We start from the raw sequence: 141,920 nt of genomic DNA on the forward strand, positions 1-141,920 counted from the left end.
CCTGCTTCATTTCTCTGTCAACTCCCCTTCTCCAGAGATCACCCGCACTTAATCAAACCATCCCTTAGAATGGGCTCATTCAACTCTAAGTTACATACTACGTGACCAGACATATTTGGCCTTTCTTCTCATGTATCTACAAGACTCGTGGTCAATGTGTAACTTAGTTTGGCTCCTTTGTTGGTTGTTATCTACTTTCCAATAAATATGAGACTAAGGAGTTGTTTGGGTGACAGTCTTCTGTACTGTCGACCTCTGCTCCCTCTGCCTTACAGCGGACTTGGTGCCTCATTCTTCTCTCCTGCACCCTCGGTAAGTGGCAGTAACTGATTGAACCACAGGGATACCCCTCTTTTAGTCGCTCTTCCCTTCAGAAGAGATCTGTTTGTTTTCTTATTTTCAATGCATCTTTCATCCTGAAGTGTTCCCCAAACCTTGCCAAAACCTCAAATTCCATTTCTGTTCTAAGATGTTTAACTTCTTATGTTTCCCGTGTTTCCTGCCTACTCTTTCTCATTAAACCCTCCCAGCCATTCCTATCATGGCCTTCCAGTCTGGCTTCCTCCTCCCTTAGGGACACACCTCTTTCAGGCCAGTCCTTATCTCCAAATCCAAGATTTCTTGAACTCATCACGTGATTTCTCGGCAGCCCCAAACACTGCTAATGATCTCCTTTCTGAAATCCTTCTCTTTTGGCTTCCATTACCCTGAACTTCATTGATTCCCCTCTTCCATGAAATGCTCTTTCTTCGTTGTTCTTATCTCTTCTTATTCTTTCTCATCCCTTCCTATAGATATGTCCCAGATTCTTCTTTTCAAAAATTTTTCTCTCCATTATCCTTAAAATTATTGTAACCACTCTCATGGCTTTAACTATTCCTTATAAGAAAACCTCTCCATAACCACCTTTTTATCTCTGATTACTCTCTGAAATGCAGACTTGATGTTTTTTTGTTGCCCATCAGACATCCTACAAGTATATTACATGCCACACATCCAAAGGGGAACTTCTCGTTTTCTGCCCAGAAGCTTCACCTTCTGACCCCTACAATAATCCAGGCTTCCAGGAATGGAATTTCAAACTCATCTTTAAACCCTTCCTCTCCCTCATCCTCCAATGTTCAATGAGTTGATAAATTGTTTTTATTTGATTTTCCCAAGTCTCTTGTGTCTGATATTTTCTCTCTTTCTCTGTTTCTGCTGCCATCATCCAATATCAGTCATCACTGTCTCCTACATGGACTACTGCAATAGCTCCTATATGGTTTCTTTCTCTCTATTCTTTCCTACTTCTACCCATACTACATGCTGTTGTGAGCAAAATCTGTATTCTGTCATTTTCACTTCTTTTCTTGATCTCCACTCACTGTTTACCAAATAAAGTTTAAATTCTCTAATATGCCCTTTAAAAGGCTCCACCAACTGGCTTTAATGTATCTGTCTACGCTTCTCTCTCGTCACTTCCCATGCTTTATCTGGGCCAAACCCGGCCATCTGCCATTCCCTAAGTGGGCTCCATCTTTCCTGCCTCTCTGCCCAACACGTTTTTTAAAACTCACTATTAAAAACTCAATTTAAAACATTAAAGGACTTGGGGAAACTGGGTGGCTCAGTTGGTTAAGCACCTGCCTTCCATTGAAGTCACGATCCCAATCGGGCTCCACATCAGGTTCCCTGATCAGCAGAGGAGTTGACTTCTCCCTCTCCTCTGCCCCTGCTCATATGCTCTTTTTCTCTCTCTCTCTCAAATAAATAAGTAAAATCTTAAAAAAAAATGTAAAGAGCTTTAAGAGCATAAACACCTGGAGTTTCACCATCGTAAGATACTTGTTTTTCTCTGTGCCTGTTACTGCCTCGTCCTCCTTTACAAGAAGAAAGGTTTTATAGAAATGCGATCATAAGTTCTTATTATTCTGTATTCTACTTGTACTTAGGATTTTTTTTTAATTTTCTGTTGGTAATTACAATAAGAGGTTGCATTACATTTGATGGGCCATAATTTACTAAAAACATTCCTAAAATTGGACATTTCAAATGTTCACAAGGTCTCCCCTTGTATGGACAATATATACAATAATAGAATGAATATCTTCAAATTAGAAATCATTTTGCTCAAGTTAGATGAAGCTAAGGAATGGATTTACTTGGTTCAAAAGCTTATGGCTCTTAATGATGCTCTTACTACATTTCTCAAATCTTTCCACTTGCAACATCTTCTCTAATCTTTGTATCTCAATCCTACTCACGTTTAAAAGCCCAAGAAGTGACTCTTCTTAATGATTTTCCTACCTCCTCCTCTTCCAGACAGAGGGTCTCCTTCTTGAAGCTGAACTCCCCCAGCTCACTGTTCTGTGAAAGTTGTTTATTTTGTTCTAACTGCCCTCAATTAATGATGTACATATAAAACCTGTCCTGTGTCTATTAATAGAATGTGGGTTACTTGAGAGTTTCTTATTCCTATTTCTATTCTCCTTCATAATTTCATCTAGGTACATTCCATTATTTCAAGCTCTCTTTTGTATTTTGTTTGTATTTCATCCAGATTTCCTATGTCTTTTGGTAGGGGCCAGAGTGAGAGACAGAAGTTTGTCATATCGTCTCAGTATGACATCATGATAGGAAAACCTATCCTACCTCAGGATTCTGGCTTCTTCTGCCCTCTAAAAAGACAAAAAGAAAATATATTCACTTATATTTCACCATCTCAAATTTACCAGGCAGGAATAGGTTTCATCCCGAGGTGGTAAGCAATATTACTGTGGAAGATTTAGAAATTTGGGTTTCATAAACAAGATAGAGGGGAAACTCAAAGAGAGTTTAAGTCCTAATTCTATTTTTGTCTCAACAGGTCATTTCAAGGATGTAACTGTTGTGAATCTATTTTCTCAAAATGAGAGGTTAATTTTTGCTTCATAGGTCTTGGTTAATCTGAGGTTATGTTTTGCCTCACCATTCATCTCTCATTAAAATATGAGGCATACCCTTAGCTGAGATCTGAGCTTCCCATTCTCCTTACAGACAGGAAATTAGACCCTCCATTCCCCATTGATGTGCTAATTCTGGTCTTAAACAGACAATGGCCACACTTGGTGTTTCCACATTCTGAGAAACACACACACACACACACACACACACACACACACGGTGGTTTATGCAACTACAGTTGATTTCTATGAAGTTGAGTTTCAGTCTAATGAGAGAAAACTCCAAAACTAGTTTTAGAACCAAGAGAAAATTTATTCCTACATGCATTTCTATTACCCAGATTACCCAGTCTGCTCAGTTACGACATGAGGACAACATTTTTGCCTCTAACTCAGCTTTCTTTTTTTCCAGAGAGTATTTCAGTTCCTCCATTGTTAAGTCATTTTCCTTCAGTCTTTGCACAAAGTTCTCTATGGCTTTGCAAAGTTCTTTATTCTCCTGAAAGGCAAACTGAAAAAAAGAAAAAAAAATTAAGTTATAACCTAAGAACTGAGATCCAGCTGTATAGTCTGAAGCTAATGAGTAGTGCTTAGGTCCCTGACTGGGGGCTGAGAACCCGGCCAGCTTAAATACAAATCTGGGTCTTCAACATGATAAATCCTTTAAATCATCTGGCTTTTATATACTTATTATTACCTCAGCAATAAGTATAAATGAAAAGAGGCATCTCAATGAAAATGACCTGATCCATGGTTTTTGGAATCTAGAAGGATTTCAGAGACTTTTCACAGCAATACATATAAGTCTAAGACACGAGCTTAGAAAGCTTGCTCTATAAAGTCCACAAGTCCTTAACTTCTACCAACAAGGTGGTAGAGGTGTTGCTGATGATGGTGGTGAATGAGAACTCAGGTATGTAAAAATGTGAGTTAACAGTTTATGAGCCCCCTTGTAACAACCCTTCAGATATAGACTGAGCATGCACCAGGAGTGATGCCAGGCCCTGGAGATACCACTGTGAACAAGACAGACGACAACCTGCTACTTACAAGTGCCTTCTCAAACGCAGTCTGTGGAATTGGCTTGGGAGCTTCCTGGATCAATTCACAGATGGGAAGTGCACTGCTCCACTCCCCGTCAACGCACTGTTGGTCCCGCGTGCCCACTAAGTGGTACCTGAACAGAAGTCAGAATGGCAACAATAGTGGTGCCTGGGTGCCTCAGTGTGTTAAGGCCTCTGCCTTCAACTCAGGTCATGATTCCAGGGTCCTGGGATCGATTCCTACATCAGGCTCTCTGCTCAGCAGGGAGTCTGCTTCCCCTCTCTCTCTGCCTGTCTCTCTGCCTACTTGTGATCTCTGTCTGTCAAATAAAAAAAAAAAAAAAGAATGGCAACAACAATTTCTAAAATGGGCAACCAATGCTGGTGCTGTATAGTTGTATTTCAGTATTTCCTACTGTGATAGAATCCACTTTCTTGAGCCTTAATGCATGCTACGTGATTTCCGTATACCAAATAGTAATCAACTAAAACCATTCTCCTTGCGGGTAGAGAGGGCACAAGTGACAATGCAACCCATAAAACATGGAGAAGTGAGAAATTCTGAGTATGTGTTTTCACACAGTTGTTGGGTGGGGAGGGAGAGGGAGGAAGCACGTCATCATTCAATAATTTAAAAAAGCATCTGCCATCCACCCTCTAAAGAGGAGTGGAAAGCTAGAGAGAACCCTCAAATAAATCTTACAAAGGAGCTACAGCTTTTAATCAGAAAAACACGAGAGCGGACTACAAAGCCCACTAGAAGTATATAACGAGACTGAAATGCTAATGTGGAGACATGACCCTGAGGTAGGAAGACGGAATGAAGCCAAGGAAAGAGTAGATCTGTAAGGTGGGTGATTAGGTAGTCCAAATTAAGGTCAGACTTCAATTAGGATGTATTAAGTCATTCTCCTTCTTTGACTTTCTTTTTTTTTTTTTAAGGAATATATATACTCAAATATATATATACAAATCTGTTGAGGGGCAGGCTGGAATAATCATTCTCTTTCTGCAGTTTCATATGGTCTATACTTCTTTGAGCTTTTATTCCAAGATTCTTTAGAAAACCCTACATTTTAAGTATCTTCTCTAGGATAAATAAGGGGATCAGTCTATCTTCTAGAGCTTGGGGAGAGCTGGTAGTGAGCTAAAGCAGCTCTGAAAATCAGAATGAGCTCAGATTGCTGAGGCAGTAGAACATAGGGGCATTAGGTGAGATGGACTGGGTCATTCCCCAAAACAGTGCTATGGGTCAATGCGCAAGTTCTTGCATTTGAACGGCTGTGGCATATACTTACTTGTCTTCACAGTGATAAGTAATGGTAGATCCTGAGTTGAAATCTCTTCCTTCAAAATAGCCATGAGCTGGATTCCCAGGAGGGCCACAGTATCCTGAGAAACAAGAGTACAAGAGTGACAGTCGTGAGTTGTACTCCATTAACAGCACCCTCTAAGTATAACCATCCATGTGGGATTTGGGGACACTCTCTCCGTTCATTTCCTTCTGGTCAAATCGTATTTATCCATGGGAAAAACCCCCTCCCCCTGCTTATCCTCTGAGTCATTAACAGTTTGAGAGAGCTTTCTGATTGGCATGAGCTTGAGGAAAGGAAGTTTACGTTGCAGAGACTGTCAGGGGACAAGAATCAAAAAATTAAACCAGAGGTAGACGTAGGAGAAGTAACTCCCTGAGACAGGAGATAAATGGTCTGAGTTCAAAAGGACACTGGCATTCTTGTGGGACAGAATTGTGCAATACGAGAGCTTCAGAAACAGGGAGAACACAGCGGAGAGCAAACAAGAGGAGTCTAGAAAGAGAGCTGGACAAAGTAGTAGATGTTGTGAATTTCAGTTCTGGCTCTTCCACTAACCATTATTTCACCCTTCTTGGCTTTCTTCTAAGCTATAAGATGAGCAACTTAAATAATATTATCTCCAAAGTCCCTCTGAGCTCTAGCATTGAGTCTAAACACAGGGATAAGGAGTAAAGGGTAAGTTAAGAATGATTATGTAGGTGAATACTTATGGAAACATAAATACCTTCAAAACAAATAGTTGAGCAAAACCAGCAAGCATAAAAGAACATGTATTAGTACAGTACGTAGTATATAATACTTTGCATTATAATAATACATACTAATGGAAATGTAATTATAATAGCAGCATATAATACTATTTTTTAAAATACACTCATGCATAATCATATATGAACAGAAAAAAAAAAAACACCTGAAGATTACATATCAAAGTATTCTGTTATTTCTGAATAGTAGGTTTGTAGGTAATTAAATGTTTTCTTTGTATTCTTCTACAACACAGGTGTTTTCTTCAACTTTTGATAGCTTTTTTTTTTAACTTTATTTATTTATTTGTCAGAGAGAGAGGAGCAAGAGGGAGCACAGGCAGACAGAGTGGCAGACAGAGGCAGAGGGAGAAGCAGGCTCCCTGCCAAGCAAGGAGCCCAATATGGGACTCGATTCCAGAACGCTGGGATCACGACCCGAGCTGAAGGCAGCTGCTTAACCAACTGAGCCACCCAGTTAAAAACTTTTAAAGAGCCTAGATGTCCACTGACAGATGAATGGATAATGAAAATGTGACTATATATATATATATATATATATATACAATGGAATATTACACAGCCATCTAAGAAAATGAAATCTTGCCATTTGCAACTACAGGGATGGAACTAGAGGGTATTACCCTAAGTGAAATAAGTCTATCAGAGAAAGACAATTTTCATATGATCTCACTGATACATAGAATTTAAGAAACAAAATAGGATCATAGGAGAAGAGAGAAAAAATAGAACAAGACAAAACCAGAGAGGGAGACAAACCATAAGAGACTCCTAATCATAGGAAACAAATTGAGGGTTCCTGGATGGAAGGGGGCTTGGGGGAGGGGGTAAATAGGGTAAATGGGTGATGGACATTGGGGAGGGTATGTGTTGTAATGAGCACTGGGTATTATATAAAACTGACGAGTCACAGACCTGTACCCCTGAAATAATCCATATATGTTAATTAATTGAATTAAACAAAAAGATCAAAAACTGAGTTTTTAATCAATCGATAAATTGATTAAGGATCTCCAGTTTATACAGGTTTTCTGGTGGCTTTTAAGCATACTGTTTTGAACTGAAGAAGATGATAATAAATCTTGCATCTAAACAGAAAAAAATCTGCTTTAATCAGGGACCTCAGGAGCATCCCCTAAAACTGGGCAATGAACTGACGCAAAAAGACAGAGACTCTGCATTTCCGTGTGAGGATAGGAAGTATTGAATTTAAAGAGTAAAACAGAAAAGTCTGGTGGAAATAAATACTTTAAACTTGTTCAAGCTAATGTTGATGGTATGTGCATGTAATTTCACTGTGTGTCCCATACATGCACGTTTGAAGTAACCACAAACTCCCTAAAAGAGGCTAACGATAGTTCATGTTTTTAAACTGCCTATCTGCTATATCCTTCACAAAAATTAACTCAAAATGGATCATAGGGTTGAATGTAAAATACAGAACTATGAAACACCTAGAAGGTAATGTAGGAGAAAACCTAGACAACCTTGGGTATAGGGAGGGACAACATTTTAGATACAGCTGTAAAGTCACCATCCATGAAACAGTTAATCAACTGGAATTCATTAAAATTTAAAACTTCTGTGCTATGAAGGACACATGAAGAGAATGAGATGATCAGCCATAGGCTGGGAGAAAATATTTGCAGAAGACAAATCTTATAAAGGACTGTTATCCAAAGTACACAAAGAACTCAAAACTCAACAAGAAGAAAACTACCTGATTAAAAAACGGGCCAAAGACCTTAACAGACACCTCACCAAAGACGATATATACAGATGGAAAATGAGTGTACATCATCAAGAAATATAAATTAAAACAACAATAGAGATACCACTACACAACTATGAGAATGGCCAAAATCTGGAACACTGATCACACCAAATGCTGATGAGGATGTGGAGCAACAAGACCTCTCCTCCATTGCTGATGGGAAAACACGATGATATAAGCACTCTGGAAGGCAGTGTGACAGTTTCTCACAAAGCTAAATATCTTAAGATCCAACAACTGCACTCTTTGGGATTTATCCAAAGGTGTTGAAAACTTATGTCCCCACAAAAACCGGCACCTGATATGTATAGCAGCTTTATCCATAATTGCCAAACTTTGGAAGCAGCCAAGATGTCCTTCAGAACTAACCAGGTGACAGATATTAAGGAGGGCACATGGGGTGATGGGCACTGGGTTTCATACACAACTAATGAACCGTTGAACACTACATCAAAAACTAATGATGTACCAAATGCTGGCTAAGTGAACATTATTATAATTAAAAAGGTCAGTGGTTGAGAGGTAGGGAAGGTAGAGAGATGAATAAATGGAACACAGAAAATTTTTAAGGCTGCAAAAACACTCTGTATGATATTATAATGGTAGCTATATGCCATTAAGCATATGTCCAGACCCACTGAATGTACAACACCAAGAGTGAATACTTAGGTAACTATGGATTTGGGGTGATCATGATATGTCAATGTTGGTTCATCCTTGGAGAAAAAAAAAGGCACTACTCTGGCGAATGGTTTGATAAATCTTTAATGTTAGATATGTACCTTTCCAAATAAACTTAATTTTTTGTTTTATATTTTTAAATTTAAAATTCTGCTCAGAGTTACATTGTAATTCCAGTCTGTCCATCCAGGGTCATGGCATATCTTTTCTTTTATTTAAGTATTATTTTAGGTCCTTCAGTAAATTTTCATATAGGTCTCATGAGTGAAATTATTTTACATTTCAGTATTCATCTCATAATTATTAGAAAGTAATACTATTGATTTTTCAATATTATTTAGTGTCCAAGAATAACATTTTTAGTAGAATTTCTTGGATCTTCTAAGTATATTTGACAAATAAATATATCCTGTGACCCACCAATCATTCTAGGAATCCAGACTAAAGAAATAATAGCCTAGGCCCAAAAATATATGTATGTGTATACATTTATATAACATTCACTGAAGCATTATAATAGCAAAAATACAGAAATAGAATAAATGTTCATCAACACAGAGATGTGGAATAAATTATGGCACATCCACATTATTATTTAAAAGCAGGAGATAGAAAAAAAATAAAAGCAGGAGATAGAGCCACATATACTGATCTGAACTAGATTTCCATGTGTAATGTTACACCAAAAATAAGCAATTAAAAATACATAAATTCCCATTTTTTGTACGTATATACATGTGTCAATATGTGTGTATGCTTTTGTTTATTTAAAATGTCTGCATAAACGTAAAAGTCATACAACAAACACATCCAACTAAGTCTTTCTGAGAGTCGTGAATTACTGTGTTAGAAGGAGGTACTTTCTTTCAATTTTTATTTTGTGTAATTTGGCAGTGGATAAGTTACTGTCCTTGCCCCCTGTTTCTGTGTATTCTTCAAATAAGAACTTTAAGTCATTATCATGAAATTTTTTAAAAAAATGTCAGATGCCCCAAACTATCCCATGTTGGACTTAGTAGGATAGGAATCCTAATTTAAAGGTGGGGGCGGCGAGGGTTTATTGTTTGGATGTTGTGTGTTTCACCGGAACACATCCTTCAAGGTGAGGCTTGGCTCTGTGAGCCCCACTTGTTTCTTGGCTGCTTCCTAGCTCCCAAAGCTTCCCAGGCACAGAAAATGAGGTTATCTGCTCAGTGTCTTTGGATTTACACTTATTTCTCTCCTACTTACTGCTTTTGCAGACAGGCAAGGGAGGCATCCACGTGTGGTTGTCCAGGCACTGACTCCAGTTGCTGCCCTTAAGAATGTAGTCCTCATTGCACTTAAAAGTGATTTTGTCATTCACGTTGACAGGACCCGGGGAACTGGGTTCGCCATTCACCAGCACAGGGTCAGGACAGTGGCCCACTGAAGAAGAAAACGGGAAGTGATCTGAAGGGACACCTGCAAAGGCAGGAATTTCTCAAGCTTTGCTGAGAAATCAGAACTAAACCAGAGTTTTTTAATAGGGACTGCAAACTGCACTAGTACATTGTACCAAATCCTACCGACACTGGATGTGAAAAGGGCTGGCTAGCCTGAGAGCGGCAGGAAAGGTCTTGGTCATGCACAAGCGTGAGAGTTGGCACTTGAACTTACGAGAAGTAATTAAGCATAGAACTGGAAATGATCAATAGTGTGTTTATCCTCCTGTCAAGCCCTGCTGAAAACTCTTCACTCTCTGTTTGAGGCAAGGGTTCCCTTCCTTCCATCCAGCCAAAGGTACACATCACTCGTCATGTTTTACTTTGTTTCATTTTGCTTTTCTCAGGTTAAAAAAACAAAAACAGAAACAAACAAACAAAAAATCCAGGAGAAAATGCAGAGAGAGATGACTTCGGTCATATAAATAAAGGACAAACATATTGGTCTGGAGAACAAACCGAGCTAGTCCTAAAAATAGTAGTAATTACGAGGATATTAACTAGTGATTCTCTGTCTCTACAGACAGCACAAATGAGTGTTGTGAACTGGAGCAAGTCACTTGGACCTCAGTTACCACATTTGTACATTGAGAACATAAATTTTTCCCAGTTCAAAAGTTATATAATAGATAAAATACAGCATGACATATTTACTTCAAAATAATAATAATACAAAGCAGAACTGTAGAAGACAGAAGATTAGTTATATGTGGGCAATTGTGGAAGATAAGTGGTAAGTATGTATGAGTTGATTTTAATCTCTCTTTTGTATATGTTTAGATTTTTTTATATAACATAAAAATTTTAAAGGAGTATAGTATTAAACAAATTGTAGCCCAAAAAAGGTAGTTTTAATATACAGAAGAAATTCTTTTCTTCCTGCAGGGTTGATTGTGTCTATTAATTCAATCAATTAATCAATTAATGGAATCAGTACTGAGCAAGAGTCGATCCTGTAGCTTCTAAGAGAAGTTCTACCCAGGTGCTTTAAAAATGAATTCATAGAAATTGAGAATTTTCTCTCTTTTTTTTTTTAAGGATTCTATTTACTTATTTGACACAGTGGGAGAGAGAGACAGAGAGAGAGAGAGCGCACAAGCACAGGCAGGGGGAGTTGCAGAGGGAGTTGCAGAGGGAGAGGGACTGAGCAAAGAGCTGATGCAGGGCTCGATACCAGAACCCTGGGATCACGACCTGAGCCAAAGGCAGAGGCTTTAACCCACTGCGCCCAGCAGGTGCCCCGAGAATTCTTTTCTTATACAGTTTGAACATGGCCAACTGGAAGTAGGATGTGAAAGAATCCAGTAGGATGACAAGATATACAAAGAAACAGGAAAATCAAACTTACGGCGACATGTGGGAACAGGAGCATTCCACTCCACAGAGGCATTGCAAAATAAGGTTTTCTCTCCTACCAGGTGGTAGCCCTTGATACAAAGGCAAGTCCCCAGAATTTGTCCTTCTACCTCCTTTATAACAATTATGCCATTTTCCACAAAGGGAAGTTCTGGACAGCTCTCTGTTGGAAGGAAAAAGATTCACTTGACATGTCACGTGCCATGAGGAAACCTTGTTAGACCACCGTCCAAGTCTTTTTGCTGGATTATGGCTACTCTTCCATGTCTATGTCTATCCACTTCCCTCCCCTCCCAATAATTCCCAAAGTTTTGTTTTCAAAAGGGTAACTGGATTCACTCAAATTCAGCCATAAGTGAGGCGCCTGGGTGGCTCAGTTAGTTAAGCAACTGCCTTCGCCTCAGGTCATAATCCCAGGATCCTGGGATGGATCCCCACATCAGGCTCTCCTCTCAGTGGTGAGTCTATTTCCCCCTCTCCCTCTGTGATCTCTCTTGCTTTCACTGTCTCTCAAATTAATAAATAAAATCTTTAAATTAAAAAAAACCTCAGCCATAAATAAGTAAAATCTTTTAAATAAAGAAAATTTCAACCATAAGTTATCTACCTCTAAAGAAACAATCCCCTTTCCAAAGAATATTCCTGGAGTGTATAACAGATAAGACCTCTCAATATTTTGAAACTGGTACTTTTTGCTCCCAGAACAGAAAAGTTAACTGTTAACCACCCATGTCATAAAGCAGAATCATCATTAAATATTTACTAAGCCCTTGTGGCACCTGGGTAGCTCAGCCGATTAAGCCCCTGCCTTCAGCTCAGATCATGATCCCGGGGTCCTGGGATCAAGCCCCACATTGGGCTCCCTGCTCAGTGAGGAGCCTGCTTTTCCCTCTCCCTCTGCTATGCCCCCCCACTCTCTCTCCTACTCCTTGTCAAATAAATAAATTCTGTTAAAAAAAATATTTTACTAAGCCCCTCTGAGTACATTGCATTAGGCCAAGCAATTTGAGATTTTCCAATAAAGGAAATACATTTCATTGATTAAACTTTCATTAAAACCTTAGACCTGATATCAAGTGCCTTATAAACCAAACTTAAGCATACGCACCATCTGAGGCAGAAATCAGCCACACAACCACAAGATAGCACACAAACCAAAAAAACATCTTGTGATCAGTTGCTTGGCCCAGGCTGGAATGAACACAAACCAGACAACACCTGGTTTGAATCAAAGCGGATCTTCTCACACAGCTTAGGATACCAACCACCTCCCTCCTAGAGAAGAGGTTGTCCTGATTTCTCTCCCTTGGAAGAATTAAAAAAAAAAAAAATATGCTACAGCAGGAAATCTGAACAGCTATGAGGAAATTAGAGCTGGGAGGGATTCTGCAAAAACATGAAGCAGGGGAGAGGCTGACAAGCTGCCAGTTTTAAAACTTGGTTTTAGAAATTACCAGGGTTCCGTTATGCAAATCTAGTTGACCAGTTCCTGTGAACTGCCCGCTTATCCTGCTACCACAGACATGGACCAGAGGGTTTAGCCATGACCTTCAGTTCTGTCAATATTTGCTAGTGTTTACAGTCCAGCTTCTGCAACGCCCTCCAGCTTTGCAGGCGGGGGCGGGTGGGTCAATCTGTAGTGCTTTCCCAACTGAAACCCAGCTCTGAGGGCCATCTCCCCTTCATTTGTCACATACCAGGTGTCCTGGCAGCATCGAACTCTGAAAACTGGCAAGCTCCAGGAAGTGAACTAACCTCACCTTATCTCTGACCTCCCAGATCTACAGCTTCCCAGCAAGGAGCTGATCCTGATTATGTCCAAACCTGAGAAAAAACTCCAAAGTCCTGTAGCAACACGTGTCCATATCTGCCAGGCCTGCGCCCAGGTTCCCATTCTGCGGGTCTTTGGGGGCCAGGGTTTAGCCTGAGTCCAGAATCAACCAAATGAACTAAGAGGGAGTTGAGGGAAAAGCTTTAGTCTCAGGAATTAAAACATGTGAAATTGCTTTGGGGCTCCCACCTTCTTCTTCCTGACTATTACAGCAATTAGCTGGTTGCCCCTGCTCCAGTGATAAAATTGGGAGTAAAGTTCCTCCAAAATTTTAGGTTTTAATAAAATAATATAAAGCATCATAATACACATAAAGCATAAGGACTCAGTAAGGTCTTAACCGTTTTTCTCTTCTCCATTCATTATCATTACTTTATGATGATTTGTTCATGTCTTTTTCCCACACAAGACTGTTAACAACTCGCGCATGAGGGTCCTGTCCCATGTGTATTTCCTTTGCAGGCACTCCATAATGCAAAGGAGAATTGTCTGCTAGGTAAATAAGAGCAATGCGGGACAAATAAAAGAGAACATAATCATACAGAAGCTCTAGTAGAGCTCCTCAAATCCATACCAATAATTTATCATTTACTATATACTGCCTTTATGGTTTTTCCATAGCTTATCCTCACTCAACAAATATGTGAGTTCCTATAGTGCAAGCGTCTTTCATTTTTTTAAGATTTTTATTTATTTATTTGTCAGAGAGAGAGAGTGCACAAGCCGGAGGATCAGCAGGCAGAGGGAGAAACAGACTCTCCGCTGAGCGAGGAGCTCAATGCAGGACTCGATCGCTGGGATCATAACCTGAGCCGAAGGCAGACGCTTAACCAACTCAGCCACCCAGGCGCCTCTGCAAGTACCTTTTAAAGTGTGGTTCTCGAAAGGGTAAATAACATGACACTCATATAAGTATACGAGGAAAATGTGTCAAAGATTTTATTCAGCTCATTAATCAGAGAAACATTTAGATGCTACAACTAATTCAAAGAAGAATTTGAGGAACAGATTTAAATATTCAAGTCAAAGGCCTTCTGAAGTGACTTCTCTAACTGATGTAAAACTGTTTAATATCACACATGACAACAAACTATAATATTTGGAATGAGCTTTTCCAACTGATAGAAATTTATTGAATCTCTACAGGACAAAATGCATTTGCCTTATCAGGAATATTTGCATTGTTTTCAGAAAAGAATCATCTGCATTCCTATCCATTTTCTGCAAATGAACCTCTAGTCTTAGAGTTGTAAAAAAAACCTAAATAGAAGGTCAATCAAAATTACACGCTCCCATGAAATCAACAACCCCAGAGAGGGTCTACAATACTCAGTTACCCATGGAAAAATTTCTTCAGCGATTTCTTTTTTGTCTCTCTTGTCAGGTTTAGAGTAATTTTATTTAACATACCACATAATCTATTTCTTGAAGCATATAAGTTCTCCAGCAGCTAATGTATATGTTTGTACAATAAATGATTTTAAAAATAGTGAAAGAAAACTTTGCTTACTCTTAAAATTAGGAATTTGTTTATTCCTAAATGATGAACTCCTAAATTCCTAATAAAATAGAGCATTACTACAGGAAATAATTGCAAAGAATCCTTCCTCTCAATGGTTTATTTTAGATTCAGATGAGGGCTTTAGAAAGCTACCATATTATGTATATATTATCTTATTTCTCTATGAAATATAAAAATATTTACACTAAGTGAGATATATGGAGACTATAAATATCCTCATGAAGTTTAGGTCATATTTTCCTGTCAAATAAATTGGAAGAAAACTTTGTTTTCAAAGCTTTTTGGAATGGGGGATTACATATAAGGGATTTTAGGATTATACATTTTATTACAAGTGTCCAGGCTTAGCAAAATTAATAAATGAGAATTCACAAATCCTTCTAGACCTTTGGACATTAAGGGCAATTTGATCAATCCAGATTTTCTGGAGAACTGAGGTAACAGGGAAAGTGCTGAAGTTGTACTGACTGGTTTGCTTGCTCAGCAAAAGAATGAGCAGACAGGAAGTGAGCCGGGAAGGCTGCTGGGCTTAGGCTGGCAGGAGGTACGGGGAGTTAAACTTTGAGTGTGTGTGTGTGTGTGTGTGTAAGGTTTTAAGAGAATTGGAAAAAGATGACTTTAAATTCTCTAGTCGGTTATGATTAGATTTCCTTTGGTCTTTGTCAAGGCAATTCAGAAAAAGTTTAAAATATTTTTCCAATGATTTTTTTTAATGTATTAGTTGTTTCCTGAATGTTTCACCAAAAAAAAACTTGGGCCAGAAAACTAGCCTTTATGCAGATTCTATGAGACTAAAACTCATAGAAAATTTTTAAAGCCCTAATTGTTCATGAAACCAAAAAAAAAAAAAAAAAAAGAAGGCTCTAAGAGGGTTTGAGTAAAATGACCCAGGAATTTAAATTTGGAAAAGAATGGTTAATAGACTTTATTAAATTGTGCCCAGATACTATTTCTTTTTCTGTCAAATTCTGAAAAGGCAAAGGACAAACGAGGAGACACTCTGGGGTGAAAATTGAATATAAAATAAGGTAAAAGGGTCAGTAAGGAAGAAAATCCAAATGACTAAAAAAGCTGTTCTCTGAAAGTAGCTGGGATGCTCAGTGAAGGTAATACCCGTTTTGAGGCAAGGCCCTATTAGCTCTGGAACACCGCTTCTCAGAGCGTCCTGTGCTTATGAAATTATTTCCTTTAATCGTGAGGAGAAGCTGATCTCTGGAATCTGACCAAGTCTTCGCAGGGAAGGTACAGCATACCAGCAAGAAGATATCTGGGTGCCCTTGGGAATTCAGAAGGGAGCTCAGAAGTGAGGTGCTCTGCCTGTGGTGACGGGAATGGTGTGATACTGGCTTAATGAGCACAAAAGATGCATCAGGTGCCTTGAGGTGCCTTGAGATTAAGAAAAAGAAATTATCACCCCCTACACTCCTGCCCCTAATGCTCCAGAGGTTAGTGAAGCTATCCTTGTTACAATCCACTCAAATTCCTAAGTATTCTACAATGTCTGGTTTTTAAAAAGTAAGCCTTTCAGAATCCCACAAATTCTTCCCCTCTGCTTAAAGAAGTTAGTATCAAATGGATAGATTTTTTTTTTTTTTAATGTTGAACAAAAGAAAGGTAGATGGGATATGTGTGTACATTATCAACTAACTCCTGCTTTGCTACCCTGAGGTCGGGATGTATGTGAAAGTGATGTGCATCTACCTTTTGTCAGGGAAAGGGGCCTCAGCTTTTGTCAAATTCTCAGATGAGTTCAAGACAATGAATGTAGGTTGGATGGCAGGAGTACTTCAAGACCGTAAAGCATGATGATGGGCCATTGCTGGACTGCCACGGGAAGTGCCAGGGGGCCTGTCACTGACCAGGGCAAGCTAGCAAGGCCAGCCTCCTCACAGAGAGACCCCAGGAAAGATCCTGGAGAGGCTGAAGGCATGGGGGGATAATTAAGGCTACAGAAATAAGCCAAATAGTGACCGTCACCCAACAATGGAGCACTTTCTAAGGAGTCATTCTAATTCTGGTATCTTTATGAAGTTTCTAGCTAGATTTTTAAAAAAGCATGTTATATGTTTGTTGGGCCCTCACTGTTACACTTCTTACCATTTACCTTGTTCTGAGGTATGGACTTTGACAAGAACTCCATCAGTGTCAAGGTAAGTCACTTAATAAGGGTGTTCATTCACGAATTTGTGAAGTAAGAATGAGCCCAGATGTGCTTATCCTTCTACAAATGATGGCTTGATGGCTGGGTAAGACTAACACCTGCAAAAGTGCTTGGAGATCTTTTCTAAGGACAGGGAACAGGGACTGGGTTTTACCGCATAACAACCAACTGATGATCATTAAAGATTTGTTAAATGAATTAACAAGTTCATTGTTAATTCATTTAATTAATAGTATATGGCAATAATGATCCCACGGATATCATTTTGAAATGCCAGTGTAACTTGATAAAGGCAGGAGTCACCAATTCAAACACTAGCTGCAAATATACATATGATCTAAGATTTTGAGAATCATTGTCAAGAAGTTAGTTTCAAAGACATTTTGCATGATGTTGTTAACATTTTGCATGTGTATAATGTACCAAATGTTATCCCATTTTGTGGTGATTTCAAAAATTAATTACATCTTTAAATTAAAAATAACTTTTATTATATTTCTTATTACAAAGAAATACAGATTACTGACATATTTTAGCATGATTTTATTTATCCAGGAGATAAACTTCTCTCCAGAGAAATGCATCTCTTGGTTGATACTTATAAATCAATGAGGAAAAAAAGTACTCAAAGGAAATCCGCCGTGCCTTAACATAGTTGTCATCCTTTTACAGAAGACAGACACATAAACCTTAGAAATTTAATTTAAGGTAATACTATGGACATCACATTTAAAATCTCAAACTACCTCAATTTCTACCAAAAAACAGACAACACCAATTATCTTACATTCTGATCAAACACATGCAAACACTCACATGGGACTTAAAAATATTACACATGAATGAATAAATAACTAAGTAAAAACATTATCTGATCATCAACAGACACCGTGTTTAGATGCAGAAAGAAACCCGCAGTACAAGAACAAAATAGTGACAGTTCTGCATGCTCAGAGAGGCCAGATGAAAATCCCCTGCTACAGAGCAGTCAGGAGCCTTTCTGAAGGCAGCTTTGTGCGTATAAAATAAGCTCCTGGTTCCGGGATGCTGAACTGCCCGCAGCCCAGCTCATCATCACATCCTAGGTAAGGGAGCCCCATATCATCCACAGTATAAAAGAACCATTTGGAGAAAAAATGCGTTTCTTTCTTTTCTTGTTACTTACCCTCTTGCCCAGCAAGAAGGTATCTGCATGAAAGGGAAAAATTATTTAAAAAGCTAAAAAACTTTCTATTCTTTAAAAAAAAAAAAAAAGAATTTTGCTTATAAGATATTTATCTTTTGGAGCTTCTATACCCTCAATTGGAGTATTGACATCAAAATCACATTGACAGAGAATCACACTGATCTAGAGAATTACCTGGCTTATCTTTACAGGAAGCCAAATGACAGATACCTCAAAGACTGGGGTCTCCCCTGCCCACCCCCCGCCCCAGTGTTCTACATAAAGACCAGGAGACCCTCTAGAGACAATTAGCTAAGAGGCAGGCATCCGAAGACCAGCTGCTCTCGAAGCCATATCCGCAGCTTTCATAGAGACCGCATCAGAGTGACAGACCCCACAGAAAGCCATGCCCCCCTGAACCTGGTTTGAAGCAAGAACTCCCTGGTACAGTTGATTCCCAAGGAACACTCTTCACTTCTTCAGGTCCTGTCAATAGCGCCCTACTTTTCTCTCCAACCGTCATTCCCAACCACTGGAGAATGACGCCTCCCTCTGCTGCTGTGAGGGGACGCAGCATCAGGTAGGAAATACAGTAGCTACTTCGGAAAAGGGTACTTTGAAGACAGGGACCCATTCCGGGGAGTCTTGCAGTCAGATCCTGCCCTCACAGGACCTGGAACAAGGAAAAACTTCTCTCTGTGAAAAGGCAGCTGACACTGCCCTTCCACCACCACAGAAGAGACATTACAGGGACTGAATTTCTCAGATACCCTCCACTCACCTGATGAATTTGTCTCATTTCCAACATGACAGAAAAGGGACAGTTAACATATATATATAAGGTCCTCTAGCCTGCTTGCTGGAACAGACGCAGAGACCAGCTCTTACAGCACAGAACAGGCTCGTGGTGGTGCAGCCCTCTCGCTCGGAAACAAGTCTGAAGAGGTGCCATCTGTGTTCCAGAAAAGAACAGGCAGCCAGGGATACAATCGCAGGTAGGAAGTTAAAGGCCGAAAAGGAACAAGACTGGCCAACTGGGGTCACACCCAGCAAAGAGATCATACAAACCGATCGGGTCGGGCTGTTCGATCTTTTGAGGCACAGGGCACTTAAGTTTTCCCGTGCAACACATATTCCCATTAGGCATGAGCGGAAGAGTTGTAATGTTTTTTCCAGGCCTCATTTTGGTGGCCTCAAATGTCCAATCCCAGCTTAACTGACAGAGCCCCCGTAGGGCTGCCATCAACAGCCTTGTAGTAGATCCTGGAGGGGTCTGGCTTCAACCTTTACATCATCAGCAAAGCGGTGTGAGGGACGCCGAAGAGTGCCTGTGCACAGCCAACCCCGCCTCTGCCTGCGAGCCAGAGAGAGAAAGTAATTATGCCACTGCCAAAATCAAATCAAAGTGAAGCAGAACCCTTCTCCCACCCACCCGCTGCTCCCCCACGGCCCACAGCCCCACCTCCGCACACATGCACGGACCCTCAGTTGTGTGGGCACACACCCCTTTACCCTTTACCAAACTCCAACAGTACAGTCACAGGCTCCTTTCCCTGAGAAACCGACCTTTGTAACCATGTTGGACCGGGCACTAAGCTATACACCCAAGATAGGAGGTAGAAGCTGCAGGAAATCCTGTGGTAAAAGGAGAGCACGTAGGCTACTATCAGCCAAAAGACCATGCTGACCAAATGGCTTTGAGTCGGGGGCTCCTTGGCTTCTGAGGAGGGTCTCTACGGTGGTAGCTATCCCAGACCTTCTAAAATTCGTCAGAGCACAAATCATAAACTGATTTCCCATAAACTGACACCGAGTGTTTTGTGAGGATTTCCTCCCCCTAGAGGAGTGCGTCTCAAGCATCAATGAAATGTGCATGGGAATCACTTGGTCATCCTATTAGCCTGGCGATTCTAATTCAGGGACCCTGTGACGAGGCCCCAGAGGCTGCATATCTAAGGAGCTCCTGCTCTTTGCCGGGCTGATGGGAATGAGGGGCGTGAGGCGGTGACACAGTTCCACCCGTATTTCCTGTCCCAGAAGTTAAATGTCATCTCATTCTGTTGACTGTAAGCTCTTTAGAAACAGGCGGGTCATGTTTTAGAAGGAACAGCCCACTAAATTCTAAGAGATCTCCATACTTTTTCCTTTATGATAATGAGTTACATGTGGTTAACGGGATTCATAGTAGGGTTCGGGCAAAGGTAATTTTTTCTTAATTCTTGTAGAGGCGCCAGAAAGTACACACAACTTCTACTGAAGTTCACGAGTCTTCCATAATGTCCTTCCCATCTTTCCCAGAAGGTGGTGGAAGAGAGCCATGCCCACACCAAGGACTCCAGACGCGCAGCCAACTGGCTTTGGCTCCTCTGAGGCCCTATCATGGAGCAGCAGGAGACAGTTTCGGAGGTAGGGGGAGTGGGTGGAGAATACAACCCAAAATACAAAACAAAAAACCCAGAAGCCTTCTGATAGGTTCAAGTTACTCAACATTTTTATTTACCCATTCTACACACACACACACACACACACACACACACAGAAAAGCACATTTCAAATACAGTTATACACACCTTATGTGGCTCTGAGTGGCATATTTTGATATCAATGTCACCAGATTAAATCAGAATGCTGGTAAGGACTCACATTCCTTTTTCACCAGAGCTGTGCCTAGGAAATCGATTTGCAGCATAACTCTAGTATGTGACTCCCCAATTCAGTCCATTCCCTTCAACCATTTCCAACCCCCTCCAAGGGGCATAGCTGGTGATCAGTCTTTCGCTCTTGCCACAGTAAAACCATTACCATATCAGAACGAGTGGATTTTGTTATTTCAACACAATAAAACATATATATATATACAAGCAATTCAAGTACAAAAACACTGAGTTGATAAATATTGGTCCTAGATCTTCAGTGAAAGGCTGACTGGAAGGAATACCTTTGCCAACTCTTAAGATCAATTTTTAAATGCAAAATTTCCTTTGCATTTTTATTTATTAGATTTTATGAATAAAAGCCAAACCCATGGCAGACTGAAAACAGCAGCATTAGCCACTGCTCTATCCTGTGACAGGGAAGCTGAGGACACAGAAGGTTCATCAGCAGACAGTGAAAGGGAAATTCTGCCTAGAGGTGGGGGAGTGGGAGGAATGAATGCAGGTAGAGGTAAGAATTTCTGGCTTTGAGGAGGTATTTACTTCACCACGTTTACAAAATATCACACAGAAGTGAAGTTCAACCTTCGTTTTCTACAAAATGATGAGAATTTGACTGCTACTCTTAAAAGAAACGTCTACTAAAAATCGGTAAGTACAGAACATCCCCCTGAAAAAAAGGTGAAGTGTTTACTTCCTTTCTTTGTAGGACACATGCAACAGACACAAAATTACAATAATATGCCTATATTACTAACTGGTACAATTAGAAAAAAGACAGTCAGATTGCAAGACCCTCCTGGAGTCTGTCAGTCAGTCAGTCAGCGTACAGACTCGCCCAGGGCCTGCCAGTCGGTAAGCATGTGGATGCGACTAGATACAATCTTCCGGACATTATGCATCCATTAAATTCCCGGACATACTTCTGATGACTGAATCACGTCTCTGGGAAGTCAGAGATCCACCCTGCCAATGTCACAACCTGGCTCAAGTCAGATATTTTTTAAACTAAAATATTTTAAAACATGGCCATGTCAAAATACGTGCTAGGAAAACTGGGTAAATTGAGCAAATTTCTTGAAAACAAAAACAACATGGCTTCTGAACACAGGAGAAACAATGGAATGTCTCTAAGGCATCTGTGTAACACAGATATAGTATAGTTTTCTGCATCATTAGACATTCTTCCCTCTCTCCAAGCACCAATGAATTTCTCCAAAACCTAGACCTCCTACTCAGAGAAAAACTGTAAGATGGATTTATTTTCAAAGTTATGTCACGTTTCTTGAGAATACAGGTGCCTCTGCAGATCCATTTGTGGGTTGCAAAGAGGAACACTAGACCTAAAGGAAACACTCATCAGTTCAGCCTGGGAACGCAGACACGTATTCCTAATTCTAACTCCTTGGGGGAGAAACAAACCAACCAACCAACCAACCCAGAGGCAGTAAGATAGGGCAGACCCCTACACAATGCATGTTTTTAAGATTTTCTAGTTCTACTTTGCAGCTGAATGTAAAACAATCCCATTATCAAAACAAAACCAAAGACAATACAGATTATTAAGAACAAAATTCTAATTTGAGGATTAAGAGACAAGCGAAGCTAGTTCTCTAAATCTGCCTCCGATTCCTCTTTCACGTGTGTCACAAAATTCATCACTCAGTTTCCAAGCAACACAATAAAATATACAGGGATTTTCCTCTCCCCATTTACTAGATTAAATAATTTAACAGATGAAATACTAAAGCCTTCACCTATTTCTCCCGCAATGAAACCAAAAGCCTTAGCAAAAGGTGCTCTGGAATCCATCCTTTCTTTGTAGAATCTGTGATGTAGACCTAACTATAGCAGTGTGCAGATGCTACCAATACACATTCAGTAAGCAAGGAAGAGGAGGATGGAAAAGATAGAAAGTAGAAATTCTCTAAAATTTGGAGGAGGAGCTCTATGCCATTCTGTATCCTCCTGGCTTCTTCCTGCAGAAACTTCTCTGGAGGGCTCCTGCTCTAGAACTGAAGAATGTCAAGTTCTAACTCAAGTTCTAATTTCTTGTGTGCCCCTGAGACTAGAAAGATTATCTTCGGCTCCTCTTTTGGGAGAAGCAAACTAGCACAGGGGGAGAGTGGGAAAGTAAGGAGCAGGCTGAGGGCCACAGTGAACATCCTGGTGACCTGTGGCTCTGGCCGCGGTTTACAACAGGATAACACAATGCTCATGAGTTAGAAAATCCTCCTCTCGCTAAGAATATGCACAGCCCAGACCCAAAGTCTTTGGATCAGAATGCCCCTGCTTGTCATTCCTTAGCTCTGAATGATTCTTACGGTGCATGGGGGTAGGGGATGAATGAATAATCACTTGGGCTAAGGGTGCTGCCAGCCAAGGAAGGTTAGATGAAGCCACCTTGTAAAAGCGCCCCACATGCCGCCTAGACCACATCTCATTCTCACTGGGAGGGGAAGGATTCTCACCTGCCACCCCCTTTAGTCTGAAGGAATCTGAACTCCACTTCAATGCCCACAGTTACAGACTCAATGTGTTGCTCGTTCACAAAAATTCATTTATTATAAATTATATACCTTGTCTCTAAAAATAACCTTTTTCAGGGCAACGACCTTTTCTTCCAATTCTATGTACCTGATCACCATCAGCGCCCCCACCCAGCCTGAAGCCCCACAAAGACACCGTGCACGACACCGTGCACCCAGAATACAGTGGCCAAACAGGAACAGCAGGTTAGACGCACTGAGGACCAGAAGCTGGCAAGCAGCCACTGGAAACACTGTGATGCCCTACTCGGGACTTAAGAATGAAGGGGGGCGCCTGAGTGACTCAGTGGGTTAAGCCTCTGCCTTTGGCTCAGGTCATGATCTCAGGGTCCTGGATTGAGCCCCACATCGGGCTCTCTGCTCAGCGGGGAGCCTGCTTCCCTCTCTCTCTCCCTCTCTCTCTCTCTGCCTGCCTCTCTGCCTACTTGTGATCTCATTCTCTCTGGGTCAAATAAATGAATAAATAAATAATCTTTTATAAAAAAAGAAAAAAAAAGAGTGAAGGACTCAAGGTCACAAGTCAGCTGCCTGTGATGATAACCTTTATATCCTACTGGCTTTATCTCTGTGCCTTTCTCCAGAGTGCTGAACACTCCTAGCTATTACCCGAGGACACTTCTTCACCCAGCGATTTGTTCCGCCTCACCCCGCAGTGTAGAAAGTTAAAGATGGAACGAGAACCCAGAGTAACCCTCTAAAGCACAGCAGCCTGCCTTCAAGGGGGTCACGGGGTGTAATACTGTCATCTGCTTAGATGTCTAACTCTAGAGAATTGTCCTTTCAAAGCCAAAAGGAATTCAGAATTCTTGGGTTGATGATCTGTCCAAGGAACTAGTCCAAGTATTTCTCCCCACAGCTAACCTTGAATATGAATCAGAATCTTCAGGGAAGTTATTCAACACATACATGTCCAGACCCCAACCCCAGAGGTTCTGAGTTCGTATTAAGCCTGGAGTGGACTGGAGCATGTATGAGCTTCGAAAATTCTAAAGAGGATTCTAATGAGTGCTCCTGGATGAGAACCATGAGAAAAGGTCTTCTATTACCAAACAAAAAGACCCTTGGCAAATAGGTCACTTGCTCTCGCTGGTTTCTTCCGAAAGACAATTGGTAACTTTAAGGTAGAGACTCATTCCATCACTTTTAAAAACCTCATGAGCAAACTGACTTCTCTCTCAGAAAACTGCAAATATATTCATGTTTTATGTACAGAACTGGGGGGCGGGCACCAAGAAGCTAAGAATCCCCTGCTCTAAATGTTTCCTGGTTAACCCTACAGAGAAAATAAAATGACAAAATTGAATAGGCAATTCCAGATCATTAAGAGCTAGACCCCTCAAGGTCCCAAAGACTCCTGGACACCAACATGAAATAAAAGAATACACCAGTGAGGGAGAGTAAATTCATAGCCAGGTCTTTCTACATTTAGGGGGGGAAAAAAAAAAAACCACGCGCACACACACACACACACACACACACACAACTTTGCTCATGCAAAACTTTTTTAAGTAGAGAGGAGAGTGTTGAACATTACAGGAAAATAAAAAGCTCTAGTGAACTCTTCTCTGCCACTTGCCCTAAGCACTTCCAGTATCAGTGGTGACTCTTTCATCTCTGTCCTTCTAAACATCCCCAGAGGTCATGGCCTCGGCAGGAAAGGTGCTGTGGCTGGCAAAGCTGAGAGCCACTGACAAAAGACATGACTGCCCTACAGGAGCCCTGCAAGAGCTCGAGAACATCCTATTCTCCTAAACGTCATTCCACAGCTGCCAGAAAGCCCCATGTCTCGCTCTTGAAGTGAGTAATACCAACCGAGATATTTCGCACATCCTTGGGCCCAAGTCCCCCAGAGCCTCGCAGACTTAGCACTGGCTCTCGTGAAAGGAGGCCCGAGCTCTCACCCTATGTCCACTTGCAGGCCCCAGAGCATCTGTGGATGGTCTGCAGCCTGGGCTGACCCTTTCAGGACCTGGCTTAAGAGGAAAGGAGAGGGCAAAGAAAAAAAGCTCCCCCAGTCTGGATCCATTGAGGCCCCCTGCAGAGAGCACCAACAGAGCCTAGACTGCTCTCTCGCCAACCCCCCCTTCCCTCCTCGACAGACAGCACGATGACAACGCCATGCATCACACCGGATGATCCAAAGGGCAGGTGAGCAAGGAGGGCACAAAGCAGGCAAGTAAGGACTGTGAGTAAAGCACACCTCAAAGAGACAAAGGTGAAGGAAAAATGGGCTCTGTCTCCCCCTCCATCCCACCCCCCACTTTACCAACACAAGGATGTGAGGAGTTTAGACATCAGGGACAAGAACCAAGTCTATGCAGCAGGCTTAACCTCAGACCCAGCTATGCTAAGCACCCAGGGGAGTGTATCCTTTTTCCTCCTCCTCCAGACCACCCCAACTGAGGACATGTCCTAAAACACCCACTGGTCAAATTGCCCCTGGGTGGGGCCATGTTTCACTCTGGAAAACCGCTAAGATTGGTCTGGAAACACATGAGCTCACGTTCTGTGTTAAGATCCATGGTGGGGTGTTGGGGGTGGGGGCTGAAAGTTAAATGACTCCTTGGTGCTTAGTGACAAGGGCAGGAGGCCAAGCCTGGAGGGGACACACGGTTACACCACCGGAATGCTGACTTGGGTCTTCGGCTGGTCGGCCCCTTCTTGCGTGTCCAGGGCACGGAGAGGGCTGAGGGGCTTGAGGGGCCGGCTCCCAACACTGTAATTTCTTGGACGCCTTATTGTATTCGAACTGGACAGAGGCGTAAAGCTGTTCCTTCTCATCCTTACAGGGGTTTGGTTCTTGGGGAAGTTGTTCTGATTGGAAATGGAGGGACACCACACAAATGAAAGCCAAGCCAAAGCTCACTCATAAAGGTTAAATAATGCTTGTAACCACAACAGTTTCCTCGACTCCTGTTCCTCTGCAGACAGAGTCTCTCCTAAGACATGGGCCACGGCCTTAGCCCTAGTCCCAGGAAGTTAAAGGGTTGTAGAAGGAGCGGCTCCTTAAGCATCATATTCCAGAGGAAGGAGGACCCACAAAAGGAAGGGGCTTACTTAAGATCACACAGGTCATCAGGACAGACCTAGAAATAAACACCTTATAGGCTCTTCTGGGTCCTACTTCTAAAGGGAGCACTCCCGGGGGGGTGGGGGGGAGGATCTGTATTTGACTTCGGCCAAACATTTCCCAAATTTAACTGGATTTCCAGGAGCCAACTTTCAAGGTTAAGACTCATGAAAGAGGGACTAATTTTAAAAAGCAATAATTACAACATCTCTTCCTTTTGGAAATAAGCAGACTACATAGGACATGAGTTCTGGATGTGTTCCCCTTTTGTATATAAACAAAACCCCAGTCTTGTGATGTCAAAGGTTCAAAGACTCAAGGTGGCAGGGAGCCTGCATGTTCATCTGGGGAAAGTACTTACGGTTGGCTTGTCACGGTGTGTGTTCACAGCCTCCACATTGAGCTTAATGGTTTCCACTTTACATCCTGAGGAAGCAGAGGAAAGAGAAAGCTTTCAGGAAAAAAAATCTCCAAGGAAAAGTCCTTAGATTCAGTATGGAAAACATACCATAAAAGAACGTATATATTCCTAAATCTATACATATATCCTTTTTTATAAGATTTTATTCATTTATTAGAGAAAGATGCAGAGCATGAGCAAGGGGAGGGGCAGAGGGAGAAGCAGGCTCCCCACTGAGCAGGGAGCCTGATGTGGGACTCAATCCCAGGACCCGGAGATCATGACCTGAGCTGAAGCAGACACTTAACTGACTGAGCCACACAGGCGCCCCCATACATTCTTTTAAAAATGGAGAGCACTGATGGAATTTCCCTGCTATACAGGGATGATAAAGTTGAACTTCCAGACAAACTTCAGAGAAAAATCAAATAGCCTGACTTTCTTCAATCCCCACCTCCTGCCCAGCAGCTAAGATCATAGTTACCGTAGGCCACAGGAGTAAGTTTGAAGATGGTATGAAGGGGACACCTCAAATATGGTAGCTCATCTGAAAAGAGAAAGACCAGGTGAGAGACGTCTCTTAGTACTATGGATTAAGGTCAAGTTAGCAGGAGAATCTAAGGAGTTCATGAGTTTTTTCCACCCTGACCTAGAATTGTACAGTTCCTCCCCTAAACCCCAGACAATTAATAGGACGGCCACCAAAGAAGCTGCCCACACTACTAAGAGTCTAAGGAAGGAAAGCAAGCCATTTTAGATCCTTCCATGCAGACAAAACAGGAGTGAGTAGCCAGCGCCCGGTGGAAGGGAAGAACGTGGCCCACCTGGGTGTACCCAAGGCCCACATGCAGGCTGCCCAGCAGCTCAGATAGATCAGGAAGGGAAGGGAAGGGTCAGAAAAGCCAGCAACTTCCTTATGGCTTTACCCAGAAACTGTCCTATGATGAATCCAAAGGATGAAGATGCTTCTAAGACACCACCCTCCTTGGAGTCAAATAACAAGCCGCGAATGTTCAACCACTTTCTGATCCTGCCAGGAGGGATGGCCGAACACTGGCCCTTTAGCCAAGCAGGAGTGAGGAGCTCCAGCAGCGGCCACTCTCCACTGGGGGCTTTTGTACCAGAGGGGTCAATTCAGCGAGTAGTTGGCCCAGTGGCTGCTAGGAGCCCCACATTGCTATCTGAAGAATGTACCCCACTCTGAGTGGAGAGGGGGAGGCTCTGTTGCCCGGGATCCTTGTGCCGCCCCTAGTCCAGCCCTCTCCCCATGAATGTGTCCCCTGGCCCTTCCCTCAAATGTCACCTGCACCCTTATCCAAGAAGTAGGCCAGCAGGCAGCGCATGACAGCCTGGTGGGAGATGACGAGGACGTTGCCCTGACGCTCCAGCTCCATGATGACAGGCTCCAGGCGCTGTACCAGGTCCTGGTACGACTGTGGGGGAAGTGAGGCCGACCGGTAGGGGGCCAGGCACAGGCTGGCAGCCAAGTCGGTGGCTGACTCCGGAGTCAGGAGGCTACTTCTCCTTCTTCCCCAGCTGGCTTTCCTCCTGGAGGGTCAGCGACTTCGTGTCGCCTGCTAACCACCCCCCAGCCCCATGATCTCTGGAGAATCCTCAGACCTTTCAAGAGCAACATTCAGATCGAGAAAGCTACAGGTCAAAAAGAGGAAATGTGAACTCAGCCTGTGTCTTTTTTCTTTCCCACAGACGAACAGGCAGCCCTTGAGGCAACGAGAGGCTCCTAGGGGTTTCCTGACCTCTGCCATTGGTTTTAGTTACCTGGGCCTCCCATGGCTCTAGACTACGAAGGCCCTCAGGCCAGCGAACAGCCTCGAACACGCAAGATGACAGGGAGGTCATTCACACCCCACAGACTGACTCGGGGGCCTACACCTGCTTGGGTCAGGGTGGGACTGAGAGAGTAGAATGAAAAAAAGAAGTAAAAAAGAAGATGCTGATTCTACAATTAATCAACATACAAGACATCCTGTCACCCTTTTCCCCGGAGATCTTAATAGACGTTCAACTAAGCCGAATTAAACACACTGTGACCCAAAGTCGGAGGACAAAATGACATGATGGTTTGACTACACTTTCTAGACCCAACATGTCCCATTTAATCCTTTCCCCAAATTAAAGCTAAACCCCCAGCCTCTGCTGGGGCAGTCGCCCCACCTGAGGGGAAATCTCACCTCCCCACCAGGGTACCGGTACAGGTATTTCTCTTGATCCCGAAGCGCGAACTCGTCTGGGTACTGCTTCTCAATCTGCGCGTAGGTCATCTCCTCACATACGCCCTGCAGGGAGCCACACCGGCTGCAGGAGGGAGGGCGACACACACGCCCCCACCCCAACACACACAACGGAGGCGACACTAAGGAATCCTGGCTTCTTACTACATGCCCAGCATTGTGCTACTTCCGGGCCTGTAGTGCCACCAACGGGCCCCGGTGACTGGGAGGGGCAGGGGGAGGGCTACTGCACAGAGGACGTGGGTTCTCGAGCTTAAGCTGCCACTTGCTCCAACTACTTCAGAGAAGTTAAAAGGTCCAAGAAAAGTCAGCACGATAAAGGGAACAGGAAGCAGAGAAGGAGGAGAAACTGAAAGGACTAGAGAATTCTTGCAGAAGGCATAAAAAGGTACAGAGGAAGAAAAGAAAAAGAAATGCCTACTTTTGTGCTCAAGGACAGAGAAAGCCAAGAAAAAATTTGGAAAGGAATTTTCCAGAAGAGCTGACAAATGATCTAAGCAGAAATTAAAGAAATGAGTTGTTAGCTATTTCTTTTTCCCAGGGGAAAAATATCCAAAGGAACACAATGGAGCTGCACTGTCCCCAGACGCCAGAAGTGCTAGGTCCCAGATTGGTCTGGGCCCGTCCCTGGCACAGGAGCTCAAACAGGCAGGAAACCCTGACTAGGATGCAATTGTTCCCACCTCCCCCACTAGAACTACTAGTTTTCTAGTTTTCTAGATAAAACTGCCCCCATTGTGATCTCTGAGAGTTCCTGCCTGAATAAGACTTACTGGCTTTGTAGCCATCAGAACTCCTACTCACAGCATCGATCTCATTTAGAATCTTCCACTGCTCATAGGTCACACCCAGGGATTCAGCGGTTTGGATAGTCCTCTTTAGCTGGCTTGTCCACACTTTGAGGTCTGCTATCTCCTGTTCCTCCAGAAACTTCCTAAGAGCCTGGGCAAACTGGGGTCAGAGATTAAAAATTTTTAAAGGAGAGAAACACGTGCACATGTGCACATATAGACACATACACACAATTGCTAACTTGGCCTACAAGGAACAACGTGTAGGACCACGGTCAAAATCCAAGAGGTGCTACATAGTTCTGATAAACCCAAGAGGAAAAGAACTTCCCCTGGAGCATCCTGTGCTGTGCTTGGCACACAAGTTGTGCCCAATAAATATCTAACGGCTGAGTGAACAGCAGGAGAGGTTCCAAGTTACCACACTACAACACAGCCAGAATTGGTGGACAAGAGGAGGTCTTCAGCATTTGCTTGAGGCTGAAACCACAGCCTCAGCCCCAGCGGGAATGAGGAAGAAGTAAGGTGATAAGAGAGATGACTTCAAAAAAAAAAAAAAAAAAAAGAGAGAGAGAGAGAGAGAGATGCCCTCTACCATGCTCCTTCTCCAACTCTAAGCCTGGGAAATCCAGCCTGCTGCCAGGCGCCTCACCTGTTTTCCCCGCACCGAAAGGCCAGAGTCTCCCCCAATCTTCCCCAAGAGGTTGAACTCGCTCTCTCCATGCCGGCAAAGGTAAATGGTGCGAGGCTGCACGTGGATATTCATGAGGTAGTAGACTATCTTGCTCTGGATGTAGTCCTGGACTCTGTTGACTAAAAAGCGCTGGCCCACATTTATCACCTTGATGAAAGAGAGATCCCTGGGACAGAGAAGGAGAAAAGAGAATCCCTGGGAATGAAAATCTGAGGATAAGAGCGGGAAGGGAAGGATTCCCATAATTACTTGTGGGCTTGAGGTAGCTCTTCCTCCTCTCCTGTCAGAGCCAACCCACATTTAAGGAACCAACTGGTTAGAGACACATCAAATCTCAGACCCAAGATGAAGTAAGATGTCCCAAACTTCCAGCCAGCCTACCATTTCTTCAGTGCCCATACTGTGCCAAGTAGTGTAGAGAAGTAGGTATGGAGAATCGAGGCTTTCCGTCAAGGGTTTGACGAGGTGACCTGACAATTTTGCTAACCCTGGAATCTGGTGAGAAGCACAACCCTCATCTGAGGCAGTCAAGAGCTGGCTGGGGAATGGCATTGCCGGTGGGGAGGGCAGTAGGCAGCAGAACCTTAGAGATCTCTACAGGTCCCCTGCACCAGCCTAATCACGCCTCTCTCAGAGGTACGTCTGCAGTGGTTGCCTCATCAATTTTTCTTACTGTAAAAATGATCAATGCTAATTGAATTTAAATTTTTAAAAAATGATGAATGCTTATTCCAAAAAATTTTCAAATAAAGGTAGAATGATGCAAATAAAAATCACCCAAACCCTACAATCAGCAATACTATCTATAAACACACACACACACACACACACACACACACACACATTGTTCTAGAATGTTTCTCTATATAGAACTTCTATGTTGAAGAATATACAATTACACCATTTCTAGAACAGTGGTTTTCAATCTCCATATTAAGGAACACCTCCAAACACTAACCTTCTGGGCAATCTACTTGAAGGAATTTAAAGACTCAAACATGGGACGCCTGGGTGGCTCAGTTGGTTAAGCAGCTGCCTTCGGCTCGGGTCATGATCCCAGCATCCTGGGATCGAGTTCCACAACGGGCTCCTCGCTCAGCAGGGAGCCTGCTTCTCCTTCTGCCTCTGCCTGCCATTCTGTCTGCCTGTGCTCTCTCTCTCTCTCTCTCTGACAAATAAATAAATAAAATTTAAAAAAAAAAAGACTCAAACATGAAGCAGACCTCTAACAATGGAACAGTGAGCTATGCACACTTATCTTGCCATCTCTTTGGCTGCGGGGCTGTATCTCACTCAAACATAGCTGTTAACTGCGTAGCCACATTCTCCAGGTTTCTGTGTGTACACACCTTTCTTCAACATAGACTTGACATTTTACTATGGCTCTTATACCTCAGGCACATCAAGTTAACCCATACTGCATACCACACTGCCAAGAGACACTACCCCAGTAATAATGGCTAGCACCGATCAGACATTTCTGATGAGCCAGGCATGTTCTTAAGGACTTTACATGCTTTATGTATATATATGTATATATACACACATACACATATATGTACATACATATACATATTTCATATATATTTTCATGTTTGTTACACATTTTTACTTTACTTTATCTATTTGTATTATGTGTATCATATATATACATCATATATATATATCATATATACATATAACGTATATGTATCTATACATGTAACTCACGGTTTATGTAAACATATTTCTATATTATGTTACTCTTTTCTCTGTAATATAAATACACTTATATACTAATAGATGTGTGTTACAGAATATATATATACATATATATGTATACACACACACACACACTAAACTTTAAAAACTGATCAAAAGCCAAAGACACATCTCTGAGGGATATCCTACAACATCCTAGATTAAATTAGAACTACTTGATTTTGCTCCCCGGGGACACCTGGCAATGTCTGAAAACATTCTGGCCCATCGCAGGTTGGGAGTATTATTGTATCTGGTGAGTGGAGACCAGGAGTGCTGTTCAAATCGTACGGTGCACAGGCAGCCCCCGACAGCTGTGATAAAGAATTAGCCAGCACAGCATGTCAGCCATGTGGAGACTGAGAAATCTTGTTGTAGAGAACAGAAAGGAAGAACTGATGCTAAAGACACTTCACGGTTCAAGTGTAAGTTGCAGCCTACATGGCCGCTACAAATCCACTCTTGTTTCTCTGGCATGACGCAAACATGACAGGTCCGGTGGGGAGAGGAAAGTTTGAGGTCAGAGGGAGAAAGACCCTTTTCTCCAATAAGACCCCTGCCTCAGGCCCTTGAAACCATGGCCTTAAACCTTACTTGTCATAGTTGTCTGGGTCAAGGGGTTGATAGGTGACTTTGTAGCACTCAATTCTCTTTAGGAAGTCCTCCATCACATTCTCCCTGTTCCTTTCAGGGTAGTCAGGGCTCGACACCTTTACCTCCTAGAATCATAGGGAGAGTAGGGCCTGGTCAGAGGTGTGCCCTTAAGAGCCCTCCTGCAAACAGCCAATGCTAAATAAAGAGAAGGAAGTGCATAGAAGGGCCCTTTCACTGGAGCTGTTGGCAATCCCCGTTCACTGAGTGCCCCCTCCCTGTCCTGTGACCCTGGCAACCAAGAAAGGAAAGACAACTCGGCAGTCATGTGCCTGCCCTTGGCTGAAGGACTGAGGCACTCACATAGCTCAAACTACTTCTAGGCCCCAATCCCTTTATGTGCCCTGCTGGGAACACAGAATGGGCTTCAATTTCTCCGTACGACCACTCAGAATAGGGTGCTTGATCTGATGCATGCCTGACTTGGACCAGATGCCCCTTCTTAGATGCTTCAGAGTCCCACACTGCTAGGAGAACACTACTATGACACCATGTCTACACAGCACAGTACAACCTATCAAATGGGCATTGGTTTATACTGTGACCATACAGGGCACAAGGTACTCAGTGCACACAGCACTGACCTGAGTGTAAAGGTAGTGGGACAGATGACCTTCCTACGTAGTGGTCCTGACAGAGAGTGAAGAGGCTGATCTACTCTGAGGACAGCCTTAGGTCTCAGGATCCAGCTGGTACCCAGAACACAGGGCCAAAGCCACAGTCTAAGTCTTGGGTTCCATTCAACAGCTCATTCTAATTTTATTCCTCAGAGCCTCAGTTTCTTCTCCCAAGGGAAGACTGTAGAAGTATGAAATGGTGCTCTGGCAGATCAAAAAGATCACCCTGCACTGCTGAATGTGTCTATTTCTTTCTTCATTGCCCAGCTGACTCTCCCCGCTCACCCACCCACCCACACAAAATACGAGGCAGAAAAGACAGAGAGGTGATGGTATGCAGGCATGTCACCCACCAGGATGTTGGCAGCAATGACATCAGGATCATCGCAGACAGATTCCACAAAGAACACCTGGCCAGGGAGAGAAGGTAGTGACAAATGAGTCCAAAGTGCCCAGGCTGCTCATTTAACAGCCTGTGCTCACACCTGCCCCACCACGGCCACCACATCCCCCAGGATTTTCTTTCATGAAAGTGGCCTTCAAGGCCTCTTCATTGAAAAATAGCTCTTACCACATCCCCAGGGCCTTGGACATACAGGCTAAGGGGCTGAGAAAGGACCTGAAAGAAAACACTCAAGGACTGGGGGTATTCCCCATGAGAGGAAAGGATAGCCAAGCCTGTCCTCACTCACCAGAGTCAAAGAGATCCTCACGTCCCTCCTGACTCCCCACCTCCACTCATCCCTTTCCTCCAGTGGGGAGCCAAACCCTACCTTGAAGGAGTTCTCCTTGGCAAAGCTCAAAATCATGTCCCTTCTCTCCCTAGTGGTATTGGTGGCATCAAACACCTGGGGAGAGAAGCCGCGAAGCAGATGAGGGGGCTGAGAGAACTGGAATCCCGCCAAGGCAGACCCAACGGGAGGCTGTGCAGTCTCCTGGACGGAGATCAGGATAGGGAAGAGGCAGGGAAGGCTCACCGCGATCTGCCCGCTCTCCTCAGTGAGATACGCCTTCACGTCTTCCAGCGCCACCAAAGCACACTGTCTGCCATGAGAACAGAGGACACCAGCGAGAATGGTGCCAGACCAAGTGCAGACACAGCCAGAGACTTGAACAGCTGGGTTGCTGGAGGAGTCACATCCCTTCCCACTGAAGTTTTCCCAGGGTCAAAATTTCCCCCTAACTAGACTTTCCAACTTCCCCACTGAGGTTTTTAGACTGTCCTATATCTTTCCCCTTCCCCACGCATATAAAGCATTGCTCTATAGGTTTACCCTAAACATACTTACTTCTCCCTGAGCCTGTTCTTCTACCTACCCAAGCCCAACATGACCTGTCCACCAAATGATCTTCATTAAATTCCCCAGAGGATATTTACTGAGAGGAAAACTGAGCCCTGCCACATCTAGTCTTGTGATGGCAGAGAAAGAGCAGGCCGGGAGGTCAGGCCTAAGAAGACTCACTTGCGGATCTTCATGGCCTCCTCATTGTCGTGCCGAAAGAAGTCGTAGGACTTATAGGACTTGACTGCTTCACGCCGATATACCCCAAGATTAAACACTGCAGATGACATCAACAGCCTTCAGTAGTGAAAAAATACAAAGTCCCCACCAAAGGAGACTTCTTGGTCTAATGTCAGGGTGGCCAAGGAAATGAAAAAAAAAAGCACCATGGTATGTTGGGAATGATAACAGATTAAGAGTCAAGTTAGACTCAAGTTCAGATGTATTAGTCCTTGAACAAGTCTTAAACTGTCTGAGTTTCAATTTACTCAGCCACACAGGCTACTTCATGCAAGTACTGCTAGTATTAGACAAGATGATCTCTATGGAGGTAAAGTCCTATACCATCAAAGGCACGCTGTTAAATCTAGGCCAGTCTACCCAGGCCAAGAGGAAACAAGTCTGTAAACAGGGAATAAATCCAGCAAATCAGGAATCTACCACTATTTCTGCCAGGAGCACATTGTAGTCGTGATGCCAAGGAGAACAGATGTTCCGGAGGCCTGGGAGGCCCAAGAACTAATCATTTCCCTTCCCAAGGAATAAATAACCTGCACCTACCTTTGGTGGGCACCCCAATCCAGTTGAGATACCGTGTGAGTTTCTTGGATACATAGGTTTTGCCTCTGGCTGGCAAGCCAATCATAACGATGAGAGTTGGGGAGTTGGTCATGTAAGATGCCCACGCTAGAGGGGAAAGAGAACAGAACTGAATGGCTAGAAGCTGTGGAAGGTTCATGCACTGGGCTAGTAACATCATTTAATAACCTCATTTAATCTTTCTACACCTCAACAAAGCTAGGGAAAGACTGGGATGGCATATAGAGGAGCTATCAGTCCAATCTCCTAAAAGAGAACTAAAAGGTCATGTAAATTTCCAAGAAGTACCCAAGCTAAGACACTACTTCCCCACATGTGCAAAGTTTCCAGAGAGGTGCGTGGAGGAAAAAGTGGAAAGGATTAGAAAGATAAGAACCACCGGCACCTTCCACGTTAAGTAAGAATGCCTAATAACACAAGAACATTATAGCTGTGGAGGCACACCTTAGGCCTGGAGCTTCTCCAGTGATGAGCCAGCTACAAAAGGTCCCACAGAGATTCTATCCAGAGGATCCCATCCATCCCTTCAGAGCCATGGGCAAGAGCTAGCTTGTCTAGCAAGAGCTAGACAGTATAAAAAGAGCCTGATCTCCAGCTGTTTTGGCTTTTGTGCTCAGGACACAAGCTTAAGTCCGAATTTCTAAACCATAGTGAGATTCAGACTGTGGCAAAGCCTATTTACTTGACACAAGTTCTGACAAGCCCCTCAGGAAGCTTCAGGGTAAAGCTAGCCTGCAAGGCATCCTGGTCAGCCGGCCTCAAAGGCCGTCTGAACACATTCAGAAGCAGGAACAGTCACTGGTCCGTCCTTCCTTATGAAACTTATTTCAGGAATGCCCATGAATGGAGATAGGGCTCAGTGGACAGATGGGGAAAACTGGACAGTCAAAGTCAGGTGACTTGCCTAAGGACACAGGACAAGTCACGGCAGAGCTGGCACTAGAAGCCACAGACCGTGCTCCCTCCCTAGCTTGCTTACAGGGGCGGGCTCCTCCCTGCCCATTCTGTTACAGAGGAGCGGTGGGACGGGGTCTCCGCTGCTGCCAGCTACTTCCCTGGGGACTGGACCCAACCGACGTTGGGTAGGAGGACCCAGGCTCTGCAAGCTCCTGTGAGGGGAGGGCCTGCCCGGGGATGAGAAATGGAAAGAGCCACCTTTGCTTTCCACTTCCCCACACTGTTTTCCGGAAGGGGCCCTGCTGGGTGCCACTGCTTCTCGGCTCTGAGACAAGGTGGCCCCATAAGGCTAAGAAACAATTCAGTAAAACTGAGGTAGTTGCATAGGAAAGTCCCTTTCAACAGATCTCACTGGAGAAGTGAGCAGAAGGGCCTGGATAGGGGACAGATCTCAGAAGGAAGACAGTTTCCTAGGGGTGTTGGGCAAGAAGTACCCAGAAACCAAAGAGTAGACCCAAGTGGTGAGGGAGGAGTGGATGCCCAGACTTGGGGCCAGAGGACTTGGCCTTTAGTCCTTCACCCGCTGAGTACATGGACAATTCCTGGGCCTGGGCAGGGACTCCTCCAAAGCAGGCAAGGAGCAAGATAAGTGATTTTCATCTGTGTCCAAATAGGAAGCACAAGGAAAGGGCTTCAGCCTCAGCTGATATGAATCCCTGAACTCTGACCCTCAACAGGTCTGCCTGGATACGGCTGCTCGCCTTTCAGTAGTAAAATCCTCCTGAGTCTTCACTTTCTCCAGCTCAGCACCATGCTCTGCTTAATCCCCCATGATCTGCCTCATTACCTGCACTTCTGGGGCGGCTTTGCCCACAACTTCCAGCCCATTAGGCGCTTCCCCCAAAGGTCTTCTGACCCTTCCTAAAGCTAAAAATGAACTGATGCTTGGAAGCTGCTCTGAAGCTAAATAGGAGACCAGCTGCTGCATGTTTACCCAACTGGACAGAGAATACTAAGAGCAAAAGAAAACAGGGGTCTCTAAGGACACCCCAAGGCACCACACCTCCCACCTCTGGGCTTCTCATGTTCCAGAGTACAAAACTAAAACACACTTCCTATCTCAAACCGCAGGGTTGACAAAATTAGGAACATTCTGTCCTGCCTGTTACAAAACAAAACCACTACCACCTTAATTTGAAGAGGAGATAGTCCAAGCTGATTAATTTCAGAGACAATGTAACACATCCCTCAGCATATAATGAAGAGCTGTTTCAATCCTGAAATTCTCTCCTACCTTCTTTAAATAAGATTTAACTCACTTTCTCAATCTTAAACTTATTCTCCCTCAGGAACATACTCAGAGGAATTGAGGGCTTGATAACTTCCCTCCTACAAAGAGAAACACGCAAACCTAGGGAAGTGAAGAGCTTGGCCCACAATTACACAGTACAAAGTCAAGGTCAGGGCTCTGACTTGACTCTCAGTTTCATGACTGCCCCATCAGTCCCAGCCACCAGCTCCTGTCAGCACCTGGCCAAGGGAGCACTGTGATAAGTATGACTAAATTCTGTAATCTAATCCTGAAAGGTGGTCTAGTAGTAGTACTAGTAGTACTAGTAGTAGTGATTCCCAGCATAGTAGTACTAGTAGTAGTAGTAGTTCCTGGCCTTTTCATGAACAAGGCCTTCTTCCACTATTTGTTCTAAACAGGCCCAATACTTTTCAAATATGCAGCGGTCATGAAGCTGCTAATTATCTCCCGCTATTTATCTGACAGGCATGAAATATCCAAGTTCTGTGGCTAAACACTGAGAAAATTCATGTTTTCATGAACCGGTGCACCTATAGCTGACGATGCCCAATTTCTATCCATGCACTTTGAAATATTAAAAGCAGCTACCAATACAGAACTTTTTAGGAGAATAAATTCGTAATGTTGATCAACACAGAGCTCCTCTGATTGCTTCTGAAGGAAAAGCTGCTGGTGCAAACATGCTAAGATATATAGGCAAGGACTCCTGCAGCATTGCTTGTGATGGTAGAAAATCTAAAACAGGGCAAGTGTCCATGGGGGGAGGTTGGAATATCCATAGAATGCAATACTGCACAGAAAGAGCTAAATGTGGATTTATAGACACCCCAAAAAAAAGCCCCCCACAATACAATGAGTTAAAAAAAAAAAAAGAGGAAAATAGTGGAACAGAATATGTACAGTGTGAACCTATTTTCATTAACAGAATACACCAGCAGATATTGCGAAGAATACACTTAACAGGGACAGGAGAAATTGTGAGAGGTTTTTTTTTCTACTTTTCACTTCTCTCTGTCTTGTTTGAGTTTTTCACGAACACGTATCGCTTTTGGAATTGGGAAAAGCACATGAGAGCTTGTCTGTTTCAGACCTACTCAAAATCTCAAAAGGATAGAAGAAACAAAGGAAAGCATGTACACACTCGCCCCTGTCCCCACCTGCCTACTTCCTGAGGTGCCTTTAAGATGCCCAGAAACAGGTCATCTGAGCACCTTACAGGCACCTAGGCCAGCAACCGCCCAACACCCCCGTCCCTGGAGCAGCTGAAGTTCCAGTAATGCTCCTTTGGGGGCTCTGGCTCCCCGAAGTCCTTTTCCAGTCCTCCAGCTTGGGCACATCCCAGAGTGGAGCCAGGCAACACAGATGTAATTGGCAGCAAGGGGATAGTGGCTGAGCTATTAATAAAGCAACCACTGTATATGAGCACGAAGCGGGCAGGGGAGCCTGCTCCAACGTAAGGGCCAGCAATGGAGAGAAGGAAATAAACTAACACGAATCTTCACCACTGTATTTCTCCTTTGACTATGGCTGCAGCAGTCTCCCAGTCCAACCCACGAGGGGAGAAGAGAAGGGGGCAGGTAAATGAATGATGATGGAGTCAGGACAAACCCCCCACCCCATGCTCCCAGTAGGGGAGAAGAGAGTGGAGCTTGGAGAGGAGAAATCAGAGTGCAGAGTCTAGAGGATAGAAAGGAGACCTGGGGTTACTGGCTCCTTGACTAGCGAGAGCCCTCAAGGCAGAAAAACTGCAGAAGAGTTTGAATGGCACGGAGTAGGTCTCTCTGGAGAATACAGCTGATGCTGCGCACTGTGCAGCCCATGTCGCCACCTGTTCTCTGTACTCTTTTGGATCAAGTGTCCCAATAACATGAATGCACCTCGCTTTAGTGCTCCCAAGTCTGGGTTAGGATACTGTCGAGCAAGAGAAGAAAACATTCTTTACTGAAAATCTAATTTTTCATAGGTCTCTTATAAATAGTGAGCTCACAGTATAGCTTTTACAGTATAATTCCATTTATATGCAATGAAAAGTCACCAGGGGGTTAAAATACACTTTAGCTCTATAAACATTCTTCTAAGTGCTTTCCTATATTTACTCATTTAATTCTCACATTGCTCTAGGGGAAGATAATATTAGTATCCCATTTTATAAATAAGCAAACTAAGGCACAGAGAGGTTAAGCATCTTATTCAAGGCACACAGCTAGGAAGGAGTAAAACCAAGATTCAAACCCGGGCAGTCTGACTCCAAGGCTGCACTCAAACATCGTGCTACACTAGTTAGCTCCCATAGGATACTCTTCCTCAGTACCTGGCTTCCTGCCCTGGCAGAGAAAGGAGACCCTAATCATACAGGTGTTCCAACCCCAGTATCACATCCAAAAAGCTGCCTCTGTTGCCACGCAAAGCCCAGCAAGCTTCATCAGGGCTAGATGAAAAGAGATTATCATTAATCATGAGACTGACAAGGATATAACATCAAGGTCAAGACTCTGGGGAAAGCTTTGAACATGACACAATTCCAGGTCTCGTGCTGGCTGGCTGTTTCCACCTGCTATATACATGACCAATGAAGTGAGAACTGACGGGGTTCCACAGGAAAAGTGCATCTGGAAGCAAGGGCAAGGATTAGCATTCCTTGAGGTTCCCCCAAAATTGTAGGGGCCAGTTGCCCAGAACTTTTTGCCCATACAAGCTACAATGAGGGTTAGGAATGCAGGTGCCAGGGGAGAAGAAATGATGCTTCATTTCTCTGCAAACCCACCTGCCATCTCTGTCTAAAGAACTGGCATGGAAAGGCTCTGGTGAAACCTGTCCCTAGAGAAATGAACCTGCAGGAAAAGCAGCTTGCAAAATGTGAAGGCTAACCCTGAGGGAAAGCAGGGAGCCCGAGTCAGAGTGAGAGGTCAGATGGCAGACCTAACTCCCCCAGAGGCCTGCCGAAATGAACTCCTACTGGCTCTTACCTGCAATTTCTGCAGTGAGCCGCACCTTCACAAAAACGTAGCCCCCCAGGTAAAGGGAAACTGTTAACAGTATCAGCCCTAAGTAATTCCTACGCCTGCCACTCTGTCTTAATCACTGAGTGGGTAACTTTCAACATCAGTCGACTGTGCAGGTCTCACCACGAGACAGTCAAAGAAAGCAGTAAGAAAATGTGGGGATATAGTCTTGCCCCAGTGACAGACATTTCATGGGGCCTACTTGTTTCACACAAGAAATTCCCCTTGTAGACTTGGTTTTAAATTCCCATGTCAAAGAATTCTCTCTCACTCCCACCAAGCATCAAAGTCTAGGATTACAACTGTATTCCTAAGATAAAATCCTGGGGGGGAGCAGCCCCTCCTCTTTCCCCAGACTCACAACATTTCTTCTCTGACATTCGAAGATTGGAGGCCTTGGATTCATAGCTGTTGTTGTTCTGTTCTGATGAAGATGCAGTATTCCCAGACATGGCAGCTCCTCGGTAGATGTCTGAAAGGGACAAAAGGAACGTAAGGAAGGAGATATCCCTCCAAACACTCAGGAAGAGGACGGGTGCAGTAGAAATGAAAGAATCCTGGGCCAAGAGTCAAGTCCAGCCCTTTCGCTCAGAGTTAATAGCTACATGCCCTTTGATAGTCCTCCCAAGCCCTGTTTCCTCATCTATAGACTGAGTTGCAGTAGAACCTTCCCTTTTGAATGCTGACTTAGGAGTTACATTCACATAAATTAGCTCCTTCAATCCTTCTAATAATCCTTCTATAGGTATTATTCTGCTACCACTGTTACTTTCACCCAGTTTACAGGTTGAAAAGCTAAGTTTGACCAAATCAGGTGGCTTATCCAAGTTCCTTCCTGACCTCAGATTCTGGCTTAAAAAGCTGGGAAGAGTATTGGCAGACGTGGGGGATGAATGAGGTGGGTTGCAAACAGATCGAGTTCATTATCATAAAGTCACCGCCGTCCAATGGCAGGAATTCAGTCCTGGCAGATATGGGAGCAGTGAGGAAATCCCAAACATGTTCCCTGAAGGAAAAACTGTAACTGGACCCCGTGACGACCCTAGCATGTCACCATTTCTCCTCGAGTGTTCTCATTCCCAAGCCCTTGCCCTGCACCCTCTTCCCATCTATCCCTCGGTTCGCAGTCTGTAAGAACACTGGGACGCAAAGAGGTGGTAAATAACTTCCCCAAGGTCACCTGCTGATCAAGAAGTCCTGGCTCGAACCGGGGTGGGATAGTCTTGTGCTCACGCCGCACACCCGGACAAGGGGCTCGTGAGGACCGAAGGTCCTGCTGCTTCAAGGACCTTGCACTGTTCCTCCACTGACCACACAAATCCTCCAACCCAACCACCAGACGCCGCTCCCGGTGCCTGAACGTCCGCACTCCCAGCAATGCCGGCACTTGCCCGAAAACTGCAAAGCATCACCAGCCCGCACCTCATCCGGGTGTACGCAGGCCCCCTCCTCCCGCCCGCCCCGGCCCTTCCAGGCGCCGTACAGCCACCGCTCACCCTACGATCCCTCCTAAGCTCCCTCCCGACAGTGGCCCCGGCACTCGTCCCGTTAGGCTGCGGACAGGAGCTGACACACTGTGGTCGGGGCCCGGCACGCCAGTAGCCGGCAAATCACGTGCCCCTGTCAGGCTCCGCCACCCTGGCGTCGGTCCTCACCTGGAGAGAATCATCGGCCAATCCGGCGCCCGCAGGCTCCCTGGGGCGGGGCTCAAGTCCGAATCGCTGACGCTGGCTCGCGAAGGTGGGAGAAACCGAAGCCTGAAGATCGCAAGCTCCCAAGTTCCCTCACGCTGTGGAGGTTGGTTGCCTCGTTGCTAGGCAACTCCTCGGGCTGGGGGCGGGGTTAATAAAATGCAGGACTTTTTTTCATACTCTCGCGAGAGTGGACGACACGGACGTCTGGAGGGGATGTGACATTTTGGTGACGGAAACCTTGTGGAGGTTAACGCTTTCCTCCCTGAATCTCAGAGAACCTTATTACAGCCATAAATTGGAACGGGATCTTTAGAAGGTGGTGCGTTGCTAACGTGAGCCACCACCGTACTTGAGCTGATGACACCTTAGCTGTTTGCATCCTACGCATCGGCCAGACACTGTAGTCTAAGAAAATCAACTACTCTTTCATCCCGGACACATCCGCATACTCCAGTGGTCTTCTACTCGTCGCCGTTATCCTCGCTCCTACCTCCTATGCTATACCATCTGTTCGGGTAGTTTCGAAAAACCAAAAAAGGAACATAGCTTCAGCAAAAAATTGGATCACAAAAGGGGTCAAAAGAGGCAAAGCTTCCATATAACTTAGAGGTAGACATAGGCTGTTATAGTAGAGGTGAGACTGCATATTTACAGCGAACTTCTCACGTGGCCCCCAGGCCCTTCTGATGATGCTTGATTCTGCTGATAAACCCACTCCATGCAGGCGTGCTTCTTCGGATCCAGGATGGAAAGAGAACAAGGAATGTGGATTTCTTGGAAAAGGGAAATTGAGGAATGTTTTTATGCCTCCTTCAGCTGGGGATTAAATCCATCCTTCAGAACAGCTCCACTGGTGTCTCCTTCTGGAGCTTTTTACAACTCCCAGCGTGTTGCGTTATGGTTGCCTTATCTGCCCCAGAACAACTGCCTTTATCCATTCGGCAGGTTTGTATTGAGCACTTCTATGGGAGGCAGAGTCCTTGGTTCTAGGGACACAGGGTTGGAAAAAGTCACATAGTCTAGCATTATCACGTGGCTGTGAAATTCAATGGTTATGGACCTTTTACTCCCGACCCTCTGTCCCGATGACAGTACTTGCAACACTAAAGTCAAGAATGGAGTCGTCTTCCTATCAGTACACCCAGGGCCTGAACTGGAATCCTGATGACACACGTTAGTCCGCTTCCCTCCTCCTCCTTATACTGCTACCACCCAAATGTAGCAATTGCCCTAGGCCCAGATGCTGACCTCATACTGCGCTTTCTGATGTGGCAAATGGGCCTTTTCAAGTTACGGCGTCAAGGTGGCAAGGCCAGTCTGGTTTCCTTAACCTCAATGAGTCAATGTTTGCTGCAGCCATGAGCCTGGTCACGAGTGTCTGGTTGTTTGGGCAGGTCTTTTGACTCACTGGCCATTCCTGGGATTCGTTTGCGTTCTGAACGATGACTCTATTTTTGCCGTGTAATTTGGAAGCCCCAAGTTAATAACTTCCGACGTAACGCAAGGTTACATTCCGATGTATCAGATTCAGGACTCCTTCCTCCGCCCTCTTTCCTTGAGCATATATGCTGCCAACGCACAAGGCACCGCACTTACTCTACAGGTAGCAAAGCCACTGGTACTTTAGGAATACGGATAAATCTTCATCCTTTGGCTCCCTAGGGTTGGCCGCAGTGAGTTAGTTGTCACTTTAAGAGAGTTCGCGCTCCTTAAAGCCCTAAAGCTTACGCTACCGGAAAGTATCGCGAGATCTGTGGCCACCAGCGATTTCTCGCGATGTTTGGCCCGGCAAAGGGTGGCCATTTTGGAGTCCATCCGGCGGCAGGTTGCCCCGGCGGCGTTGGCCGACCTGCTGCCGGGACCAAAGCTGGCCCCACGGTTGTGGGGCCTGTGGGCAGCTGGACCGACACGATGTGGCGGCTCCGCTGCAAGGCCAAGGATGGCACCCATGTTTTGCAGGGGTTGTCTAGCCGGACCCGAGTGCGGGAACTCCAGAGCCAAATTGCCGCCATCACCGGGATCGCCCCCGGCTGTCAGCGAATCCTCGTCGGATACCCGCCCGAATGCCTGGACCTCAGCAACGAGGATACCATTCTTGGGGACTTGCCCATCCAGTCAGGTAAGGCAATTGAGCCCGGGGCCAGGGAAAGCCCTGGGAGGACGAAGAGGGGCGTGGGGGAGAACAGAGAACTGGTCTGTGGGTCATTTGGGGGGTTTGAGAACAGGGCTAAAGATAGGTTAAATAACGGAGAACTCTGACGGAGGCCGGGCAAGTGGCTAGCAAGTCCTCGACTTTATATATGATTGGAAGAGAGAGCGAGGACCCAACCTATATGAGAAGCCCAAAGCCTCGGAGCCCCCCTTTCTTCAGTCTACCTTGAAAACGTCCCATTCATTTTGCTTTTCCTTCTGCATCCACAAAAGTAAAAAAAAGAAAAGAAAAGAAAAAGAAAAATGAGATCTATCTTCTGTGTCCTGGTGGCTCTTTCCCCCATAATCTGGAAGAAGATAGCAGGCTGAAGTGTTCAGGACACTTTTCTTTTTTTGCTTCCCCGGCTGTTTTTTTTTTTTGTTTTGTTTTTTTTTGCAATCACCTTCACGTATACTTCGATAAACAGGTATACTCATTTTAGAGTATGGTTTTACACATCCACTGGAGGCCCTTTCAGATTCTGAACAGTAGCAGTTATTTCTGTGCAGTATTAAAACTTGAATAGCAATATTGATCATTAAACACTTTTCTGCTGTTGTGTCAAAGATCCTGTAAACACTAAACAGGGTGGCTATGGTTAAGTTTCAGAAGAACGAGAACCCCCTAGTGGTCTAGTCTAGGGTAAACACTTTTTGGAAGATTGGGCTTTCAGAATGCAGAGAGGAAGCATTAAGGAAATTTTGTTCTTGAAATGCATCTTTTTAAGTAAGCATAAAGGTGGGCTCCTTCACTGAATTGGAATGCAGCCAAAGATGTTTTTCTTCTTCGTTCTGTTTTCATCTTTATGGAGAAGGAGTGAACAAGAAGTGTTACTGGTTGCCTGTTTGCCTGTTCATATTCTCCTGAGTAACCCAGTTTATACTTCAGCTCCTTCTGTTTGTAACTTAAAGACTTGGCTAGTGAACAACCATTTTCATCAGTAATTTCTCTGCAGTTCTGGATTTGTTTTATTTTTAACAGGCGATATGCTCATCGTTGAAGAAGACCAAACCAGGCCCAAAACGTCACCTGCATTTACAAAACATGGTGCTCCTAGTTACGTCAGGGAAACTTTGCCTGTGCTTAACAGAACTGTGGTCCCAGCAGACAACTCTTGCCTCTTTACCAGTGTATACTATGTTGTAGAAGGTGGAGTCTTGAATCCAGCTTGTGCCCCTGAGATGAGACGCCTCATAGCACAAATTGTAGCAAGTGATCCAGACTTTTATAGTGAGGCAATCCTGGGAAAAACAAATCAAGAGTACTGTGACTGGATCAAAAGAGATGATACTTGGGGAGGAGCTATTGAGATATCAATTTTGTCTAAATTTTATCAGTGTGAAATATGTGTAGTGGATACACAGACAGTAAGAATTGATCGTTTTGGGGAAGATGCAGGATATACCAAAAGGGTCCTGCTTATATATGATGGCATCCACTATGATCCACTACAGCGTAACTTCCCTGACCCAGACACCCCACCTCTGACCATTTTCTCTTCTAATGATGATATTGTTCTTGTACAAGCACTGGAATTAGCAGATGAAGCTAGAAGAAAGAGACAATTTACTGATGTAAACCGCTTCACCCTGAGATGCATGGTATGTCAGAAGGGATTAACTGGACAAGCAGAAGCAAGGGACCATGCCAAGGAAACAGGCCATACCAACTTCGGAGAAGTGTGATCTATGCATGATGAGGATTGCCGCCAACTACCTCACAGATCCAGAAGGCTCTGGGTTTTCCAATAAGCTATTCGTAACCGTAAAGAACAAAAGGACACAATGCTTGAACCGTCTTTTTAACTTAAAACCACTAAGACACTGAAATTCCTTGTTAAGATTAAAATTAGTGTGCAAGTTTACAGATGTGTCTACAGTGGTGATACATGCCCTTTCTCTACTTGGGTCACAGAATAGGTGGTCCTTGCTACCTACTGACACTAACCTGAAGATTGGAATTTTAGTACTGTAAACTAGCACCCAGCAGCATTAACCTGTAGAAGAAAATAACTTCATATTTTGAGTAACGCGGAAGGCCTCACTAGAGGCCACTGGACATTAACCATGATGTCTCCATAATTGAGTCCTTTTAAAAACTCTGATTGAGTTAATAGTTTCTAAATTATGAATTGATTCCTCGAATGAAGATACTCAGAATTGTCAAAACCGATTTTATATTACAATTTGGTAGACTTTATAAGTATGTGCTTAACCAGTTATAAGTACATTACAAGCAATTTTTACAGGGATGAGTGTGTTCCCTTGAGAATGTTACCTAAGGAACTGACAGTGCCCAATTTAGGATTTCTAGTGTATAAAATTAGAATGTATGAGGGAAAAGGTGCCTGAGCAGCTTACTAAAGCTTTAAAAGACCGTTGGCCTCATGTTTTAACGCAACTCATTTATTGATGTTTGTCTCGTTAGATAAAACATTTAAATTAAGCAGGGTATTTATTTTTTAATGCAAGTTTCTTGAAATCGAGTGCTTGATTTTTGTTTTTTTACATAAAGATTTGTCTAGGGGGGATTAACTTTCCTCAGCTTTTTTCTCAACACCTAAAAAACAGCCTTCGTCTAGAGTGATAATGCTGTGCTTTGATTTGGTTTTTGTGAGATCTTTTGCTCAACTAAACAGTATTTTTTTCCATGTTAGCCTTATCTGGCCACTAATGCTCTTTTGAATAATTTCACATTTCTGACAATTAGCACTTTGCTTATCTACAATCTTTTACTTTGGCTTTTGAACAGTTTTAAAGTAATTTGGATAATAGCATTGAATTTATTTCACTCCCAAAATACAACAGTTTTTAAATCCTTGCCTTATTCAGCTTTTTTGGAATTCTGCTTCTTCCTAATATTAGATATGTAGTCATTTGCTTGGTGGGCTAAACTGCAAGGCACACACTCTAAAATTAGCTTCACTATGAGATCTTCCAGATAAAAGTTTTCTACCTCTTTTCTTAATTCTTCCGAAGATCAGGGATGCTAAATTATAATTTGTTATGTATTATCTCACAAAATGTGAAGAGGCTTGTTGTTGTGAAGTTTCGTTATCTTGGTCTCATTTTTTGATGAAGTATCTCACTTTCAAAACCAATGGTATACTTTAAAGCACTTCTTTCTCTTTCAGCATATCTTCTTGCAAATGTTTTAAAATTGAGATTTACTTTTAGCACTTTCCCTTGGCGGAGGTGGTCGTATAAATTTAAGGAGCCCGTAAACAATTTAGTGGAAAATTCTTTTAAGGAAGAATTCATGAAGTATGCTTGAAATCATTCGATGACGTTTCTTAAGTACCTATTTTGTGAATAGCTGCTTTAGGCATTATAAGTTATGGTCAGTGTAACATAAAGGTTTAATTTTCTATTTTTACTGAGCCTTAAAAAATAGCACTTGTAAGCTTGCGATACCTAATGTTTGGCAATCATAATATGTACAAATGAATATGTTTGAAGATCTCTTTGTACCTGGCTGTCATTTTGATCTAAAGATTTTTGTATCTCTTATTTCCCCCAGAAAATAATTACCTTTAAAACTAGAAGTTAAGAATATATCACTGGGTAACATGCATCAAATTGAGCTTTACATGTCATTATTCATGAAGCTTGCCTTCCTGTCTTAGGTACTTAAAGAGCCAAACTTGACATTTGCTTACTGCAATTTTAGAAAAGTTTATTCATGCAACAAATATTTACTGAGTAATTTATAATGTACCAAGCATGTATTGATATGTTTTCCAACATAAATTTCTGTCACTTTAAAATTGAGTATATTTTATCTACATTGGATTAATTTAACAAATAGAAATAGAACCTGAGAGCACCTGGGTGGCTCAGTTGGTTGGGTGACTGCCTTCGTCTCAGGTCATGATCCTGGAGTCCTAGGATTGAGTCCCACATCAGGCTTCCTGCTAGGTGGGGAGTCTGCTGCTCCCTCTGACCTCTCCCTCTCATTCTCATTCTTTCTCTCTCTCAAATAAATAAATAAAATCTTGAAAAAAGAAAAGAAAAGAAATAGAACCTGATATTTTATCAAATTAAGCCCCTTCATTTTAAGTGTTTTTGTTTCCATATTTAAGCTTATACTTCCATAGCAAGTGTCAAGTATTTATTCCAGGGATCTTACTCTATTACCTGTTACCTGGGTTGTCCATTCACCAACTGGACACCGATAACTCAGTCAAATGGCTCTCAGTAATGAGTTATAAATTAATCCGTTGCTGAAATTCAGCACTAGACTTGAATGTTCTGATCATGGAAAATCCAAGATGATGCATTATTTGCAGACAATTTGGTTTAGTTCTTGAGGATTCAAAACCTAAACTTGGGCTCTTTCTAAACTCAAGTTTGTAAACCTCACAGAATCTAAGGATTTTTTTTTTTTTTTTTTTACTGCACTTAGTATAGTCTTGAGATTATTTTATTAATGTATATAAATTCTAATCTTCAGAATTTTGAAAACCTATGGATTTAGTACTTGCAGCAGGATCAAAAGAAACTTTTTCTTTAAATTTGCACTTGAGCAGAATGAAAACCTTCTATTCCATTTTTGAGTGCCACGCAAGAATTTTTTAATTCAAATGAGGATAGTTTGCATTAGTGGCTGAATGAATGAGAATTGCGCTTTCCTGTCCCCTACTCCTCTTTTCTTTTTTCCCTTACTCTTCTCTGGACTTAGAGATTTGGTGTAGGGTGGTAAAGACACACTTCTAGGTAGAATATTTTCAGAGATTAAAATTACTATCCCTGGGAATTTTGTGATGTGATAGCTATATAAGGACATCAGTGTGGTACATCTTTTGTTAATCATTCCTAGTTGGTTTCTTAATTATTTCCAGTGAAATATGATTAATATTATTTCCTTGAAAAATGAGCATAGTCAAGGGGTACCCTTGAAAGTTTGGCTGCTGGTCAGCTTGACCCTGTTGGCAAAAACTAATATAATCATGTCAGTTGATTAATCCATGAAGTTGAAGCCCAGCAAAGTCATCATCAGGAATGCATTTCTGTGTTATCTCTCTATAAATGCCCCTAAGTGCCCACACCTAACTTGCTTATCTAGCATATGCTTTCTATGCTGTGTAGGCTTTAAACATGGATGTTGCAAGTTGCCCTAGGTAAACATGGTTTTCTCTGTCTTTTTTGAGAAAGTTAGAATGAGGAGTAAGTAAAATTAGAGTAATTGTTTTCTTTATGGATCAGGTGGCCTTCTTAAACTTTCATATATTAAGATTTATGTTCTGTCATATGTTGAGACATGTTTGTTATTATTTGCAGCACTTTAAAAAAATACAAAGTAAAAGTTTACATGTTCGCCCTCTCCGGGGATCTTGCTCAAGGCATTAAAATATAATTCTTGAGCTGCTAACAATCAGCTCTTCTTAATCAACAATTGCCATCAATGTGTATTGTATCCAGTGGTACAACATTCTGGTTTTTGATAACAGTGGAACTTGGTTTCCGTAATTTAGGAGCATGCTCTGTGCCCTAGCATTCAAAAAGTTACCTGTTTGTATAATGTGATTATTCTTTCTCATTTTACAGTGCAGTATTCAAATTTGTCCTTGTAGCAAAAAGATGACTATACCAACTTGGAAAAGATTAGATTCTTAAAACTCTTCATTTGTTTCTAAGCAAACTTACTTTAAGGGAGCTGATTTTTTAGCCTTAAAAGTGTCATTTTTAAGTCTAAAGTGAAACACTTGATTTGAATAAGCTAGTTCATTAAAGATGTTTTCTTACTAAGAGTTATAATATTTCAGCACATTTATCTCAATTTAGACTATAAACCTTGCCTGATTGTGGGAAAGGGTTTTATTTGTTTCTTTTCCAAAAATTAGCTGGCATTTTGTTTACAATGCTTTGAATATTTGACTTTGAAGAAATTGTTGTATTGATACTGAGTTGTGGGGTGCTGATTTAGGTATTGCTCCATGTGAATTTAAAGGAGACTGCTATTTTAGATTAAAGAGAAAGGGGGATGAAGTACCACTTAAACAGAAGAGGTCCTTAAATGGATACATTCCTTAGTCATGAACATGCTTTGAAAAACTTTCAAGCAATGCATTGTGTCTTCCTAACCCTTCTCACTTATTTCTTGGCATAGAATGTAGCAGGGCCATAACTGAGAAGCTTGTCATTAATATATAAACCATGAATAGAAGCATTTTGCTATGATACCTTTTTATACTTTCAAAAATAGCCACATCTAGTTGCTTAGGGATATAATATGATATGAAGATATGATATGGTTAAGTTGTAGGTAACAAGTTAACCTAAGGAAGGTATAGAATTTCTACTAAGATTACATGAGCCTGCTCTTAGACCTGGTATAGGATATGCAGTAAGTTGTAGCCCATAAGTTACTTAAAGGACCAGGGCACCTAATTCTTGTCAGGTTTCTAGTTCATCTTGGTGCCATTCATGACTCCAGCTGTTTACAGGAAAAACAATTTCCTTAGCAAAGAGTAATGTTTTCCCTTTAAAAAAGTATTGAATTCAGCTTAAAATGCAAAATAAATACATATAAGTTTGTCAAAAGGGATAGAGAATAACAGTAGTCCTCTATTTCCTGTATTGATGGAGGGGAGGCGAGTGAGGTGGAGGGTCCTGAAGCAAAAAGGAAACCACGATTATCAAATTCAGAGCTTAGCACATGACTTGAAAAAGTAGTAGGTAAGGGCAAAACAGAAGTTCTGTTTCTTGGCATATGTTTCTTCATTAAGATAGACAGTGTTGTCTTGTTTAAAAATTGTTCTTTTGTCTATTTGCCAGCATTTTTTCAAAGTTCATGCACTGCTGCTAATTGGGAGATGTCTTACTTCATTTTGTACAACTCATGTGATTTTGCCATTGTCATTAAGATGAATTGATTTTATTTATGAGGTCTATGATTTTAAATACCTGATGCTGTATGAAGTGACTTGTTTTGAAGGAATAAATGAAGTGAAAATATTGTTGTCTGAGCATATTTTGGGGTGAGGACAAAGGACCAGTGGACGGCTGCCACACTCAAGTTACATTTTTATTACCAAAAGCCAATGGGCCACTGATTTGACTAGGGTACCAACATCTGCCAAATCTTATTCTGTAGGTGGAATCTTAATGGCTTTGACAGGACAAACTAAAATATTTCTTCTTTTTGATACTGGAGGACATTTGAAATTTTGCCTTCCTTGACCACAAATTTTCTGGTATGCATTCAGCTCCCAAAAGACATAAAGTCAGTGTCTTGCTGAGTAATTGTGGGAAGGCCAAATGGTGCCTTTCATTTATAATAGACTAAGATCTATGTGAACTTAGATCTCTTCGGATACTGCAACATCTCTATGGGAAAACTTCTCTAATCTTATTTGAAACAACACTGGAGTTACTGGAAACAACACTGAAGTTCCTGGAATTGACTTAATGGAGTTTAAGACTCTAACTTGAACTACTTACCCTTTCCTTCTAACTGAAGCTTTAAAAATCTGGAAGTGGAACCACGATGTAATCTAATCTTTGTGCACCAGGACAAAATCCATTTGGGGGTAAGGGGTGGTCAGCATAAATCCAACCTAAGAATAAGTCAACCAAACCTCATTAAAAAGGTCTGTAAGGAATCTCAGGGACTGTGGGATGGCAGCTTGTTAAACAAGTAACTATACCCATAAAGCAATGCTTCTTAAAGTGTGCTCATCGTATTACCTGGGAACTTGTTAGAAAAGCAAATTCTCAGAAATCAGAAATGAGGCCAACAATCTGTTCAGATTCTGATGCATGATAAAGTTTGAGAACCACCACTATAACCACAGTTGTTTAAATGAGTCCATATCAACTTCCAGAGACCTTTGATGACTTAGGTCAGTCCTACATCCTTGGCCTCACGCAATCCCTTTCCATCCACTACTTAAAGACAGTTATTAAATTTGCAGATAATGTAAATCCAGAAGAGGAGTGCCTGGGTGGCTCAGTCGGTTAACCATCTGCCTTTGGCTCAGGTCATGATCTCAGGGTCCTGGGATCGAGTCCCACATGGGGCTCTCGGCTCAACAGGAAGTCTGCTTCTCCCTCTGCCTGTCGCTCCCTGTGCCTGTGTGCTCACACGCGTGTGCTCCCTCTCTCATAAATAAATAAGTAAAATCTTAAAATGTGTGTGTGTGTATATATATATATATCTACCTCCAGAAGAAACTGATACTGATAGTATAATGAATGACAATTCAAAACTCTCAACAGGCTGAAAAAGCCCAGGATTGAATAATCACAAATGTGAAACCCTGCCCTGAAGTTCTAAAACAGTCTATTATATGGGTCCAGCACAGGTAAAACCACTCTGTAGTTGATGTGGTGAAGAAATAGCAATGATATTTTAACCTGAAATCTATCCCAACAGGGTGATGTGATGTGGGCTGCAGAAACAGTTGCATTTTAATAGTTAAGAGATCTGGAGGAAAGGGAAGCAGTAGTGTTCATGTATACTGCTTTAGTCACATTGCATTAGGGGTTTGGACGGGGAGGATTTCACATTAAAACATCATGAAAAGCTAAAGTTTGAGAACTCGTGATAGCTGAAGGAACTGGGGAAGAGAAAAGAGATCTCAGGTTGATTGGACAACTTCACATCCTGGGAAGCATTGGGTGAAAGTGAAGTAGATTTATGCTCTAAGGCTCTAGAAGAAAGAACTCAGACCAATAAGGGGTGAATATTGGAAAATGAAGCTTACCACGGAAACCTATACAAACAGGAGGGGACGCTTTAACACCGCAGCTCGAGTGCTGTGATAGAGCCTCCTGCCTTGTGAGAAACAGAGCTAGAGGTCATTTAGTCCCTGACATCTTGAAAATTCTGTTTCAAGGGCTAGTTGTGAAATAAATAGATACTTACACAAGGAACTTCTTCCCTAGGGGAAAAACAAATTTTCTCTGTTTTGTGTTTTCCTCTGTACTATCCCATTAGTGTTTAAAATGGAATGACTTGGGTTCTGATTTAGTAACCCAGCAGAGGCTGCAGAGCAGGCCTTAGATGTGTGACAGAAGTCTATACTATGCTTATCTTATGATATCGCTAAGTCTAAAGTGAGAGGTTCAAGAATAGAAAGGTAAGCATCCCAAATACTTTTTCTATTTAAAAAAAATTTGTTCTAACGCGAATTGCCTTTGTCTCTATTGTGTTTATAGACAATTTTGACTGTATCTGATGGAATCAAGTGCCAATCAGTAACATACTTCCCTAAGCTCACTAAAGTTACGATTTTCCTATGTGTGAGTTTAAAAAAAAGTCAAGAATTTGTGAGCAACAAGCCATGAACAAATCCTTTCTCTCCTTTTGTGACTGCCTCTTTCTTAACTGTTGCTCTGCCTTTCTGTCCTCTAAAATTCCTTCTGCACACCAAGAAGAGTTTTCTGATCTTCTTGATGGCATTTCTCTGTATTACATCGATGGGCTTCATTAGTGAATCTTAAGACATCAGAGCAGGTGTCACAGTGACTCGGCCATGTTCTAAAACCCTGGAATTGAATAATTGCAGTGGCTTGAAAGCTATGAATTTTAAGTTTGAAGCTTACTCAGTTCAAAGTCAACACTGAAGTTAAATACGAAGTATGGACAAAATTTTTCCCGATAATCCCTTAATTGGCTCATAAAGTAGAGTATATAGACATCAGCACAACTCTAAGTCCGACGCAGCTAGTGTTCAAAGTGTTCATGCTCACTCCTCCAGGGCAGCTCTTTGAATTCCCAACCTACAGTAAGGGTGGTCCACTAGGTCCCATCCATTGGTGGATCCCGGACTCCCATCCCTGATCCCCTGCTTATGTGAAACTGTCAGAAGCACCCCTCAGGATCTCGGCCACACATTCTGGCAGAGAGAAGTATCTCCAGGGGAAAAGTTGTCCCAAATGTTGGGGCCCCACACCTGTCTTCTATTGTCATCCTGTTCCTTGCCTGGCAATTCTTCAAATTCACTATAATTTTAGATCCACACTGCTTCAGCAAGGGAAGTTTGTTTGAATTACCTTGTCCAATGTTACAGGATATGGAAGTCCTCAGCAACACCTTTTCCATGATAATCAAGAAACAGCTGCCATAAAATCTATATTTAAAAAAAGGAGAAAGAAGAGAAGAAATAATTTTGAAAATATCAGGTATGAAACAAATGATGTAATAATAAAATTTTTCTATCATCAATGGTGGGGGATGTAGTAAGAATTTGTCATTGTTTATTTTTAAAAGTCCAGAAAGAAGAAGCACCTTTTCAAGTAACCGTGAATATTCCTAGCACAATTCATTTCAGTTCTGTTGGATATTTATACTGAATTAAGTAGAAAGTGTGTCCCTTGTGGAATAACAATAGTTGTCTATAGCCATACCTATACCTGTAACCATACCTATAACCATACCATACCTGTGCCTGATCTCATCGCGAATAAGAATTTTTTAGAGTCCTTTATATTGGATATTTCACAAAATTACTCATCCTAATTGTGCATGGGACATTACATTAGAATTAGAATGAAGAATTAGAATTAGAATTACATTAGAAATTAGAATTCCCAACTTCCTTCTACTATAACTTAAGTCTTCCACATTGGAATTGATAACTCTTTCTCTTGGGAATTTTATTGCCTTGAATTACTTCTCTTGGAGCTTGACTAGTATGTAGCAAACTAATCAAACCAAGGTTTTAAACCAGCAAAACTATGGAGCAGACTCTGAATTATATTGACCTTCTGCCAAAGTGACACGTCCCATTAGATCCATCCTTTATGATCCAGCCTTATTTTTCTTACTCTTAATGCATAACAATGAAGAATGGGAAAACCATCTTGGATTTGGCTAGAAGCAGCTAATGTCATAATTTATCTGTGATAAATTGTTAAGCAGTTTAATTTAACAAGCCCTTATCGAGCTATTTCTTGTATGCTGTCAAATACCTTGGGATTTGACAAGGATAGTCACTCATTCACTAAGCATTTTTGAATGCTAAGTTTCAGGAACTGCCCTAGGTGCTGGGTATACCTGGGTTGGGGGAACACAAATAATGCCATAAAGAATTAGAAATACAGGTGTTAGGAGGAGAATAATGTGGGGGGGTCTAATTAGGAGATGAATAATGTGGGGGGCGCCTGGGTGGCTCAGAGGTTTAAGCCTCTGCCTTCAGCTCTGGTCATGATCTCAGGGTCCTGGGATCAAGTCCCGTATTGGGCTCTTTGCTTGGCAGGGAGCCTGCTTCTTCCTCTCTCTCTCTCTCTCTCTGCCTGCCTCTCTGCCCACTTGTGATCTCTGTCTGTCAAATAAATGAATAAAATCTTAAAAAAAAAAAAAAAGTGGTGAATCTGGGAATGTCTTTTTGAGAAAGTGACTAAGTTGAAACCTGAAGCATGAATAGGAGTTAGTCATTTGAAGAGTGGTACAGCATTTGCAAACACTACACTGCAGGAGGAAATGAAACATTTTCCAAGCTGGTCTAGCCATTGGTGTGTCCCCAAATAGTCTGTCCACAAGGGCAGGGATCAGTTCTCCCTTATTACCACTGTATTCTCAGACCTAACAAACTCCTGGACACGTAGGGAATATTCATTACATATTTGGATGAACGAGCCTATGAATGAATGAAATCAATGTATAACTGAAGAATAAAGTTATCCTCGGGTGCCTGGGTGGCTCAGTTGTTTAAGTATCCAACTCCTGATTGGATACTTATCCAAGGTCATGATTTCTGGGTTGTGAGATCGAGCCCTGTGTCGGGCTCTATGCTGGACATGTAGTCAGCTTAAGATTCTCTCCCTCTGTCCCTCCACACCCCCTGGCTCACACATTCTCTCTCTCTCTCTCTCTAAAAAATAAAAAATTAAATAAAAATGAAAAATCAAGTTATCCTAAGATAACTGGGAGGACATCATAGCACATTAAGTAAAGCATCCGATTTAGGTTTCTCCCAAGTTCTTTGAACTGCCCTCAGGAGAATGGATTGAAGGGGTCAAGAATGGAAGTGGAGCACCAGTTAGGAGGAGGCTGCTGCAGGAACCTATTTAAGTGATGGGATGGCAATAATTATAATAGTATTGTTGAGTGCTTACAATGTTATAAGCATGTTTCATGTATTACCTCATGCAATCTTCACAGTAACTCTCTAAGAGTTATTGGAAGGCATAAAACTGAAGGACAAAGAGATGGTGGGATGAAAAAAGCAACAAAATTTTGGAAGCTAGCTGGCAGTTGGGTGAGTATTAAGTGACCCAGCACATTTGGAAAAGCTGATCCTAAGCCAGCAACCCTACTTTTTCCATGAAGTTCCCCCCTCAAAAATTCAAGGATCGGTGGCATTAGGACCCCTGAAAACAGAGGTGGGAAAAAAATCAGGAAGATGATTGAAGAGTCTGGTTAAGACACAGTAAGACCTCTCAGATCTTCTCTTCCTCTCAGAGCAGCTAAGAGCTTGCTTGCTACATCCCCTTTCGGGGTAAATAGGGTCTCTGTGCTAAAGCTAAGGGGATGAAGTGACATTTTTATACACTAGATGCTGGGACCAAATAACCTTCCTCTGCCAATAGGATCCAAGAATGCCAGCTGCCAGAAGGATGCCCTACAGGAAGGATTTTGGAAAACTCCTCTCTGAGGAATCCAAACAGGCCATGGTGGGCATCAAAGATTTTCCAACCAAATGGTCCTATGAGATCACTCTTTAGCAAAGTCTACAGTCAACCAGGCCCAGCTGTGCCTCAAAACTTAGCTTTTTGTTGACAAATTCTTAAATTGGGGTGAATAGCCAAAAATTATCAGACATCGGAATATATTCTTTAATAAGAAACACAGAATCTGGGATGCCTAGGTGGCTCAGTTGGTTAAGAAACACAGAAGCTAAAACAAACAAGGAAAAAGTGACTTAAAGAAATTAGAAATTATAGAGGCAGGAAAACACTAACATTATGTTTACATATAGATTCTTAAAGTAATAAGATTTTGCATCAGTAAAACTGGAGAAAATGTAATAAAAATTCAGAGAAAAAAACAATTCTTAGAAACTGAAAATACAATAGAAATTGTAGATATTTTGAGAAATCTCTCAGTACCAAAACAGAGTTTGAGGTCCAGGAGGTTGTCCAATAACATCCAAATAATAGAAGTTCCTAAAGGAAGAACAAGAAAAAGAGAAAGAGAGAAAATGCATAGTTGGAATTCATCAAAGAAATAATTCAAGAAAATACTGAATGTCATGAATTTCCAGACTGGATTTACTGAGTACCCAGAATATAGACTCCACTCCAAAGCATATCATTATGAAAACTCAGGATACTGAAAACAAAAAGCCTTAAACTTAGAATCACAGATGCTTTGGGCTTTGCAATAGCAGTACTGAAAGCAGATGTTACTTAAAATTCTATACCCCGACAAGCTATCAATCAAATGTGTAGCTAGAATATTGATATTTCAGGGACCCCTGGTGGCTCAGTCATTAAGCGTCTGCCTTTGGCTTGGGTCATGATCCGAGGGTCCTGGGATAGTCTCTCATGGGAGGTGGGGGGGGCGGGTCCCTGCTCAGCGGGGAGACTGCTTCTCCTTCTCCCATTCCCCCTGCTTCTGTTCCCTGTCTCGCTGTCTCTCTCTGTGTCAAATAAATAAATAAAATCTTTAAAAAATAAATAAAATCTTTTTAAAAAATAAAAAAAAAGACATGTATGATCTTATGCACTTTCTTGGGAAACTACTGGAAAATGTGTTTTAACAAAACTGAGAGCGCTAACTCAGGAAAGAGGAAGATATGAGACCCAGTTAGTCCAACAAAAGAGAGAGGTAAAATGATTTTTCCCAGTAGGATGATGAAAACAGATATGAAAATGACAGCCATGCAATGGTCTAGAGAAAAACCCATCCAGATGGAAGTAAATCGGAATGCTCTGGAAAATCTTTCTTCATGATAAAACTAATCGTATACTGTATTTGAACATATTGAGAAGAGACCTACACAGTGGGCAAGAATGGAAGGACAAAAAAGATAAATAGAAAAGGAAAAGTAAACATAGTATATCTCAAAGCCCATCTGTCAGTAGCATTTTTTTATGTGAAAAAACAGAGAATCAAACCAGACAGTTTGACTTCAGAAACACTACACTTCAGTGTTGTATATTCAAATGCTGATGGGCATTATTATTTTTTAACTCTTTTTAAAAAGATTTTATTTATTTGATACAGAGAGAAAGAGCACAAGCAGCAGGGAGGAGCAGAGGGAGAGGGAAAAACAGACTCCCCACTGAGCAGGGAGCCAGAACAGGGCTCCATGGTCCCGGAACCCTGAGATCATGACCTGAGCCCAAAGCAGACACTTAACCGACTAAGCCATCTAAGCAGCTCCTGATGGGCATTACTTTAGTAAAAAGGTCAGAAAGATGATGTAAGAGAGAAAAATAAAAGGATAGAGTTTCTGAGATGAGATCCAGAGCACACATGGATTTTACTGGAAAAACATTTTGTGTTGCTGTTGTACCAAAAGAGAAGAAGAAAACAGGTGCAAAGGAGAGTGGGCTTGTAAATGTGATGGGAATGGGAAGGTACAGGGTAGTAGTATGTCAAAAGACAAGATTCAGAAAAAATAATAAGCAAAATTGTGGCTGTAGATGACTTGTCTACCAACACGATCTCCAAAAATGAAGTTTTTAGGGCAACTTTCTTAAGTAAAGCACCTCAGTTTCCAAAATGTTCGTCATCAGTTTTGGCATTAATATATAACTACTATAATACAATTGAGGAGTTACACCCAGAAATATCTGATGATCTTCATGAATTCAAATTTTACATGGAGGAAAAAGAGGACAGTTATATCCTAGTGGGTTAAATTCAGAGATGTATATGCTGTGTTAGGAGATTATAGTGAAGCAGCACCTAACATTCCATTCCAAAAGAAGGTGGTACTTGAATTGAAACTTGAAAGAAGGATAAGACTAAGCCAGGAATTCATTCAAAGGAATGCGTACAAGCAGAGGGTACAGCATGTGCAAAGTCCCAGAAATATGAAAGTATGGTAGTTCCAGAAATATGAGATATGACTGTAATAAACAAGATGGCTGAATATGTGAGAGGAAAGACATGTAGGGCCTGCTCATGAAGGTCTTTCTCTGTCACATGGAGACTTTGAATTTAATCCTGAATGCTATGAAAATGCATCCAAGTATTGAGAGGATTAACAACTCAGATAATCTATAAATCCACCTATAAAATGGAGGATGTGAAACAAGACATTCCTGTAGTCTTGTCACATCTTCAATGGTCCACGATCCCACAACTAATGCAGTCCTGAAGCAGAATAGAGAGGAGGAAGAGCTGGAATGTTCTCACAGCAGATAGCAGAGGACTGCTACGAAGCACGGAGTCTGCGAGAGAATACGGTGATGCGATTAGCTGGCATGGGGAGAGAGAACATGTTTGGGGTGAGCGTGGGGTGACAAGATGAGCTCAGTTTCAGACATGTTAAGATTTGGCATTACTTGCAAAACGGTCTGATCCTAACAGATGATCTCAGGTCTCAAACTTTCATTAGCACTGGAAAGCAAAGGACTGCTGAATCCTGCAAATTTCCATGGTAGGTGGGCCAAAGAGACACCGATCTCAAAAAAGAAAGGAAAAAAATCTACTCTCAAGAACTACTTCATGATTAATTTCAGAATTTCTTCATCCAGCCCACTTAATTAGACCCTTTATTTCCCCTCTAATTATTTTAGACTTAACATTAATACCGCTTTGGTGAGCGCTTGATGATCTATTCAATGTCTTAATATGGACTATCAATTCCATGTCTTATAGCCAAATTATAATCACCCTCATCTGAACCCTTCCCTTAGCTGTTTTCTCTTTAAAGCCAGCTCTTGCTACTACTTGAGGAATAAAATCTCCTCTGCCCCTAATACGTTGGAAAAACACTCAGGCCCAGCATATAGTATCATGCTCAATACCGTGAACTTGGTGGGCACCCTTTGTTTCTTAAGGATGATGGTAACACATGTTCAAAGTCCCTTCATTTTTCCTTTGGAGAGGAAAAGGAAAAGAGACACTGACAGGATGTGACTATAATGTAAATGAATAGGTATCACGAATGGTTAGAATAGAGGTCTCCAGCTATTTTGCAGAGAGCTCAATTTTATAAAGGACAAAGGGGGAATGATTAACCAATGATTGTACATTCTGGTTTTGAAGTAGTGTGTGTGTGTGTGTGTGTGTGTGTGTAGGAGAAATGCCCTTGGGTAGGGGAAATGAGATGCCTCTGTAGGAGGTTGTATGGAGGAAAGAAATCATACACTGGCCACTTGTGGTCAAGGAGATGACCATACCACAACAGCATATGAAGGAGGTAGAACATAGATGAGTCAGGCCAACTGGATTCTAATTAGTCCTCACACAGTCAGGTCATCAGACAGGAATTCAAATACAAAAAGCAATGACACTTTTCTCCTCAAATGGTGACCTACATCAACTGTGCAGCCTTAGTCTTTAAGTGTTTCTGATTTTGGAAGGCCTGTCTTTCCTTTAGTCCAGGTCTCCTTTCCAATTCTCTTAAAACCTTTAGAGACTTGGTATTTTTCCAAGGAAAAACAAAATAAGAGCAAAGCAAAAAAGATTCCAGGATAAAACATTTAAAGATATGGAGAAGGAAGAACATCAAATTCAGGATAGTGGTTCATTTCAGCAGGGGCAGATGTGTGTTTTGAGGAGGTAGAAGAGAGGGGGGAGGCAAAGTTTGGAAATAACTTCAACTGCAATGTTCTGTTTCTTGAACTGGGTGTTCGTACAGTGGTGTTTGGTTATGCAAGGGTATTGGAAATATTTCATAATTTTCAGTAAGAAATGTGTGTCTAAAAGGAAAGAGAGGAACAGAACAATCATTTTGTCTATGTCCCTAGTTCTACCTGTGAAACGATAGGAACCCTTCCTGATTATACTAATTTTTTTTAACTTTTTTTTTTTAAATTTGTTTGACAGACAGAGATCACAAGTAGGCAGAGAGGCAGGCAGAGAGAGGAAGGAAAGCAGGCTCCCTTAGTCTTAGTCCTGAGCAGAGAGGCCCACGCGGGGCTCGATCCCAGGACCCTGAGATCATGACCTGAGCAGAAAGCAGAGGCTTTAACCCACTGAGCCACCCAGGCGCCCCATACTAATTTTATTATAAACTGAAAAGCTGTGTTCGTTCATATCATCTTTGAGGTTAATGCTTCTAAGTCAAATTCATTTTTCTAGCAAATGTTCAAATCGCACGTCTTCGAAGCTGGATCAACTCAGTGATTCCATCCACGGGTGTAACTCCAATTGCACTGAACTCCTGTTGATGTGGATAGAGGTGTCTTTCCTGTTTTGTCACCACTATCACATCATACATGTTTGAGTGACACACCACGAAGAGAGGTCACCACCCTTCAGTGCTCAGTCAGCTCGTTACCCATAGGCTGCTGAGAGGTACTTGGTTATGCCAGACTTCCTCCTTCCTCCTCACTAGTCCTGCCCCATTTCTTCTCTGTCTTGGCCCCAGGATCATTGCACTTCCTACCCAACCACAATCACAGGAAGAGAAAAGATGGAAGGCATGTGTCATCTTGTTAATAGAGTTATGAATCGCTACAAGATGGAAATGAGATGGGAAAAGATTAATTTAATTGTTAGAATTAAGCCTGCAAATTAGCTGTGGGTTTCACATATCCTACTTGGGAATTTCTCCAAAACAGAGGCAGACTGACATCATACCGATGCATGGCAAGCTTGACGTCATGCTGCCTGAATTGAAATCCCTGCTCTGTTACCTCCCAGCTAGTGCTCTTGTCCAAGTTATTTCACCTCCCATAAGATTTGTGTATTACTGTGCCCGCCTTTTGAAGTTTAAATAAAGATTAAGTGAAATGATGCATGAAAATGCTTAGCACAGCATAATACCTGGTACATAGCAAGAGCTCAATAAATGTTGGTGATTATTATCTGCTTTGATTTTTACTTTTCTTCCTGCCCTTTTGGTATCAAGGATAGCCTCTATCCAGGAAAAACCAGCTTCCAGGCAAAAGTCCTATGTGGTAAAAGTGGCCTCCATACCTGGAGGGAGGTTTTTTCCCTGAAAGCAGTGATTTCTTCCACCCACTCCCTTCTCCCTATTCTCTTCTGGTTGTTTTAACAACAGATGCAAAGAGTCTGCCTATGGAAAAAGAAAGGTTGCTGCACAGTTGGAACCTTATTTTGTTTTTATGTCTTCATATTCATTGCTACCTTCTAGGAACAGCTAAAAGAGACCAGAGACCCAAATGACAGCATCCATGTTCCCTCCCCCGAGACTGTCCAGTCACTTTCTCATCAGCACAGGGGCCTCTTGGGGGAGAAAATGGTTTCATGCCCCCCAGAAATAAATGAGGTTAAGAAGGTCATTGCCAAGCAGTGGCGCAGGGGTGTCTCAGCTCCAGCGAGCTCAGACACCTTTTCTAGCAGTCCTGAGTGGAGGTGCCCGTCGTAAGAGCTGACGGGAAAAGGCTTGACGGTGAAAGTGCTTCTGAACAGCCAGAAAAGCTAAACCGGCCACAGCGGATTTTAACTCGGAGAATTCAGGAGACCACTTAACCTCCAAGTAAAGGAAAGCCGCTCTAGGTAGAGAATCGAGTTTCAAACAGACACAAAGAAAAAGCACACTGCCTGTCTGTGTTTCTTTATATTGAACATTTAAAAAATAATATCTTTTCCTACTCCTTCCCTGCCAACTCTCGTCTTCCAGTCTGAGCCCAAAAGTGTCTCTTCACCTTCCAACTTTCCTTTTTCTTTTTCTTTTTCTTTTTTTAATTGGCTCTAACGGAGGAAGGGGAGGGCAAGAGATGATTGGCTCCGCGAGGGCAGCCCTGCCCTGCCCATTCCCCTCCCCCACCCTCCCCGCAGAAACAGCTGGAATGAGAAGTAGGGAGGGAAGGCCAGGATTGGCTGTGAGTCAGTGGCAGGGTGGGGTGGGGCAGCCCAGATGAAGCATTTACCTGTCCAGGTAAGTCTGGAGGAGGTCAAAAGAAGAAAACAGAGGAAGGCAGGGGAAGCAGTCTGTGTCTCCCGTCTCTGCCCTTTGAAATAAAAGGGTATTTCTTTCCTCTCTTCAGCCCCTCATCCAGTGAAGGTGAGTTAATCACTAACCAACTATTGCTCATGCTTCAGCAGGAAGGGGTGCTTCGTGGGAAATGAGAGCCACAGGGTTGTGGGCAGCCCTGTGCACCCCAGCCAGGGGGCTTTCCTCTCTGTTCCTCAACTCTGTACGTCCAGTCTGGGATCAGAGCAGGCTGATAGCTTCTTAAGACTGGAATGATTTTGTGGAGACCAGGACTGGGATGCATATTTTTTTCATCTGCCTATTTCAGTTGGATAAGCACATTTTGCAGTCGAAAATACAATAGGCTTGTTTTGGAAATTTCCATCTCTGAGCAATTGAAATTGAGTGGTGCTTCTTGGAAAAGAATAGTTAGAGTGCAGGGAGTCAAACTGGGGGCTCTCCCAGGGGAGAAAAGTGACTTAGTTTCTCCATTCCACTTCTAACAGGACATTTTCCCCTGGCTTTATCGACTCAATGTCTATTTTTATTTAAATAAAGGGTGCAGTGGATGTGTGTGTTCAGTAATGGTACCGTGACAATGGAGCTCTCTTCGGACAAGCGTGTAAGGCTGTTTGTTAGGCGATGTGAGGCTCAGAAAACCCCACCTCGGACTACCAGTTCATCTCTGGAAAACCCACGGATAATCCAGGTGCAAAGCTGAGTTTATTTGGATTCAACTCAGTTAATGTTCTGACTCTGCCTGCTGTTAGACACAGAGACTGGCAAACCAGAAGCCGCTCGCTGGGCTGGGCCAGGAGCCCACCGACATTAATATTTCATGGTAGTCCTTGAAACTGGTAGGCGTTCTCAGTGGGGCTAGGACCAAAGTAGGGTGGCAGCGTCCACAGAGAGGAGAACCAGACTGCCGTGGTGGCTTGGCTTTGTTTTCTTCCGGGGGTGCCCACCGACAGCGTGCGTGGCAGGTTATCGGCACAAGGAAACTGGATGTCGAAGTCAATTCAGAGTAGCAAGTCAGCTCTCCACGATCCACCTTGGGCAGGGAGGAATTTAACGTTCCGGTCCCTAACTGCGCCTCTTTTCCTCCTGCTGCAGGAAAGAGCGAAGTGGGAAGACCCCCGTGCCAGGCTCCTGGGGCCTGGCACCGGCCAGCCCTGAGCCAGTGTGCCGGGTTTCCTAGTCCTGGCAGCTGGAGCTTTTGGTTTGAGTTGAGCCCAAACCACAGAACCAGCCCACCAAACTCACTGAGTGAAGGCTGCCATTGACGGTGAACTTGTCAGCGATAAGATAACCTGGAGTGTTAGCAAAGCTCTTCTGTGCAGAAGACAGGTCCACTGAGCCTTTGCCTGAAAGCCACCTGTGAAATAGAAGATTGTAACTTTGACTAAACACACTCAGAAAGTTGACCATGTGCTCATGGAGAAGCATATACATGCAGTGCAGCTTTTAGCCCTCCTGGCAGTTTTCTTCTGATGTTCCCCAGCCAGAGGTATATATCTGGATAGTCAGCAAGCACATGGTCTGAGAGAAATAGGACAACTCTTTGACTAGTGGGGAGAGAAGTTGAGCTCTTGAGAGATATGGGGGGTGGGCTCACAGAAGGAGGGTGACAAGGGGGCCTTGGGCCTGTTTAGAAGATACAGTGAAGCCAAAGAGGAATGGGGCGGAGCCCCCCACCCCCACCCCCACCCATGCCAGAACCCCACATGCTCTCTATTTACTCTTTTCCAAGACTTGGCTGGTTTCAGCAGTGTAGTTAATGTTTAATGTGCTTTGGCACGGATGGCCCTGGCTATAGGCTGTGCCTATTTCATAACCCATTTTCTCCTCCCTTCCAATCCCCCAAAGAGGTCAAGGGTTAAAAGCTATCGAACTCTCACCTTGAGTGTTTTTCTTGTTTCTCAGACTTCTTATCAGGTAGGAATACCTCAAGTTTCGATGGCTGCCCTGAAACAGTCCCCAGGTTTCAAGGTTGTAAAGTTGGTGGAAGGAAATGCAGCATCCAGGTCTGGCCACAGTGGCGAGGGAGAGTGGAAGGGTGGGTGGGGTGAAGAGAGGAGACTCTTAGGGTTCTGGCTCTTTGGATCAGAAAATGAGGCCTGGAGATAAGACGCAAGCACCTTAGGGCGCATTTGGCCTGGGTTGAGGTTCAGATTCAGCTCTGCAGGGGCCCCAGTGCCCAATGACACAATCTTCAGTGACATTTGTTGTCATTTGTTTACTCTGGAAACATCTACTGTGGGGACATACAGCTGGCCTGGAAGCATAAAGCAGAATCAGATGATTTCAAGGGTTTAAGGTGTGAAGTAGAAAGAGAAGGGTGATCTTCGGGTTTTAGTGTTTAGTCAGGGGTGGCTGATGAGCCCCCTCTTTAGGTACATGGCTCTCTCGAGTCCCAGGAAGGGCTGGACCCAGAGGCGTCCTCTCTAGGCCATGAGAGGTCATCCCCTGCTTCCCTGTGGAAGGGGAAGTGGAAAGAGCTCCGGATTTCTCATCTGTCAAAGAAGAAAGTATCACGTCTTGCCTCAATTATAAGGCTCTTCTGAAGGTCGCAGCAGCATGTCTGAAAGCACTTTGTAAGCTGAACCGGGCTGTGTGTGTCTGAAGCAGCGCTGTTCATGCTGTTTCTCTCTCTTCCAGCTGCTTGAGTTACTTCCCGCTACTTAGTCCCGAAATTGTGAGTGTGACAGGTTGCCCCAGGAGGAAGGAGAGCTAGCAAGCTACCGTACAGTCCGAAGAGTACTTAGAAGAACAAGGGTAGGAGCTGTTTCTGAAAGGAAGAGGCAACATCTGGTCACCCATTCACGGAGAATATGATATTAACTACAGTGATTAATACAGCATCAATAATTACTGTATTAAGTACAGTATTAATAATTAGCAATTACAATTGTACAGAAACTTTTTAAGAGAACTAGAGCGAAAAACTATACCCTTGGATTTACACTGGCAGCTTGGAAACAATGCCCTTGCCTTATTTTTTTTGCTTGTTCCATGCCTCTTAGGTGCTCATTAATGTTAGTTTAACTGAAGCATTGGCCCAGTTCCATTGAGCCATATATCCTCAGGGAAATATAATACATAGGAAAGACTTTATAGTAATAGGGTAAAAGTTAAAAAAAAAAAGAAAAGAAAAAGAAAAAGGAGGTCTTCCAACAGCTTAACTCAATAGTCATTTGTCCAGCATTTTTTTAAAAGATTTTATTTATTTATTTGACAGGCAGAGATCACAAGTAGGCAGAGAGAGAGAGGAGGAAGCAGGCTCCCCACTGAGCAGAGAGCCCAATCCGGGGCTCTATCCCAGGACCCTGGGATCATGACCTGAGCTGAAAGCAGAGGCTTTAACCCACTGAGCCACCCAGGAGCCCCATGTCCAGGATTTTTTGAGTGCCTTCTGTGTGCCTAGGCTTATGAGCAATGGACCTCTTTGGCTGTAAGGACCTCAGCCCTACAGAATGTTAAGAATGGGTACCTTCTGGATCTAGACAGTCATGAATGGAGTGGATAGCTGAGGTGACTGCACATGATTTCTCACATTTCTGTTTCTTTGGAGTTCTGAGGTTGGGAAAGTAACCTCATGAGTAAACTGAAGGACTGACTGCCTTACCCAATGTTGATTTGTCACTGTGCTTCTTTGGTGTCCCTGTCCTTTCTGGTCCTGTCTCTAACTCCTGAGAGGGTCTGGACATTTATGAACTCCATGCATCTGGCTCACTGAGATATTTTCCTCTTCTTTCCCCATTGTCCTGCTCCTCCCTACCTGCCCCACTTGCCAGCCTCCTCCAAAGCAGGAGAGGAGCACCATGAGGCCACGTGCTTATCGGCTCCACAGGGCTGGCAGGCGGACTCACCCAGCACAGCCCAAACCTGACTTGGCACTGGAAGCAATTGTTGGAAGAAGCTGAAGGGACAGCCTCCCCGGGACCCAAACCCCAGGCCCCAAGATCTCAAACAGAACACGTTACTGCTAGGACATTTTACCTACGATTGGGAGGGTAGGAAAGGTAGTTGAAAATACAGCATGGTGTCATGGAAAAATATGGAGTCAGAACCAGACAAACTGGATTTCAATTCTAGCTCTCCGCATATTCTCGACTTGACCTTGCAACTGTCTTTTAAACTTAGTTCTTCCAGGATTTCATTTTAACATAAGAGAGTCACCTGGGACCTTTCCAGACCTTGAGATTTTCAGAAGGAAGATGCCACTGCCTTCCTTTGCTATTACTATTGGTATAGTGAACTGGAAACTTATTTGCCCCTGTGAGCTGGAGTCAGGAGGAAGCTATGTAGGCCATTTCTCTTGTTCATTGGACAAAGGTTAGGGAACCTCACTGGAAATTAGCACAACATCAGAGGGGTGGCACGCAAGAGGGAAACTGGCTTTGTATCAGCCTCTGGGGTCATGTGTGTGCCCCCCAGACTAGGGAGGTGATTGATGATGGCCGTGCTTGGGGTGGGAGTAGGTGCTGATGTTGATGGTGTTGGCTTGGATGACAGCTAACTCCTACTGCACAATGTGTTTTATGTGGTGCCTATTGTACATGTTTCTGACAACCCTATGTGGCTGGTACGATTGAGGACCCTGTTCCTTCTCTCCCACTTAACCCAAACCCCTCTTCTCTAAACTCTTGCCTGACTTCAATTCATTTTGATCCTAGGTGGATCTTGTCTTTCTCTTATTATAAGAACAGTAGCAGATCTTATCTTACTCATTAAATGAGCATTTACTACCAACTAGGCTGTGCTGTTCTCATTAACCCTACATTCGCCCGATTTAATGGGAAAAACGGGGTAGAAGAGTACTTGGCCTCAAGTCCCATAACTGGCCATGGTGGAAGTGGGATTTGAATCCAGACCTGACTACCTCCAGAACCCATGCTATGGGCCCCTTACTCTGTATTGTTTGTAGTCATGGAAATGTAGGTTAAGCCCCCAGATTGAGAGAAAGAAGGCCACTAGGAGAAGTGATGGAATTTCCTCTCCAACCAGACTACTCCTCCCTGCCACCCCGCCCTCCCCACCCCACCTCCGCTAACGCCGCCCTTCTGCCTTCTGCATGCGTGCGAGCCGGGCTCTGTGTCCTTCCACACAGGCTGGGAGGTTTGGGGGACCCCTGTGCACGGCCTCTTCCAGCGCTCTGCTTGCTGGGCATCCCCGCCGCCACGCTGCTCCAGGGCCTGGGCAGAGCCTTGCCAGAGAGCCTCAGCTCGGCTCACAAGTGGCTTTGATTCTTGTCTTTTCAGGCCAGCTTGGGACATTCTTCACTTCCCTTCGCTTCCCCTCTGGGAGCCCCTTTCACCGCACCCCCGCACCTTGCTTCGGGCGATGCCCCAGAGCGAGCTGTGGCCGGCGGGGCCTGGCTCAGAACCCGTGACCCGCATCGGCAGCTGTGACAGCATCATGAGCACCACGTCCACCCGCTCTGGATCTGTACGTACCTCAGTCCTGCCAGTACCCTCAGTCCTGCCGCCCGAGGGCTCTCTGCACGCCTGCCCTGCCCGCCCCGCCCTTGCCCTGCCCTGCCCTGCCCTGCCCACCGCCTGCCAGCCTCACTGCTCCTCAGCTTTCATCTTCCTCATCAGGGCATGAATCACCCCCGTGAGCATTTGTGCCTCTGAGTCAGTCCAGTTTTCTAGAGAATAGAGTGGGACCGGCCCCAGAGAGCAGGAGGGCAGATGAGACTTGCTCCCAGGTTTCATTCATTGGGGGCTAAGTTGAGGTGAGAGTGAGGGCCCGTGATCAGAGGTCCTGGTGGAAAGGATGGATGGTAGATCCCAGAGCACTGGTGTTCCCGAAATCTCCTGCAGCAAGCAAGCCGCATTCCTTCTGTGAAGATCAAAGAGAACAGAGTAATTAGGAGCCTGGGTTCTGGAGCCGAGCAGGTCTGAATTCTCCACCTGTAAGCCAAATGGCCTTGGGCAAATTACTTAATTTCTGTAAACTTGAGTCTCCTCAGTTTTAGAGTGGGGATAAGGTAAACAGCGAATTCATAGGGTCCTCTGGAAGAGTGCAGGACAGGCACAGACAGCACTTAGCACGTGCCTCTGTGTGGAAAAGAAATAGCCTATCTCCATGAGCAGAGATTCCGAATCTTCCAAAGTCATCATGTTTAACAGAGAGTGGCATGTAGTGCACTGTAATTCTTCTGGGAATGAATTTAAATCTCAGTTGCTCTAAGGCTGGTGTGAAAGAGTCAAGTCCGCCGTATGTCCGAACGTAGGCATTCTTTGGTTCTTGGTGTTCATCACATACATAGTAACCTTGAGAATTTATGCCCTATTGCTTTATATCCTGTAGAGGTACTTGGAAATTTAAGGATTATAAGGATCTCTTCCGAATGTCAAGGATGTTTAATATCGTCTGTGAGTTTTGGTATGTAAAAATCGAATAGAGAAAGCAGCACACTCACACACACACACACACACACACACGTGCGCGGGCACACGCACACACACATGCAATCCAAAGTGCAGACAGTCTGTATATCATTTCTTTTTGACCTGAGAAGATAAGACCCCAGAGACCTCTTTCTGTTTCTGTAAGGCTGAGGCCAGTATGGGCAGTTCCATACGACCGGACATAGAATGTGGCAAGGATTATAGGTTTTCAAAGTGCGTCATCCACAAAGGAGAAATTCAGAGTTGGCTAATCTTTGGCAAGGCTATTTTAGGAAGAAAAGGGCAATGAAGAAGATTTTGTTCAGGGAACCCTTGGAATTGACTTCAGGGCTTCCAAAGGCTATACCTGGGGCTTCCTTTGATATGTAAGCCTCGCTTTTACCAACTGACAATGGCTCTTTAAGGAGCCCTGAGAACTGGCAGTGTTCCAACAACCATCTCCCAGGATGTATTTAGGGCTGTCTCAAAATCTTCCCTGGCCATCTGACTGGGTCTGGAAATATATAACTCTGAAGTATCTCAAATATTAGGAAGAGATTTGAGATACATGCCAGGAAGGGACTTAGGCCAAATTTCTCACATTTCCATTTCCCTTCTGGTTTTCCCTTCAACCTTCAACTTCATAGAGCGACTCTTCTTTGGATCTTGCCAGCCTTGTAGAACATAAGCAATAACCATTTAAAATGGCCATAACACTTATTTCCAAATACCCCTATGTGCTTTTTCATCATGACAATTATTTACTTTAATAGCTTCTTGATATTTCACACTAAGTTGCTTTCTCCTCCTCCCATACCTATCCAGTTTCTCTACCCTCCCCGCTTCAAGTTAATATTTGCTTAAGAAACGCACACTTACTTGACTGTTAGCCAGAGCCAAATGCCATCAAGAAAGTAAATACACAAAGGGAAAAAAAAAATCCTGTATGGAATGCATTTCAAAGTCAAGAGTAAATTATTTAGTAAATGTATCTGTGGCTAGTCCTACCACTGTTCCCATTGGCCTGACAGCCAGTGGTTGGCTGCAGTTTCTTGTTTGTCCTCCTGCTGTCCTTGACATACCAGATGGAGTATGCAAAAGTCCTTTGGAAAGTTAAAAACGATACCATCAAGTTTAAGGTCAAATCATTTTGTTGTCCATCTGATTTAGAGCTAAATCGGAAACATAGAAAGTGAAATGCTTGACATAGTACACACAGAAGAATTGGAATTAGAACCTGGGATCTGTTCCTCTAAGCCTTCCATGCAGGACTGGGCAAAAAAGGTCAGTTGCCATCTGGCTGCCTAGCACTGGGAACTCGCGGGCCAACAGCTCGGCAGCCTCTGCCCGGTCCGTGCCTGCAGTTTCAGGAAGCAATGCCCACAGGTTTGCGGAGAAGCCTCTCAGAAAGGTTTCCAGCTCTTCAGCATTCCTTCAGGACGCAGGGTGGTTCTCAGCCCCGCCAGTTTCTGTGGAGCTGCCTCTCACAGATCCCTCTCCCTCTCTGTTCTCCACGCCTCATTCCAGAGTGACAGCAGCTACGACTTCCTGTCCGCTGAAGAGAAAGAGTGTCTGCTCTTCCTGGAGGAGACCATCGGCTCACTGGACACTGAGGCTGACAGCGGACTGTCTACTGACGAGTCTGAGCAAGACACAGCTCCCCAAGGCCCCCGAGCTCTGCCCATAACCCAGGCTGCTCCCCAGGGTAAGAGAGACCTTCTGGGGTGACACCTTTCACAAATCCAGAAAACCAGTACATCTTTATGGCTGCTTTGCACCTTATTTGCCCTCTGCTCTAAGGGTCACGGGCAGAAGGACAACAGCACTCCTTTCCACTCTCCTGGCTGGAATTAAGGTCTTGCCCTGGAGAGGAGGAGGGACTGAGGACAAGCCAGCTGCCTGTCTTCCTATGAAGTATCAGAGGCCTGGGAGGGAAAAGGGTTTGGCCAGCTCCCATTCTCTCACAGAGAAATTCTGAAGAGACAGGACCACAAAGGTGGGGGAGGGATTCCGGGAGGGGTGGGTGGTGGCTCTGGGGACACTAAGAGACCTGCGAGACCTAATCGGGATGACCCAGGAGGATCAGGTTGCAAGAGATAAGAGGGAAGCGCTCCCTTAACTTCAGGGTGGTACCTCAAGGCTCTTGTGCAAGAGTGTGGAAAGCCAGTGGTATTGAGGCTCCGTAGAAAGGGGGACAGGATGGCACGCAAGTGTGGCCATGACTGTCTCAGAATGAGGGGGGCACTTTACTCCTGAGGACAGCCCCACTGGTATTGGGACCACAACCGCATGTTCATTCATTTAGCAAATACTGATTGACAATGTGTTAGACCCTCTGCGGAGATAGAACAGGAAATGGGGGCAAGGACTTCTCTGCCCCCTGAGACTGATTCCCTGGCCCAGAGGGCCTGATGCACTTGCCTAGCTTGCTGGAAGGAAAGAGCCCATGTCACTCTCTCGTATGGGGACAGCTGTGGCGTCACAGAATCATTCAGGTGCTTATAGAAATTGAAGGTGGGGGCACATGGGTGGCTCAGTGAGTTAAGCATCTGCCTTCGGCTCAGGTCGTGATCCCAGGGTCCTGGGATGGAACCTTACATAGGGCTCCCTGCTCAGTGGGGAGTCTACTTCTCCCTCTCCCTCTGCCGATCCCCTGGCACATGTTCTCTCCCCTAGCCCCTCCCCTATCTCAAATAAATAAATAAAATCTGAAAAAAAAAGAAAGAAACTGAAGGTGGAGGAAGGCAGAGGTCTGGACAAACCACATCGGCTGCTACTGCCATTCACATTCAGTGCTTCCCCTGGACTCAGTGAGCCGGGAGCCCCAGGATAGTTGGAGGGGCTGTCCTGACGCCCTTTCTAACCCTGCTCTCTCTGTAGACAGTTAGGAAGAGCTCGAGGCAAGGACATGGAGTTACGTGAGGCTGCTCTTTCTTCAACCATCATGAGAAACGAATTCGTGGTTGTAGGGAATCCGCTGGTGTCCATCTGTTGGTCTAAATGATATCCAGGCAACAGTGCGGCCCCTTTAAGAGCAAAGAAACAACAAAAAACAAAACCCATTGCTAAGTGGAGATCAGAGTTCAGGAAGCATTTGTTTTTCAGGGGGCAACAGGGTTCTCACCTCTGTCTGCTCTTTTTTGCCTCTTCTCCTGCCCCCTTGCAGGATATCCAGGGGAGAAGATCATTCAGCAAGAACCAGAGCCAAGGAGAGGGACTCAGCCCAGCTCAGCCCATCTTCCTGAGCTCCAAGACCTGGGCCTCAGGTCTGGGTCCTATAGCCTTCCCAGAAATATCCACATCAGCATCAACCAGAACCTCAGGAAAAGCACCACTCAGACTCATAGCCACAGCCCGGGGGAAGTGGAAGGCCTTGTCCCGGAGCCTGAGACAGAGCAGGTCAGCCAAAGCAGTGAGCCCAGCCAGGCTCTGGCCAGCCCCCAGCCACCTGCCCCAGCCCTGGACACAGTGCCCATCCCTCCACCAGAGGCTTTTCGGGACACCCAGCCCGAGCCGCAGGAGCGAGGCCGCCTGCCCACTGAGCCCAGGCAGCAGACCCACACGTCAGTCAGCCCCCAGGAGAGCAAGGAGACTTCCTCAGAGGCCATGTCCCAAAAAGCCAATGAGGAAGGCTCAACAGGCGGCCCAGGACAGTCTAGGCCGCCTTCAGCCACCTCCACCTCGTCTCAGAATATGAGAGCTGAAGATGCCCCCGTCCCACCAGTGGGGGACCCCGGTGCCCACCTGGCCCCCCTCACAGCCTCTAAGCCCCGGAAACTGCCCCCCAATATCGTTCTGAAAAGCAGTCGCAGCAGTTTCCACAGCGAGCCCCAGAACTGGCTGGCCCGCCACGCCGAGGCCGGCCCTGGAGACCCTGGCCTGGGCCCGTCCTCACTGCAGGAGCAGAAGAAGGCACGCCGAGAAGCACTTGAGAAGCTGGGGCTACCCCAGGACCAGGACGAGCCCAGCCCCCACTTAAGTAAACGCACCAGCTCCACCTGGCTCCAGGCCCCCCTTCCAACTCCAGCACCAATCCGGCCTGCGGTTCCAGCTCAGGGCAGAGCCGCCGCACCAGCTGGAGGAAAGGCTCCAGCCCCAGCTCCGCCGCGGGGAACCACCCCAGGGAAGGCTCCGAGTCCCACTCCAGCTCAGGGGTCTCCTCCAGGCAGAGGTTGGATTCGAGCCCAGGAACCTACTCCAGGGAAGGTTCCAGCGGTCAAATCCGTGCCAATTCCTATCCCTAAGGCCCCGGGGGTAAGTAAGCCCCTGACTCAGCCAAAGTCAGACTCAGGGCTGACTCTCCAGGAGAGCGACATCCCGGGCCTGAGACAGATGAACTTCAAGTCCAACACTCTGGAACGCTCGGGCGTGGGGCTGAGCAGCTACCTCTCGGCTGAGAAAGACCCCAGCCCCCAAACCAGCACCTCTCTGGGCAAAGGCTCCTTCTTGGACAAGATGTCTCCTAATGTCTTGCGTAACTCACGGCCCCGCCCTGCCTCCCTGGGCACGGGGAAGGACTTTGCAGGCATCCAGGTGGGCAAGCTGGCCGAGCAGGAGCAGGAGCAGAGCAGCAGGCACCTGCCCTACCGAGGACAGAGCCCTGACAAGCTGCCTCGACCCCCCTACGTCAGTGTCAAGATCTCCCCAAAAGGCGTCCCCAATGAGCACAGAAGGGAAGCTCTGAAGAAGCTGGGTCTGTTGAAGGAGTAGCCGCCGGCCACCCCACAGCCCCTGCCTCACCCCTGCCAAACAGGAGGAGGCTCGGAGCCTTTCCCCCACAACAGCTCGGAGCTTGGGGACGAGCAGGCTTCCCTTCAGTGCGCTCCTCTCTCTGAGGCAAAGGGCAGGAGGAGATGGGATTCCAGACACACACGTACGTTTATATTCGGAGTGATTGTGCCAATGCTTGTGCCAATCCTTGCCCAAACCATCCTGAAGATGATTTCCACAAGACAGAGTGTGTGTGTGCACACGCGCGTGCGTGCGTTCGTGTGTGTGTGCTGTAAACTATATATATATCACTGAAGCTATTTATATGACACAAGGAGTCATTGCTCAGAGTACTGCTTGTGTTGGAGATCATCTTACCCCAGGGAGAGTTCAGCCAAGCCAGAACTGAGGGGACTGGGTGGCTAAGCCTGAGAGAAAAAGGCAGATGAGACAATGGCTGTGCCGGCGACATTAGGCAAATGCAGGGTCTTATGAAATGTGGATCTGCCGAAATCCCAGTATGGAAGGGGACTGGTTCACCTTGCAGGATCCCTCTCTCGCTTCTGAACTTCTGGGCAGTGGCCTGGAGGAGCAGGTTTGTCACTGACTGTCCCCAGTGACCCTGTCCCCTTCACTGTCCCCTTCTTACTGTCCCCAGTCCCAAGGACAGGGCACATCCCTGTAACTAAAACTCTCTGAGGACTGGGAGTGGGAGGGCTCTGGTTGGCCTGAGAAGGCAGGACAAGTGACCACCCGGCACGCTTCCACCAGGGACGATCCTGGTCTGTGCACTTGACGAATTTGGAAGCATAAACTCAGTAGTGGTCCCTGACTCTGCCGTTCCTACCTCAGCCCAAACAGGGCTAACCCCAGGGCTGGGCCAGTGCAGAGACGGGAGTCTAAGCCCTGAATCTTTAGAAATACCGAAGAGCTATCTGAGGCCTTTGTCCCTGCTACTGACTACCGCACGTAGTTTTTTTTCTGTTTCTATGGGAAGGCAACCCAGTACATTCTCTGTGAGTTATTCACAGACTATCAGAGCTGGGAAGAATCTTAGAGATGAGCCTCTCCTGTCCCACACTGTTGGGGAAGGCAAGGGACTTATCTGTGGTCACTCTGCCATGCAGTAACGGAGCGGGGTCCCCAGCTTCTCATTCCACGCTGCGTGCCGCCTCTCACGTGGCACCCTCAGGATCTGCGGTCGCTGTCAAAGGCTCAACCCTCAGGCCCTTCAAGATCCTGAAGTGTCTTCTCAAACGTCAGAGATTAAACATTGTTCAAGACCATACTGAGTATTGTTTTTTTTCTATGATGTCTTTGGAAAGTAGCACTTTAATAACTTACTAGAACCCTAATTCCCTGACCACGTTGTGCAACTTGGCAAAATGCCAAGAGAGGGTAGGTACTAGGAGTGGGTGGTAAGGGCTTGTGGATACACGCTTGGAAATCAGGCAGAGCTAGACATGACCCCTGCTTCCCCTGAGGAAATAAATATCATTCGTGGCTGTGGTTAGAAGGCAGGATCCCCAGATCTGAGGGACAGATAAGGGGAGCTGTTATTGGAAAGGTGTCTATTAGGTCGGCTGAGCATTTCTGGGCTGCGTCCCTAAGGACCCAGCACTGTCAAAGCATAGTATTTCTGAAAATGATGAAAAGATTAAGATACAGACAACATGGCTCCACCCGGTCATGGTATGTGGGGTGGGGTGTGACGGTTTCTGTATACACTCTCACCCACACACACCCAAAATCCTGCGGCTTCCCTGGCCCTGGGTCAGGACCGGGTCTGTCAGAGCAGATAGGGACTCGCAGAACTGGCCAAGCCATTCTCTATTACAGACTCGCCCAGAGAGGGAAGGCCCCTTCTGGAGGACTGTTTGACACGTGCTGTGTTGGGTTCAACTCCTTCATGTGCGTTTTTCAGGAGGACCGAGGAACGATCACTTTATTATTTTTTTTTTATTGCTTGATTAATAGGGAAACTGGGTGCTACCTATAAAGAAAGACATGGTAGGAAAGTGGGGGCCCTCGCATCAACACAGGTGGGTGAGTTTCTCCTCTTAAATCCTTACTCCCAGGTAAAGGTAAGTTCTCCAACACACGTACCTCAGCTGGTGACATGCCCGTTCCCTGAGCAATTCCCTTCCTGCTTCCCCAGGTCCTTACCCTCTAGAGGGCGTGTCTGACTCTTAGGATGGTCTTTGCGATTCAAGAATAGGATATCAACCCAAACCCAGCTGTCCTCATTTTGAAGAGGGACATCTGCCATCCTGAAGATGAGGCTAGACCCACGGGAGGAGTTTTATCCAGCCTCGTTTCTCCATGAAGGATCGCTCTTCTTTCAGCTTGGACCAGTGGGGTGGAGGCAAAGTGGGCTCACTGTTGTGTGTGTCCCTTCTTGAAAGATTTTGGATGGAAGTTTGTAAAGGCCATTCCTTTGATATCAAAAACCTGTGTGACAGCTCTCCGTCCACTTGGCCTTGTAACTCTGCTCCAGCCTGCTGCAGTCTTGAGGCTACTGGGAACACACTCTCTACCAAGAGAGGAGCTGGCTTCTCAGCCTGGCCTGGTGGGATCTGTGTCCTTAAGTGTGTTGACAGCTGAATCACCCCTCTTGTATTACCCTGGGAGTGCCGTACCCTGTTCTGGTGTGGCGGGGCCAAGCGCTAGCCTACACAGAAGTCAGGGGAGGGGCCCGGTTTCGTCGCAGTTGCCTCTCTCCATCGTGGGAAGAATGGTCTGCCAGAGGCCGCCTTGAAACTTGGCTTTGCACACGTGTGCAAAAGGAGGTATTAATTCCATGGAAGAAATGGCAGGTGAAGAAGGGGAGAGCACACCCTACTTGATGTTATGAGTTAAAGCTTGAGCTGAAGATTTAAGATCTACAATCTGTATGAGTGTGGAAGATGGACCACTCCATCCCTGATCTGTGATCATATGTGTAGGAGGAGGAGGAGAGTCATACTGTCAAAAGGTGAAACTCACAGACTAGAGAAGGTGGAGACCAGTGGGACGAGCAGGAGAAATCATGTCCCACTCGGAATCTGAGGAGCCATGCTCTTTTCCTCATGTGAGGGACTATAAAGCATATAGATCTGGGCTCAATTTGACCTCTATCACTTGCCAATTTGGGAACCCTGGGGCTGGCGCTTCCAGAACTTGGAGTTCTTATCTGTAAAATGAGGATAATAATACCACCCTTTCGATATCATTGAAGTGAATAAGTGACATAAAATATGTAAAACTCAGTGCTTGACATACTGTAGATACTCGATAAATAATAGTATTGTCCTCTGCATCTTATTTCTTCCTTCTCAAAGGGGACCAAATGGAGACAGGGTTGGAAGCCGAGAGCTCAACCAATTCAGGTCTGAGAGGAAATGGGAGAGATTTTGCTGCAAGTAAAAGTCCAAAGTACCAACTAGGGCTCTGGCACCCCTCCCGGTGACTCAATTTCACCCATGCCAGGATTCCTGGAATTGGGAAAGAAAGGGATCTGTGTGAATATGGTGTTTGTGTCTCAGTGAAGCCAGCGTCTCTGTTTCCAAACCCAGCTTTCAATTTATCGTCAATGTCTTATTGCCCATGAACATGTACTTTACTTTTTTTTTTTTTTTTTTTTTTTTGCTTCACTCAACTCCTTTTGCTGTGTGGTTCAGGGAACTATGTGCTATTCAATAGGTATTCATTTTTTAAAAGGATAAAAAGAATAAACACAGAACAGGAGGGAACGATGGCTCAAATCAGGAAGAGATAGAGACTAGGTTTCAAGCTTCCTGGGACATTTTAAACGAGGTAGACATCTTTCAGGAATGAATCAGGCATTAGTTGGCAGGAAGCAAGAATCCATATCCCTGTTGATATAAGGGCTCAGTGAATCACAGGAGACATTGCCTCATCACCATTGCCACCACCATCATCATTGTCATCATTGGCCCTTGGCATATAAGTGAGATAAAAACCAGATGATGTTCTGATTCCAGGCTGCCATTCCCTCTTGCTCCTGGCCTATCTGGATCGTTGTCCTTATTCAGCACTCGCCATGTAGCCATGGTTCAAAAATAATCTGAAACAGAAGGGTATCCTGGCAAAGCTCTGGACCGGATGAGCTTTAGTGAGTCACTTCGTCTTACAAAATGGCGAACTTGGACTGGGCTATCTCCTAGACCCATGCCAGCTCTGAAACATATGTTAAAATGAATCCGAGCAACTTAATTAGAAAGTCAAACGCCCTGCCCAAAATAAACACAATTTAGTCTAAGGTAAAATATACTTCATAGAACCTAAGACCTGGAAGAAAAGTTTTAGATTATCTAATCTAACCCCCCCCACTCAAAAAAGAATTATATCTGTAAGTGGATAAGGATATAGTCAGAAAGGTGTATGTCCAAATGGATGGATGGAAGGATGGATGGTTGGATGGATGGATAGATGGGTGGGTGGGTGGGTGGATGGATGGATGGATGGATGGATGGTTGGGTGGATGGATGGATGCATGGATGGTTGGGTGGATGGTTGGATGGATGGATGGATGGATGGATGGATGGATGGTTGGGTGGATGGATGGATGCATGGATGGTTGGGTGGATGGTTGGATGGATGGATGGATTGTTGGGTGGATGGATGGATGGATGGCTGGATGGATGGATGGATGGTTGGGTGGATGGATGGATGGATGGTTGGGTGGATGGATGGATGGATAGATGGGTGGGTGGGTGGATGGGTGGATGGGTGGATGGGTGGATGGATGGATAGATGGGAGAGAGGATTGAGAACGTACAGTGGCCAAGAGTGCAAGCTTAGGAGTTAAGCTGTCAGGTACTCTGCACCTCAGTTTCCTTTTCAGTTTATTTTGATTTCTTTAACTTCCTTGGGAAGTTCAGGGAACTATACACTATTCCACAGTTATTTAGTCTGAACATGGAGTAAAAAAAAAAAAAGAACTTATAAGAACTTATAATAGGAATGAACCCTGTAGAGGTAGTAATACTACTTACCTGTTGCAGTTGTTATGAAAATAGAATCCAAATGAGATAATACATATGAAAAACATAGAGCACATTCCTCGATAAATAGAAATTATTGGGAGCCTGGGTAGCTCAGTCAGTTCAGTGTCTACCTTTTGCTCAGGTCACAATCCCAGGATCCTGGGATCAAGTTCCACATTGAACTCTCTGCTCAGTGGGGAGTCTGCTTCTCCCTCTACCCCTCCCATGCTTGTGATTGCTCTCTCTCAAATAAATAAGTAAAATATTTTTAAAAATAAAATAAATGGAATCTATTAATATTAGTATCATATACATATGTGATTCAGACACCAATGGGTGCCCTTGAAGATTGGATTAATATTATCCTACCCCTGAATTGCTCAGCTTGAAACAGTCAAAAGCCTTCCTCCAATTTCCAGAACCTGCAGCCAACCTATTCATGATACTATGTTTTCTGGGTCTGGTGTGCTGTGCTAGGGCCTTGCCACAATGTTTTCCCTCGCACTCCATGCACTGCTGCCCCATTTCAGTCTCACTGTCCCCATTCCCAGCAAGTTCATCCCAGTGCATTTGAGGCTGCACTGGGCCAGCCTCAACCTAGGCCTTTCATTGATTCTTATGGAAAATCAAGTTACTTTAAGGGTGTTTATTGTATTCTGAGTTTTTAACTAAATACTGGAGATAGCAAAGGAACTAACATAAGGCACACACCTGCCACCACCTTCCATGCCACCCTTTCCATCTTGTTTTCCCCTCCTGCTGTGCTCTTGGTCAACCAGGAAGGTCTCCCCGCCACCTACCTACTGTCAGAGATCCCTCATAATCTGAGCATCTGCCCCAAGAGACTTTTCCAAAAAATGTCTTACCCACTATTAGGTAAGACATTAATAGGTAACATTAATAGACACTAATAGGTAACCCCACTAATAGGGCTATCTCCTTGAAATGAACTCTGGAATATTCTTTACCTCCTTACCTTCAGTCCTGAAAACAGGGAGGAGGAAACAACATAAGGTGACTATTGGCATCTATACCTCCAATGGATATCGACCCCCACTACACTAAGGAAATCAAAGGGCCTAATTTTGATTGCAACCTGCTATGTCCTTCTGCTTGCATATGGAGAGAGGTTTGGTCCCCTCTCCCAGTGACTCCTCCAACCCCAATCCCTTGGCAGGGGCCCTATAATAACCAAGGTCCTGTGTAGGTCTTGTGAGCCGTGGAGATGTGTTTTAGTTGAAATTAGTTCAAACACAGCATTGTTAACTTTCTAGGGTGACTTGAAATCAAGCATGATTGCAGCCCCAATCTTCTGTCATCCCACCTCCACCTAAAGGGGCGAGGATAGCCCTGTGCCTCTGACCTCACCCACTGGGAAGGCACAGTCTTCACCAGCCCTTCACCAGGGCACACTGCCCTGAGTAGCGAGCCTCCCGTAAGGAGAGGTTGGAGCAACCACTAAGGTTTTGGTTTGGGTTTTGTTCTTCCGCATGGGACTGGAATATCTTCCTGCAATATTTTGGTTTGTAATAAGAAATACACATTTGGTTTTTATTTCTGTCCCTGTTTCTGGCATTGAACTCTTACAAACCCTTGGGATGGGGCGCCTGGGTGGCTCAGTGGGTTAAAGCCTCTGCCTTCAGCTCAGGTCATGATCCCAGGGTCCTGGAATCGAGCCCCACGTTGGGCTCTTTGTTCAGCGGGGAGCCTGCTCCACCCCCCTACCCCGCCTGCCTCTTTGCCTACTTGTGATCTCTGTCAAATAAATAAATAAAATCTTTAACAACATCAACAACAACAAAAAACCCCTTGGGATTTCCTGTGATGAAAGAGATAAAGGTATCTTTTTTTTATATTAATGAGGCGACTTTGGGAAAGCCCCTAGAGGAGCACCTGGGTGGCTCAGTGGGTTAAGCATCGGCTTTCAGCTCAGGTCATGATCCCAGGGTCCTGGGATGGAGCCCTCATCGGGTTCCCTGCTCCTTGGGGAGACTCCTTCTCCCTCTCCCTGCCTGTGTTCTCTCTCATTCATTCTTGTCCTATCACAAATAAATAAATAAAATCTAAAAAAAAAAAAAAAAAAGGAAAACCCCTAGATCACCTAATGGGGGGGCTGGTTCCCAGAGGAATCAATCCAGAAATTACAGGTTGGAACTTTCATTCCCACCCCTACCTATCTCCCATCTCCGGGGAGGGAAAGAGGGGCTGGAGGAGGACAAAGTTGAATTGCCATTGGCCAGTGATTTAATCAACCATACCTATGTAATGAAACTACCTTAAACCCCCAAAGGACAGGATTTGGAAAGCATCCAGGTGGAAAACCAGAGCACACCCACCATGAGGATAAAGCCTCTTTGTTTGGGACCTTGCCCTGTGTATCTCTTCATCTGGTTGTTGATGTGTATCCTTTCATATCTTTTGTAATAAACCGGTTCTCTCGGGAGGAAAAGGGCTTCCTGAGTTCCGTGAGCCACTCTAACACTTCAGTCAGATCCAACGAGGGGTGCTGGAAGCCTCTACTGTATAGCCAGCTGGTCAGGAGCACAGAGGACCGACGAGCTGGACTTGACACTGATGTCTGCAGTAGGGGGCCGACCGGTAGGACTGGACCCCACCCCCTCCCATCCCCCACCCCCTGTGGAGTCTGATGGTGTCTCTGGGTAGTAGTGTCAGAGCCGAGCTGAGTTACAGGACACCCAGCTGATGTCACAGATTTGCTTGGTGGTGGGGGAGCACCCCCCTACCGGAACTGGGTGCAGATTGTACTCGCTGGGCTTCTGCACTCTTATTTCCTGACCTAAGTGTCCGGAAAACCAGGGCAGAGTTGGTGCAGCTTAAGACTTTTCTGCTCAGACCTCCCCTCTGTGCTGTACGCCTCAAGTGTCTATTCTGTTTCCACTTCAGATTCAGCAGGTCCAAACCGACCCCGGTGGGGGACCCTACCCTCAAATAGGATCCTTTTACAACATCCTATATCTCAGCAAGCGACACTAGCAACCATCCAATCTGTAAAGCCAGAAACCAAAACCCCGTCTGACAGGGCCCTCTCCCTGACCCTCATAATCAGTCACCAGATCAGGGCAATGTCACCTCCCAACACTCAAACCTGGCCTCCTTTCTTTTCTCCCACTACCGTCACAGCCGCGCTGGGGCCCCAGCTTCTCTCTCCTGGACTTGGGTGGTGGCTTTCTGGTTGTTCCCTTTACCTCCACTCAAGCCCCCTCCAGCCCCCTCTCTACCCAGGAGCCAGGCTTATCTTTTCATCAGTCATGCACTACTTCTTGTGTAAAGTATAAAGTTCTAAGAAAATACGCCTATATCTGCACATTCTTGCAGAAGAAATGCAGCATAGGCAAACCAAAAACGAATGGGATTGACTGCCTACGGAGAGGGGGTGGGAAAGTTGTGGAACCGGGGAATGGGAACAGGGTAGGAGGGAGGGGGGAGATCAGTCCTTCTCTGAGTTATACTGATTTGCATAGCCGGATTTTAGAACTGTGGTAAAGTTTCATATATCCGGGAAGTAAATATATAAATGATAAATAAATAAGCAGAATGTGTGTGTGTGTGTGTGTGTGTGTGTGTGTGTTTGGAAGAGGAGGGTGAAAGGATCCCAAATGAAATATGAACATCAAATAAGCCTAATTATTAAAGATGAATGTCCCACCACATTCAAGGAAATGAGGAAGAAACAAATCGATCTAACTTTGAAAAAAAAATGAACTTTGACTATGTGATTGTTCCTTGGAAGGGAAATACATGCAAAACTATCCCCAAAGGCCAAAGAAGGTCTAAAGCCCAGCTGACATGTCCAGCGTGATGAGAAATGGTTTAGTAGGGACAGAAGCATGTCTTGGGCGGCTGCAAGACCCAACGCACATAGTCTCCACAACCTCAGCTCCCTAAGACCTGCTTTTATTGCTCTAGAGGCAGGGGAGTAGCAGCGGGGAGACCACCAGATGGGAAATGTTGTCTCTTCTTAGTGTATTAAGGCTATTATGCCCCAAGGGTGCACTTTAAGGGTGTGGTTAGACAAAAAGGGAAGAATGTGGAAGCAAGGGCTCTTCTGGAGAAGGCTTCAGGCCACAAAACAGTCATCAGGACACGTTTATGTGAGTCGGGTTCACGCAATGATGTCCAAGGCTGACGACAGATCCTCGTTGATGAAGGCATGTTTCACATTGACAGGATCGCATTCTGAATTTACTTTGGGTGAATTACAGGACTGGGCAAATAAGTGACTTTATTATGAATGAAAGCACTAGGTTTCTCACTGTTGAAGAAGAGAGTTATAAATAAGAAAATGAGGAAACTTAGAATAAACCCTGTGATTTTGGATTAGATTTGGAGGTATCAATATGAATTCATAATTTTTAATATAGATACAGACAGGAACGCCTCGGTGGTGTGGTTGGTTAAGCATCCAACTCTTGGTTTTGGCCCAGGTCGTGCTCTTGGGGTCATGGATAGAGCACCAGGGTGGTGTCCCCGCTCAGCACAGAGTCTGCTTGAGACATTTCCTCCCTCTCCCTCTGCCCCTCCCCCTTTCCCTCCACCCCTGCTCACTCTCCCTTTCTAAAATAAATAAATCTTAAAATATATATAGGAACCATGTGAAAATTGTCCAACCTCAGATGTTTCAGTGGGAAAGGTCTCCTGAGCTCCCTCTCCCGTGACCTCTGCTATGCTTACCTGTCACATCAGGATAGGACTATGCCCTTTTAACAGCATCTGGAGACAGCATCTCCACTGTTGACCTTTAACTGGTAAGTGAGTACATGGCAGGAATTTGGGCCCAAGAAGACTGGGCACATGGTCAAGAAAGAACCTTCTGGCTGGACACCTGAATTGCATGGGAAGCAGACAGTCCACCCCAACTCTGGGGCCAGTACCTTACCTCAGGTTCATCTCAAAGAAGTGACTGTCACCTGATAGGAGGCTCAGGACTGGTTCTTGCTTCCTGCTCACCTATGCTAGTGATCCTTTTCATGAGCCTCCGATGACAAGCTCTCTTTCCCCTCTTCAGTCCCCTTCTTGTGGTCCTGGTAGCATGGGCTGACCATGAGCAAGGCTTCCTCATTCCCCAGGAGCTCAAACCTTTGATTTCTTCTCCTGAAGTCTTGGAAGAGGGCAAGTAAGGAAAAGCTCCAGCATATGGAGCTGTAAGACCTGATTCTTCCATCACGTGGCTGCAATGTGCTCTTGAGCAAGTCACATCACATGGCTACTACCTTCTCGATCCACAGAGTTGCTGTGTAACACGAGATACATATTTAGGGAAACACCAGGAGGTCTTTTCAGTGCTGGGCATATGTTCATAACTCTTCTCACTCCTCTGCTCTGGTACGGAGACCCAGAGTACTTCTGCACGGAATTGCTGGCCTGGCAGCCGCAGCCTGCACAGTGAGAGGAAGCAGAGTTCTCTGGCTTCGGCTGCCCAGCAGCATTTGGATTGCAGCTCTTCTCCAGGCACCGGGTGTCCCTGGTGGGGGTCCCACAAAGGCTGACGACCTGCTTCCTTCCCCTCCACTTCAACTAATATTTCTTGAGCCCCTCCAATATCTGTTTAATTCTCACAACAGCCCCCACACATTTAGATACAACCTCCTGTTAGGAGCCTGAGGCTCAGAGAGTTTCCTTACCCAAATTTGAGTTAATAATTAGTACAATCATGGATTTGAACTTGCATCTGCCTCTCAGCAAGGCTAGTCCTATCTCTGCCATCACAGAGCTGCCACAAACAAATGATTTCATCTGAACCCCAGACAGTCCTATGCCCTATGTAAAGGTAGAATTATTAATTTCGCTTTACATAGGGAGAAAATGAGTTTTGGAGCCCTCATGGGGTTATAAGAAATAGAACTGGGGATAGAATCAAGGTCTCCGGTTTCAGTGCACTCATTCATTCTTTCCTTCATTCATTTTACAGTTTCTCTATCCAATGTTGGAAAAACAAATCCAGATTAGAAAGGAGTTAATATTCTAGTGAGAGGAAAAGACAATAAAATGTGATTACAATCTTTTTCTCCTTTTCCTCTGGAAATGCTCCATGAAATAGTTCCAGATTCTCATTTCTCTCCTGCACCCTCTTCAAAGAAACATCTGTCTCCTCCATGCCCCCAAGTCTGCACTTGTCAACGTCACCAGTGATGACCGTGTTGGCAGATCTAATGGTCTTTCTTGCCTTCATTTTATTCTATCTCTCAGCAGTATTTCACACAGCTGACAACTCTTGTTTTCTGGGTGCTACCTGCTTCTAAGTCTGTCGGCTCATGCTTTTGGGCCCCAGGGCTTTATGCACAACATGTTTGCATGTTCTTCAAACACATCAAGTTTGACCCAGCTCTGAACTCTGGGTTGGCTGTTCCTTCTGCTAGAATTCTCTTCTCCTCATCCTTATATGGCTGGTTCCTTCTTTCCCTTTATGTCTCTGATTAAATTTCAGATCTTCAGAGAGGCATTTGCTGAAGTTCCATTTAAAAATGACCCCCGGGGCACCTTGGGGGGCTCAATGGGTTATGCCTCTGCCTTGGGCTCGGATCATGATCTGAGAGTCCTGGGATGGAGCCCCACATCGGGCTCTCTGCTCAGCGGAGAGCCTGCTTCACCCTCTCTCTCTGCCTGCTGCTCTGCCTACTTATGATCTCTCTCTCTGCCAAATAAATAAATAAAATCTTAAAAAAAAATAATGACCCTCAATCTTTTCCTTCATCATACCACACTTCAGTGCTCTGCCTAGTACTCAACACTATCTCCTATTTTCTTATTTGCTTTCTCATTCCCTCACCCTCAACCAAAATTAAACTCTATGAAAAACCTGGGCTTTTCCTATCTTGTAGAAGAATTCTTAGCCCATAATAAGCATTTGACAAATGTCTGTTTAATTAACACATGGAAGGTGTTCTCTGAAAGACAGGAGAGAGAGAGGGAGAGAGAGATTCTGGAAGCTAAAAAATGAAAGTTTTTAGGAGGAGATATGGTCAACAGTATCAGATGCCCGAGATACATAAAATATGACAATAACTAAAATGTTCCCATTGGATTTGGAAATCTAGAGGTCACCAAAAATCTCAGCAAAAGCAATTCTGGTGGAGAGTTGAGTATGGAAAGCCAACCTGAGAGTTGAGTAAATGCAAATGAGACAGGGAGCATAGATTTAAGCTTAGCTCTAAAGGTGGAAGGAAGCTAGGGAAATTGATAGGTCATCAGGGTCAAGGAGGGTTGTTTTTGTTTTGTTTTGCTTTGGCTTTGAGATAGAATAAATTGAGCGTGATCATATGCTAGAAGGAAAAAGTCAACAGAAGGACAAATTAACTATGTAGGAAAGGTGATCCTTATAGAATGAGGTTCTTGAGAGAGAGGAGGGTTGGAATCTAGTGAACCCTAACACCAAGCAGAATCCAGGCTCCTTGACATAAGTGGGGAGGTATGGAAGGTAGAGAAGCGTGTTTCAGTTGGGGCAGCAAGTGGGAATGCTCTGTAGAATACTGAGGCTCCGTGAGAGTTGTGCATCTCATAGAAGATGTGGGGGTATGAAATGAGGAACTGACTGAAATGCTTGAGTCCAGGGCCTTCCTTAGTGCCCAGGCTGAGGTCTTTCCTAGGTGGCGTGCATGTTCAAGGAGTCTGGGGGTGTGCACAGCAGAACACAGGCTGGGAGGAAGTTCTTCCCTCTGAAGTTTTCACTTCTTAGCCCAGTGGAGAGGAGGTGATTAACGTCTTCCTGAGTCATGCAATTGCCTTCAAGGCTTGGAGGAATCTAATAACCCCATTTTCTACCATTTACTATAGTCAATGCCATACCTTGTTGATGGGTGATGGTTAATCTACATGAAATAACATGCAGCTTATGTCCAAACCTGAGAGAGAAAGAGAAACTTTCCACACAAACCTTTCAAACCCTATCCATGGGAGAGCGGAGGCTAGAATCGGTATTTAACAAACCCTTTAAAGAACAGGACTTCTCATACCCAGGCTTTGAGTTGCCAAGAAGGGAGTTCCCAGTCTAATGCAGGAAACAAAGATTGTGGCTTCCAAAAGGATTCCAATGTGAGAGCCAGTGCCCGCAGGTGAAAAACAGCGGGCACTGTTTTTCAAACAAAAAGAGCACAAACGAACACACACACACACACACACACACACACACGATTAGGTGAGATAAGGAACCCCTGAGGGGATGGGGAAGAGTGTTGATCAAGCAAAGAGAATGCAAATGGAAGCAAGAGATGTTGAACTCCATCTTTAAAGGATAAAGTGCTTCATCTGAGAAGCAAGCAGTAAGGAATACTTGAACAGTCTTGAGTTTAGAAGGCAGGAAGGAAAAGATGTGACCCTTATCCTGAAGGAAGGTAATCGTGTCATTCAGCTGAATCCCTGTCATCCCGGGACCAGAAGCCCTGAGCAAAGACGTCATCACGTCAGCCAGTGCCCGGTTCCTCGTTCCTGGGTGTTCTTCCCAGAGCAGGGCTGCTCTCTTCCCCCCTCACCACTGCATTCAGAGCCACACACAGACCGGAGGCTCTGGGCCGCCTCCTACCTCCGGAAGGGGCCAGGAAGAAAGGTAACAATGAACCAGTGTTCATTAGCGCAGGAGACAAAAGGCCCTTTGATAAGACCCTGGCCTTAGCAGACTCCTCAGCTCTGCAAATAAGCTTGGACTGTGTTCAGGAAAAGCAGGAGCAGGAAGCAGTGGTCAGTGAGCAGCCCCCTGCCCTTCAGACACCGTGGCTATGGTTCAGATCCTGTAGTTTCTATCCTGGCCTGGTGGTCCTCCTGTTCGTCCCCTCTGATAAGGCCCTCCTTACACCCGGGAATTCTATACTTGCTCTGGTGAAGATGGGAGTGGGGCCAGTAGCCACATGGAGAGAACTAGGACTTGCATCTACTCCGGGCTGCCTGAACTGCAATGCTGGGATCAAGACCTGTCCTTGAGTTAGTCCCTGAGGCTGCATTTCTAGAAGGCCATCTCCTCGGCAAATCTGGTACTTTAGCCAGTCACCTTTCCAAGGCAAAATTTGGATGTACATCTCTGCAGGGAAAAGAGGTCCTGAGCAAGGGCTTGAGAAGCAGAGCCCAGTGTGTGGTTGGGGGGCAGGGCATGGGGAGCCATTCAGGGGGTGCTGGTGGGGAAGGAGCAAGGCAAGGGCTCTTGGCCCAGCCCCCAGGAGGGGTGCCAGCTACATCGGCCTCACTATTCCCCAGTCACCTTTCCTAACACATGCTTTTCCGTTCCTCCTCAAGCTTCGAAATGAACTTCCCTTCCCCTCTTATCCTTCCCACTTTTCTTGGGATAAATAGAAGACCCTTTCCCAGATTGGGCCATTTTATCACAAGGAGTGCATTGGGGAATAAAATCTTCCAGCACACCAGTAGCAGAAGACTTTCTTCCCTTCTACGTTGGGAAGGGGAGTGGAATGTTTTACAAGGCTTTAGCAGGAGAGGGGAGAGGCCAAGGTCAGCTATTTCCAGGAATAGTTTGGTCGGGAATGGACTGTGCTTACATATTAGCAGCCATTGTTTGGGCCATTTGTGTTTTTTTTTCAAGGACACGAAGAGAAAGAGTTAGGAGCTTGTGATATTGTGATATATAATAAGGTCTTCACACAGAGCTCCTAAAACCCTTGAAATTTTCTAAATGATGAGAATAATAAAGGGGTTTTATTGAGAATAATATGAGAATAATAAAGGAGTTGTGTTATGAGGTGACTTTTGGAATGCTCCAAGGTCACCTAAGGATGGGTGTTGTTTATGAGGGGACCCAACCTCATTCAGTCCCACCCGCAGCTCTGGGGAGAAGAGAGGGGCTGGAGGTTGAGTTCAGTGACCCATGGCCAGTGAATTAACCAACCGTGGCTATGTAATGAAGCCTCCACTAAAAAGCCAAGAAAGGATGGGGTGTGGAGAGCTGATGTGTTTGGTGAATGTGTGTAGATTAGGGGACTGCGGCATGCTCAGGAGAGGACAAGGAAGCTCCATGCCCTTCCCCATACTTTGCCTTCCACATCTCTTCCATCTGACTCCTCCTGAGTTAAAGCCTTTAATAATAAACCAGTAACTGAGGAAGTAAAATGCTCTTCTGAGCTCTGTGGGCTGTTCTAGGATATTCCCCCAAAGAGGGGGTTGTCAGAACCTCCGATTTAGAATTAATTGGTCAAAAGCACAGGTTCCAATCTGGCCTAGTCATTAGCCTCTGAAGTGGGGGGGAATCTTGGAGATGGAGCCCTTAGCCTGTGGAATCTGATGCTCTTGATGTAGAGATGTTGAAGTTCGGAGCTGACAGCCAAGAAAGAATTCTTGAGACATCTTTGGTGCAAAAAGGTGGTTTTATTAGGCACGAGGACCTGTAGGCAGAAAGCTGCACTGGGGATGGGAAAAGTGACTGATTTTATTCTTTCAAGAGGGGAAAGGGTTAGGGATAGTGTGAGTCTCTAAGGAATTTGGAAGCAAGGTTTTCAGGGCCTTGAGGGGCTAGCTATTGTTAGGAAAAAGCCATTTACTACAGTCTAGTAAACCCTGAGTTATGAGACCCTGCAGATGAACATCAGTACATTCTATGCTTGGAGGGTGAGTGCTAACATGTATCTTGGGAAGTAGAGATAAAGGAAGTTTCCAAAGGAATTTTTATATGTCAAAGAAGACTTACAGGATCCTGGAGGTCAGGATAATGTCGAGCTAAGGATGCCTTTGCCCTTAGCAAAATGTTAACATGGAGGCATCTGAGTTCCTAAAAGGAAGGTCACCTTGCCTATTTCCAGAACTTGTCAATAGGCTCTAGGCAGTAAGGAAATGGATTTTTTTTTTCTTTTGCCTTTTTTCCCCCACATCACTATCTCCAGGGAGACCATGTCAGAATTGAGTCGAATTGTAGGACACTCAGTTGATGTCCAAAAATTGCTTGGTAGTGGGAGACCTTGGCACCTTCCCGCAACATTGGAATTGGATATAGAAAAACAAGGTTCAAATCATGTGTGTGCAGGAGAGGTTGTGGAGGACCAGTCGCTGGGGACGAGGACAGGAGAGAGCCCGCACGGAAAACCCCGTCTTGTAAAAGTGAACTCCTATCTGAACAAATCAATACGTGTCCCTTTCTGTCCTTTAGCATCAGGGCCAGCCCCCTTTGCTCCGGCCTGCCCTGTGCACCCAACCGTCCGCACCATCCCCCAGCCCCCCACTGCCCAACACAACACACACACACAGGAATCAGGAATTACTGAGACCTGTGCTCTGGGGAGGGGAGAAGAAAGCAGAGAAACTGGCTTAACAAGGACAAAGGATTCCTGCCATTCCCTCCCCAGGCTGAGGAGGAAACGGAGTAGGGGAGCAAGTGAGGTGAGCTAGTGGAGGGGGAGGCAGGGCCTCCAAAGGCTGGGTGCTCTCCCATCAAGAGCAGAAGCGGGTGCTGTGTTGTCTCCGCCGTGCTCACCGCAGGATATGAAGAAGACAGGCTGTTGACAGGCCCCATCCTGCAGGTCCACGCAGGAGGAGAAGGCGTGGTAAACTGCCTGAAGGAGGATGGAATTCGATGGGGAGGAGAGAAAAAGCAGAGCTGCGGACAGGCTGAGCTGGGCGCCATGCAGGGCCGCGCTGATTCCAGAAGCAAGATGGGGGCGCCCGGGGCTGCCTGCATGAGGGCTGGTCTCTCTGAAGGCTGAGAAGGCCGGAGGGTCTTGGATGTCCGCGAGCATTCTCTCCCGCCCAGTTCCACGCCTCCAGGCTGTTCTCAGCCGCTGAACAAAGCATCCTCCAATCACTCAGAGGTACAAAGATCCCCAGGCTGAAGAGGGCCAGCGATGCTGTCCCCTGTCCGGGCCTTGACCCCTGTCTGGGCCTGACTGAATGGCTGCCACACCCCCATGCCTGGCTTCTGCCCCTCCTGTCCTCCAGGGACCCCAGGCCAGATGGAGACTCTCCCCCATTTCCTGCTTGGTTTAGCTGAGCCAAGGTTGGAATTGTTTCCAAAGATTTGATAGGAAAGTGTAAGAAAGACAAAACCCTTAAATAAGAAAATCCAGGGGCGCCTGGCTGGCTCAGTGGGTTAAAGCCTCTGCCTTCGGCTCAGGTCATGATCTCAGGTCCTGGGATTGAGCCCCGCATCGGGCTCTCTGCTCAGCGGGGAGTCTGGTTCCTCCTCTCTCTGACTGCCTCTCTGCCTACTTGTGATTTCTGTCTGTCAAATAAATAAATAAAATCTTTAAAAAAAAAAAAGAAAAGAAAATCCAAGATCCGTCATGGCTCAGATCCCTTACTGAAGTCTGGCCACACACTGATGTGTCTGGTAGGGGTCCTAGCTCTGTGCTTCATTGCAGAACGCTGGGGCAACCCTGTGCCGTTCTTCTCTGTTCCCCCAGCTCCCGGCATGCAGCCGACCATCTCCCCGGGGTTGGGCAGATGTGTGTTGGGTGAATCAATGAATGGATTCCCAGCATACAGGAGAAAAGTGCGGCTTTGCTCAAAGGCTTTACTCCCAAACACACTGACCACGCAGATGGGCCTAAATGGCGGGACAAAGCCCAGGGTGTTTAGGATGCTTCCTTGTAGTAGGTTTTGTTCTCAGGAAAGCAAAACGCTCCTCTTTGGGCTCTGGGTTATGATCCTCTTGACCTTCCTTTGGACCTGTCTTTCTGTGGGTGCTGCTGTTCCCCCGTCTCTATCTCCTCTGTGTTTCAGCTTCTCTGCCTCCTCTCTCTCTCTCTCTCTCTCTCTGTCTTTCCAGATTGGAGGCTTGAGTCTGAAATTGGGATCCTCCCAGGCTGGCCTCTCTGACCCTGATCTTCAAAGGAGCCCACCGCACCTTCGGGGTGTTTGGGGTGGAGCAGATGTGCACAGACAAAAGATAGCAAGAGCGCACGCCTGTAGACACACGAAGCCCAAAGACACCCGTGGGCACCGTTTCTGTAGGCGACAGGGATGGGCGCGTCCAAATACTTACGGTAGTTTCGTTTTGTAAGAATTACCTACACTTGAGCAACTCACTAGCATTTCATTTTTCTTTGGAGGCTCTGGCACAAATAAATGAAAATACCTATCCCCACTGCAATGTATTTTCTGTGAAAAATAAATTTGCAAGGCGTTGTGTCAGCCAATCCGAGGCTCCCTCATCCACACGTACAAAATGCCTCGTGTTTTAAAGTTAACCAGCAATGAAAACAAGTAAGCATTTTCTCCCCCTTTTCTTCACTTTCTGGCTGAAGCTGGTGGACTGTATTTGTAATTTATAACTTGTAATTTATGCCACGGAGGGTGAATTTACTGAAGTAGGGGGAGGGGCTGAGGAAAATGCGAGAGAAGCATTTTACTACGCCTGGTTAGTAGGGTGTAGGTAACTCACTGTGGATTTATCTGACTACCGACAGCACAACCGGTTTATCTGACTACCTCCTTTGATAAACAGCGAGAGGAAAAGTAAAAGACGGATGGCCGAGAGGACTGAACAATATTTGCCCCGATCGACAGGATGCACACTTGATGAACGAACAGTGGCTGGACTGGAAGCCACAAGTCGGAGGGAGAAAGGGTTCATGACAAACCAGTTCAGAGCACCAGCTCCGAGAGGGTCCTCGGGACCCCGGGTCAGCCAGCCCGTCACCTCCTGATCTCTGACCACAGCCCGGCCGGCATCCCTCCGGGAATGAAACATGCCCACAGTTACAAGATCATCTGGATCTCAAAACACAGAAGAGGAAGCTGAGATTCATAATTTTATTCTACAGAGGAGGAAGCTCATCTGTCAGAGAAGAAGATTGAGTCAGTGAGCCAGAGCCCCAGGGGGATGCTTCCGGAACCAGAACCCCAGGCTGTTACCTTGACTCCCAGGCCAGGTGGACCGTCGGGCTCTAATTCCATCTCCCAAGTCTTCACTTTGGATTCAGCTGGCCACGTGGCTGGACAAGTCATGGGCCCCCCCTCCCCAACCCCAGGACTGACCTTGTGCTGCTCCTGACCCCAAGGCTGACGCGTCAGGACATGCCTGCCACGAGGCTTTAGAGCTGGGTCTCACAAGCAGGCGGGCTCACGTGTGAGCTCGGGGAACTTTCTCTGTACCCAAAGCCAGTGGCCTGTGACCTCCCCGGCGGAAGGGTCTCCTAACTGGCTGTCACCTCACAGCCACAGCCTGCAATGTGGAGCAAAGCTAGCTTGCCTGGGAGGCAAACACCCGAGCAGGAGTTCTGGGACTCAGCGACTAAGTAAGGCTAGGCTGGGCATTTCACCTCTACGCTCCAGCCTCGTTATCTGCAAAACACAGACAGAAACACACAGCATTCAGGGCGTCCACGGGACTAAATGAGAGCTCTTTATGAAGGGCCTGCTAGGTGCCCAGCAAAGCCTACCTCTCTTCCCTCTTCCTCCATCTGTCCATCCCTCCTCCCTGCCTTTTCTTCTTTCCCCTTTGCTGAAGTTCGGCTTGCATGACGCTTGCAGGCGATCTTTCTGGAACTCCACTAGCATCAGGCTGCCCTCTGCATCACGAATCTCAAACACCTTCCCATTGCCAGGCAGCCAGCTGCCTCTCTGTGGGCCGTGCAGGACCCTCCTCTCCAGACACGGCCTGTCCTCTCCACGCCTCCTGTCTTTCCGCTCGGGAATGTGCGCGGTCTGGTGGTGGGGCGGCCATCCTCCCTGTCCTGTTCCTCTCTGCCCTTCCTCCTACTGTCTCCCCCTCCTGGAATGCCCTTTCCCGCCTCTCCTTTGCTGCAGGCGTCCCTCGCTACCACGTGGCTTTCTCCCTTCTCTGATTTCCAATTTCATTTACTGTTCGTATCCATTTCTTCGGTGCCAAATCATGGAGGCAAGTATGTCTTCAGGTTGCTTCCTGTGTCTGTATCTTTTTCTTAACAACTTTACTATCTGCTTCTCCAGGGCAGACCAAGGTCGTGTACCTCTCTGATTTCCCACTGACCAGCAAAGCCAGGTAGGAACGTGCCACAAGCTATGGACTTGGGCCTCCAGTCCTAGGACTTACCAGCTATATGATTTAGGGAATCTTGTTTTGTTTTGTTTTGTTTTTCAGTTGTAAATTGTGTTACTTACCTTTTTCATCAAAAGGTTGTTTTTTTCAAATGATTGTACCCATTGAGTAATATTTATTGAACACCTACTATGTGCCAGGCCTGTGCCTTTCAACCCATATAAGCTTGCCTAATACTCAAGATTTCAATGTGGTAACCTCAGCTCTGGAACCCAGATTCTTAGCTCAGAGTGACTAGGGATTAAATAAGTTAAGACTGTGAATGCATTTGTGTGATGTTTGACACATAGTAAGTGCTCAGCCAGGCTCTGCTGAATCTATTAGGTCCTCTGGAAATTGGGTGTAACTGACAATTGTCATAAGAAGTATTTCTGGAGCACGTAAGGCTGTACTGTAAGGGGTATAGTATTGGGGTAGACTTCTCTGAAGAAGATGGTGAGCTCACATCTGAGGGATCTGAACTATGTAAGTGGGAAGAGAAAGGGAAGAAGGTTAAGAGGTGGAAACAGTGGGTTTTCCAGGCACTGGAAACAGCAGGTGCAAAGATCCTGAGGCTGGAAAGCACAGAGCTATCTCCAGGAACTCCTGCTTCGCTTGGTGAGCAGTGAGGAGAGAGGGGCAAAGGGAGGCTGAAGGGGGCTCTTCTAGAGCAGAGTCTGGCTGGCCACGCTGACGAATTTGGACTTGATGTATGAGACAGAAGACCCCCGGGAGTCTCAGGCAGGGGGAGTTACAGGATCAGGTTTGTGTTTCAAAAGCTCAGTCCAGGTCCCAAGTGAAGAATGGAGAAAAGAGTGAGAATGGATTCGGGAGAGCAGAACTGAGGGAAAGAGCTACCAAAGTCTGGAGCTCTCCCGGTAAGGACTCCAGAGTGTCTGTGGTTTAGTACCAGACTTCAGGGGCCAGAGCCCAGAGGAGTGGAAGTGGCCTTGGTCCTGAGCACTATCACCTTCCCGAAGCACATTTGTCCCAACCCATCACCTCTTGCCTTGTCCACATTCTTTCTGGATGGCCTGGTATAGGGTTGGAGTAAACAAAACAAAAAAAACAAACAGAACACCCAGCACTACCTCATTCGGAAGTGTGGGCTCAGCCACAGACTGGTTTGAACCAGTCAGTTCAGTGCTGACTGCAAGGCGCGGACCTACGGGGCCTGGCTCGGGGCACCCGTCTGCATTCCTGTGCCCACACTCACCCTCGGGAGGCCAGGGCAGAGGCAAGGCCCTCTCCACCCCTTCCTAGCCTGACAGCAGGCAGGGGCCCCACCTCCCCTTACATAATCCAAGCCCAGGGCCTGGCTCCACTGTCTCCTTTAGGCTGGGTGGCTTTTGGAGGTGAGGTTAATAGGGAGGTTCTGGGTCAGAGATGGGGAAATAGGAACCAATTTCTGCTCTCTGTAGATCTGCCCACTAAAAACTGGTGGTGTAGACTTTGAGCAACGTGATTAAGGAGGGTTGCTTTTCACATACCCCAGGCTCAGATGGTTCTCCCAGCCCCCACTGTTCAGTGTTTCTCTCATCTGGTGGGAGAATTTAGAGCGACCTTTGACTGGGGACAGGGGACTATGGTTTTAGACCTCTGCTCTGTCACCAGCCTAGGCAAGAAGCTTTGACTTCCCTGGGTCCTTTGGTTTCTTCAACCATAAAATGCAGGACTGATCGCTGTGTATACTTGACCGGGAGATAGAAGACCCGTGTGCAGGTACTCAGAACAATACAGTGCAATACCAAGTAAAAATACAATACCCAGTGTAACAAGTATCAGCTCTATCAGCAACAACAAGGACAATAATAACCTTATCTCCACGGGGACTTATCTATATCCCTGAGGACCCTTCAACTGGACCTCCAATAGTGGTGATGTTTCCCACCCCGTTTAACTCCTGGCCCTGGTCAAGGCTGGCACCAAGGCTCCGCCCTTCTCAAAGTCATGCTGCCCTGGGGGAGGGAAGCTTCGTCGGGACACTGGGCTTGCGGGCTAGACATCCTACGGCTCACCTAAGTCTCTTACGGCGAAGCTCCTTCTGGCTCAAGTAGGTACTTCCTAGGGCAGGGGTGGAGATCCTTATCAGCTCAAAAATGGCAGTTGCAACGTGCCCCAGGCAAGATTGATACCGACGTGGAAAAAAGAGGATCCCTGAAAGGGGACCAAGCCAGAGGCCAGGCAAGACGACAGCATTAAAGCCAAGTACAAAGTAGCTAGATGTGCCTTCCAAGTCCCAACATCTCTTCCTCCCAACGGCGTCCCTCTTTCCCATGAGGTTTTCCATTTCTGATCCTGGGACTCTGACACCACAGAAAGCTTGCGCCTTTAAGCCAAAGGAATGAATCTCTAAGAACATACATACCTGTATTGGAACCTGGTCCGCCAAGACCACCAGGCACAAATCTGTCATCTGACAAAATCACATTTATTGACTCACTGCCGTGAGGGAGGGTATCTCAGATGACCTGTAGAAGGAAGCTCAGTAAGAGGGAAGAGGGGAAGCATCTTTGGTAAGGTTTGGGTTCCCGCTGAAGAATTTTGAGGAGAGTCTCAAGACTGTGAAGTTCTGCTCTGAACTGATTACTGTTTCCAATGCAGGATTAGGGCATGTGGAAACGACTTAGGGATTGGATGCTGTCTTGAGTCTGAGGGCCAATTAGCAACTGAGTATCCCAGCAAAGCGAGTCTGTGAGCGTCTTTGGGTAAGAGAACAGTGCTCACTCAGAAGGGAGGGTGCGGGGGGTGGGGGCACTCTTCCTTACACCATTTCAGATCTGCTGCATGACTTTGGGAGAAACGATGTTTCTTGTTAACTTTGCAGCTGATTTTTATCTGTGTCTGTCCTGCCAACGTGATTAAGGAGGGTTGCTTTTTACTTTTCATTCTGAGCAGATTTTCACGTTGTTTAGGACACGGAGTTTACTCTCTCACCTACCACCTCTGGTTATAGGACCTTCAGGTTGGGTGACTCTCAGATAGATAGATCAACCTATCTATCTCTCTTGATAGATAGATCAACCTATCTATCTCTCACTATCATCATTTACCTGATGTCTGTCACCTGATGATCTGGGACAGTGCTCCTGGAGTCAGACTGCCGGTGTTTACATCTTGGTTCCACTCCTTGCTTACCCCTGAGATCTTTGCAGTCATTTATTGTCTCCATCTCTCAGTTTTATCATCTGTAAAGTAGGAAAAAAATAAGAGCACTTACCTCATAAGGCTGTTGTGAAGATTACCAAAATAGTACCTGTGAAGTTCTTAGACCAGTGCCTGGCCCTCAGTTAGGGCTCAATAAACAATAGTGCTTTTCTTCTTATTATTTTTATTTTGAAGGAAACTACTTCCTGGTTAAAAGTGACAGAGTTGGGGCACCTGGGTGGCTCAGTGGGTTAAAGCCTCTGCCTTCAGCTCGGGTCATGATCCCAGGATCCTGGGATGGAGCCCCGCATTGGCGGGGGGGGGGGGTCTCTGCTCAGCAGGGAGCCTACTTCCCCCCTTTCTCTGCCTGCCTCTCTGCCTACTTGTGTCTCTGTGTCAAATAAATAAATAAAATCTTTTTTAAAAAAGTGACAGAGTTGCTATACATGTTTCCTTCTCTTCCTTCAAAGATCCCTCTATATAATACAAAGGAATGAAAATGTATAACCTCAGAACAGTGAAGATGAGTAAGGAAAGGGTTAAGGTCTAGGAAGGAAGAGATAGGAGGCTCCTGACTCTCCTGACCAGGCTCCCAGCTCCTGCAGGGGCTACATGACCAGGTTCATGGAAACCCCAAATGTGGAGAAATGTTGAGTTCTACAAACCCAGAGGTAAGGGAACAAGCCAGACAACCTGGCCCTGAAGGTTAGGGAGTACTTTTTCGTTTTTTTTTTTTGTTTTTTTTTTTTAAGATTTTATTTATTTGTCATAGAGAGAGCGAGAGCAGAAGTAAGAGGAGCAACAATGTAGAGGGAGAAGCAGGCTCCCCACTGAGCAAGGCTCCCAGAAGTGGGACTCAGTCCCAGGACCCTGGGATCATGACCTGAGCCAGAGACAGATGCTTAACCGACTGAGCTACCCAGGCGTCCTGGTTGGGAAGTATTTTATTCTAGCAGCTACACTGGAATCACAGAAGATGACCAGACCTCAAAGAAGTAAACCATTAAGGATGGTATCAATAGTCCTTGCGCAAATCAAGACGGCACAAGAATTTCAAGGCCACAAGCTTTCCAGTCGGTTCTCAATAAAAGACTGCCAGTCAAAGCCCACAGTGGCAGCCCATTTGGGACCCCTCACTCTAGAAACTTCTTTTCTTTCCTTTCTGTTCTCACCTTCCCTCAATAAACTTTCACTTCACCCTTTTGTGTCCATGAGATTCATTCTTCGACTCCATGAGACAAGAACCTGCAATCCTGTAACAGAGAGACTGTTGGATGGGAGACACCAACAGACACTTGGCAGCCATTGAAGGGATGGGGGAGTGACAGCTGATGAAGCCGAGAACAGGTAGGGGGGTGGGGTGGGACGGTGGAGGGGGAGGCTGTGTGTGTTGGGGGAAATAAAATAGAGGAGAGGCTGCTGAGCTCTGCAGAACCCAGAGGACGTGGACCTAGCAAATGCCAAGAGGAATGAAGCCAGGAGGGAGACTTGGGTTGGACAGCGGTGCTTTGCGGAAATCCGGGCGCTCATGGCTGCTGAATGCTACCCAAGCCCCTGCTGAAAATATGCAGGAGCCATGCCCCAACCTGCCCAGGGCCAGAAAGCAACCAACAACCGCACACAAACAAAAGTCCCCAAAACCTCAGAGGGCTTTTTCTCTTGAGATGCTGAATGGTTCCAGAGAAAAGATACTCCCCAAATAGCATTTAGATGTCAGGGTAACTTCTGGCTCGCACCGCACCTGCATGAAGCAAAGCACGTCCATGAACACAGGACTCCCAGTCTGCTGTTTTAAAATATTAATAAAAAACAGAGGATAACCAGATATCTTAGGAGAGCCTTTACTGAGAAAGAGGGAGAGAGAAATAATCGTAAGCAAACGGATAAAGAAGAGGATTTTTAAAATATTCAAGTTAATATCCTCAGAGATACTTATGACATCCATAAAAAAGAGCAGACCACAAACTTAACATCCAATGTCAGGATAGAAAAAAGGGATTTAATTCTTAGAAGTCAGGAAATATACACATGAGCATGCATATATCAAGATAGATAAATATATATAAACTTACTGTTTATACAGATATATACATAGAGATAGTTGAACCTCACTTTAAAGGATAATCTCTACTATTAAGATAATACCACAAACATCCTTATACCTGCCACCTCACTTCAGAAAAAGAATATTACTGTTCCTTTGACATCACTGAGGCCCTCTCCACTGAGCATGTCTTCCCCTCCCTCTGCCCAAATTGTGTGGTGATCACTCCCTTGCTTTTCTTTATTTTAGTCATTTCAGTATCTATTCCTAAGCAGTGCATTGCTTAGTTTTCCTTGTCTTTGATCTTTATATAAATGAAACCACTTTCTGTGTTCTTCTGTTTTTTTTTTCACTCAACCCTGTATTTTTTCTTTCATCCCGCTCTATATTTGCTCTTAAATGACAGTTTTATTAAGATATAATTGACTCATATCACCCACTGGGTGGCTCAGGTCATGGTCCCATGGTCCTGGGATCGAGGTCTGCATCGGGCTCTCTGCTCAGCAGGGAGGCTGCTTCTAGCTCTCCCTCTGCCTGCCCCTCTGCCTACTTGTGCTCTCTATCTCTCTGTCAAATAAATAAAGAAAATCTTTTAAAAAATAGATATAATTGACATAACATAAAATTTACTCTTTTAAAGTGTACAATTCAACGGTATTTAGTCTGTTTAGCTTACTGACAAAGTTGTGTGGCTGTCACTGCTATTTAACTCTGGAACATTTTCATCAGCCTAAAAAGATACCCTCTTCTCCTTAGAAGTCACTCCTCCATCTCCCTTCCCCCAGGCCCAGAAACCACTGATCTACTTTCTTTATCCATGGACTTGCCAGTTCTGTACATTTCATGTAAGTGGAATCACATAATGTGTAATCTTTTGCAACTGGCTTCTTTCACGTAGCATACTGTTTCCAAGGTTCCTCCATCCATATGGTAACATGTATCAGTACTTCCTTTTCCTAAGACTGAGGAATGCTCCATTGTGTGGATATGCTACAATTTTGTTTATCCATCCATTGCTGATGGACAATTTGGGTTGTTTCCGCTTTTGAACTCTTACGGATAAAGCTGTTGTGAACATTCACGGGGTTTGGGAGAGGGGGTTTTATTTGTTTTATCAGTATTTGTATTTTTTTGTTTTGTTTTGGGTTTTTTTGCTTTTGTTTTTGCATGGTTCTATATTTCAATTCTCTTTGAGAATACTAAGAGTGGAATTGCTGGGTCATATGGTTAAGGTTCTGCTTATCTTTTTGAGGAATTGCCACACTGTTTTCCAAAGTTGCTACACCATTTTACATTCCTGCCAGCAATGTATGATGGCTAGGATGATGTTCTGAGATGCACTCATGATGCCTGTGACTATAGTTCATCCACCACGCTTTATGCTTTCTATTGTTGGGGATCATTTGGGTTATTTCCAGTTTTTTGCAGCTACACGAGGCACTTGGATGAACGATCTCCTACAGGCCCCCTGGTGTACAACGTGCAGGAGCTTTTTCAGAGTCTATGCCCCAAAGTGGAATTGCAGCATCATACCGTATGCATATTTTCAACCTTATTAGATAATTCTGAACTGTTTTCCAGTCTCATTCTAATAAGCACTTCATCTATGTGTTTAAGAACTTCTGTTTCCTCTGGATCATCTCCAATTCTTGACATCACATTTTAAAAATCTTAGCTAACCTGTCGAGTATGCAATGTTCTTTCATTGTGGTTTTTTTAATTGGCATTTTTCTGATTACTCATCTTACTGAGCATCTTTTTGTATGTTCTGGGGTTCTTTTTAGGTCTCTTCTCCAGTGAAAAGCGAGATGTCTTTTGTCAGCCTTTCTCTTGATTTCTTTTTATTTTTCTTATGATTTGGGGGTGTTTTTCCTATATTCTGGATATAAATTCCTTTGTCACTTAGGTGTGTGTTGCAATTATATTCTCTAAACTTGCGGCTTTTCTTCTCTTTCTCATTAGCACCATAAACAGTATCAAAGTCAACTATCTACAGTATATTAATGTATTCAAGCATATCCACCTTTCCTTTGGCTTGTGATTTATATCTTGTTACAAAATAAAATCCTTCTTTTCCTTGAAGTCATGATAGTTTTCTGCTATAGTATTCTAAGTGTTTCATTAATTTTATGTTTTTGCATTTAAATTTTTAATCCATCTGGGGACGCCTGGGTGGCGCAGTTGGTTAAACGACTGCCTCCGGCTCAGGGCGTGATCCTGGAGTCCCGGGATCGAGTCCCACATCAGGCTCCCAGCTCCATGAGTCTGCTTCTCCCTCTGACCTTCTCCTCGCTCATGCTCTCTCTCACTGTCTCTCTCTCTCAAATAAATAAAATAAAATCTTAAAAAAATATATTAAAAAAAATTTTTAATCCATCTGGAATTTATTTTCGTATATGGTATAGTAGGTGAAACCAGGACTCCGAGATCATGACCCAAGTGGAAGGCAGATGCTCAACCGAATGAGCCACCCCAGTGCCCCCAAATTAATTAACTTTTTGTATATTGTATATTATTTATATTTTAATTTTTAATTAATATACAATTAATTCTTATTTGTTTATTAATTTTTGTATATTGATTTTAAACTTGGCAAGTTTGTTGACCTGCCAATAATTCTGTTTTTTAAAAATATTTTATTTATTATGTATTTGACAGAGATCACAAGTAGGCAGAGAAGCAGGCGGAGAGAAGAGGAAGCAGGTTCCCTGCCGAGCAGAGAGCCTGATGCGGGGCTTGATCCCAGAACCCTGGGATCACAGTCCCAGCCGAAGGTAGAGGCTTTTAACCCACTGAGCCACCCAGGCGCCCCAACTTGCCAATAATTCTAATAATAAATCTGTAGATTATTTAGAGTTTCCCATGGGAGTATTCATATCACTGGCAAATAATGAGAATCTTCTTTCTTTTTTTTTTTTTTTAAGATTTTTATTTATTTATTTATTTGACAGACAAAGATCACAAATAGGCAGAGAGGCAGACAGAGAGAGAGGAGGAAGCAGGCTCCCCGCTGAGCAGAGAGCCCGATTTGGGGCTCGATCCCAGGACTCTGGGATCATGACCCGAGCCGAAGGCAGAGGCTTTAACCCACTGAGCCACCCAGGCACCCTGAGAATCTTATTTCATCCTTTGTTCATTCTTATACTTTCTCTCTTTTTTTCTTGCCTTGTTGAGCCGGCTAAAATCTTTACTGCAATCTTAATTTTGTTTCTGAATTTAAAAGCACTACTTTTAATGTTTCACTAATGATTTATGATGTTAATAATGTAGTTGATTCTTTTAAAATAGATTTCTTTGATCAGGTAAAGAAAATAACTGTTGCTAGTTTACTAAGAAGTTGGTTTTAATTTTTTTTTTTTAATGAATAGATGTTGAATGTCATCTTAAATTTTTTTCTAGACCTATTGGGATGAATATCTCTTTAAATCTCTAATTGGATGAGTTATATTAAGACATTTTCCAATATAACTTCTTGGAATATAATTATATGATTTGGGAAAAAGACATAGCTAGATATATTTGGAATATTTAACTTAAGTTTTTAAAAAATTTGTATTCATAAATATGACTGATCTCTTTTTCTTACTTTTTCTGTACATCTTGGGGATCCAGTTTCCATTAATCTCATAAAATAAATTTGGGGGGTGATTTCCTCTCTCAATACCTTCTTTAAGAGTTTCATTATCTTCTTTTAAGAGTAAATTTGGATTTTCTACTTCTATCTCTTGAATATATGACAGAACTCGCCTTTGTAATTGTTTGGGCCAAGGGTTTCCTTTGAGATTTAATTTCTTCAGCAGTTATAAATCTGTTAGAGGAGGCGGTTGGTACCAGTTATGTTTTTCATGCAGAGGCGATGGTTACCAGTTATGTTTTTCTAGGAGTTTGTCCATTTTACCCAAGAATACATGTTTATTGGCTTAAAGTGATCTATAACATTCCTATATTATCTTTAATCTTGTTAGTTATTCTTTTCATTCCTGGCATTGATTGTGAGTGTCTTTGCTTGCCTTATTTGAATCATCTTTCCAGAACTTGGTTAATCACTTCAATCTTGTTTTCTCTCTGTATTTTACATTTCTATTTCAAGTGTTGCTCTTGTCTTACAGATTCCCTCTTCACCTTTGCTTAGTTTTCTTTTCTTTCTTTCTTTTTTTTAAAATTATTTGCCCCAGGGGTACAGGTCTGTGAATCATCAGTCTTACACAATTCACAGCACACACCATAGCACATGCCCTCCCCAATGTCCATAACCCAACCAACCTCTCCATACTCCCCTCCCCCCAACCACCCTCAGTTTCCTGAGATTAAGCGTGTCTTAACATTGGTCTCCCTCCCGATCCCATCTTGTTTCATTTTTTCCCTCCCTACCCCCCACAACTCCCCGCCCTGCCTCTCAAATTCCTCATATCAGAGAGATCATATGATAATTGTCTTTCTCTGACTGACTTATTTCACTCAGCATAATACCCTCTAGTTCTCTCCACATCATTGCAAATGGCAAGATTCTGTTTCTTTTGATGGCTGCATAGTATTCCATTGTGTGTGTGCTCTATGTGTGTATTATATATAATATACTATATATATTATTTATATAATTTGTTTTCTTTATGTATATAAATATTTTAAATATATATATATATATATATATATATATATATATTTGGTTTTCTTTTGTGATTCTTTTTCTGACATCTCTAGTTGGATATTTAACCCAGTTTAATTATTTAGTGTTCATCCATTCTTCTCTCCTAATACAACTGAAGCTTATAAATTTCCCTCAAATGTTTATTTTAGGTTTGAAATTTAGTGCTTTTTATCATTTATATTGAAATATTTTTCTAATTCATATTATTTCTGTTTTAAAACTTGCAATATTTAGAGGTCTGTTTTAAAATCTCCAAATACATGGCTCTAAAAATATGGTATGTTTTTGTTACTGAGTTTTAACATAATTCTTTTGTCATCAGATACTAACTCATTGAAATTTGTTTAAAATATATTTATGAATTACCTTGCTGGTCAATTTTTGAAAATTATATAGATAAGTCTATATAGAATATAAGTCTATATAAAATGTAGAAAAGTCTATATTTTAAGAGTATGTTTTCTTTCATTAGTACATTTAATATGTGTGCGTTAGATCAACATCTTATTCATAATGTCTTATTATGTTGTCCTATTCATAATGATATTTTTAGAACTGCAAAGGCTAGAGAAATTTACCTGTTGAACTTCCTTTGTTAATAAATGATTAGCAACATGCTTCAGCAAATAAAGGAGTCAGCTAAGACCTAGGAAAACAAGGGATCCAAGAAACAGTGGCTCTCAGAAATGCAGAAACACCCTAGGATGCCAGCTTTGCCGCAGTCTCTAAGCACTCTAGGAGGAAGGTGCTCTGCAAACAGAGGCTTGTATCCCCCTCCTCCATTCCAAGCAAAGAATTGAGAGATTGTAAATATGTTGGATGGCAGTTTTTCAATATGCCATCAATATCTTTAAAAGTTTCATTTGATAAAATCATTGGAAGGTGTAAAAAGATGAATGAAAAAGGATATTCACTGAATCGTTATTTATGCGAAAAAGTGATTATTAACGAATAAAGGATTGGTTGATGAACTTATAGTTCTGTATATCAGGTAATGCTCTGGAACCATCCAAAATGATGTTATAGATGATGAAATGACATCAGTAAATAAGTTTACGTATACTGGCAAATGAAAAACACGACTTGGAAAAAAAGCATTTACAGATAGTTTAGAAGTTGGTTTTTTTTAAGATTTTATTTATTTATTTGAAAGAGCAAGTGAGAGAGAGAGAGAGAGAGAGAAAGCACGAGAGGAGCGAGGTCAGTGATCCCAGCACTCCAGGATCATGACCTGAGCCTAAAGCAGTCGCTTAACCAACTGAGCCACCCAGGTGTACCTACAGTAGAGTTTAATTTTGTGGGAAATTTAATTTTGTGGGAAACAACGCATGAGAGAGAAGCATTCAGATGCTAAAATTGAGTATCTTTATATGGTGGAGTTACGGGTAAATTTTAATTTTATTCTTTAGCTTCGTATAATTTTTCATACAAAACTATAAAACTATATTATAACTTTTGTAATAAAATCCATTTTTTAGTAGATTTTATTTATTCATTTGACAGAGAGGGAGAGCACAAGCAGGGGGAGTGGCAGGCAGAGGGAGACGGAGAAGTAGGTTCCAGGCCAAAGGCAGGCACTGAACCAACCGAGCCACCCAGGCACCTGTAAAATCCATTTTGAAAACAGTAGATAGGGGGCGCCTGGGTGGCTCAGTGGGTTAAAGCCTCTGCCTTTGGTTCAGGTCATAATGTCAGGGTCCTGCGATCGAGCTCCGCATCGGGCTCTCTGCTCAGTGGGGAGCCTGCTTCCTCCTCTCTCTCTGCCTGCCTCTTTGCCTAGTTGTGATCTCTCTCTCTATTAAATAAATAAATAAAAATACTAAAAAACAAACAAACAAACAAAAACCCAGTAAATAGTTTGTTCCTGTCTCCTCAGCACAACTGTCTTTGGGAATTGGTTTTGATGTAAGTCAAGCCTGTTGGGAGTGGTCCTGGGGAGCTTTCTTACTGTTAAAGGGGAGCAGGAACATGGAAAACCGACCAGCGAGGACAGGGTAACAGACTTCGCACATCAGGACCAGTAAGGGCGGGGAGAGCAGCGGGACCAGACAAGTTTCTACAGCCAGTGTCCTGTTAATCTCTGGTACACCTGCCCCTCAGGGGCCCCCAGTCAGCAAACACTGGTTCTATGCCTTGAAGGAGAGAGAAATCTGTTTGAGCCTCAAAGGGCTGGTCAAAGGAGGGGGGCGAGGGGGAGTGAAACAACTACAAAGGTATGCAGTGGTAAGCTCAAAATAATCTAGTATTATTTTGATATACAGCTGGATTATCTAAGTGATAGTGGTATAGAGTAAATAATCAGAGTTCTGAGAATTTGTGGAGGAAAGGTAAGTGAAATGCATGGGATCTGGACTGGTTCTAGCCAAAACTTCTTTTTTTAAAGAGTGCGTCTTTTTACTATGCCTACTATGCCTGTTTCTCATTGTTTGTGGAAGGAAAGAAGGTAGAAGGGAAGGAAGAAATAGAAGGGAAGGGAAGGAGGGAGGGATGAAAAAAGAGATATTTCAGGAGGTGGGTGTGACTAAGACAATGTTTTTCAAAGTGTGGTTCCCGGGCACCTGGGTGGTTCAGTCAGTTAAATGTCAGCCTTCAGCTCAGGTCATGATCTCAGAGTCGCGGGATGGAGTCCTAATCCTGGTTCCCTGATTCTTCCTCTCCCTGCTTGTGTTCTCTCTCTCTCTCTCTCTCTGTCAAATAAATAAATAAATTTTTTTTTTTTTTTTTTAAGTGTCTGACTCTTGGTTTCTGCTCAGGTCATGATCTCAGGGTCACGAGATCTAGCCCCCCATTGGGCTCCACACTGAGCATGGAGCCTGCTTAAGATTCTCTCTCTCCGGGGGCGCCTGGGTGGCTCGGTGGTTTAAGCCGCTGCAGCGGCTCGGGTCATGATCTCAGAGTCCTGGGATCGAGTCCTGCATCAGGCTCTCTGCTCAGCAGGGAGCCTGCTTCTCTCTCTCTCTCTCTGCCTGCCTCTCTGCCTACTTGTGATTTCTCCCTGTCAAATAAATAAATAAAATCTTTAAAAAAAAAAAAAAAAGATTCTCTCTCCGGGTACCTGGGTGGCTCAGTGGGTTAAAGCCTCTGCCTTCAGCTCAGGTCATGATCCCAGGGTCCTGGGATCTAGCCCCGCATTGGACTCTCTGCTCAGCAGGGAGCCTACTTCTCTTCCTCTCTCTCTCTGCCTGCCTCTCTGCCTACTTATGATCTCTGTCTTTCAAATAAATAAATAAAATCTTTAAAAAAAAGATTCTCTCTCTCCCTCACCCTCTGCCCTCTCCCTGCTTGCAAGCCCTCTCTCTAAAATAAAAAAATAAAAAAATAAAAAATAAAGTAAGTGGTCCCTAGACCACTGCCATCAACACCAACTGGGAACTTGTTAAAAATTCAAATTCTCGGGCGCCTGGGTGGCTCAGTGGGTTAGGCCGCTGCCTTCGGCTCAGGTCATGATCTCAGGGTCCTGGGATCGAGTCGCGCATCGGGCTCTCTGCTCAGCAGGGAGCCTGCTTCCTCCTCTCTCTCTCTCTCTGCCTGCCTCTCTGCCTACTTGTGATCTTTCTCTGTCAAATAAATAAATAAAATCTTAAAAAAAAAAATTCAAATTCTCAGGCTCCAGCCTAGCCCTGTTATGCTGAATCAGAAACCCTAGGGTGGGGCCTGGCAATGTGGGTTTTAACACACCTTCCAGGTGATTGTGATGTAGCTTAAGTTTGAGAACCACTGGGCTATGCAAAGTCTTTGAAGCTGGCACCAGCAGGTTGCAGGTAAGGAGGGTCTCTTCGTTGGAGCAAAGAAGCCATATCAGGGGTTAATGGGAGACCTGCTGGGAAATATATAGGAAGTCCGTATTACTGGAGATAAAATAAATTGATTTTTTTCACAAACGACATAGCTGATATTTATATCCAACTAATATGAAGGACATGTGTCAAGGAAAAATAATCACTCCTACTCTCTCCTCACCAGCTTATCAATTAGCTTCATATTTTTGCTGTTCCTTTATAGTGTTTGCACATATCCATAGATGTTTCCACAATTATAATGAAGTCCTACGTGAAATTTTGGGATGTGTTTGCTTGTTTTAGTATTTTATAGTGGACCAGCGTTTTGATGCATTAATCAATGAGTTTAAACTTTGCTCTGGTGTATACTGTTGTATTTCCTAGGCTGTTTCTGGAGGGTTATTAGAATAAAAACAAATAATAATATAACCAATTATTGAGTTTAAAATTTCAAAAGCTAAGTTCAAGGCCAAAGACAAGAGCTTTTGGAAGTACATAAACAGCCAGAATCAGTTTTTCTCACCTCAGAGACTTGATAACGTCCACTGGGCTAACGCAGGACTGTGGAGAATCTGGGGAAATATGTGTGTCTTGGGCCCATTCCCCACACTTTGCTCCCCCAGGACTTCGTGGATGAGACTGGAACAATGTAACAATAGTCATGAAATTGACTATGTCCTCATAGAGTGAGTGTACTGTATTTTATTTAATCATTCCCCTATTATTGAAAAGTAAGATTGTTTCCATTTCTCATGTGATACGAAAATAACAAAATAGTTATTCTGCACCATTTATTTACCACCTACAAGGTGCTAGGGTCTGGTGTTCAGAGGGGTCTGGTGGGAGAGTCAGGTGTATAAAATGATGATCCCGGTGAAACAAGAACAGGATTATAAAAAACGTGTGTAACTTGAGTTTTCTTTTCCTAAGGATGGATTCCGAGTAGTGAGATTCTTGGGTTATACAGTGCTGACAAGTTGCTTTCTAAAAGGCATCAGTTTTCACTACAATGAAATAGTCATGGTTCCTGTTATACTCCCCAGTGCTTTGATTCTTATATGTTCTTGAAATGTTTTCCAAATTTTGTTTTCCTTTTGATTTATTTAAATTACTGTAGGGAGCAAGGCAGATTTTTTTAAAAGTATTTTAATTTCTCTTTTCTTATTTTATCTCTTCCACAACTTTAAAGCTTGTTTAGAAAATTACTCCTTAAGAAGTAAGTTAAATACTCGTTTCTATTTTCTGTTAGTTTTAAAACATGATTTGATTTTTCTTCAGTTGTTCAATTAATTAATCCATCTAGAATTAATTTCAACAATTAATCGGAGCAATTTAAATTGCTAGCTAAGCCTCTTCTTCCTGTACTTATTATCTGAAGGTGCTTATCAAGTGCAAAATCCTCCCTGTTCCAGGATAATATTTTTTGAGATATTATGCCTGGTACTGCCTAGAGTCTGATTAGCCCATGGCTCCCATATGTTGAATTAATGGCATCCACAACTTCCTGGGGAGGGAAGAGCCATCAAGAATGGGAGAGCTACTGTTTGGTGTTCCAGGCTATGTTGAGACAGTTTAAAAAAGAAAAGAAAAGAAAGCTGGAAGAGTTTCAGATAGCCTGAGTTTAGCGAGCTGATCACAGGACAGATCATTGATCAGAGAGGAACTCAGAAAAAGACAGTAGTGAAGTTCCCACCACAGAGGAAGGGCAAAGTTCTCCCTGGTGCTGAGAGCGGGAGCTGGGTGTGAAGGGGGGAGAGAGGGCGAAGGATCACCTGACGTGTTTGACTCCCCTCCTCACCCCAGGATGGAGCTTTGACAAAAGGTGGGGCTGGCAGGAGGTGGGGAGAGAAAATGACAACAAGATAGATTTGGAGAATCTGAGAATTTCAGGAGGCTGGTGTTCTGTACAAGCTGGAAGGAGCTTGGGGAAACCACAGGCTGGGCAGAGAAAGGCTTCACCGGCGGGATACCCACTGACGTGATCCAAGATGGGGGAATTGGCAGTGACTGAGCCAACCCCCCTCCGTGCCAACAACCCCCCCCCCAGCTGGTCAAAGAGAAGATACTCTACAGATTTCTGGCCCTCATGAAGAGTGATAGCTGACAGACTGGAAGAGACCTAGGTTCTAAATAAGGAGACTCCGAGTGGGGTCCTTTTGTCACCAGAGGCATTTATAAGGGCTAGGGTGTGGCTGGCAGACACCACTATGTGGCCCATGGACCAGATCAGACCAGCTGCACCTTCATCATTAAGCAGGATGGGGCTCAGTGGAAGCCACAGGGAACCAGGAGATAGCTGAGCAACATCACTGCACCCAATTTCATTTCCCAGCAGTCTGGGAAGGGGTGACCCTTCTAAGCTATTAGGACTTGACTGCTTTACCCACAGAAGGTCTGAAGATGAGAGAGGTTAAATCACCATTAGTCATCAGTTGAAGTATCTTGCCAGGGTCACCTGGTCCTGCTATCAACAGAATGTAGCCCCAGTGCAGAGAAAGGGGAGCCCTCCTACACTGTTGGTGGGAACGCAAACTGTGCAACCCCTCTGGAAAACAGCATGGAGTTTCCTCAAAAAGTTAGAAATAGAGCTACCCTATGACCCAGCAATTGCACTGCTAGGTATTTATCCAAAGGATACAAACACAGTGATTTGAAGGGGCACCCGCACCCCCAATGTTTATAGCAGCAATGTCCACAACAGCCAAAATACGGAAAGAGCACAGATGCTCATCAACAGATGAATGGATAAAGATGTGGTGTATATGTACACCATATGTATTACTCGGGCATCAAAAGACTAAATCTTGCCATTTGCAATGATGGAACAAGAGGGTATTATGTTAAGTGAAATAAGTCAGTCAGAGAAAGACAAATACCATAGGACTTCACTCATATGTGGAATTTAAGAAACAAAACAGATGAATATAGGGAAAGGGATGGAAAAATAAAATAGGATGAAAACAGAGAGGGAGGCAAACCATAAGAGACTCTTAACAACAGGAAACAAACAGGATTGCGGGAGAGGAGGTGGGTAGAGGGATGAGGTAACTGGGTGCTGGGCCATAAAGAGGGCAGGATCCCCAGGTGTTACATGCAACTGGCAAATCACTAAATTCTCCTCCTGAAACTAACAATACACTATATGCTAACTAAATTGAATTTAAATAAAAGTATTTTTTTAAAAAAAAGAAGTTAGCATCCAGAATAGAATACAATTATAAAACAAAATTTTTACTCTTACATTTTTGAACAATATATATATTTTGAAATTACCACCACCCCCCTACACACACATAAACACTCATACATACACATGGGAGGCCCTTTCTGGGCTTTTTGCTCCTTTATTGACTTAAAACATCTGTAAAGTCAGAACAGAACTTTAAGTGTGTTTAGGGCATGTTGTGTCCATAGGCAATGGAGAAGAAGATCTCTTTTCTTTTTTTTTCCCTTTTAATAGGTACAGTTGGGAATCCTTTATACCTTGTATCAGAGGAACTCAAAACTCTTTCTTTTTTTAAATTTTTTAAAAGATTTTGTTTATTTATTTATTTATTTGACAGAGAGAGAGAAATCACAAGTAGGCAGAGCAGCAGGCCGGCGGGGGGGGGGGGCGGGAAATAGGCTCCCCGCTGAGCAGAGAGCCAGATGCAGGGCTCAATCCCAGGACCCTGAAATCATGACCTCAGCCGAAGGCAGAGGCTTAATCCACTGAGCCACCCAGGCGCCCTTCAAAGCTCTTTCATGTATTGTCAGCCTTGTGTGCGGTGAGTGGCAGCCAGCTGGGAAGTAGAGGAAGCCTGGTGCTGGGAGTCAGGGCTGGAATGTGGGGCCGTTTGGGAAACACTGCCAGATTTGCCTTAAGAGAACCCCACATGGCCTCTCGTTCCCTCGCATTCCATGCGCCCCAGTTGCCTGGGACAATCCCCAGTTATAGTGCTGTCCCAATCCAGTAACTAAAAATGCTCCCTTTCGGAACCCTCCTACACTATTGGTGGGAATGCGGGCTGGTGCAGCCACTCTGGAAAACAGCATGGAGGTTCCTCAAAAAGTTGAAAATAGAGCTACCCTATGACCTAGCAATCGCACTACAGGGTATTTACCCTAAAGATACAAACGTAGTGATCCAAAGGAGCACGTGCACCCCAATGTTTATAGCAGCAATGTCCACAATAGCCAAACTATGGAAAGAACCTAGACATCCATCAACAGATGAGTGAATAAAGGAGGTGTGGTATATATATTTATACACACACACACACACACACACACACACACACACAATGGAATACTATGCAGCCATCAAAACAAATGAAATCTTGCCATTTGCGATGATGTGGTTGGAACTAGAGGGTATTACGCTTAGCAAAATAAGTCAACTGGAGAAAGACAACAATCATATGATCTCCCTGATATGAGGAAGGGGAGATGCAACTTGGGGGGTTTGGGGGTAGGAAAAGAATAAATGAAACAAGATGGGATCGGGAGAGAGACAAATCATAAGAGGCTCTTTTTTTTTTAAGATTTTATTTATTTATTTGACAGAGGGAGGTCACAAGTAGGCAGAGAAGCAGGCAGAGAGGAGGAAGCAGGTTCCCTGTTGAGCAGAGAGCCTGATGCGGGGCTTGATCCCAGGACCCTGGGATCATGACCTGAGCCGAAGGCAGAGGCTTTAACCCACTGAGCCACCCAGGTGCCCCATAAGAGGCTCTTAATCTCACAAAACAAACTGAGGGTTCCTGCAGGGAGGCGGGTAGGAATAGGGTGGCTGGGTTGGAATAGGGTGGCTGGGTTACAGACATTGAGGAGGGTATGTGCTATGGTGAGTGCTGTGAAGTGTGTAAACCTGGAGATTCACAGACCTGTACCCCTGGGGCTAATAATACATTATATTTTAATAAAAAATAAAACAAAAATAAAAAAAACAAAAATAAAAATGGCCCCTTTCACTTTCCTAAGTGTCCTTTTGGGTAATGAATTACACGGCCACCCTGGCCATGGAGCCTTTTTGCCACAAGGGGGCAGCAAGTTCCCAGACTTAGGGAAGTACCGCGGGTGGGCAGTTCCAGTGGCTGAGGCAAAGAAGGCCGCCCCTTCCTTCGCCCAGGACAGGGCTGGAGATACAGCACCAGACCCTGACATGAGGGCACTGTAGGATGCAAAGACTTGTAAGTCCCTGTCCATCCCCTGCCATGGGGCAGGCGGCAGAGCCGTGGTGGGCAGCTGCAAGAGAAGCGGTCCTGGGGCCCCGGGTGCTCCGAGCATGTGGAATGCGACCTCGTTCTAAGCATGTCCTGTGCGATGCCCAGGGTAGGGTCCTCCCCACCAGCACTCTCTGAGACCCTCACCTACAGAGACACCAGTCCTTGCGCGGAAGGTGTAGATGCTTTGGTATGTCCAACAGGCTCAAGAAGATGTTGACATATTCGTTGTCAACCCCCCCCTTTTTTTTTTCTTCCTGTGATTGGGTGGAATTTTGTCAGCAGAAAAAAGATAGGTTGAAGTCCTAACTCCCGGTCCCTCAGAATGGCTGTACGTGAATATAGGATCATTAAAGAGGCAATTGGTTGAGATGAAGCCATATGAGCAGAGGGAGCCCTCAGGCCAGGGGACGCCTGGGGATAGCAGAAGCTGAGGAAGGCCAGGCTGAATTCTCTCTTAGAGGCTTCAGAGGCATCACCGCCCAGCCCACACCTGGATCTGGGATTTCCACCCTCCAGGTTGTGAGACAATATATTTCTGCTGTTTGCAGCCACCCTGTCTGTGATCCTTTGCAACAGTAGCCCCGGCAAACTCCTGCTCTCCCTCTCACGCTTTTACTGATCCCAAAGCTGTATGAGCACTGCTGCTGCCTAGCGATCTTGTCATACACTTAGCAGCCTAAAACAACACCTGTTTATTATCTCATGGTTTCCTTGGGTCAAGAGTCCCAGCAGGACTCAGCGGAGCTCTTGCCAAGGCTGCAGTGGTGGTGTTGGCCGTGGCTGAGTTCTCACTGAGAGCTTGCCTGGGGAAGCAGCCACTTTCAAGTTTACAGATTATGGGTAGGATTTGGGTCCTTGTGGGTTGCTGGACTGAGAGCCTCAGTTTTTTGCTGGCTGTAGGCCAAATGTCACCTTCATGTCCTTGCCATACAGCTTTCTCTACAGAGCAGCTCCCAACATGGCATCAGGCCTCAGCAAAGCCAGCAAGGGTAAGAATCTCCTTGCGAGGAGGGGGTTACAACCTATGCATCGTCATCATGGAAGGGACCCCTCATCACCTTTGCTGTGTTCTATGGGTTACAAATAAGTCACTCCTCACCTCACCCCGGAGGGAAAGACATGAACTTCCGGAGGTAGGGGCCTGGGTGCCACGTTCTATAAGGAGAGTGGACAACGTGTTCCTGGGTTGGATTTCCAGAGTGAAATTCCAGGGGCTCAAGTCTCTGTGGTTCTCCCTGGTCACTGTTTCCCCATATAGCCAAAAAAATTAAAGAATATTTCTTTCCTCCCCATTCCCAAATGGGGAGGGATCTAGGCTGTGGGACAATCCCCTTTCCAATTTTCCCCATTTCTCTCTGTTGCTGGTTGGACCATGGCATAGAAGGAAGCTCTTCACCCCGGGGCAGGAGCAGAGCGTGAAAGCTGAAAACAGGCCAGTCCAAGGAAAGGACAAGCTGTGTTTGTCCAGAATTTGATGGATATTATCTTTCTGTGGGGATGAAACGAGCCATGGCTTATGCTCACCCACTTTTCCCTTGCTTCTGCTTCTGGGCTCAGGGTCAGTACCACATCATGGCAGGAACAAGGGAAGTGTTGTCCTGATTTTCCATGTCTTCATATTTTCCCCATCCTCCTTTGCATTTAGGCCCGGGACACAGAGTAATTTAGGCCAAGTACATTTGGTGTGGTGTTTCTCGGATGACAACATGGAAAAACCGCTGTGTTTTACCCATTCCTTTCTCCCCTGAGTCAGAAATCATGGAGGTCAAGTGCTGAGAGGGCAGTGCTGTCAGATGGAGAGAGCGTGGTTCCCGAGAGGGGACTGTCCTGGAGAGAGAGCCCCCTGCCAACCCACAAGGATGTCACTTGCATGAAGAGTAAAGTTTGGGTTGCTTTATCAGCCCTCAGATGAATCATTGCAAAGAGCAGCTCAGCCTAGCACATGTGAAACATCCAGAACCTGCCCTGGGATCAAGACCCCTGCTGGGATCCCCAGATAGTGACATGAACTGTGGATTCTGCTCTATGTGATGCATAAGCCATGTGACCTTGGGCAAGTTATTTCACCTCTGTGTCTCAGCTGTCACTCCTGTAAAATTGGGTCCTCCCAGGACCTTCTCATATGGCTTTTGTGAAGCATAAATGAGTAAAACATGCAGAGCAGAGGAACCTTTCCCTGCTCACTATCTGTGTTATCGACTGGCACATACGTATGTACTCTGGACACCAAGGGGGTGCTCCCTTTAACCTTTTCCTCACCCCATCAGCACAGGTCCCTGGGGCCTTCTCCTTGGCCATCCACTTCCAAAACAAGTCCCCACTTACACTCTTCCTTCTTTAGGCAGGCATTCTGTTCTTAACACTAGAGGACACTTCATGCTTGGCACTTTCCAGCACTCCCGCTTGGGTTCTCACTCCCTCCAGATGGCAGCTGCAGGAGCCCAACAGATGACTGAACTTGAACCTGGAACAAATCTGAAGGAGATGGGCTTCTCACCCATCAGAACAGCCCACCAACCAGCTCATACACTATCTAGTCCTGGACTTCACCACTTTCATAGAACCCTGTTCTCTTCCTGCTGAATAGTTATGAACACTTGTAATTATGTACTTGTTTCTATGATGATCAGGTTCATGTCCTTCTCCTCAACCAGGCTGGACACTCCATGAAGGGGGGCACATGCCCGTTTTGTTCACTATCCATTCCTGACACCTAGCATTCTACCTGGTGTTTCTTCTCCCTCTTCCCCCTCCTCCTCCTCTTCCTTCTTTTTCTTCAGACTTAGTCATTGATTTGAGAGAGAGAGCAGAGGGAGGGGCTGAGGGAGAAGGAAAGAGAGAATCCTTGAGCAGACTCCCCACTGAGCAAGGAGCTTGATGGGGATTGATCCCAGGCCCCCAAGATCATGACCTGAGTTGACATCAAGTCAGTCACTCAACCAACTGAGCCACTCAACCAACTGAGCCAGCTGGGCACCCCTGGTGTATTTATTCTTGATGAACACTTGAGGACTCTGTGTCATCTCTCTGTGTCTTTGGCCCCTCCACTCACCTATTCCATTCCCCCCAGATGTCAGCCTGACTTTAGTGGGCTAGTTCAGAGTCTAATGAAAGAAGGAATAGATTTAATTTTATATTTTCTTTCTAGAAGGCATAAGTATTACCAGTAGGTAGGTACTAAGAGAAGTTCAATTTTTCTCAGCTAGGATTTTCTAAAAATTGGAGATATTTGAAAATGGAATTGGCTTTGTGTGAGCTCCTCAGCCTTGAGGTAATCAAACTATGGTGATATGCCTCTTTTTTAAAGATGTCTTTGGGGGCGCCTGGGTGGCTCAGTGGGTTGAGCCTCTGTCTTTGGCTTGGGTCATGGTTGTGGCTTGGGTCCAGGGATCAAGCCCCGTATCGGGCTCTCTGCTCGGCAGTGTGCCTGCTCCCCCACCAATCCTGCCTGCCTCTCTGCCTACTTGTGATCTCTCTCTGTGTCAAATAAATAAGTAAAATCTTTAAAAAATAAAAAAATAAAGATGTCTTTGAAAATATCATGCATCAAGTAGAGACTTGACTTAGGTCACTTCTACGTTACCCTTACACTTTATAATCCTATGATGATCTATGATTCTATGAGAATCATTTCCTAACTTTTTTGGTTCACTGAATTCTCTCACTTTTTTGAGGTCTTTTTTTTTTTTTGAAATATATATTTGTATTGATATTTGAGTTTTCAAGTTCCTTCTCATTGGGGTAGTAAATTTCACAAGTACAAGTAAATTGCGCAAGTACAAGGACGTCCCTTGTACCTGTGCCTTACTGCTCTCTCCCTAATGCACCCAGCATTGTGTTGGATAGTCATTGGTTGCTCAATAAAGAAGAGTAAGAGGGGAAGGGGGCATCCAGACAGGTCTTGCCTTTAGAGAGAAGAGCTCCCATGCTGAAGTGGTTGGAGCTGCAGGATTCCATCCCCTTCTCTCCTTCAAGATAAACCTCAGCTGCATAAACTGACACTTAGGAAGGAGAGAACCACAGGAACACAGGAGATCCTATGCATCACTGTTTGAAATATAAAGTGAAGCTCCATCATTTCTTAAGGTATCTTCCAGTAGAAGTCATTAAAAACAAAACAAAACAAAACAAAAAACTCGTGTGAATGAAAGATTAAGGTTAATGATCTCTGAAGAAAACTTACCTTCTCATATTAAGTAATTTTTTCACTGTAGAGCTTAAAAGGTGATAGTGTGAGCAGACCGGTTTTATTTAGAATTTAAATAGGAATGAAATCCCCCATCATTATGGAGCTTGTCCCACAGTCGTAAATCTGGAGGCTAAATACATCCGTTTGTTTGGATATAAATCACCCTTGAGAACCCCCTTGTTATCAATCCCTGTGGGTTTCAGGCAGGTTGGGCAAGTCCCATAACAATCTCTGTAAAGGAAAGCTGGAACTGCCCTTTCTATTTCATGCAAACGAACAGGCTTGAATCCAAGGGGAATGAAAACATTTGTGGAGGAGGTAGGGCCCCAGAACTTGGCATGGAACAGCTCGGGGGAGGCCCCCCCACCAAATGTTTAACTCTCAGATTCTTCTAAACTCTCTGAGCCCGCAGAATTAGCCTCCCTCTCCCTATCAAGAGCTACCACTACTGTTTCTATTCCCACTCCCACCTTGCTTGAAGACAGTTCAAAGACCTCTCCCCTCCATCTCCGCTCCTAGTAACTAGGCTTAAAACTAGGGTTAAGTCATAACATAACAGCTGGGATGTTCTGGTATTGGAAGAAGCATGTTAAAAAGCAAAAATCAACTGAATAAGTGGAAAGATCTAATTGGCTTTATTTAATGATCTATGAACCATACGGCATCCCATCCTAGCAGGTAGAAAAGAACTCTGAGGAGTTATACAAAATGGAAAATTTTATAGGCAGGAGGCAGGGCAATGAAGTTATTCCAGCAAAGAGTGAACTGTTTCAGGCAAGGTCACCTTCCTTTGGGGGAAGGCAGGGGTCTATCAGGCAGGCTACCTCACTGATGCTGACCAATAATTCTAGACTGACTGATTGAAGGTCACATTCCTGGGAGAGACTGAAACTACAATTGTTAGGTAGTAAGTCTTAGTTTGTTGGTGTGGGACTTAGCATAAGTGACTCCATGTTAAGCCTTTGTTGTTATTGTTACATAAAAGAACTATACCTCAGATGAGCTGTTAAGTCCTACTCAGCAGGTACCAGCAAGAGTCAGAGGAGTTCATATGGTACGAGATTCTGAAAATGCTGGATCAAGGGAGGCTGAAGCACAAGACAAGATAAGGAAGAGTGTGTTGATTTGGGCACAAATCCAGGGATACGAGTTTTAATGCCTGGCAGGGACTTCAGGAAGAGTAAGACCAAGCTGTTCAAATGGCGCCTAGAAGTATGGAAAAAGTGATGACCCAAGCTATATGAAGTTGAAATGCCAGAACTGCCCTAGAAGGCAGTGGAGGAAGAAATGAAGAGGCTCAGGAAATGAGTGTGCTGGAGTGGATGGACTGGAAGACTGGAAGACCTACCAGATGATTCTGATCTATAGGAAGACCCGGGCAATACATCATTCACAAAGCTAAAAGAAAAGGACTGGTGAGAAGGACACCAGCATCATCAAAAAGTCAACCAAGACTCTCTTCTGCAAGCCAGGGCTGAAAGTAGGAGAGGTAGGCAGAGAGTTTGGCTTAGTGATATCAATGGTGATGATAGGTCCAGATGGATACAGTTATTATGATGAACAACAGGGTCAGAGTGGCAGCCAAAGGGGCCTGACTCACAGACAGTAATGAGGATGATTAAAAGAACAGGGTATTCCTAGAGGCAAAATGGACACTTGGCCAGAAAAGCTGTTTCTTAGCTTGTACCATTAGAAGAAGTTAATGACGGATGACAAGGAGTCTAAAGGCAGTGGCCCAATAACATGGCGTGATCTCTTGCCTATTTCCTGGACCCGAGCCAGTTTTCAGACTCAGCCTCAGCCAGATTCCCAGGAGACAAAACCCTGCAACACTACAGCAAACAGACACAGTAATGATTCCATAAGTCCTTTCCAAAGGAACCCACAGTCATTTATTTGGGGAAATGTGTACTGGGGAAGAGGGACTGCCAAGTGTTTGATATTAGAACACAGAGTCCAAGCTGACATGATACCCAGAGAACCAAAGCTTCATCATGGCCTCATATTCTGACTAGCGGGACATGGGGGGGGGCAGGTAATAAATAAAACCCTGGCCAAGGTCTGGCTTACAGTGTGCCCACTAGGTCTGCAGGTACTTCTAATGGCCTAATGGTAATTTCTCCAGTCCTTGAATGAATAACTGGGGTGGACATGCTTGTTGGTTGCATTGCTGGTCTGAGGCTCGGGCAATAAGAACTGTTGTACTGAGGAAGGTCAAGGGGCCCCACCCCTCAGCCAAGGTAATAAATACGAAACAATACCACATGGCGGGGAGGATGACTGATTCTAGTATCCCACTTAAGGATCTAAAGGATGCAGAGTAGTAGTTCCCATGATGTCTCATTCAGTTCAATAGTTGGTCTCTGCAGAAACCTAGCAGACCCTGTTGAATGGCTATAAATTAATGCAAACCCAAACAAATACTGGCCCTAATTCCAGCCACTGTGTTCATTTATCAACTACAGCAGAATCAACATGGCCTTGGGCCCATAGTATGTAGCCTTGACTTGGTGAATGCATCTTTTGTTACTCCCTTCAGAGAAGAGGATGAGAGACCATTTGCATTTATATAAGTAAATCACACATAATTTACAATTTTCCAAGGCTATGTTAACCCCCTTGTCCTCTGACATAATATAGTCCAGAGGGATCTGGACCATCTGGGCATTCTGTAGGATGTCATTTCAATCCATTAATTACTGATGATCTTATGCTAATCAGGCCATGTGAACAAGAAGACACATGTTGGCGGCCTTAGGTGTGGATGTCTCAGGGGATGGGAGGTAAAACCTAGGAAGATCGGGGGACTGAGCACATCACATCAGTAATATTTTTCGGGGTCGAATGATCAGGGTCCTGCCAGGAAACCTCATCCCAAGGAAAAGAAAGACAAGATGCCGTCTTGCACCTCCCACCACAAGGAAGGAAGCACGTACCTGGTGGGCATCTTGGGTTCTGCCACACCCACAGACACTGCCCATACACTCAGTGGCGTGAACTGCTTGGTCAAACTTGAAAATAAAATGGCAGGTTATTTTACCAGCAAAATAAGTTTATTTGGAAATAAGAGAGAAATTGCAATTCAAGCAAACTCTGTTGAACCATAAGCAACTTCAAACGGACAGAGGGAAGGTCACTTTTTATTAGGTTTTAGGAGGAAACTGGGGAGGGTTGTTTTCAACAAAAGTTCACTGGAGAAGAAGTGTTGGACCTCGTGGCAGGCTCTCATTGCCATATGGGGTGGCTGGTGCATTATTGCTAGGGCGGGGAGGGATCTTCCTTCTTTTTCTTAAAAGGAGGAGAGAAATTTCTATGTGAAACATGCCCTCCCTTGTCCAGATATTTCTTACCACCCCACCCCCAGGTAAAGCCCGCAGCAAGGCACCTCATGCAGCAGAGCGCCCCCTTCAGGGCTTCCTGGCTCCACTTTAAATGAGTGTTTCACAGCTCCTTCCTTTTTTTTGTTTTTATTAATACGTGTATTTTATTTTATTTTATTTTTTAACATTCTAATTTAATTTTATTTTCTTCAGTGTTCCAAGATTCATTGTTTATGCACCACACCCAGTGCTCCATGCAATCCATGCCCTCCACAATACCTATCACCAGGCTCACCCAACCCACCACCTCCCTCCCTTCCAAAACCCTCAGTTTGTTTGAACGGGGCCCAGAGCAGGGAAAGGCTCTGCGGCAGGTCCAGCTGACGTGTCATCAGCCCTGCATTTTCATTATCAGAGGTGTAGGTGTTGGGGAGAGATACAATATGGAGCTTATGGCAAGTCCCTCAGAGAGAATCACTACGTAGTCACATAGTCCCCTGGGGTCCTTTGGCAAAGCCATGCTGTGTGCAAGGGAAATTAATGTGTCTTTTGAAAAACGACTCCTGGTGTGATATTGGGTCCCGGCAGAGACCTAATCCCTGAACACAGAACCCCAGGGGAGTGTGCGTCTTTCAACTGCCCATCATGGGCGGAAAGCTATTATTACCTGCATGGAATCATAAGGTCCGACCAACCAGCAGCGGTTGATGGTGAATTGGAAGGGGTACAGCTGGGTCTGAGATCACAAAGGACATGAGGGCACAAGCAAACTGCGTGAGCGAGTAGCCCGGCCCCCTCACTTCAGCTACACCATTGCACGAGTGCCCCCCCCCTCCATTCATGAAGGGCCACATAGGAGCCTCCCTAATAAGCCACGTGGCAGCGGAAGACACAACCCAAGCTTCACTTGTGGATCAGTTGGTCCGGTATGTGCGTTCACAGTGAAAGTGAACAGTAAGTGGATTACAAGGGCTCATCCCGAAAAACAGTGGCAAGAGAAAGTCCTTCCAATAAGCAGACTTTGGGTTGATGTTCTGCTTTGTGTGGAAGGAAAAATGGCTTGATGGTAGGACAGATACAGAGGCCGGATGGAGAGAGTTGGAAAAAATGGGTGGGGACACACGGGTGGACGTGGGAGTGGCGTGAAGTGCAAAGCTCTTTAAGTCACAGGCTGATGCTCCACAGAGAGCACCCACCGTGGAAGACGCAGCCAGCCGCAGGCACTGGCCACCGAAGTGCTGGCACAAGGGACCCATGAGGGACGGGGCTGTCCCCGGGATCCCACAGACAGCACAGGCTCCTATGAACCCCGCTGAGCTCAGCCTTGTTGCTGGTGACCATCCAACTTGCCAGCTATTGCAAGAGCAATAGAGCAGAGCACCTGGCCCCCCATCTAACACCATTCCTCGGTGGCAAGTTAATTACTGGGGGTCTCTTCCATCCAGCAAGGACTCAGGACTCATTATCACAGAACAATGTCTATTCCAAATAGCATCATCATGAAATAACTCCAACCGGTCAGAAATATGTGTGTTTCAGTCTCCAAACTTCATCACTCCAGAAAGATTGTGCTAAAAGCTGTTGGTCATGATTGCCTGAGGCCATCTGTGCCAAGGTCTCAGGCGGTACTCTTATGAACTAGGAAATGATCTGGGATTCTTTCGCCTGTGCTTTTACCAGCGGTCTCTCCATGAACTTAAACCATCACAGCACTTACCCGACTTCCTTTGAGAGGTCTTCTGGATTTGGAGGGCTGTGAATGTCGCTGGATTGCAATCTTTACTATCAGCTAAATGATGTGGAGGTTGTAAATGCCTACTAAATGTCATTATAAAATGATTATTCATGCTATCCAAATATTTTCTCCTCTTATCCTTTGGAGGAGTGACAAGTCTCATAGTTCACTGTCCTCTATGAATTTCTAAGTGATCAAGGCCTTGTAGTGGCAATCCAGGTGTTTTTAAACAACGCTTTCATTGGCATCTGGTATTCTCACCAGGACTTGAGTTAGGGAAGGGGAGAAGGGCTGTGTCTCTCTTGCTAATAATGAGAATGGAATAAAGCTTCCAGGAGCACTTGGGGGGCTCAGTCAGTTAAGCATCTGCCTCTTGGTTTCAGCTCAGATATGGTCTCAGGGTTGTGAGATCGAGCCCCAAGTTGGGCTCTGTGCTCAGCGTGGAGTCTGCTTAAGATTCTCCCTCTCCCTTTGCACCTCCTCCCACTTTCTCTCTCTATATATAAAATAAACTTTTAAAATATTTTAAAGAAAGAAAAAAGCTTGCACATGTAGGTATAGCAAGCAGAAAACTTTGCAGTGATGTGCAGTGCTCTTAATTTATTCATTAGAAAACATGTTTTGGAGAGGGAAGAGATCAATACACATTGTGTTATAGCACAAGTGGCTTTCCTTGCCTTCGTTAGCTGGTTTCTGATTTTTACTTCGGTGTGTCTGTTTAGTCAATAAAAGCCTTTGCTAAAATTGGGATTAGGGGATTGGAGGTGGGGGGCAGGGAGTGGGCAAAACTCTTCCCAGATCTCATATTTTGTCTCAGTATTATTATTTTTTTTTCTGGAGTCTGGGACCTGGAATCAGAAGGTCAGCGTGTCATAAACCTAGGTAAGGAGGCTTCCCATGGCTTTGTGCTAGGCAAAAGAATTCAGTTATACTCAAGAGGAGTAGCTAGTACAGAGTTTTCTCTCCCATAAAGCTTCAGAGAGGGAGCCACTGTGGTTCTGGGTCAGTCCTCTGAAAACTGGCCCAGTGCTTTACAACTAATTGGACCTAACTATGGTTTATGTCTTTAGTATTCAAAAGTCTCCAAAATGTTCAAAAGGAGATAAACTAGAAAAAATATATGCTTAAGGATGAAAAATGATGGGGTGCCTGGGTGGCTCAGTGGGTTAGGGCCTCTGCCTTCGGCTCAGGTCATGATCTCAGGGTCCTGGGATAGAGCCCTGCATCGGGCTCTCTGCTCGGCAGGGAGTCTGCTTCCCTTCCTCTCTCTCTGCCTGCCTCTCTACCTACTTGTGATCTTTGTCTGTCAAATTAATAAATAAAATTGAAAAAAATGACTGCATGGTTTATAAAACAATGCAATTTGACAAATATTTATTTAAAAATATAAAACCAATCCAGACACGTTTTCAGACAAATTGATTTATTTATAATCTTTCAAATGCCAAAATGATCAAATGCCCCCCCAAGAAAAGAAAGAAAAAAAGGAAAAGAGAAAGAAAGTAGCAAGCCACTGAATAGATGACCTTCAAAAAGGACCTTTTCTGAGACTTTGATCATTAAAAGATATCTGTTCTCTATCGCTGTGAGCTAAGCTATTAATATTAGGGGCTGAAACTTAATGAGAATTTGATATATGCAGGGAACTTTAAGTTACATGGACTGTCACACTTAATCCACAAAATAACTTTATGAGGTAGGTGCTATTATCTCCTGTTTTCAGATGAAGGAAACAAGGAGTAAAGCTGTTAAGTAATCTGACCCATATCATTTTTCCAGTAAAAAGTAGGGCTGGGATATTAACTTGGAAGGAGTCTTAACTCCAAAGTCTACGGGATCAAAGCACTATTCTGTACTGCTCCCAAAGGAGCTAAGAACGGAGAATTTAGCCAGACCTTAATTGTTTCTACCACCATTCAGTTCTGGGGATAAGTAGGCCCACCATATACAGTTCTTCAGGTTGTGCACTGCTTAAGCATGCCACAGCTAAGGGGATGCCATTTTCATCGTAGGTGTCTTGTAACTTATATGAGAGGCTGTTAGCGTTTGTGAAGATCTGGACCTTCTAACCAAGTCCTGGGATAGTGTCACATACCACTGTGCACTCAGAAACTGGCATACACACTTGAGATGACCTTGTCCCAGCCACACTCCAGACAGCTCATGGGATTGTTTCTTTTCCTCTCTTATTGCTTTCATTGACACAGTTCCTACCCATAATTTGTCTTCAGACCTGGAAGGGGGAATGCACGGACAATACATGTTGCTATCCATGGTTATTGTGCAACAATATATCAACAGCCTTGATTTTTCTGAAGAAGAAGTACCCTTTCTAACTGGCTCAAGGGTGCTGCAGTGTCCAACAGGGGCCCTGGTGAGAGTCCTTCAATCGAGTCCGCAATACCTCCATCCCTTGGAGCTCCTTAGTTGTCATTCTGATGTCCGTTTAAAACCAGCAGAGGTAGGAGTTACATCTTTTATGAGGAAGAGAACCCACCCGTGGGTTCCAAACAATTGGAAATGTTCCAACATTTTCCAAAGCAAAATGTTGGAGTATTTCTAAGCATGTGGTTGTCCTCCAGGATGAGCCGGTCAGGGATCTCTTTCCATGGAAATTAGCTCATTTCCTGTATTGTGCTTCATGCAGAGCATGAATTAGGGACTACCAGGCGTGCAGTTGACCTGGAGTCTGTGCCCTACACTGGCTCTCCTGGGAGCTGGGAGAAGGCACTGGCTGCCCAGCCAGACTACAGGGGAATTCCTCCCCTGAATTTTCTCCCCTCTCCAGATTGTTGCACCACTTATCCTGAAGGGGTCAGCTAAACTGGGGCATCCTGAGAAATCTGGGGCCCAGGACAGGAGGGGAAACAAAAGATGGAAGAATGTGGATCCTTGACGTCACTGTCACCACCCCTGGAAAAGTTCTGCAAGAGTGTCAGTGAGGACCACAAGGAACCGGGACTGGCTCCTTCCTAGGACTAGCAGCCAGGGCCGGGTGTGCACTGACTTGCTGCAGGGCTGGAGAGGCGAGGGGCAGAGCTCCATCTTGCACTTGGAGCTTCTTGGGGCTCCAGCTGCTTTTCAGCCCTCCAGGGCTGCCTTCTCAGTCTGAAGGTTAAAGAAAAGAAGGTAGAAGGTATTCAAACACCAGCAACGCAAAACGAGAGAGAATAAAAAGAAAAGTCCAGGTGGATATTATCTCTGGACTGAGATGGCTGGAGAAGCTTCGGCTAAGCCAGGAGAAAGACAGGTGAGACTCGGCTTTCTCCCCAGAAGCTGGGGTCTTGTCTCCCTCGGGATGGGGGGTAGGGGGTGGGGGCTTGCAGCAGCAGCTCTCCAGTGTGCATTCAGGGGCCCTTCCCAGAGCAGGCTGGGCTCATGCCCAGGAGGCCAGGGAAGGACCATGGGGTTCAGGCCACAGCATTTCCCTCCTGCCTCCTGCTCTCCTGCTCCCCTGGACTCTCCCTCCCACCAGAGTGCATGATTCCTTTGAGGCCCTGAGTCATGTGAAACCAACAAATGTCAGAAAGCGAAGGAGACATGGAGATCACACAGCCAAAGCTCTCCTGCTGTAGTGGAGACAAGGATGTCTTTGCTCGAGGTCATTCCATCAGCCACTGGTGAAGTGAAGTCCCCTGAGTCCTGGTTCTGAGCACTTCCTTCTACATCACGAAGGCTCCCTTGCTTTCGTGTCTGCTGCCCCTGGGTAGGAATAGGAGGGAAGTGGGCCTCAGGGGGGCAGTAGGGATTTGGGGAGTCATACACCAGCCTGTGCTGGAGATGAACAGATGCCCTTCCCAGCAGGATGGGGGGAACGAGAGCAGCCCCCCAAGTGGCCTCATCCCCTAAAATGTTGTGCATTATTACAGAGGCCTGGAGCCCCAGACTGCTGAGCTGGGGCTCTCTGTATTCTGGAGGAAGGTTTTCTGAAGGTCACTTCAGGTATTGTCCTTTCAGCCTCCAATCAAGGCTGATCATTCCCGGGGGACCTTTTATCTCACACCCTGTGCTTCCTCATTGCCTCTCGGGGGTGAGGCAGCTTTTGCTCCCGAGCCTAGAGATTGCTGCACCGGTCGACTTCCGAGGAACTGGGTGGTGTGGTGCTAAGACTTTGACCTCAGCGTGGGCCGTGTCAGCACCTAGTGCCCTAGAAAAACAAGCCCCGAGGAAGCCAGGCTTGGTGGACATTAAACAAACAGCAGATTAGGCGCAGGCACACCTGGGAGAGCCTCTGGGTAAAGGCAGACAGCCAGAACCCTGGACGGCGGGGGCGGGGGTGGGGGAGGCAGGCGGCTTAGGTGGCCATGGTGGCACCCAAGGCAGGGGCATCGCTAAGAGGGCACGAAGGAGGCATGAGGAGCCCAAGGACTCTTCCAACTTTCCCCACCCTCAGGGCTCCACCTGGTAGAGCAGGCCAAAGCTTTAGGGGCGATGGCTGGTGGAGCCAAGTTGAGGGGCCAGTTCGCAGCTATGGGGCCAAACCATGGCTTCAATCATTCTCCGGTCCTCTACTCTCTCTTCCTTTGCCCTTCCTTTCCTCTCCCCCTTCTCCCTCTTGCCTCCCCCATTCCCTTTTCTTCTCCTTAAGCTTATGTCCCAGCCTGGCCAGCGGCCTTGCGTGGTTTAGTCTAGCTGGGCAAGGGTGGGGGTCTCCAGCCCCTGGGTCAGACCATTGATGGTCTACACATGTGCTCAGCATTAGTGAGGTCGGGATTGGAAGGAGAAGGAGACTATGATAGCGAACTAATTTGCCCTTTCTCTTTCTTTCTTTCTTTGTTTCTCTTTCTTTTTTAAGTGTATAGGTCCTAAGAACTGCAGGCAGTAGACAGATTTAAAGCACAGATTTTTAATCAACCCAAAAGCATCCATGAAAACACTAAGGGAGACTACAAATGAAGTGTAATGTACAGTCTCAGTCTTTATCATCAGCAAGCAGGAAAAGGCTAGTGAGTGGGGATCAGTATGGTGTCTCTTCCGAGAATGGTCGGTCCTTGCTCCAGCACCGCGCTGCATCCTGTCCCAGAGCCTGGGGTTAGAGCAATGACACACGAAGTCCCACCAGGCCCACAGGAGAGACCAGAGTAAGGGGAGATCAGCATGCACTGGAGGACAGGGAGAGCCTTCTAGAAGCTATGGAGAAGAAAGAGAATAGAACTCTTGTGCCGGCAACTGCTTGTCCAGAGAGTCTGTGTCTAAGTCCTTGTTACTGCCCGGAGAAGCCCCACCAGCTTCCCCTTGAAGGAATCAATTCTCTTTCTGCCAAGAAGAAGGGGTGAGGAGGGAAGGGGGAGGGAGCAGCTCTGTACCCAGCACACTGCCAGCACTTCTAACACAATCCAGTTTCAGTTGTGCAACAAGCCCCTGACGCATGTGCTCATTTCCCCTGGGAGGAAACTGACCCCCCGATGCCCCACAGCTCCCGCCTACGTTTCAACTTCAAGCACATGGTCTTTCCTCGACCCAAGGCTCCCCCAAATTCAGAGCTCCGGGGCTGGCAAGTGGCAGGGTGGGGGGGTGCTGGGATCCTACAGAGGGGGTTCCAACTCTTCTGAACACAGAAACCCCAAGGGTAGAGACCTTTTTGCCTTGGTGGTCGTGACCCGGGCCAAACATGCGGGCTTGGGGGTGGGAGACGGAGTCATGTTTCTCTCAAGGAGGGCAGTTGCAGCCCTGCTCTGGGTGAGATATGGCCCATCAGCCACACACTGAGCACCCTGAGGTCCTCGAGTGAGAAAGGGCTCAGCTCAGCCCAGGTCTCCCTGGGTTCCCCTCAGCTTCTCAGCTGCCCCCTCGGGTTTCCTCAAATACAGTGTTTTTTGCAGGTCGCCATCCAGAGGGCAGGATGGAAAATGCCCATTCTCCTCACATTGTTGCTCTTGCAAGGTGAGTCCCAAACACCGTCCTGATGTGGAGCTGGCAAAGCCGGCCCGGAGCCTCCCAGTCTGCGGGGTTTGCTGGCGGGCCGCTCAGCAGTTCAAGGCTGCCTCGACACTTCGGACTTTCTACCCCTGGCTTTCTCTCCCGGGATCCCGGGCCATGCAGTGCGTCCAGCAAAGGGTCAGATCTGCATCCAGGGGGAAAGAGAGAGGCAAGAGCCCACAGGAGAGGGCCAATGCCGGCCATGCTCACTTCTAGAATATTCCCTGTTCTGATAGTCCCAGTGCCTCTGCTCTCTTCCCTTCCAGTTGACTGAAAGTCGTCTGCATTTGCAAGATGAGGGTTCCAGGGCACAGAAGGGGCACTGCTGATTCTCCCTCATTCCAAAAACACTCAGTGCCAGGACCAGGACTCGGGATGAGGGCAGACCTGCCCTCCTCAAGAGTGTCCAGAGTCTACAAAGAAACCGGCTGGGTAAATAAAATTTGCATTTCTGCATCTACTGATTTAGTGGACACGCGTTTATGGAGAGCTGACCACGTGCCAGTCACAAGGGACGGGTGGATGGAGGACAGAGTCCTTGCCCCATAGGTCCTGGCAGGCTGCTGGTGAGGCTGGCCAGGTATAGATCAGGCTCAGATGACGCACGGCCCATCTCCGGGCTGCGGCGTCTAGATTTTATTTTGATGGTGATGGGGAATCATTGAGAAATGTGATAAATATGTCCCCAGAGTGCCTGGTCCTAGAACCTGGTCCTGAGTAGAGACTGAGCAAATAATCATTGAATGAATGAAAATGCTCTGGTAACACCAAAAAAAAAAAAAAAAGAAAGAAAAGGATGAATAATTGTGTTTGGTATATAAACAAATCAGAATTTTAATGAACCAAAAGTTCATTTTGAGCAAGAACCCTCTGTCATATAATCATTCTACCTCTTTAATTGAAAATTTAAAAAATTTTCAGTAGAAGCAGGCATCCCCTGCCCCCAAGCAAAAACTCAGGCAGGCCCATGATTTTTCTGCTAACATATTAGTGTAGGTAAGAGTCCTAACTCAATTCCCTTAAGTTTTAAATGCTGAATGTATACTTTTAAGGGTGCAGTTAAAATACTTCAGTCTTCCTTCAAAGATATGTCTCCTCATTCACCCAAGGCCTGTGGTCAGGAAGGCAGTACGGGGGAATGGAGGCCCTCTCCTCTGCTCCTCCCTTTCCTCTCCTCTCCATGTCATGTGGGACCCCAGCAGGGTCATAGAGGCCGAAGGGAGGTGCGGTAGAAGGCAGGGAACACTTATTAGATGGGGTGGCAAGGGTTTGAGAGCTGGCTCTTCCTTTTGTGGTTGTATTTGTGAACTAAGATGGTCCCCTGATGGTCCATCTCCTCCCTTTGCCCAGGTTCTGCTTTGACCCCTCCACACAGAAGACCCCGTCTCAGATGCCGGTGGAGTGGCCCTCTCCCCTCCAGGCCCCACCTCTAGGCCAGGGAAACACTCATTCCTTTCTCACTTCTCTGCCAGATGGAGGAGCAGCCACTGCAGGTGCAACTGCTCCCCCTCTGTCCAGCTTCAGACCTCCTTGCTCGCTCAAGACATATGCAGCAGGCAGGCCGGCTTCATGAGCATGTGCCCTGGGCAAGCACAGAGCCCCATACTCAGAAGGGGCTCGGTTTAATGCTCCACTAGCATCATAGAGAGCAGGGCTTACTGGCCTCTGAGTGGGGGTGTTCTGGACTTCCATTTTGCACCGGGTTTTGCAATTCTATAGCCAGTTCTGGCAATGGGATATTAAACCTGGATACTGAACTGAACCTTCTTGGGGCACCTGGGTGGCTCAGTCGGTTGAATGTCTGCCTTCAGCTCAGGTCATGATCTCTGGGGTCCTGAAATCAAGCCCTGCATCGGGCTCCCTGCTCGGTGGGAAGTCTGTTTCTCCCTCTCCCTCTGCCCCTCTCCTGCTTGTGTGTGCTCACACACACACACACACACACTCTCTCTCTCTCTCTCTCTCTCTCTGTCAAATAAACAAATAAAATCTTTAGAAACAAACAAGCAACAAAAACTGAACCTTCTCAACTTCAGATGGCCCTAGAGACATAGAACAAATCAATCGAGGCCAGGCAGCCACATCTGAAAGCCAGATGTTTAAGCACCTGTGCAGGACCATGGAGAGACTGCCCAGTGGGCTGTGCCAGCGACAGCCCCCCACGTAGCCATCTGAGGAATCAGGGGAGAGTAGTGAGCTCACCGAAGTGGAGAGAGGTGTCAGTGTTGGGCTCATCTCCACCTGTCCCGGGGGACAGGAGGGATCGCTTCCCCCTCACATTCTCTCAAATAAGAGAAGGGACTTACAGAATGCCATTCGCCAAGCTGTCCCACATCCTAGCTTCTCTGGACAGTAGGACCAAAGCGTGCTTCCTGTGATCAAATATGGGACCTACAGAAAGGAGCTGGCCCTGGGAACCCCGCCACAAAGGCCACCCAGAAAGGGCTGTGACTACAGAAAGAAGGGCAGGTGGCCCAAAGTCATAGGTGTGGTTTTGGAGGAGGCACAAGAGACCCCAGGAGAGGCAGTTCTTACAAGGAAGGAACTGCGGCCAGAGGGCCTGGAACAGTCTGGGAGGCCAAAGTTCTAGGAGGAGCCCTGGATATCCCTTGTGCCCGGAGAGCGTGCGCACAGACCGCAGCTCTCCCCGTCCCCTTCCCCTCTGCCCCGCCACAGGCAATCCCCGCGGGGCCTGACCTGCAGTTTTGAACAGAGGAAGGAGCAGAGCAAAGAGACTGGAGTTGCAGTCAGCCCCGGGACTGGGCTGCATATATAGGTTTTGATCAGGCTGGACTTTTTCCAGTCTCAGTGAGACTGAACGTTCCCGCACCTGAAATCGTGCCTGCGATTTATCGAGGAGCAGAGCCGGTGTGAAGAGATCGGGCGAGAGCAAGCTCTGTTTCTGCCCGCGTCGGGTCAAGTTCATGTCACTCAGTAAACCGGCAGCGGACGCGTTCAGGCCTGACGTTCGCCCCTTGCCAGAGCAGACCTGCTCACGGCGCTGCTCGTCTGCGCTCTGACCGTGGTACGCGGCAGTTTGTGTTTCTGCAGAAAAGTGTCAGGTGTGACTATTTTTCAGCTGCCTGGTCCACTACATGGACCGCGATTCTTGTGTTCAGGGCACCCTTCCCTCTCAGGGGAACGCACACTGACCCAGCCTCCCCTACTTACCTCCTCTCTTGTGTGTTCCGTCAAACAAACCGTAGCCCCTTCCGTCAGATGCTGACCCGGCTCTGGAAGGACTTGTCTGAGAACGCCGGGCGCGGCGTTTCTGTCTCCCGGATGGGGCCTTAGGTGAAGCTCCACCCACATCAGGGGTCACTCCTGAGCTCCCAAGTGTCCACGTGCATTCCTCTTCCCTTCACTCTCACGACGGCGTTTTCTGACCTGTTCCCCTGATTCCGGCAGAGTCTGGAGCTTGTAACCCGCAAACAGTGGCTATAGCCAGCGCTCCGTTTCCTTTGACTTTTTTCTCCCCTGCTCTCTGCCCACAGCTGCAAATGCCCTGAAAGGCCCGAGGCTGGTGTCTGGGGGGCCTGGGGGAGCTGTCGCCATCCGCTGCCGCTACAGCCCCTTGTCCATCAACAAGCACGCGAGGAAGTACTGGTGCCGCATAAGCCCGGTGACACGGGTCTGCCACACCGTCGTGTCCACCACCAACTACACTCGCCTCGGCTACCGCGGCCGCGTGGCCCTAGCAGACTACCCGCAGGGCGGCTTGTTTGTGGTGACGCTGTCCCGGCTGTCCCCGGAAGACGTGGGGCGCTATCGCTGTGGCATTGGCAACAGAAACAACATGTTCTTCTCCAGCATGAATCTGACCGTCTCCACAGGTATGGGCTGGTGGGTCAAGTTTGGCGAAGTGAATGCGGGGGGCGGGATGGGGAGGTGCGGGAGCAGATGGACAGGTCCAAGAGGGCTTCAAGCTTGGGGAAGGGCAGTGAGGAGGAAAAGCTGGGGGTGAAGCAGGGACTTGAGGAAGTCGGCTTTCATTTCAGAAAGCAATTACCTTCAGAAGGAAGGCAGGTATTTGGAAAACTACCTAAATGAATGCAAGCCAGCTGTCCTGCCCACATTCCCCCAAATTCTGTGGCCTGGACGCTTGGAGAGGACTCCAAGAAGGGGGCAAATTGAAAAATGCAGCTTCTCAGGCTCACGAAGTCTCTTTGTTCAGACAAGCAGACGTGAGATACTCAGGAGAGAAGTGGTTTTTCCTGAGACCGAGCCCCTTGGCAGACATCCCACAAGCTACCAAGACCACGCTCTGCCTGGCAGGTTCCGGAGACATGACCTGGAGTTGGGCACCCGGAGTCCACGGAAGGGGGCCCAGGCCGTGGCCGGCAGGGACAGGTGGCATGGCAGGGAGCAGGCAGAGCCTGGGTTTGCATGTGTCCGGTGAGATGTTGCTCACACATCTGCTGAGATGGCCTGCTGTGTCTGAGAAGCAGTACGGGGCGGGCTGCGGAAAAGGGGCCGCGTGGGAGTGCAGGACGGCTCAGTAGAGAGTATGTGGGCACAAAACAAGAAGAAAGGACCACGGAATGTCAATACGTGCAACAGGCTAGACGCCTGGTTTTCCCTAATTTTTATTTTTTCCAACATATTAACCAAAGACTGTGTGGCTTAGTGAGGACGCAGTCCTTGGAGCAGGCACACTAGCCTGGCATCCTTTGCTAAATCCTGCAGGCAACCAGGGTAGCCTTCCCATGTGCTCTCCCTCTGCCGTTCACAGATCCTTCCAGCACCAACCCCTTGGCCAGTCTGGCTACAGGTGAGCGCATCATGAGATCCTCTGAAACGGCATCACCAGCGGCCAACAGACAGACCTCAGGAACCACCCAGACTGTAGAAAGACAGGGGACAGGATGGGACAGAGTTGCTCTGCCTCCAGGAACCAACAAAACAAGAGCATCAGCTGAGGGAAGGCAGACCCCAGGGACAACTGTGGCCGTAGCTGTAGGGACAGCCAGCCAGGGAGAGAGTTCTGTCTGGGCAACAACAGTCCCCATTCCAGAGAGTCTGGCTTCAACCATCCGAGGCGTGTCCAGAACAACAGAAGGTATTTGGGTGTGGGACACCAGAGGCTCAGTAGCAAATACAGGTAGGCCCAGTGAGGAAAGGACCGAGACAGCTACTGAGGCCGATGGACCACCAGAAGAAACAGACTGGGTCAGAACAGCTCTGGATTTCACTGGGAAGGTCCCAGGGGCCCGTAGGCCATCAACTCTGGTCTCAGGAAAATGGGTGCAGGAAATCCTGTCAGAAACAGCGACAACTGCTGCTCAGCCACAAGCCCTGGGCTTCAATGAAGGAAGCACCCCAGCTGCGAGTGTGTGGACCCCGGGACCCAGCAGCATAGAGATGGCGTCCAAGCAGGAAGCCACCAAAGGGGACCTAGACATGCCTGTTGGAGACAGCGATCCCCAAGCCACACCAAGCCAGGCCCCAGCTGCTGGGTCCGCGATGCCCATGGGCAAGAGGTCCTCCATGATGAGGTAAACTCCCAGACCCTCGTCTTGGCCCGGGCTCCGTGTCTGCCCCACTCCCGGCATGCTCCCCCATGGGTTGACATCTATACCCCACTCCATGTGCTCACTTCTCTCTTTGTAACCCTGGGACTACGAAGGGCAAGGACCATAAAAATCACAGACCCTCCCTTGTTCGAGAGTCCTTGCTAAGAAACCCGGAGTATTTTCACGTGGTTTTCAAGTAAAAATCTAAACATTAGGAAAACGGAATATTTAGGTGGAACCTTTGGGACTTTTTTTTTTTTTTAAAGATGAGGAACGAAAGCTCTAGAGAGGGGAGGTACTTGCTGAAGCCACAAGGAAATATTGTGGCAGAGCCAAATGCCCAGGGTGGGTGACATGACTCACTCCGTCCTCTTTCCCACTGGCCCCCGGGGGAGCCCACACCTGGGCAGTGCAGTGGGGACCAGGATTCAGGGCTTGGAAACCTGAAGACAAGGGTTCTGGTCCCAGCCCTGCTACTAACCCGTTGTGGGAATGAAGGCGGCCAACTTCCCCCACCTTAGCCTCTCACCTGTAAAGCGAGGGGCGAGGACCATATGCCCTTCAGTCTCCTGTCCAGCTCCAACCGTCCCTCCCCTGTGCTCTTTCCCTCCCCGCACCGGCTACTTCCACTCCAGCGCTTCTCCAGGAGAGAAAAACATCTCTCGGATCCTGATTCCCGTCTCCACGGTGCTGTGCCCCCTGACCCTTGTGGCTTTTGGCCTATTGCAAAAGAAGCTCAGGACAAAGGAGACGAGTGAGTGCAGCTGGAGTAGCCCCGAGGCTGGGGAGGGAGTGTTTGTTCTTCTCAGACACTCTCAGGACTGGGTCGCAGTCGGGGCCAAGACCTTTGGAGAGGGAAATGCTAAGTTCTAGCTTGAGCCATTTCACCGGTCCTGGCCTTGGTTTATCGATGAAATGGGGGAACCGTCTCTGTACTTACGCCTCAGTGACGTCCCAGAGCTGGAGGAGAGGCTGAGGAGAGAGGAGAGAGCTGAGGAGCCTCTCCTCAGAGGAAGGCAAGACAGACGTTCCCCACAGGCATGCGAACGGCAGGACCAGTCCCCCGTGTCCCAGATACGGGAGCCAACTACGCTTATGCCCTCTCCGTGGCCTGCCTGAAAGTCTCTTGAGCCCACGTTTAAATGCTCCCCGAATGAGTGCTCCACAGTGGTTAGCTCTGATGAAGAGAGGGTGAGATTTGTGGGAACCCGTTGAAGAGACTCCGATGATCACAGCCAGGACCCCAAAGGCCCGGCCCCATCCTCTTCAGTCAAAGGGCGCCCCTGCGTTCTTGTGTGTCAGGAAGTTCCCAGAAGGGGCAGGGGTTTGGGGTTCTCAGGGAATCAAATTCAGTCCCCAGTCCCCTCACAGCCCGCTCTGTGTCTGTGCAGCTCAGGAGACAGAGAGGGCAGCAGCGGTCACCTTGATTCAGATGACATATCTCCTGGATCCGAGCCTGCAGCCAGACCAGCTGTCCCACATGGAAAGGAACATGCTCCGGGATGACTGTCCTCCCCAGGTCAGTCTGACTGTCCCAGAGACACGCCCCGGACCCCGAGGAATGGAAGCATAAGCTGCTCTCTTTCCATCACCAGGGAAAGAGAACCAGGATGAAGGACCATATAGCTTCAGCCTTTCCTCATCTTTCCTCTGCCTGTACGAAACAGAGCGAATGGAGTGGGCACTCCTTCTGGGGAAGCAGAGGCTTCCCTTGGGCCACCCTTGGGCCCAGGAAGGTCAAGCATTGACCAGCCAAAGGGGGTGCATGACTCAGAGAAGGCTTCAAGAAAGGTTTGATTGAACCCTGGTGGAGGTCACTTAGGAAAGTGTGAAATTTCCTTTCCTGGGATTTTGAAAATATATGAGTTCTCCGACTGCTATAACTTCTTAGCCACCATCCTTCGCCCTTGCTAGCCGCCTTCTTTTCTGAAGCCCGTTAGCGCTCAGCCTGCTGTACACGTTTCATCAGGTTCACGTACATGACGCTTGCCTTCTCAAGTGCACTCTGAGCTCCTGTGGGGCAGTAATCGTGTTAGACCCACCTCACTAAGTCCCCAGAGGACCTCTAGCTCTGTGGGGCCCCCAGTAAGTATTTGTGGTTGAAAGGCTGAACTGGAGGATATGGGCTCAGTGGCCTCTGAGATGCTGAGTCCCCTTCATTTGGGAGTTCCCCTGGTTGACTCCAGTGGCAGGTGCCTTCTCCATAGAAACCAAAAAGAACAACAACCCCCATTCTTCAAATCACCCCTTCCCATTTGAGCCCATACTCATTATGCCACAGACCTTTTGACCCAGGCAAGATTTTCTGGGATTTTCCTAAACGCATGGATGAGGAGGGAATTTTTCAGTAGATTCTCACCTTCTTCATAAAGCTCCTCTTGTTCCGCTGTTTATAAATCTTTACTATCCAAAGGACTATTGATGAAGCTGGGAAATGGTCATTTTAAGGGGAGGGTGGTGTTCACAGAGAAGGTGGCCAGAAGGAATTTTATGTGGATTCTGCTTCATAAACACTTCATTCCATGTCTATCGGAAAACTTTCACTCCACCCTTGGTCCCACTGCCTTTTCCGGGGTCACATCTGCTTTTTTATTCTGCCAAATCTGTTAGCCAGCTGTCTGAACTTTGCGTCTGGGCAAAGCAGCCTTTGAGCCATGGGAGAGAAAGAAAGGAAGGACTCCGGTGTCAAGTTGAGAACTGTCAGGTCGACATTTCCAGAAGGATCAGCCCTGCCTCCATTGCTGTCAGCAGCGCCAGAAACCCTCCGTTAATATTGCCTCATAGTTGGTGCCCAGCACAGGCGCTGTCCCCCCAAAATCACGGAGATTTAGTCTTCCAAGTTGGTGAGAGAGACCCCATTGTTTTGGAGAAGTAGGGAAGTTGGATGTATCTAGTCGAATGGAATCAGAGGCTTTCAGAGCTAACAGAGCCTTATAGTCCTGGGCGAAGTAACTGAGGCCCTATGGGGAGAAGTAATCTGGTTGAAGCTAGTGAGTAATAGAGTAAGGATCCGAAAAGGGAACCCCTAACTTTGATCTAGTGCTTTCTCCTCTTCGCCATTGCTCAACGTTTCAAAGCAAAACTAATACCATCAATGACGTTGCCGTTTCTTGCCCCAGATCATTTTTGTGAACACTCTCTCAGTTCTCAGTGACCCTCCTGCACGGTCTGTAAGAGGGACAGGGAAGCCAGAAGAGCCACATTACCCCATTCAACCAATGAGGAAGCAGGCGCGGGGGCAGAGGCTGTCCAGCCAAGGTCACTTGGCCCATTAGAGACAGGGTCAGGCTGAGAACTCAGGCGGTAAAGGATCATTCCACCTACCCAGTGTTTACCAGGGGCGTCCACCGAAGGCAAGCTTCTCAAGATCCTTAAGAGGTGTTCTGAAGGAAGAAAAAAAGCTGAGGTGGTAGATCAAACGAGTTTGGGAAATGCTGGTCAAACAATAAATGGGTTCTTATGCATACGACTTTTTGGAGTCTTTGATACACTAAGATACCTTGTGAATAGCCCTGGGGTGTGGGGACGTTAGGAGTGTTTCCCCAGCGTTTTGGACTTGGAGAGGCAATCTCCCTGGACTGGGTTCCTCAGAACGCTGTTTGGGAAAGCTGGGTGCGCTAAAGTCGGGGTCTGCAAACCTTTTCTGTCAAGGGCCTGAGAGTAAATACTTTACACTAGGTAGGACACGTAGGCTCTGCTGTAACTAGGCAGCTCTGCTGTTGTGGCCCCAAAGCGACCAAGGACAATACTTAAAGGAATGACACTGGCTGTGAGCCAACACAATTTTATTTACAGAAACAGGTGTCAGGTTGGATCTGGCTCTAGAGCCAGGATTGGCCAACCCCTGAGCTAAGCCATACAAGCATACCAGACTGTCCTGTTCCCACTCTGATGTCAAGGATCAGACCCCACTCTTCTTCATAAGCTTCCCTGCCTACCCCCTGTCTCCCCCTGAAGAACCCTCTCAGGGACCTCTCCTTCCTCCAACCTCCTGTAACAGTGCCTGCTTGGGGTTCAGCAGGGAAGAAGCCCAGTCTGACAATGCCGGCTTGGGGAAAGAGGGGAGCAGGCCGGCAAGGGTGTTCGCCAAGTGGCTGGAGGCAGGGGTGACTTCCGGAAGTAGAACCGGTTGGCGCGTCCGGGTGCATTAGGGGAAGCTGAGGTCTGCCAGGAGGAGGGCCAGCAATAGTTCAAAGTGTCAGAGCAGAGTCAAGATCAGAGTCTCAGGGCCTACCGTTTATTGCTGGGCAGAGATAAGATCAGAGGGAAACTCTCACCTGGAAAGAAATGGGGCAGCCCCAAGTCTCTATAGCTTTCGTCTATGGGCTAACTAATGCCTGCAGTGGGGCAGGAGTCAAACAGACAAAGCGGGCCAACTCCACCATGGGGCATGGTCAGTGGCTTGGCTTTTGTCTTCTATCCCCAGCTAGCATGGTAGTCACATCACTGGGACGAGGGGCAGGGAAACATCCATCGCTAGGCTAGAATCAGGGAAGTCTCCGTGGAGATTTAAATTCAAGATGCAGGGAGCGCCGACTTTCCCGTAATCAAGCAGGTTCTCCCCGAGAGGGCAGAGCTCTTGTTGTGGATGCTCCTTGCCTTGGTATCTCTACGTAGCAGGCACCACCCTTGATTTTTGCCTTGCATTTGATGCAACAGTTCTGTAAGGCAGGCATGAGACTTCTCGCTTTCCAGATGCAAAAGCTGAGGTCAGAGAAATGAAGAAGTTAGACCCCTAGGGAAAGGGCAAGTGGAGAATTGAACACAAAGCAGTCTACCCTCATGGTTAAATCCTTGATCCATACCCCTCCATGCCTTCCTCCTCATTTGGGTTTATGCCCTGGAATCTATTCAGGTCCTTTCCTGTTTAACCTTCGAGAGCTTTCTTTGTTTTCCTGTCAGGCCCGTGTGTAGAAGGTTTTATAATCATTTCCAGTGATTTGTTTTCTTTGGTCACCCAGCGGTGGATTCCCAGCCTGGCTAAGCGAAGCGTACAAGTTCATGGAGCTGGAACAGAGAGCTGAAATTTCAGTCACTGCTCCGAGGTCCTTCCCGGCATTATAGAGCCCAGACCTTTCACTCCCTGTGGGGATGTCCATCCATCTTGGGTAACCCAGGGCAAATGCTTGACAACCCAGGCAACTTGTCACTGTTCTCCACTAAGGTTTTGGGGCTTTCTTCCCCTCCTCCAGTAGCCAGAGTGTTCTGGGAACTCCAGAATCAGCTTAAACACAGCTTTAGTCAGACACAAAAAGGAAGGTATTTCCACGGAATGATCTCTAATGCACTTAAGCCGAGTGGACATGAATTGTGTGATAATTTTCCAAGGGTACAGATACCCCAGGGCTAAGGGATTGACAAGTGTTCGATGAAAATGCAGATTCTACACAAAAGGCAACAGACCCTCTGGCAGGGTCCAGCCCACCAAGTTCTTCCCTTCCCATTAAGGGATGCCACTTGGCTGGCGGGCACTCCCCGCACCCCCGGGACCAGCCTGCTCCCTTCAGTCTAAGCAGGAGGACAAATTGTCATCCCCCTGCCTGCTCCCCAAGGAGTCAGCAGAAACCCAGAAGGACAGCAGAGGGGTAGGGGAGGACACTATCCCACACTTCTGGTGGCATGTAGAAATCATGAACACTGGGGCACTGTCCAGACAGCCACTATTTGTCCCCCAGTCCCATTTTGTTGAAGACACACATTCCCTGGTTAGCATCCAGAGTCTTCTCTGTTCCGCCTTTTCCAACCTCTGGCTGAGTTCCCAACCTTTGCTTATTTGCTGACTTGGTCTAGATCTACCAGTTCTGCTCTGAGAGAAGAAGGTCAAAGAAAGGCCACTCTTTTCCCTAATGTTACAAATTCCTGACTCCCCCGAGGATCTTAGTTAAGAGAGGAAACACCAGGACTATCATGACCAAAGGTGTTTTCCATGTTGCCCGGCAAGGTCTGTTGTTGCCCTTGAGACGAGAGTTCAGGAAAAGAGCATTGGGGAGTTTTGCTTCTGTAGAGCCTGGCATGGGAAAGGGCAGATGGTTAGTGAATGCAACGGCCTAAACTTCATTTTGCCAGCGCACGACTCCACCCACACAGCACAGACAACTAAAAATTAATTACAGTACATATCCCCAGAAAAAAGTGGATTGTATACCATTGCACAGATGCGAATGTTGAGGCTCAGAGGGGCGTGGGCCACAGGGGATCACAGAGGATGTTTTTCCAGTGGCCGTCCGACAGGCAACCTGTGGGCTGAAGGCCAGGCTCCGATCAGGAACAAGGAAACAGCACTTCTGCAGAAGGACCCCAGTGGCTTACGAGAGGGGCTGGGCCCTGTTACCTGACGCTCTGCCTGTTGACTTTGGATGTCTACTCTGAAAACCTTCCTCCTTCCGCCCCTCCCTGTACAGGGTATGGAGGTGGGAGAGGGAAAGAGAGCAGTTTGGAAACTTCAGAAGAGGTGGTTCATTTGTTCCTGCCTCTCAAACCAAGAGACCAAAAGTCTCCGGGGCTCTGGGATTGGCCCAGGGAAACTGAGAGAGCCTCTGGACCAAGGCCAACTCTCCAGCTCAGCTTCCCTCCTCCCTGCTCTGCACAACAAGCTCTTTGGGACAAGACCACGCCAGTCTCAGGAGGATCCCACCGCGGTCTCTGCCTTCATCGCTCTGTCATCCAAATGATGAAGGCAACCCCCCCCACCCCAGGACCCCCCCAAGGAATGTTGTTTTTCACTCTCTGATTCAGAGTGAACAGAGCTAGGAAAACAGGAGAGGGGTAGGACATGTGGACAATGACACAGGGAGGCAGGTAGTCAGGGAGAAGGAGGCAGCTCAGTGAGTTCATGGGGAAGAAGAACGCCCAGCTCTCATACGTACTTTGTCCAGGAAGCCGCCCTCCCTGACACTCTCCGGTGACCAGAACCACGTTCTAGCCCACCCTCCACGCATCCACCACCCAGCTGGCCATGGTCCGACTTTTCACTCATTCAGGTTGTTCTTGACATGGACGTGACACTGCCAGTCCCAATCCCAGATATCAGGCTCTGAGCTCCTTGAGAAGGGCCTGGAGAGCCTCCATGAAATCACTCCACAGCCAGGCAAATACAGACTATTAATAGCTCCCTAACAGGGAAGCTCGCCTCGAAAAAGGCTCAGGCCTCCAAACATATGTGGGGCTCAGGAGCTGCCCAAAGGCCTAGCCGAGCTCAGCCAACTAGACTAAGGCAGGACCCGCTTTCACGGTGGGGTCCCAAGCGGCGAGCACGCTAGGGCCTGCCTTCCCAGCCCGCAGCACTCCGCTGAGCACCAGCGGTGGTAGTCCCCGTCCCGTGGCTCTCTCCAGCCCAGGGCAGGAAGAGTCCCTGCTGTGTTCCTGCCAGTGCAAGACAGCTAGGGGCAGGGATGACTAGAGTATTACCTGCTGATGACCAGGGTAGGGCTGCTTGGACATGATAATCCCACATAGTCAATATCTTTAAAGGTGGTTGGGAGGCGGGGAGAGGAGGGGATTTGATATTTAGTTTTGGTAGATTCACGGTCATGATTCTACTTTCCCAGTGATGGACACGGACATGACTGTATGACCGGTTTGCTGAGGGATGCTGGGTTTGGGGGCCGGCTGGCCTGGGATTAAACATTGACTCTACATGAGGTTAAACATTGACTCAGCCCAAGATCTGCACTTGGGAGCAGAGAACTGGCAGTAAACAGCCACGATAGGCTGTTTCATGTGTCCGCTCTTATCTCCCTCGGCTGGCGAAAGCCACACTC

General features: G+C 45.6%; 5 protein-coding genes and 1 long non-coding RNA gene across 13 annotated transcripts; 3 read left to right on the forward strand and 3 right to left on the reverse strand.

Moving 5' to 3' along the window:
- Positions 1-3,213: 3,213 nt before the first annotated feature.
- Positions 3,214-12,731, reverse strand: C4BPB (complement component 4 binding protein beta). Its single transcript, XM_044266310.1, has 6 exons — positions 12,433-12,731; positions 11,317-11,487; positions 9,736-9,912; positions 5,266-5,359; positions 3,975-4,101; positions 3,214-3,435 (listed from the first exon to the last, which is right to left on the reverse strand). The coding sequence occupies exons 1-6, from the start codon at positions 12,488-12,490 to the stop codon at positions 3,280-3,282; spliced, it is 783 nt and encodes a 260-aa protein (XP_044122245.1). The 5' UTR covers positions 12,491-12,731; the 3' UTR covers positions 3,214-3,279.
- A 4,635-nt stretch (positions 12,732-17,366) lies between these two features.
- PFKFB2 (6-phosphofructo-2-kinase/fructose-2,6-biphosphatase 2) lies at positions 17,367-42,981 on the reverse strand. Of its 6 annotated transcripts, none has more exons than XM_044267521.1 (17): positions 42,231-42,357; positions 41,915-42,132; positions 41,099-41,206; positions 35,485-35,610; positions 34,885-34,981; positions 34,399-34,465; positions 34,195-34,269; positions 33,775-33,831; positions 32,748-32,872; positions 30,372-30,579; positions 29,733-29,879; positions 28,869-28,973; positions 27,980-28,109; positions 27,161-27,223; positions 26,638-26,702; positions 25,841-26,020; positions 17,367-19,357 (listed from the first exon to the last, which is right to left on the reverse strand). In XM_044267521.1, exons 3-17 carry the CDS (start codon positions 41,184-41,186, stop codon positions 19,298-19,300), a joined length of 1,593 nt encoding a protein of 530 aa, XP_044123456.1. In that variant the 5' UTR covers positions 41,187-41,206; positions 41,915-42,132; positions 42,231-42,357; the 3' UTR covers positions 17,367-19,297. The 6 variants fall into 6 exon arrangements, with proteins under 6 accessions (XP_044123456.1, XP_044123453.1, XP_044123455.1 ...); XM_044267518.1 differs by having other exon boundaries at positions 41,096-41,206; XM_044267523.1 differs by lacking the exon at positions 25,841-26,020 and adding an exon at positions 19,570-19,638 and having other exon boundaries at positions 19,268-19,357; positions 41,096-41,206.
- A 721-nt stretch (positions 42,982-43,702) lies between these two features.
- Positions 43,703-48,511, forward strand: YOD1 (YOD1 deubiquitinase). Its single transcript, XM_044267524.1, has 2 exons — positions 43,703-44,547; positions 45,601-48,511. The coding sequence occupies exons 1-2, from the start codon at positions 44,205-44,207 to the stop codon at positions 46,302-46,304; spliced, it is 1,047 nt and encodes a 348-aa protein (XP_044123459.1). The 5' UTR covers positions 43,703-44,204; the 3' UTR covers positions 46,305-48,511.
- Positions 48,512-52,109: 3,598 nt separating this feature from the next.
- On the reverse strand, positions 52,110-63,657 carry LOC122918743. The gene is made up of 3 exons (XR_006386677.1): positions 63,585-63,657; positions 54,618-54,694; positions 52,110-52,177 (listed from the first exon to the last, which is right to left on the reverse strand). It is a non-coding gene; the product is annotated as an uncharacterized LOC122918743 (long non-coding RNA).
- On the forward strand, positions 63,602-76,019 carry C10H1orf116 (chromosome 10 C1orf116 homolog). 3 transcript variants are annotated; one of them, XM_044267525.1, is made up of 4 exons: positions 63,602-63,718; positions 68,890-69,076; positions 71,551-71,728; positions 73,190-76,019. In XM_044267525.1, the coding sequence occupies exons 2-4, from the start codon at positions 68,972-68,974 to the stop codon at positions 74,731-74,733; spliced, it is 1,827 nt and encodes a 608-aa protein (XP_044123460.1). In that variant the 5' UTR covers positions 63,602-63,718; positions 68,890-68,971; the 3' UTR covers positions 74,734-76,019. The 3 variants fall into 3 exon arrangements, 2 of the variants coding, with proteins under 2 accessions (XP_044123460.1, XP_044123461.1); XM_044267526.1 differs by lacking the exon at positions 63,602-63,718 and adding an exon at positions 64,209-64,337; XR_006386676.1 differs by lacking the exons at positions 68,890-69,076; positions 73,190-76,019 and having other exon boundaries at positions 63,604-63,718; positions 71,551-71,627.
- A 55,910-nt stretch (positions 76,020-131,929) lies between these two features.
- Positions 131,930-135,733, forward strand: FCAMR (Fc fragment of IgA and IgM receptor). Its single transcript, XM_044266145.1, has 5 exons — positions 131,930-131,934; positions 132,083-132,480; positions 133,380-134,142; positions 134,796-134,914; positions 135,552-135,733. Exons 1-5 carry the CDS (start codon positions 131,930-131,932, stop codon positions 135,731-135,733), a joined length of 1,467 nt encoding a protein of 488 aa, XP_044122080.1.
- Positions 135,734-141,920: the final 6,187 nt, after the last annotated feature.

Source organism: Neovison vison, chromosome 10 (assembly GCF_020171115.1).
Source record: "Neovison vison isolate M4711 chromosome 10, ASM_NN_V1, whole genome shotgun sequence".
Lineage (NCBI taxonomy): Eukaryota > Metazoa > Chordata > Mammalia > Carnivora > Mustelidae > Neogale > Neogale vison.

Excerpts from the sequence above, each read along its gene's own strand:
- C4BPB (XM_044266310.1), bottom strand. The coding sequence starts at position 12,490 with ATGTTTTTTTGGTTTGTGTGCTATCTTGTGGTTGTGTGGCTGATTTCT. Across the intron at positions 4,102-5,265 it reads ACTTATCACTGTGAAGACAA|GTACCACTTAGTGGGCACGC; the intron begins GTAAGTATATGC and ends ACTTCTGTTCAG. Across the intron at positions 3,436-3,974 it reads CTGCGTTTGAGAAGGCACTT|TTTGCCTTTCAGGAGAATAA; the intron begins GTAAGTAGCAGG and ends TCTTTTTTTCAG.
- PFKFB2 (XM_044267520.1), bottom strand. The coding sequence starts at position 41,186 with ATGTCTGGGAATACTGCATCTTCATCAGAACAGAACAACAACAGCTAT. Across the intron at positions 34,982-35,484 it reads GATTGGGGTGCCCACCAAAG|TGTTTAATCTTGGGGTATAT; the intron begins GTAGGTGCAGGT and ends TGTCATCTGCAG. Across the intron at positions 19,358-25,840 it reads CCGACCAGCCGAAGACCCAA|GCAGAGGCGGGGTTGGCTGT; the intron begins GTCAGCATTCCG and ends TCTGGCTCGCAG.
- YOD1 (XM_044267524.1), top strand. The coding sequence starts at position 44,205 with ATGTTTGGCCCGGCAAAGGGTGGCCATTTTGGAGTCCATCCGGCGGCA. Across the intron at positions 44,548-45,600 it reads GGACTTGCCCATCCAGTCAG|GCGATATGCTCATCGTTGAA; the intron begins GTAAGGCAATTG and ends TATTTTTAACAG.
- C10H1orf116 (XM_044267525.1), top strand. The coding sequence starts at position 68,972 with ATGCCCCAGAGCGAGCTGTGGCCGGCGGGGCCTGGCTCAGAACCCGTG. Across the intron at positions 69,077-71,550 it reads CGTCCACCCGCTCTGGATCT|AGTGACAGCAGCTACGACTT; the intron begins GTACGTACCTCA and ends GCCTCATTCCAG. Across the intron at positions 71,729-73,189 it reads AACCCAGGCTGCTCCCCAGG|GATATCCAGGGGAGAAGATC; the intron begins GTAAGAGAGACC and ends GCCCCCTTGCAG.
- FCAMR (XM_044266145.1), top strand. Across the intron at positions 134,143-134,795 it reads AAGAGGTCCTCCATGATGAG|CGCTTCTCCAGGAGAGAAAA; the intron begins GTAAACTCCCAG and ends CTTCCACTCCAG. Across the intron at positions 134,915-135,551 it reads GCTCAGGACAAAGGAGACGA|CTCAGGAGACAGAGAGGGCA; the intron begins GTGAGTGCAGCT and ends GTGTCTGTGCAG.